The 118173-nt window shown below is 41.4% G+C and overlaps 1 protein-coding gene and 2 long non-coding RNA genes across 5 annotated transcripts; 2 read left to right on the forward strand and 1 right to left on the reverse strand.

Moving 5' to 3' along the window:
* The first annotated feature begins 35390 nt into the window (after positions 1 to 35390).
* On the forward strand, positions 35391 to 106811 carry SUSD4 (sushi domain containing 4). 3 transcript variants are annotated; one of them, XM_053938718.1, is made up of 9 exons: positions 35391 to 35452; positions 36110 to 36265; positions 76830 to 77042; positions 84294 to 84473; positions 87854 to 88042; positions 102113 to 102304; positions 102821 to 102965; positions 104194 to 104576; positions 105744 to 106811. In XM_053938718.1, exons 2-9 carry the CDS (start codon positions 36145 to 36147, stop codon positions 105770 to 105772), a joined length of 1452 nt encoding a protein of 483 aa, XP_053794693.1. In that variant the 5' UTR covers positions 35391 to 35452; positions 36110 to 36144; the 3' UTR covers positions 105773 to 106811. The 3 variants fall into 3 exon arrangements, with proteins under 3 accessions (XP_053794693.1, XP_053794692.1, XP_053794691.1); XM_053938717.1 differs by lacking the exon at positions 35391 to 35452 and adding an exon at positions 35664 to 35743; XM_053938716.1 differs by lacking the exon at positions 35391 to 35452 and adding an exon at positions 35854 to 35930.
* Positions 54633 to 57891, forward strand: LOC128785867 (uncharacterized). The gene is made up of 3 exons (XR_008430066.1): positions 54633 to 54843; positions 55314 to 55475; positions 55939 to 57891. It is a non-coding gene; the product is annotated as an uncharacterized LOC128785867 (long non-coding RNA).
* LOC128785866 (uncharacterized) lies at positions 101017 to 102196 on the reverse strand. Its single transcript, XR_008430065.1, has 3 exons — positions 102125 to 102196; positions 101267 to 101387; positions 101017 to 101158 (listed from the first exon to the last, which is right to left on the reverse strand). It is a non-coding gene; the product is annotated as an uncharacterized LOC128785866 (long non-coding RNA).
* Positions 106812 to 118173: the final 11362 nt, after the last annotated feature.

The following is a 118173-nucleotide window of genomic DNA, read 5'->3' on the forward strand; positions in this document are numbered from 1 at the left end:
GTCTATTCACTCACGTCTAAACATGTAAAAACTACATAGTCAGCCCAAGGAGTGATTAAGGTATTTCTTCTAACCCACCTTTTATTCATTCAAAAAAACCACAAACCACCAAACTCAAAGGTATTTTCTTTAAGTTCAAACTAGCTGGTGTGCTCCTCGATGTGATCCCTCACCAAATTAGGTTTTCCTAGGCTAGTTTAAACTGTGTAGCTTGATCTCACTCTTACAGAGAAGATAACAGTGAGGGCCTTCTTCCAATGTCTTAAAGCATTTCAGGCTTCCCTAAATTCTCATATCCTTTTTGATAGTCTCTCTCTTATTCTACTAAATGCACAGACTGTCACATTTTTATCTCTGCTGTATGCTTCTTTTCAGCTGATACAGTGAAATGTTTCAGTGTTCCTTTATTATACATAAAAAACCACTGAGGTTGGTTTTGAAGGGGAACTTTCATTATCATCCTCAGTGTTCACTCCCTGCCAGTGAAGAACAAGCCAGATCACAGGGTCTGTACTGTGCTCCAGACTTGCCATACCACCACCAGTTGCTGAGGTGGAGCAGCAGGAATAGCTACAATCACTGGCAAACATCACCCAGGTGCTCTGCTGAGGCCACTTTGAAACAGCTCACAGAACTCAGGTACATGGGGCACAGAGTCCCCAAGAAAACTTTTAGTCTGTCCACATAGAAAACATCACAAATCTTCCCAAAGACATGTCTTCATTGCATCATAGATACATGGGTACAGTTACCTCATTTCAGTGTAAGTGGGTGTTTTCTCTGTGTCTTTACTCAGCCCTGTGGCTCCACGGGGACACCACTAAGCTTCCCACCACAAATGTCACTGCCCTGGCAGTGGCATCACAGACTATGAAGAGAAAATAAGCAGCCAACCTCCTTGCCATTGAGGGCCTGCTTCTGTGTTAGACACAGAAACTGGTTTATTGCTAAACCAGTAGCTCTCATTGCCTTTAACACCTCTGAAAGGAGTCGGGCTACTTGTTTGATGAAGCTTCCAAAGGAGAAGGAGAATAGGCCAAGGCAGCGTGACATTGCTTTAATGGTGAAATCATCAGTGCTCTCTTTAGTAATGATGGGCATCCTTTTGCCACAGCTTAGCTACAGATAGCACAGGATTTGGCATTTCCAGAGATTTCTAGTTTCTCTGTCTTAGTTTCTCAATACACCTTTACTTGAGTAGCCAGCACTCCTAGGCCAGTTCTTGGGCATAGCTCTCTGGATACCTGGACTTCAAGATTACCTGTCTTTAATGTCATCCATGTAGGCTTGATCAGGAAAAAAAAAAACAACAAACAAACAAACCAAAAACAACCATTTCTTCTTATTTAAAGAGCTTTATTTGGTAATTGATATGAGTAAGATATCTGGAACAGTCACTAAGCCAGCCAGCTTAAAACTGTGAGTGTTTGTAAATCTGTGTGTGTTTTTCCAAGCTGTAATCACACTCTTAGACCACTGTGCAAATTTACCCAGTACACATACCAGAGCAGGTATGATCTCTTGGGAGTTTCAAGGAGCTTTGTGACCAACACATTTTATTTCAAATTGTGGTTTGCTATGTTTCAAAAGATCATCACATTTGCTTATTAATTTGCATGGAGTTGGAGCTCAGAAAATGCAATGCTTGTCAAACATGGGATTGATGACTGGTGGTGACTGGTGGTGTGACAGGCAGTGGGGCATCCCACAGGGTCTCTGTGTTGGGATGCAGCAGCATTCCCAAGGGATATTCCAGTGTGCAATTTGTGTCATATGAAGGATGCTCCAATCTGCCTTGAGTGAAAGAATCTTTGCTGGGGAAGCTTTGCCCAGCAGATGGCAACTGTGAATACAGGAAACTAGGAAAATGTTTTCAGTTTCAGAGAGAATCACCACAGAATTAATTAAACAGAAAAAAAAAAAAAAGAGATTAAATGAAAAATGAGAAAATTATAGAGTACTAACCTGACCTCTCATTTGTAAAGCACCTTTAGCCAGAACCCTGAGAGAAGGAGCTATCTGAAACAGCAGTAGTAAACTTAATAATAACGAAGCTGATTCCAGCAGAGAGTGCCAGCTTTCTACATGTTGATTTAATTGGAACTCATCTCAGTTTTGGGCTGGGATTTTTTTTTATGTGTGTGTGCTTTTATACATGCTGATAATGTTTGAATTGCAGACATGCTGGTCTGGTGCATGAAAGCTTGAATAAGAAACTATCTAACCAAATTTTAGTGTCCAAGCTGACTAGAGTACAAGCAAGGAACAAGCTTTATGGAGAGAGAAAATACAATTAATTTCAGAGTTTACACCTTGCACTCTATGGTGATACCAGTGATGTGAGTAAGAAGAAAAAAATAATGATTTTTAAAATTATGTGGGTTATTATTATAGGTTACCCTGGCAGATTTAATTTTGCCTGTCCTCATAAAAATCCTTGACACCCCCCTCCCACCTCCATAGGATGCAAATATTATTCCAGTTTATAGGATATCTCCCCTCAGTACCTGATGTCCTATCACCATTCTGTGATATAATGGAGCTATGTAATGGTGATGCCCTAATGTCTGTAGAGATGTACATTTCTTTTAACATAAGGTACATTTTGTGAATAACATATAAATGAGAATATCTTGAATAATCACAGTGTTTGTCAAACCATGGTATTGCTTCTCTGGATTTCTACACATACAACAGATGAAGTTTCCTCAGATACCAGGAGAATGATTTTTTATTTCAACTTTCTTTTCCTCTGAATGAACTCTTCTGTTTTGGGATTCCTGGGAGAAAAAGGTAAGTAAAATACTGTTGGCCAGGTCTCATTCATTTCATCTAAAAAGAGCTGATAACACAGTGATAGCTGGCTTGAGGATACTTGATGTTTCCATCCCAAAGTACAAGATCATTTCATGGAGGAATGGAGACAGCTAAATCAGAACTCAGCTAGAAGAGGAGTAATTCTGGCTAGACTAACAAGGTTCACTGCATTGAGCAGAAAGTGCTCAGCATATTTTGATATTGGTTCTGGTAGGCTGGAGTTTTCTGCTGTTTGTAGTAAATTATGCTCCATGGCATAGGAGGGTCAATAGAGAAATCTGGGAATACAGCTCATTCAGAGACACTGTAAAACCAATTATACCACCAGCAGATCTCAAAAGTACCACAGAGCTAGACAAGCCTGTGCTCAATATGCCTTCAACCTGCACTTCCTACGTCTACATCTAATTAATTTTCTTAATTGCATAACAGTGCTCTTCCTAATTACACTGGGGAACCACTCCTGGTTCTTTATCTATTGCTCAGACTATTCTGGCTGTCATTGTATCAGCGCAGTCCCCAGCCTAATTTTGTGTTAGCCCATACAGACTGCTCGGGGAGTGCTTGGCAGAGCCCTCAGCTGCTGCAGTGGCATCTCCCAGGCCCAGATGGATGCCCTCACTCACATGGGGCTCCTGGCTGAGTAGGACCCCTGCAGCCATGGGGCTGTTGTGGAGACACTTACTGTGTGATGGAAGGATGTTGTTAAGATCTCCTGTGAACAAGAGCCAGAGGAAGCTTTTGGCAGTGCTCATCCACAGTTTCGTTGGTCCTACAATACCCAGGAGCTAGGCTATGTGTTCTTCAGTACCATTTAATTTGGGAATACTAAGTCTTTATTAGTAGATGGCATGGTCCTGAAACAAGGAGCACGATCACCCCCAAATGACCTGACAGACAGAAGGAACCTCCCCCTCCAGACACCTGCATTTATCCCACCATTGTAACTGGAATACATGGGGCTGCAGGCAGGCACGCAATGAAACCATGCAAGGGTCATTACAACCAGCAATTAAAAGCCAGGTAACCCAAAATCCCAATGTGAGGAGTCTGGTTGCCAGGGAGCACAAACATCCCAGTGATACCAAATACATCTGCCAGGTAGTGGTGCACTTTTCCTTTCACTCAGACTGAAGTTAAATACCTGAGGTGCATTCCACATCTATCAATGGCACCAGTGTGCTTTAACACAGCATTGGTGCATCTGGGTTTCCACCACTCCTGGCAAGTAGCTGGAGTCTGGATCCTTTTGGCGCTATCCCCATATTTTGCTGAAACCAGCCAAGAATTTCATAGTAATGTTTGGTAGATTTTGTATCTTTTTTCCTCCTTTGTTTTCAAATTTTCTAGAACCTGACTTCTTAGCCAATGGGTTTGCCAGGAGCTCTCTCAAGAAAACATCTGCTGTACTCCAGGAGAAGAAGATGTTCAATATAATATTGAAGTAACACGCTTAGACCTGATCAAAGGAAATAGATTTTACAAATTCTAACTAAAATGCAAAACTTGTTGTAACTGGATGTAGTTGGTCTACAGTATTTGGCAAGATGAGAAGAGGGATCAGACATTTGTATGGACAAAAGGGCAATCAGTGGTTTTGTTTTCATCTTTATTGCTAACCACCTTTTGAAAATTATGAAACTTCATAATTTCAGGCTTTGAGCCAACTACTAATATTAGAGATTGAGAGCAAACCTGCTGTGAAGTTTAAAATAACCCTCCATATGTGTGGCTACTCTGAAACACTTGATCTTGGACACTTTGAGATGGGATGGTCCACTGGATTGACCAGAGATCCCTCCCAGGAGACCAGTGCTTGCTCCACGTTACCTCAAATAGACTTATCCCCATCTGCTGTGCACGTACCACCAGTGCTTTGAATTTCACCCTTCTGGGTTGCCAGGAGCCTCTTGTCAGCTTCTGCTATGCTGAGCAGAGAGGAGCTGACATGCCACAGAGCAGAATGAACTTGTGCCCTCTCAGAAAGATTTCACTTTTCCTCCTCCTCCTTCCTTTGCTGCTTTTACTGCATCCTAAATAATTGCTACAGAGTGATAACTCATATGTTTATTCTTTATTTATAGATTTTTAAGGCAATGAAACTGTGAAAGGTATTTGCAAAGCCCAGTTCTGGCCAATTATTGAATTGGCTGAAGTATTTTTGATTAGTAACAATTACTCTAAAGTACAAGAGAACCTAGAAAAGCATAATTGAGTTTTTCTTTTTTTCTGTAAAGATTACTTATAATATGTGGGCTTGAGGGCACTAAGACAGATACTAAAATAATTGCATATAATCTCTGCCAATTGATAAAAACCTCCCTGGGACTCTAGGGCTCCCTCAGGAAGCACAACATGGGGACAACCCATGGCTCTGATTTTCAGATCTGATGATAACAGTGACTATAGACCCCAGTCTCCTGAAAGCATCCCTTCCTAACTCCTGTTTTCTGGCAGCTCTAGAAAATTACTGGTGGGATGGAATAAAAAACCACTAGAATTTACAAAGCTATCCTGACAGGGATCAGTCCCCAGAGGAGAAGCATCTGGGTGCCCAAAGGGACAAATATATATGTCTGCAAACATGCTTCTTAGTGATGATGATATCCAAGCTGTAATGTTTCCTTTTCATCTAGCCCTTTTGACTCACTCCCAGCAACACAAGGCTTTGGCCCAAGATTTCCCCTGTCATCCATTCCCACAACCAAGATCTGTGAAACAGATCTGCTTTCAAATTGGGCAAGCCATGTACCAGGTGCTGCATCCATGAGCACTGCACAAACAGTGAAATCCAAAAATTGCCTTTCAGCACAGCCTGATTAAAACCAGTATAAAATAGCAGCAAGGTCTGTCTGAGCCTCCAGAACAATCATATTGTTCTGGGATCTCTCTTGGTATGTGACAGTCTGCTCTGCTGGAATTGCAGCACCATGCATCTTGGTGTTGAGTTTTAGAAGAGTGTCCTTTCAAAAAGAAAAAGTCCTTCTGAGTGCAGGCTGGCAGAGCCCTATGTCTTCTGTCACCCACAATATCCATTTAAAACTATAAGCTCAGTTCCCAAGTGAAAAAGTTCTTAACTTTCTCTGTGCCCCCCATCAGCCTGGGCAGATGTCCCAGACCACTGTGTTCAATACGGGTTCCACCAAACAAAATAGGCCCTGATACCTTTTTCCAGCCTGGATCCTGAGTGGCATCTTTACTTCAAGTGAATTTGCAGTGTATAAATGTTTGGGAACTCAGTGCATTATTTCCCCGGTGATAAAGAAGGGAAATAAAATCTGGACCACACTTTTCAGGGTTTATAGGAGTAACAGGAATAAAAAGACAATAAAACATGAGTTATCGCTGAAGTCACAAGCTTGACTCTAATACCAGCAAAGGTCAGATCAGATAATAAAAGAGTTCATTCTTTCCAGTTCAGATTAGGAGAGTGCTCTAATCCTCAAAACAACCTTGTTGAATATATCCACATGTGCCAGTGCCAGTGGCTAGCTCTAAAAATAATAAATATTACTGGGACATGAATTTTTGACTATCATGACTCAATACACAGGGAAGAGTCAAGGGGATGTCACCAGTTCCTGCTCAGAGGAAGGAGTTAGTATCGCTTGTTTTCAAAAGCATTTTCAAGGCTGGAACTGTTTAACTGCAAGACCCAGTGAGTACTTGTGCATAGCAGGACTGGTGAAATGATAACGTGCCTGCTCCTTTTGGTAGGACCTGGGTATTTTTAAGCAGAGCTTTTCTGGAAGCTTCTTTCCAGCTCTGCTGCTCCCAGGCAGAAGAAAACTCCAGCTCCCCTCGGGCTCTGCAGGAATGTGCTCCTGTTGGCTGGAGTGTGGTGCTGCTGGAGGGATATGGGATATGCTCTGCCTGGTAGTTCAGAACAAGCTCTGTCAGAGGAGAATGAAGGGGAAAGACCCTCACAGGGATGTTCACCCCATTTTAAAGGTCCTCTACTGAGAAATCTGCTTAAGAAACATGACCAGAATGATCCAAAGATGTGTAAATGATGGAGAGGTGTTGCAAGTGTCTCCTCTCCCAGAGAAGCTTGAGTGACACAGTCTGAGCTAACCTTGCTGTAATGTCTCACTTTGATTGTTGAAATTCCAGTTAACACTTTTTTTTTTTTTTCTAAATTATGTCCATTTCTATCCTGTATGTAGCACCTTCTGTCTTTAAAGAGACATGGACAGATTGCAAAAGCTCCCAGGTATTGATTTTGTTGACACTAAACTTTAAATTTGAGCTGACTTCTGAGCAGGTATAAAGCATGTTGTGAATTTGTTTTAAAAAGAACTCCATGGAAACACACTAAAATTGGTTGGAACCATTTAAAATGTAACATAAGCCTTATTTGGATTTTATAGTAATACATATCATTTTCTCTTTAAGAAAAAAATTGGAATGTGACAGAAGGCTCCATGATGTCTGAAAAGTCAATTGGAATAAAGCATTTGCTCTGGCTTTCCAGGTGGCTACATCCTTTATTTCCAGCTAGGAAGGGATGCCCCTAACTTTATATTCAATACAGGTGTTCTGCCAGTGACTTCCACCAGTGCTGGAGCTGCCTTACAGAAATGAGTGCAGAATCAAACTGCCAGCACAGGATGGATCCCAAGCATGAACCCAACCCCAGCCCACATCAACTGCTTTGATGCAAACCTCTGCCCAGGGAAAAGCTTTGGATGAGCCCTGGTATGGGGTAGAGGAATCAAGGACTGACTCTCTGTGTCCTCTCACAGAATCACAGAATATTTTTTTCTTGTTTGTTAAACATTTTGTGAATGTGACCTGAGCACTGCAAGATAAAGCTCCGTTGGGTAATTTTAATGAAATCTCAGAGGCTTGGAGAGAAAATTCTGGAGGTGTTTAAAGAAAGTGCTTCTATTTCACACTGTGATGTAGCAGCTGAAATTAAATTCTGATTAATATTGATCAAAAGCTGTAGTAAGTGACTGTACTGACCTTTGATTGTCAGTGGTTTTTTAATACATGCCGGAGGTCAAGCAAGTAAAAGACCAAGGAGATATGGCTAGGGGGCATGATGGGGAGAAAAAAGGGAAGGGGTATTAATATAATAAGTGTGGCATGTACATGCCTGCTATTTAACTCCAGTTCCTGCCTGCTTCATACCCCCAGGCAGCATGAAGCTAACTAATAACCCCGTCATCTGGAGAGAAAACACAACACTGATCATCACAGTTTCACAAATAAGTAATTTTAAATTAATTATATCACATCCTAATAAGACCAGCTCTGATTGTCTCCTATCTTATCTTGGATTACTTTATCAGCACTGAATATTAATTTCACAGATAAACCTGGGAGTGCTTGAGCAGCAGCTGATGCTGAGTGTCCCTCTGTATCACTGCCTGCACCTCCCTGACCTCCTGAAGTCCTGATGAGCAAGGCTCACCGTGTAGGGAAAGCCAGGGAATTTTTCCCTTTTCATTTAGTGTTGCCTGATGCCATCCCACAGCTGCACCCCCACCCCCCGAGGCTATTATAGTCACCTCAGCTATTCCAGATTATCTCAAGGTTCACCCCAAATGCAAACCTGGAGTTTGTGACTCAGCTCTCCTATATGAAGCTATGCTCCAAAGCAGCACCCTCAACCATTTTGCTAAACCCAGAGTCTGTTGGATGACAAAGCAGCCCCTTTATTTTGATATTCCAATGATATGAATGGCACTGTCAAGTTGGAGAGAGGAGAGTTGTAGTAATGGTGAAGTACCAGAGTGGGCAGAAGGAGATCTTGGAAAACTCTCAGCCTGCCTCTGTAACAGCTACCTAAGAAATGATCCTTCAAAATGCTCTTTTTTGTCAGAAAGTGCCTCTGTGTTGAAATAAATCAGGCTTACTGCATTTTCAGTCTCAGAAGAGAGCTGAAGCAGAATGGAAATATCAATGAATTGATGCAAATTCTTTTTCCTTGAAATTTTAATTTACAGGAAAGGTGTTTGAAATCAAAACATTGGCATGATTTTAATCTTCAAGAAAAAAACCCTCATGGTTTTGCCTTTTAAACAATAAAGGAGAAGCAAGCATATTCAAAGTAATGGTAACTGTTTTAGGCCAGTAAAATATTCCCCACCTGGCCTGGCATGCTACAAACTGGACACAAATTTCAGTTTTGGAACAAATGGGGGCAAGTAGCTGCTATCACAAACTGTGTAGGAGACACTACATTACAGCAATCCTTCAGGTCACTCTTTGAGCTCGTGCAAGAAGGATTTTCTCCCTTCAAACCGTTAATGACTGCTGATGAGCTCCAAGAGAAGCACAAGGTCAACTAATATTCCCCCCTTTTGCAGGTGTTTTTCTTTGAAGAGAGAGAGTGGCAAAGCTCAAGTGTCAGGAGTTCAGAAGGAACTGCAAGAATCAGACCGATTAGTATCCTCCCAGCAGTCATATTTTCACCCTAGGAAAATGAAACATTGCCCAATTAGCAATATTTTATCACTTTTAGTATAAGAGATCACCTCTCTCAGCAGCTGTTTATAGTTTTTCCAGTAAAAGTTGCCTCTGTTAAAGATAGTGGGCCTGATGACTTCATTGGCAAATGCTATTACATGTTTTCAAAAAGTTTGATCTGAATTCAGAGTTGGTGGGAACAGGAGTGAATTATAGACTTGAGGCTCTAGTCAAAGTAAATAGTTTCTAGTGAGTGCTCAAAAGGGAAGTTGTAGCAGGATGCTGCATCTGGAGTGGAGGGGGAACAACTCGAACAATACTGGTTTTGCAAAGCTATCAGCAGTGAAAGGAGAAGGGGGCTGGCACACTGCTTTTGGTGTTGAATGATGCTGAAAACAGCTTGACTCATCGTTCCCAAAGATAAACATCCTGATAGTGAGATGAGGATGTGACAGACCTGATAAAGTACCTGATATAAAAGGACAAGCAAGTGATACTGCTGATAACTTATCTAAAGGTGCTGAGCTGACACAGCTGGCCAGAAGACGTATGACAGACAGAAAATCACTTTATATATAAAAATCTAGTCCTACTTTTTAACAGCAGGGTCTTCATGGAATCACAGAATCGTTTGGGTTGGAAGGGACCTTAAAGATCATCCAGTTCCAACCCTCCTGCCATGAGCAGGGACACCTACCACTAGGCCAGGTTGCTCAAAGCCCCACCAACCTGGCCTTGAACACTTCCAGGGATGGGGCATCCACAGCTTCTCTGGGCATCCTGTGCCAGGGCTCACACCTTCTAACATACTCCTTCTTGGAGTGTGTTTGGAGATTCCTCCCTGAAGTGGGGACATCCCTGAAGGTTACTCCTTGAGGCTGAGTGAAAGAGATTTCCCTGCAGTCATTGGCACAGGTGAGTAACATCAATCTCTACTTAATAATTGGTTTTGCTTGCTGCAATATAATTGCTTCAATATTGCTTCAATACTAATAGCTTCCTCTACTGTGCAGTAAATAATTTTGATTAAGATCTGTTAGTCTAGTCATGAAATTATTTATTTTTATATAAATATATTTGGTTCCCTGTCCTTTACCTTGTGGGACAAAGTTGTATGAAGGTTCAATTACACCTATGTAATCCTTTAGTCATAAATCATTGACAAATCTGGGGCTAAGATTGGATCCAGCAGTACCTGGACTCCTCTCTAGGAAGGAGTTTAGAGAGCAGGGAGGTTCTTTCTGTCCCTCATGACTCAACAGAAGGGCTTCTCTAATAAACTTTAGCTGAATCTCTCATTCTGCCTGAGACAGCAGCATAACCAAAGCCAAACTCATGCAGATCAATGAACTCTCCACACTTCTATCATACTGATTTTTGAGTTCATGGGTGGCCTGGAAAGCCCAGACTGGGAACCAAAATGATGCTTGGAGCTGCACCAACTTGTCTTCCAACTCATGTGATCCCACTGTCTTTCTGCATCAGGGATAGAACTGAAACAGGGAGATGTCATGACCCTCAGCTCTGGCTCCTCTCTAGCTGCTGACATAGGTTAGGGACAACTTGACAAATGGCTCCTCTACAGAGTGTGCTGAGGAGCCCAGGGTCCAGGAAGATGCTTTGTGTCCTGTGCAGTAAGATTGAACAAGAGCCATACGTTTGCCAGGGGACTAATTTAAAACATATGTTTTTACTCATCTGCTCCACACAGGCACAGTGGTCTTGTCTGTAGCATCACAGAGGAACTTTTTTATTATTCTCCTCCCTGGGTCATATAGTTTTCATGTGCTTTTATCTTGTTTTTCAGTATAGTATTCTTGTCATATCATTTGTGGCTGAGACAGATCTACCCAAGGAAGCAGAGAGAGTTTTATTCTTGCAGCTTTAATTTGGACTCTGTATTCAAATCCCTGTGTTCTTATGAAGAGTCTGAGGGCAAGATGCGCATCACTGCTCCTCTGGACTGGTGGCATAACAAGGTGCCTCTCAGGGGCACTCTGAGCACATCGCAGTTGATGCCTGTGTCTCTGGTTCTTTTCAGCAAAAAGGCTTTTCTTTCCCCACTGGATATCAGACTGCTGCACTGCACTGGTGCTGGCTGGCCCCAGGTGCTCCTGGGGCAGTCCTGTTCAGCTGGAGGGATCTGTGATGTCACTTTGTGTACGGGACTGACTTCAACCTCTACCCAAGCTAAACAACAGGCAGGTCTATTGTAATGGTTTTCTACAAAATGCTGCATGCGATCCCTTAGTTCATGAACTTCCCTGAAAATAGTGACTATATTTGGATCTTCTTGCAATAGAGGGAGGCTTTTGTGACTAGACTAAGGAAGAGGATTGTTCCTAAGCCTCTGTGGAAAATACTTTGTAAGGATTGCTCACAGGAGACATCCTGGCAGCTCAGATGTGGGTAGTGTCACAAATAAATGACAGTTAATTTGAGAAGGGGAAAGATGAGATGAGAAAGTGTAAGGAATAATAATCAGAAGTTTAAAATCCCTAGGGAAAATATCAAGTCAATGTTTAAGGTCAGAGCAATTCTATTTTTCAAGCCAAATCATTGCCTTTATTAAGAATAAAAAGAGTGATAATGTAAATGTCTTGACACTGTGTTTTCATTTCAGGCTTGGTATAAATACTTGTTTAAATCACTGTCATTCTAGTCCCTCCTGTATAGATCGGACCCATTTTTTCCACATAGCTTCTGTGCTTTTTCCATTTCTACCACATCAGACCATTCTGACCTTGAGAAAGTCTCCCCCTGTATCTCTGTTCCCTTTCTGTAAAATGTGGGTGATAGTACAACAAGCCTGCAAGGAAAAAAATGCCCTGGATGTACAATTTCATAGTGAGTGCTGTGAACATAGCTCAAGGAATTAAGCTCTCAAAAACAAGGTGAATTCAGGTTTCAAAACAGCTTTGATGACAAGTCGATCTAAAATTCCTGTTCCACTTGCCCTTGGCTTTTTGGGGTGTTTCAAAATCATATTCCAGTGAAGGACCCTGGGGCAATGGGCAAGGCAGTGTGGCTGAGGGCTCGCACGTGCTGGTTCACATCAGTGCCTTTGCTATGCAGGGCTGTGTGCCAGACAAAAGTTCCCCTCTTCCAAGCTCCAATTAACTTCATGTCGTTCAGCAGTGCCTGCTCTGCATGCATCTGCTGCTTCACCTCTCGTGTTTAGACTAATGAGGACAGAGCCCACACATCTTGTTAAATGTTTGCTGTGGTGTTCACTGTCACATTCTTGGAGATGCTTGAAAAAAAAAATAAGGCCAAGATCACCAGCACCCTGAACTTATTATTGCATTTGGTAAGAAAAGGGGATCCTATGTTCATGGAGATGCTGGAATACCACAGCACATCCTGGAGAGGTGAAGGACATGAAGGTGTTTGGAACTAGGAGCCAACATGAATACAGCAAAGCAAACCCTGCTTGCCAAACCTGATAATCTTCAGTGGTGACACGGCTGACACGGCTGGGCTGGGACATGAGGGGAGTTCAGTGGCCATTGGCCACTTCAGGAGGACTGTCTGCTAGAATAGCCTCATGGAGAAGCTGAAGAAGTGTGGGCAGGCTGAGCAGAATGGGAGGTGGCTTGAAAGCTGGCTGAGTGGCTGGGCCCAAAGGCTGGTGGTGGCCCAAAGTGGCACCAAGTTTATCAGAGATCGGGACCAGCAGTGAAGCCCAAAGCAAGGGGAAGTGAAGACCAACAGGTGAAGGGAGATGACCCTTCCCCTCAGCTGTGCCCTGATTCCTCCCTTGTGTGTCTGCCATCCATAACATTCCTTGAGAAAGAGATGAACTGCTACCCTGCTGCACATCCCTCTGGTCTGAGCCCTGCCCCGAGAACTGGGTGCTGTGTGGTGGAAAGAAGGCAGTGGGGCAGGAAGAAGAAGGGGAGGATGGCAGCAGCAAGGCTGCCTTTCAACCTTTCAGTGATGTGTGGCCAGTGGGGTGAGCTAGTGTGGGAAGGAGGGAGAGAGGTTCCAGCCGTGCCCCTCGGGGAACACAGAGGTTGGAAAGGCACCATGAACACCAGCACAGCCTTGCTGGTGGTGCTGGGAGGAAATGCACCAGGTGGGCCAGAGAGCCCCAGAGGGCAGAGGGTCCCGGCTCAGGGTGCTGGTGCTGGGTGGCAGCTCCCCAGAGACCCTTTCTGCTGCGGGGCTGCTCTCTAAGCACAGCCTGGTTTCTGCAGGGTCATTGCAAGCAAAGGGCTCTGACTGCCCTGTCTGAAAATGGTGGGAGTCTTGCTGCTCACCATTTGAATTTTGGAAAAAAAGACAGAGTGAGTCTTTTCGCCTGAACCTCTGCAGAACTGAGGATGGTGCTGCTACCCTTCACCCAGAGGAAGTCAGTGCCCATCATGCTGCAGCAGGAGAAAGAGAAATCCTTGGGACCCTTCAAGAGTGTTGAGCACTCCAGGTGCTGCCTGCTTCAGCTCTGTCCTCAGAACTGGGCAGATGGGTCCCTGCTCCCCAGCTGAAGCTGGGAGGAGTTGTGTTCACTTGTCCCCTGAGTGCTGTCATGCAAGGGTGGACAGATGGAGGACATCTGGAACAGTCAGGGCATCCACTGGACGTGGTTCTGTAGGGACACACAGCTTGGAGGAAGGCAGACAAAGGGTGGACCACGCTGTCCTGTCATGTGACAGCTCTCAGGAGTCTCCAGGTCACAGCCATGCTTCCAGCTGTTGACTGCCTGCCCATCCTGCTGCATGGTGCAGCCCTGAACAGGACAGAGCTGGGAGCACTGCCTGGTTGTCTCCACTGATGAGTGGAGACTCTTGCTCTCCTTTCTTTTGCAGTGGGAGGGATCAGGAGCAGGAGGAGGAGAAAGGGGCTGCCCTGGCCCTTTGCTCTGTGGTGGAGCCTGGAGCAGGCTGCCCAGAGATAAACTTCCACCTGAGATGGTTTAAAATATTCCCCTTGAATGATGCACCTGCTATTGATCACACACAACTGCAACTGGAAGATTTCATTCAGTTTGCACAGAATGACTCAACTAAATGGTCTGCTGTCTGCAGAAATGTAATTTTAGACAGAAGTTTAAAGCACCTGAGCTCTTAGGAACTGTGCTAGGTTCTTTGCCCTTGATGACAATGGTAATGCTCCACACTTGAAATGAACCATTGTCAGGGTGCACTGACTTGTTAATATTCCCAGACACTGGCAATGAGAGGAGGAGCACTGTAAATATCATTTTTTCCTGCCGTTGTGACTCGAATTCAGACAGGCCAGAAGGGAATAAAGTCTTTAACAGAAGCAGAGATATGAGGGTGATGAGAGCTGGGGACCTCAAAACTCCAGGCTTGTGTTTTTGTGCAGCCACTCAAGCCAGTGCTGGAGGAATACAAAATGCAGTTGCTCTCATTTTCTGTCATTTCTTAACCCTCGTGCATTTTGTATGAGGGGCTTTGAAAACAAGAAGCATGAAGGTGGAGAATTGATGTGTGAATATGGCTTTCCCTTGAGAAAGGAAAAATGACTGTTGCCCATGGCAAGCAATCAGGAAGATGAATCTGGTGCGGTATTAGGAGACAGGTACACTGCACAAAGTGAGACAGGATATTTGTGAGACTTTGAATAAGATGCAGAAGCGAATGATGGGTGGAGCAGTTGCAGTGGGAGACCTTCACAGGAGCATTTTGCACAGTATTACATGTGGAGATGAGGGGAAAAGAGAAACAGGATTGTTTTTCTTTTAGATCCAAGGTTTCTAGGTTCCTTTTGGTCTTACCATCTAGGGGCCTACTGAAACCTCTGTGTCTGAACATGGAGAGATTTTCTCTGAAATTCTGTACCTTTTAAGCAGCTTTATACTTACAGGTCTGGTACAAAGCACAGACATAGCAGACTTTGTGAATGGCCATAGAAACCACACAAGATACAAAGAGTTTTTAAATCCCAGTAGTCCAGTGGATAATAATGCTGCAGGCAGGTTCATGCTGTAATTTGTATTCAAAGCCTGAACATTAAAGAGAGACCATTGCTAACACCTGAAATTCAGAACAGGTCTGCTATTCACAGCTGGAAGTTAACAAATAGGTGTGATCTCTTACCAGTTTAATATTTGAAATGAAAGACTTGAAAGTTTAATTTTCTCCAAATATTACAAAGCAATCTATGGGAGGAAGAGCAAATTGCAAAAATGAGTAAGAAAAGATTGTTCACTCTTTATTATAACTCAGGAATTAGTGAGAAACAGATGAAATTATTAATCACAATAAATGAAACTAAGAACATCTGCACACAACATATAATTAAACTGCACACCTTCTTGCCACAGGATGTTTTGTAAAGAAGCAAGAATGGGCAGAAGAAGCAATTAGACAGAATCAGTAAGAAAGGTCTCTTACGGGCCATTAAACTCTGGGAAGTGGGAACAGCCTCCAGAAGACTGAACTAGTGACTGTCAGCAGATAGAGAGCATACCAGGGGAAGGAGCATGCTATGCTTATCCCATTTCTCATGCTTTTTTCCTACACACCTTTCACTGTTCAGCCTCAGAGACAAGATGCAGAGCTAAATGAACCTTTGGTATGACCCCGTGTGGCTGTTCTCATGAATTATCCAAGGCACAGTTTAGACGTGCTAGGGATGCAATTCACATTCACACAGAGCACCGGCTTACAGCTCTGCAAATTCTGCTGGGTATTCACAGGGAGAATTTAAGAAGAACCTAAGTGGCTGAGTTCATGCATTCATGGGATCCCATTTCGCCCTATCTGAAACTGCACACTGCCTCTTCGGAGGCTGCTTTTTGGCTTGGGTGCAATTTTATATGCAATTAGTCAAACATCCTCTCCTGCCGGGTCTGCCCTGTTGTGAACAATTAGCGCTGCATAAGGGAATACATTCCGAAGCTGGAGCCCGGGGATTCCTGTCAATTTACATTGACAGTATGCTTACAAGGAAGGAGCTGGCAGTCCAGCTGGACTTAAGTGCTAGCAGACACAGAGGCAGCCACACACCAGCCCACAGATGGTCCAATTCTTGCTCACATTTTCAGCTTTGCCCGCCTTGAGCACCCTTTTGTTTTTATATGTTAAGCCAGATATGAGTATGCTTGAATGTCCAGAAATGCATTTCTTAAATGTCTCAGCCACAAACAGGGTTAGTAGATATTTTAATCTGCAGCCCATGGGAAGAAAACAATCAAGTCATTATTTACATACAGGATATTTTCTTCTTGCCAGAGAAGTGGGAACCAGCTGTTAGGAGGCTGACCTGATGCAGTTCCCAGCGTGGCCAAGTTGCCTAAGTGCCAACTCCACTTAAAGAAGGGACAACTTGACTTAGCAAAAGAGATCAATTTGCTCTTAACATTGGTTCTCCAGAAAAATCATGCGGTGGTGAGTTTTGAAAATTTTGTGGTGGTGGGAGCTTCTGCACATTAAAGCCTGCTTATGAGTAGCTGGGTATCTGACAAACCCTTGTAGAAGTTACTTACCAAAAAAAAAAAAAAAAAAAAAAAAGAAAAAGAAAAAAAAAAAAGAAAAAGAAAAAGAAAAAAAGACAAAGAAAAAAAGCAGCAAACTGTCTCCCAAGTCTGCCCTCATCCAGAACTAAATTTTCTGGGGGAGGACAAGAAGGGGTCATTTCTTTAGTGATCAGAGCTCATGTGTTGGAAAAGCTATCAGATGCTGTCTTTTTTTTAGCTTTGTAAAGCCATTTAGCTGTGTTCTGGAAGTAATTGGCTTTTAGTACTCTGGCTAATCAGATCCTTTCTTGGTTTATCCTGGACTAATTAACTCTCATCTCTTCAAATTATTCCCAGTGCAGCTGATCACCTAAAGACCTCCCATCCCCGTGCAGCAGCTGCTGTCCATTGCTGATAAGGTGAGACATTCTTCATCACGAGCTGTCTTCCCAAGCAAAAAATAGAACAAAATGTTAAGCAGTGCCAGAATAATGTACCAAATAGCAGCCTTTTCTCTAGCTGCAAATTTTTCCTCTCTGGGGAACACTGCCTACAGTTCTGGATGCTGTTTTTCTATTATATGGGTTGTAACATGTTACCAGGAAACAAGACTCCGTGCACAGGGGACAGCTCAGCTTGATCAAGAGTCTTTGCCCTTCTGTGGCTGATGATCTGTGTGTGGTAAAAGACTGCAGCCCTACATGGGTTATAGGGTGATGTGTGCAACACCATTTCCCAAGCATGAACATCATTCCTGGGTTACACATCACTGTGCTCCTCTGCATCTGTTAGACAAGGGCGTGGATGCAAAGAATGGGTCAATTAGTTGAGGCTGAGAGAGGAAGACAAAGCCACACACCAATATTAAAGTTCAGGATTTGTTACTTTGGAGACCTTTACAAATGCCAAGCACAAGAAAACATCAGTTATGTAATTCTGAAAGATAGAATGAAGAGGGATGTTCTTTGGAAAAGAGAGAGCTGAGACCATTGAAGGAGTTTGGGTTAAACATGCTTAGGCACGCCATCCAGGGGGTTTGTATTTCCACTGCCACAGCTGTGAGTCTGTCACCAGAAATTCCCTGAAAGCATTCAAAAGACTCACAGAGAAGCTATGAAAGTCCACTGTTCAGAAAGCTTTTGCTAATCTTTCTCTCTCTGGTGCTAAAAGAGAAGATGCAACCTGTCTGTGTTATTACTTGCCCCTGAATTCCAGCCCTGAGACTCAATGTCATGTAAGGGAAGGTGGCACCAAAACTGGCTGAAGCTGTTTGCTTCTCAAAGCAGTCCCAGGTGGTGACTCAGTTGCTCTCTCCATCCAGATGGCCACAGGGAATCCCTTGCTATCTTTTCACATGACCCTTTCTGATTATTTACATGCCCAGCACGCAAGCAGTCAACCTTGGCATCTCTAGCACGGGAATGGAACCCGTGACACTGAACCCAAACTTTCAGAAGGGTCCTTCCTGTGTGAACCACCCAAAATGCAGTTCTGAGCAGCTGCTGCAATCAGTGGTGTCTGAAATACATCTTTGGATTTGAGCACTGCAGCACGACTTGTGAATCTGTGCATTATTAACCTTCCAGATGGCAAGATGAGGAGATATCCCTCGAAAGACGGATGTGCACTGAAATTTTAATTAACGGTCAATGACCTTTAGGAGTGAGACAAAGTGGTCTATGTGCCATATAAGACATCATAGATATCCTAGGAAACTGCTGAAATTATGAATTTTTTTTTTTTTTTTTTTTTTTTTTGAGTGGGTCATTTTTTCTAGCAAGATTTCAGCAATCTAATTCAGATTGGAAATGTTGCTTATCTGCTTTTCTCTCAAGGATTTTAACACCTTCTCAGACCTTCAGCAGACCACAACAGGATGATTGGATGGTCCCCCAATGTAGCTTTATCAGTATCCAAATCCATCCTCTAGCTTTACTTGTCCCAGGACATCCATGAGGAGTTAATCCACTAAGTGTGTCTTCTTCAGTAGGTTCAGGGGGTGCTTTGCTTCATTCTATTCCCTCACTCTACTCAAACGTGCCTCTTACTCCACATCTTCCAGATACGCCAACCACAGGGTCTGAAGTCTCTCGAGGTCAGTGATTCTTTTTCTTAGGGTTTTGGCTACAGAAGTGTGGAGACCACCAGGAAAGCATTGAGAGTACATCAGTGTTACTCCAAGTGCTGGGTTGCACGCTGGGTCTGGCAATCAACATCGAAGGGAGAGGGGAGGATTTCTGCAAAGGAGCCTGGTCCCACCTGCAGGACAGTCACAGGGAGGCAGGAGCACTTTAAAGTGTTCAGCTGACAGGGAACTGCTCTGCTGGTGTAACCTGCCTTGCCTGTTAGCTACACCTCCCTTGAAGAGGCAGCCACGTGACACTGATAGTATTAAGTATATGATTCTTCTTGGCTGCAATTTTTCTGGATAAAGCAGACAGAATTTGCATAATGCCATCTAAAAAGGATGCAGATTCATCTGTATGTTCAGATTACATGTAGCTACTTTGAAATTGCAGGAGGCAGTGTGAAAACTGGAGTTTGGGACTGTTACGTGGTCCCTAGTGTGATAACTAGCTTGAAGAAGCTGAATGGGTAAGATTTCCACTGTCATTTAGTCATACTCACCAACCTTTGCCCAGAGAGACTTGATCTGTGGTAAGGGTTGGGGGATAATTAGATTTCTGTCTGCTCAACTTCAGAATTGTTAAGACTCAGCATGACCAGTTCAGCTGAACAGTTCCCCTGATGTTAAGGGATTCAACTAAAGAAAACTCAAGCTCATTTTAGAAAGGCAAAGTAAAATATATTATCACTAGGTTTTTCCACAATGAAAAGGAATTAATAAGATGCAAGCTCACCCAGTTATCTTTCTATTGCAATGGTTGCAGAAAACAACATTGCTGTTATAAAAAGAAATTAATTTCATCATGTCACTGTGGCATTCCCTGTTTGCTCTATTTAAATATAAAAAGATTTGTTTTGTGCCATATAATTCAGCCGTACGGATTTTGAAAGCCAATAAATGGTCTGAGTACTGAGATATGCAAATTCCTACGACACAGAAAACCATTTATGTTTACAGTGAGCATCTTCACAGCAGTGGGAGCAGTGATACACCCCACAAGAAGCTTGTTTCACTTATCTCTCTGTCCAGCAAATCTCCAAGGCATTATCTAGAAGACCAAAATCTTGTCACTAGAGAGTATGAGAACTTCACTATTTAATACAAACAGAATACTAAGTATGAAGAGGGAAAATGTCAAAATTTTTCATGATGTCCAGTGAACCTCTCTGGACTTAAAATTTGGACATCCTGTCCAAGATGCCTAGAAAACACCTTATTCCCTTCAAGCCCAACTAGATGAGATGGTTGAGAAGCATATGAAGTAACCTTTTTACTTTTTCTTCTGAGATTAGCAGTAGAATATGGGGCAGTGTTTTCAGAGGTTATTTGAGTAAGGCTTAGTGAACTGCACATGGAGAGCAGCATCCTTTTGTACCTGGATGTGAGTTATGATTGCTTTTTTATGTGTTATCTGCTTCAGGCTTTTTAGTGATGCTGGATACAAAGGCTTGCAAGGTTTCAAACAAATGCTTATTTAAATCAAATGTAGAACTACATCCCTGTTTTGTTTAGTTTAGGGGCTTGGGTTGGGGTTTTGTGCTATTATGTGTTTTAGCCAGTGGGGAGAGAGTAAAGAGAGAGAACCAGCAGCTTGCTGGCCTCTCTCTCAAAATGAATGCATATCTGACTGCTTTGTAGATGATGATATATCCACTTTGCTGCCATAGATCAGATTCTTCAGTGACTGCACCCTAAACAAAACATAAACCCAATTATTGCCACAAAAGGACATTTTTTCCATAGCTTTTGAGTTTTCAGTATGAAACTCACAATTTCACAATTGAGTATGTTTATTTTTGTCTAAAAGACTAAAGAACTTTCAGATTTATCTCAAGGCTTTGGTATTTGTAGAAGAAAATGAGTGTGGCAATGTGATGTCTGAGCTGGTATCTTTCAAGCATGTTTCTCTGTTGTTTTCTTCAGAAACTGGTGGATCATTTCTATGAAAATAAGCACATAATCATTCCTAACACAGCTTTCCTTCTCATCAGAGTCAAACTTTATAGAGAGCAAGAAATCTATGCAAGACATAAGCATAAACGCTGTAATGTGATTTGGTTTTAACATATTTCCTCCTTTTGCAGTTAGAATGGGATTGAAGATGATTTCTCCTACAAACACTGTAGACTGGTCAAGTATTTCTTCTGTTGTGCATAAAAGCCTTTTATTTTACTAGTGTCAATGAACAGCCTTTAAATTCCCAATTGGTAATTTTAGGCAATTGAGCATGGTGTGAAGCACTTTACATGGAAATGCTCACTCTGGGATTCTCTGAGCAGACTCTCAGACTTCCTTGGTGCCTGCAATGGCAATGCCCACTGTGGTTGTGCTTTTCACAGCTGGAGTCTTCCCTCAGATCCTTGAAAAGGTTAATTCACCCTCACAGGAAAGTAATAGGAAATTAATTATTGCAGTCTCTGATAAACAAAGCTGGCAGCGAACTTTTGGGGAGCTGGCAGGGCCAATCTAAGCACCAAGAGAATTCAGCCAGGGAAGACTCAGTCTCAGGGCATTAAGCAGTTTAGCTTCTCAGAGTGCAGGAACTCTTATATTTTAGAATTATTGACAATTGCACCTGAACGCCAAGTAATAAGAGCTTGAAATTACTCCAGACTGATTATCACAGACTGATATGTAATGTAACAGCCAGAGGTGATAAAGACATTGCAGAGGCTGAAAAGAAAGTGGCTTAGATCACAAAGTCCTAGGACGCTCATTTGCTCTGCTGCTAGAAAGAAATGAAGCCACTTTGCAGTTCTCCTTTTCCAAAGCCATCCAAAATGTTGCTTGGTCAGAGTTGAAGTGAAAGTAACGCTGATATGAGTTAGAAGCACTTTGGGTGATTGTCAGGGAAAATGTTAGGGCTTTGAGCATCTTATTTTCCTAAAAGAACCGAAGTAGAAGCCCAATTCAGCAGCAGCTAAAACCTCGTTGTCATGCAGCTGGAATTACAGATCTGTGGGCAACCTTAGATGAAGGTATAGTTCCTCAATAGTTTTAACAGTATAGTGCAAGCCTGACAATGATGAGATAAGAGGCAGATATGGATGACAGTGTAGGAACTAAATCTGCTCTAATCTACTTGAGTGTAAATCCACTTACTTCAGCTGCATAGCACCTGGGAGTGATTCCAGGGTGAGAAAACAGAATTTCACCCCACTATACTCTTTTGTTGTTGTGCCTTTTCTTTATGATTTTTTACCTTGTAGTCACAGCAGATAAGGTGAAATTGTAAATTGTATATTCTCAGAATTGTGTATTCCCAAGGACTTTTCTGTTTGTAAAGTTGGAATGTGATCAAGCATAGGAGGTACAGTCGAGATAACCTGTGCTAGTACAAACAGGAGCAAACAGAGTGCTGAAAGATTTCAATAATGATCCTCTAACTGCTTGGGCCAAAGGCAAATCCCCATGAATTACAAAGGACTTGTGATCTCGGTTTCCAGCAGGTGCCTAAAGCTGTTGTGGCAATCCTGCCTTTGCTTGGATAGCAGTGAAAATAAACAGACTTGAGAAGGGAGCAGGAAAAGAAAGCCTCTTTCTACCAGGATTATTAAACAGTTCTTTCTTCTATTGTGCACGCTGGTTTTAGGTGTAGAATCAACACACTGCAGGTTTTGTCTGGCCCCAGAAGCAATGGCTGGGATGTTTGCAGCTCTGCCCCAGCCACAGCCAAGGGCTGCTGAAGGAAGCAGGGAGTTGGGATGCCTGGGATGGGAAGAAGACACGGGTGCAACATCAGTCCCTCTCCTCACAGAACAATTTGTCAGATAATTGTAATCATGCTTTGGGATATATTCTGAATAGCCCATAAATTCTTATGAATCAAATTGCCTTAGTCAGCACTGCAGCTTGTTAGCATTAAATTACCATGGTATATAATCCAGAAGGTAGAACCTCTAAATCTTTTGAAAGGTTTGTTCTTCTGACTAGTAATTTAACAATCTTGTAAGAAGCTGAGATATAAGAGCTTTCTGGCAGAGAAATAGAGAAGAGGCAATGAAAAAGGTGTCATGTACTCATCTGAATCAATTGTAGTGTCTAACTTACATTTCTAATGAATTATGAAAGGTGAGATGATTTCTCTCATTTTCTTTTAAACTAACCTGGAATCAGACATTGTGATTAAATCTGTATTGAGCCTTGCTCCCTGTTTTTTTTTTTGTATTGTGTGTGTTTTTGTATATGTATTTTTTGTGTGTGTGTGAGATATCCGGGTTGTTTTGGCAAGATAAAATATATATAAAATCAGGATTTTAATGTACTGCATGTGCTTTGTTGCATTTGTTTTCTGTATGCTGTCCATGCTTCTGTAGACAATGGAATGATTATCAGTATTTGATGAATGTCTTCATTTCAGTGCTCCCTTACATATCTCTTGGGCTTTGCTCTGTTTGGGTTTCCCACTCTTTTTGCAAATCATAACCTAAAAGCTTGACATAAAGCCCAAAGAAATAAATAAGCATATTTCTTTGGCCTTGAATGACTGAAGAAGTAGACAGCATGCTAACTCAGTACAGGGGCTGGGTTGGGCAGCTTTTAGTTTTGCTTTTCCTATGCAGATATTTTTCCTCTGAGAATTCTCTAAATGTTGCCTAGAAACACCTGTGCCTCAGAAACATCTGAAGCACAGCAAAATAGCCATAGAATCAGGTACGTGGAAAAGCCCATCTGTTCCCACCAAACTAAATTTGAGGAGAAAATTCCCACATATTTGTACTAATCAGAACGCTGTTTGACCATTTTTTCCCTGAAAGGTCTTTAACTATGTCTTGCATCACCCCTAAATTTACCACTCAACCTTAAAAATTTAATAAGTGCAGTGCATTAATATAATATTCTGCTCATTCCTGAATAGATATAAGTAAAGGTTTTAATTACTAAAATTATGCAGTTCCAAAAATGATTTAATGAAATTATTCTTCCCATTTGCATTCAGGGGCTGTCTGTATGATGAGGCGTGGTAAATGGCACTGAACTGTGGTGGAATAATTCCCGGTGCTGTAACTCTGCCTGAGGACTGAGCACCTCAATGGTTTCAGCTCCCAGCAAAATCAAACCACGGGGAAGTGCTCTGAGTGCATTGTAAGGAGGGCTAAACATAATGCATGGCTTTTGAAATCACTCTCCTTTCAGTTTTATTGATGGACTTCAGATCTTGGTGTGGATAAAATGACTTCATGGTCATAATCCAAAGGGAAATGTCTCTGCTTTCAGTGAAGCCCTTTCTGTAACATCTTTAGCCATGCCTGGTGCGGAACATGTGCCTTGCAGGAGAAGGATTCTGCATGATGCCTTAATGAATGTGCATCCTCTCTAATATGCAATGATGTCTGTTTATTTCAAAACTAATTACTTCATTATGCTTTCCTCTGCTAAAAAAAATCTTTGGCACCTGAATGAGACTGCAAACTCTTTGGGGCAGAGACCACATATAAGGAGATAACATATTTACTAAATAATGTAAAAGGAAGGAAGCTTGTGAATAAAATATATGCTGAAATTTTGTAACTCTGGTTATAGGTAAAATTTCACAATTTATCCTGCATTTGCAGTCATAAATAATCCTTTTCCTCAGATTTATAAATAAATCATCAGCTGAAATACAACCTGCTACCCAAACAGTCTCAAGTGTTAGAAAAATAATTTCTGACTTGACTATGATGGACTGAACAAGAACTCCTGGATTCAAATCAGTTACAAGAAAATTTCACAGTCCCCCTTTCCTTCATAAACTTTGTGTAAGGAAAGAACTGCAATATCCTTCAAGACTATTTTGAAGGCAATTTTTTTTTTTTTCTAAAAGTTACAAGAGTAACTTTCTAATCTTGAACACCCATCCCAAGCAAATCCAGCCTGGGCCCTTCTCTTACAGATGAAGCTAAGTCATCAGCCATGCAATGGTAATCACTGCTTGCCAGTATTTACAATGGGCAAAAAGAAAACACACTTTTATACATTTTTAGTGTTTCAGAAGGACTGGTTTCCCAGATGAAGAGAGTGATAGTGAGAAAAAAACCCAGAAGGAGCAAATGTGATGGAGAATGTTGAGCTCTTTCAAGAAGAGCTCATTAAACAGCCAAAAAGCTGTGATTCCAGTGCCAAGAAAGATGACAGCATTGCCTGAAAGCCAAATTCTGGGGGGAGGAAAAAAAAAAAGAAAGCAGTAACTAGGAATAAGCAGTGATATACAATCAATAAATATGGGCAACATATAAGGATCAATTATAGATGCGAATTTATGAAGTGTGGGGAACAGAGGAGGGACAAAGAGACGTGACAGTGAAATCTTTCAGTTCCTTTCAGGCTGTGCACAAGAGAGTTTGGGCTTTTCTTTAGGGACAGGATAGCCCAGCACTGGGGCTGGTGGCTGCCCACATCAGCATGGAGGAATCCCTTTGAAAAAGGGACTATTTGACTATGAGCTTCGCAACAGCAAAACCAAGCCTGAAGTTTGCAGCTCCAAAGAAGAGAAGAAACCACCTCTTAACAGAGGAATGTCTGTTTCTTCCTGCCCTTTCCTGTCAGGACTGAGCAAAGCCTTTTCCACCCTGGCACAGGTTTCTCCCTCCCTGAACAGGAGCTCAGCAGAGCCAAGCTGCTGGCAGTGGCTGCCAAAGGTGGGGGCTCAAAACCCTCCTCTCCTTGCTGCTCATGATGCAGGAGCAAGCTCAGCCAAGGCCTTCTCTGCCCAGCAGTGCTTTCCCTTTAGAGCCACAGCAGTGCTGAGCACAGAGGTGGTTGAGCAGGTCCAAATCACACGGGCCACCAGCTCAGACATGCCCCTGTCATAGAATAGAATCATAGAATCATAGAATCATACAATGATCATCTAGACCATCTAGGGGTCCTGCCCCTATTCAGCCTTCTCCATGCCAGGTGGCCCTGGAGCTGCTCAAACAAGCTCCTTTTTAATACTCTCCGTGTGAGAAATTTGAAGACCTCACTCTTACTTTAAAGAATCTTGTGAAGTGGTTCAAATGTGCTATTGAGGTATTTTCATGAGAATAAGTACAATTATGAAAGGACTCCAAATGAGGGTAAGGGGAAATCCAAGTGAAAAAAATCTCTCAGAAATCATTGTTTGTCAGCTGAAGTTGACAAATTCAATTTGGAGAGCTGGAAATCTTATTTTCACATGGAAAGTAACGGAGTGTTTGAACAAACTAACATAAGTAAGCTGAATGTCCCGGGAACTTCGGTTTAACCAGACCCTAACGAGCTTCAGCATGCAAAGTATAATGGAGCAACTGAGATAGAGAGGTCAGGGGCACATAGAAGTTCTGAGCTGATGAAGATGTAATTAGTTGGATTTTGAAAGCCTGTCATGTGAAGTTCTTGCCATCTCACCACCACACATTGTCCCATCCATGTATTTAATACCTGATGCTTTATTGCACCAAAAGTGTATTGGCATTGCTATACCAAAAAAAGTTAGTTTATGTTTTAGTTTGTGTTTTACACTTTAAACAAAACAATCACATATAAATAATATAGCCTTAACACCTACGTACAAAGAAGGACAAAGCTTTAAATGGCACTAAACTTCATAAAAAGGAATAATTAATATTATGACAATTAATCTGCTGAGGAAGACTAAACCTGGCTGGATTTGCTTTTCATTAGCGAACATGAAGAATTAGATGACTCCCCTGGGATTTAAATATCTGAAAGTCATCTTATTCATGACAAAAAAAGGCAGAATTCCTTTCTCTGCAGAGCTAGGCTGGGTTTCAGCCATTGCCCTGGGGAGCTGTTGTCCCTGGAGGCTGCAGTAGACCTTGTGAAGAAAAGGCAGGGACATGAAGAAAAGAGGATAGCAGCATCATTTCAGAGATCTTTCCAATCCATGCTGTTGCCACTTGCAACAAATTGTCCCTGGCAGGGTGCTGCCTTCTCCAGACTGTGGAGGGCTTGCTCTCACTCCCGTCTTTTCTGTTCCCAAACAGATTATCACAGGGTAACTCACATCAGTTCCAACAATTTCCTTTTCCCTCTTCTCCCCCCTTCTGTTGCTCTCCACCCACAGCTTTGCCTCTGTGGGCCAGAGAGGGCAGGGACAGCCCCCAAAGTCACAACCCAATGCATAACCTTCAGGGCTGGCTGGACTTGTCCTGACCTTCTTGCACCTCTCCTTTAAGGAACTGCTGACATATTTTTTTTGTTTGTTTGGGGTTTTGTTTTCTTTAGAGCTTCTTCTGCTAAAGGAGAATAGCTAATCGAACCTAATCTAGTTTAGTCTTCAGTTCAAGCTTGTTAATCCTCTTGTTGCTATGAATTTCAGGGTGGCAACAGCAAGCAGGAATGGTGATCATGTATTTTCCGGACAGCTTTAGATTTGTTATTATCTCACCTTATAAGAGCTGACAGATATAAAACTACAAAAAAGCATCAGCAGAAAGGAAGAAAAGGATCACATGCAGGGAGAAACTTGAACAAACCTGAACTGTTGCTTGTACTGAGAGCCAGATGAGCAGCTGATACAATTGGCACAACTCAGTGGTAATGTGGCTACAGCAGAAGAGAGTTATTTTTGTGTCTGTGTGGAAAAGGTATAAAATAAACGTGGAAATTAAAGATGAGAACAGCTCAAATCCAAATCTCTGCATCTTCAAGGTTTGCTCGCATCAAATTCTGTCTAGGATCTTTCTTTCCATTCCCTTTCTTCTGGCTGCACTAATTCCCACTATATGGCTGTTGCTTCACATTTTGGACTTTTGGAACAGTTTTGGAGCCCAATACTGTGGTTTTTAGTATGTGCATCAGAACAGATGCCAGAGGAAGTTACAAAAATTCTAGTGTAACACTGACAGAACTATGCTCTTGCAGCTTTTCCATGGTTTTGCTGTGAAATGAAGTTAATGCAAATTGCTCTATGCCTACCAAGAAACATAAAAAATGTGTAGACATGAAATACCTAAGATGCATGTAAATTGATTCTTTATTCTCTGAATTCATATTTGACCATATGTTATGAAGCTAAGGTTTTGCATGGCATTTAGTTAGGACTCAATATAAAAAAATCTCAACATCTTAGGAAGTCATTATGCAGCACTATAAAATGGTGACATTTTAACTTTTTCTGTTACTCTACCTTTAGGATTGTAAACGTACAGATATTTGCACAGGAAGGCTTCTCAACCAGCTGCTCTATTTTTGTCACAGCTTTTCAAAGAATATGTTTGAACACATCTGCTTCAGCTCTCTCATTCTCCTCTCTCATGGGGACTCTGCTGTGATTCCTTATTCTTCTTTCCTTGTGTCCTGAAGGAATACATAAAGCTGCTCTCCATGCAAGGAAAAAGGTAGACCACAATTTTTTACTTTTCTACATGGTTTAGTTAAATGCTTCTAGGCAAACACACTCTGTCTACATCAACTCTGCAGAGACATGAGATGCAAGGGCCGCAATCCAAGGGCCGCAGAGGACAATTTCTTCAGCATCTGAGTGGAAAGCTCAACTTCTCTCTTTGGACAAAAGAAGGCACATCCCTTCTGGTTTGAAAGACATTTTGCTTATCAGAAGCACTGTGAAAGCTTCTGTGAATCCAGCATCCAGAGGTACAACCCTACCAACCAAGCCACAAAATCCCTGCTGCCAGGACTGAGCCCACAGCCTGAAACACAACTGCAAACTCCTGGGAATTTTTGCTAAGAGATAGTGAAGTGCCTTTGACTGCAGCTGAGCTGGGGCCTGGAGGCTGCAATTTTGAATGTAGGTACCTTTTAGGGGAGCTGAATCTGAGGGACTTGCTTGTAGCTGTAAGTTCAGGCAGTGGTGGGAAGGAATTTGTATCTTGCTGTCCCTGTGCTGCACACCCCAAAGGCACCCTGGCACTCAGGTCTGCTTCTGCCAGACTGATGAAAAGGTCAGAAAGTGGGATTTGGGAACTTTTCCAGGTAGTAAATGGATGAGGCTGAGTACCTTAATTTAAACAGACCAGTGAGTAATGAACTTGTAAGCTGGAGGTGAAAGACACTGGGGTCCTCTTATGCAGAACTTCAGGTATCATAATGCAAAGGAAATGGACTGTGCCAAGTGTGCTGTGGGCATAGGGAAATTCATCATGAGTTTATACTTAAGGGTGATGAATACCATTCAGGTCTTACAATGGTGATGCAAATCAAACACTACATATTGTATTTTGCATTTTCAAGTCTCTTCTGGTCTGAGGGGTTGAAATGAAAAGCACTCATAACCAATTTAAATTGTTTCAGTTCCTGGAGTTGTTTCATTTTACATTCTTCTGCTGGAAATTACTGTTTACTGGAAAGCAAGGGCCAAATGTAGTCACAGGACTAGTGGCAAGTTCAATTTGGCTGTAACCATTACAGTTACAAAAATCTCCCATGTTCAGCCGAAGAATTGGCCTCCTAGTAAGTGTGATTTGGTTCGGTTCTCCAATTAGCCAGGTATCATTTATTTCTGTGATGTTGATGGAAATAAAAATAAAGTGTGGTTTTCTGTTAACTAAAACTTTTCATTAGTTATGTAGGTCAGTAGGAAACAAAAAAGTAGTTCAAACTCCATCCTCCCTACACTGCCAGTTTTTCTAATGAAATGTAATTAGCACTAATTGGTAAAACTACACTGATGGCTGGTTATTAATGTTTGTGTATTGGTCCCAGATGTGAGTTTATGGCTGTCAGTACAAATGGCTCAATGAAGGAAAAAGAATCTTTTCATATTCCTGTCATTTTCTTCAGGGTGTCCCCTGCTCCCTTAAAACAAAAGTGATTATATTTAGGAAGAAATGTTCTTCTGAAATCCTGACTTTGTGAGAAAATGAATGTCTTCAGCTCTCCTTTCAGATTGGTAGGAGTTGAAAGGAGCCAGCACTATTTAGCATCTGCAGAATCAGGACTCTGCAATTTTAGGACTGCTTTTCTTGAGCCATCATAACTGTTAGTGGTTCAGAATTCATCAAAATAATTATCCTCCTAATGGCTTACCTGTTTTTGAAAGCACATTTATGAGGGAAGCCTCTCTTATAAGCAGTCACCTTAAAGTATTCTGTTTAGAATAATTGCTTTCCTGCAATCCCTGCAATTACTGCGTGTCCAGCAATCACCCTCTTCAGGCTGAGGTAGGGGAGAGAGCTGGCCTTTTTAGACATTAATGGAGGGAAATAAGGAAATCAAGGTTTCCAGTGCAAATCTACCCAGAGATGTGTAGGGGGTCAGTCTCCTGCAGAATCAAGCAAAGTCAATGAATGAAGAGGAGGCAATGAATGAAGTCATGATGAAGAGGAGGATCTCCAGGAGTACCCTTCTGGGCACACTTGGAAATAGATTGGAAAGCACTCAGACACACTTAAATTCCTGAATATTAACAGTAAGTCATCACCACTAACATATAAGAAGATAAAACCTTTCTTGGCAAAGCATCTATTTATTCTTACATGGTTTAATAATGGGCACCTCCCCAGGATTACCCATGCAAACCTTGTTTTTGTGAAATATCAGCTCATCAATATTTCTAAGTTCAAAGGGAAATACGGTGTACTCCACGTATGAAGGAAGTGACTGTATGCCTTATCTGATACATAAGCGAGTTCAACAAATGAGGTTTTACTTGAAAATGCTTGAAAGCCTGTTAAGAGTACAAGTAATACAGCATATCTAAGGCTGTTATCTTTCATAAGGACACAACATGGTCATTATGAATCCTAGCCCTGAATAGTTTTGTGCCTTCCAAGGCATCCAGAGCTCCCTTTAGCAACTCCCTGCATTTTGTTAGATGATGCTTGAGCTCTTTTTCTTAATTTTGTGTGCAGAATTGTATTTACACCAATAAATACCTGTGAGGTCGAGGCAACAACTCTTCCTTGTGGCCAATAAAATGGGAAGCTGGTCTGTGGCCAGGAGGTCTGGAGGATATTTTGCAACAATATGTACTTACAGTCTGGACTGATGTTCTGCAGCCAAATCTCAATGCCAATCATTGCCATTTTATATTTTAAAATAATTAATTGCAGACTTCTGTGTTAAGCTGTTCTTTTCCCCATGGTCTGACCACCCCTTTACTCATACAACTGCCACTAACATGCCCTGGGGTCTTTTTTTTTAAAGCCTCACGCTGTGAAATATAAATTCTCTCTTTACCCTCAGCTACAACCCTCACCACTTCCTTTTCACCCTTTCTGGAGTCCAATTTAAGGATGAAACTTACCTACCCAACAGCCACATCACCAGGACAATTCCTTCTGGCCTTGCTTTTGAGCAGGTAAAACATGGAGAAGGGATATCTTAATGTGATAATTAAAATCCCCAAACACTTAATCCAATACCCAATATTTTGGGTTACATTTTGCTAGTAAATTAAAGATGCCCATGACCACTCATGCATGCAATGAGGCCAAGCAGAGTGTTAGGTACCCAAGAATTTGGACCTCATAGCCTCCTTTCCAGCTGACTCTTACCACAGTGTCCTGCTTTTGGCTGGGATGATTTATTAAAGAAATATGGATATTGATCTAGCACCAATATCCAACTGTGACGGACAAAAACTCTCTAACAGTTTAAAGTTAGAAAGTGTATGTTTATTGCGACACCGGACAGCGTGCGGGATAGCTCCCAAATACACACCGCACCTTTCAAATGATTACAGAGTCCTTTTATCCACACAAGAATTGAATACCCAAAATACAAATGCATATTCATAATTTAGTGCATCCCATTCTTCGCTTCGTATGTTAATAATTTCAAAAGCTATTAAGCATGCGTAGTTTGTTCCTTGAAATGGGTCGGTGGTCCCTTTCATGGGGAGGGGTCCCGAAATGAGGAAGTAAATGAAGTCTTCCTCATTCTGACCTTTCTACTTTTTCAATGCTAATACGACAAATGAACCTTGGTAGAACTCCCATTCCTTGTCTTCAATTGGTTTCAGAACAGAGGAGGCCCACAATTGTCTTATGTTCCTAAAAGCTATTTGTCAGTTTCTATATTCTTCATTATAAACCAAGCTAACTAAACATTGTGTTGACAAGCAATCAATTATTAGTTAACTACTAACTCTTAACTTCATCAAGGCCTACTTACAAAATCCCTTTATTTTAATTTACTCTAGTAAGGCTTATCTCTAACTAAAATCTTATCTCCTCTAAAATCTCTAAATCTCTTAAAGTTTATGTTTCAGGGATAGACCTGATTTTCTTCTTAGTGGGTGGTGAGTGCCGTGTTTTGGGTTCAGTATGAGATCAGTGTTGACAACACACTGATGTTTCAGTTATTGCCGAGCAGTGCTTACTCTAAATCAAGACTTTTCTGTTTCCTATACTCTGCGAGTGAGGAGCTGTAGAAGAAGCCATGAGGGAGCATAGCCAGGACAGATGACCTGAACTGGCCAGAGGGATATTCCACGCCATAAAGAGTAATGCTCAGGACATAAACTGGAGGCAATTGGCCAGGAGGGACCAATCATTGCTGGACATCAGTCAGAGGGTGGTGAGCAACTGTGTTGTGCATCACTTGCTTCTCTTGGGGCTTACTATTCTCTCTCTCTCTCTCTCTCTGTCCATCTTTTTCAGTCTAATTATTACTGTCATTAGTATCCTTACTATATTTTACTTTGTTTCAATTATTAAACTGTTCTTATCTTAATTATTAAATTCAGAACTCATGTTCTCTTCTCAACCCATGAGTTTCTTCTCTTTTTTCCCCTCCCCTTCCTGTCAGGATGGTGGAGGACCTTGTGAGCCTTGGATGCTTTGAAAGATGGTCGCTACTTCTTGACACAGAGAGAAAATTGTATCCAGGACTCAGGGCCAAATGCTGTGTAGGGTGGGCATGCCTTCATATTCCTAGTCCTGGGCAGTGTCAATGTTGCTGCTCTTATCACCAGGCTTGGAGTGAGGGGCGACTTTTTGGGTTGGATGCATTTAACTGAATTTTCCAATCTAGCTTTTTATCAAGTACAGACCTCAGAATAAGATAATCAACTAAAAGGGGGCACGTGAGAAGATAAAAATGAGAGAATGAAGCAGATGAATGTGCATGGCAAGACAAAACTAAAATCCTGCAACTACAGGAGTTATACACACAATTGTTTATTCATCAAGGTGATTACAAAACCCCAGGAGAAGATGAGCTGTAAGCCCACAGCCAGCCAGATTCTGGCTGGGATGCTCACCCTGCACTTGCTAGAAGCAGCCAGGAGCTGACTGTGTGCACCAGCTGGAGCAGAGCTGAAGCCTCTCCCTGCAAGGAGAGTGAAGCTGGCCAGGAACACCTCTCACCACATGGCAGCACCCACAACCTGCCACGAGGAAGACGTGATCTCCCCCTGCTCCCACCACCACCTTGATGCTCCTGGGCCCAGACAACAGGGACCTGAGTCTGGAGGGTGCAGATGAGCACTGGCACTTTTCATCTTCATTCTAAGTGGTGGCATTTTTAGCTGCAGAAGCAGCGCAGGGAGATGGAAGCAGCTTTGTGAGTACATATGAAGCAAAAAAAAAAGATGACATAATTTCTCTGACTTGTTTGCAGCCCATCTGCACCAGCTCCAGGGAGGGTTTATCCCCACCAGAGGCAATTCAGGGTTAGTGCCCACAGGTTTGAGGCTCATTTGTAACTTACTTTAAAAAAATAGTGGAGGGGCAGCCAAGTATATGAAGGCACAGAAATCATGACATCTGGGTGGGATAACCAGGGGACAAATCCTGCATTTTTCAGTCTGTTCTACGTAACAGCAGCTCAGAGCTTCAGGTCCAGCCCACTGATCACTGCTCTGGCCCCACTTCAGCTCAGGAGGATGCAGTAAAATTGATTACAGATGTCAGATTTGGTCACAGAGCGGTTGTAGCCCTTCAGGCAATCCATCCATCCCTTCCAGAAACGAAGTTCAAGCCAAAGCAAAGCAGCTCCTTCCCCTCTGCCTCTCTGTGATTGGGGTTGCCTCAGGCTTCATCCTCCTCCACCTTTTGCTGCTCCTCACTCAATTTAGGCTTTCCCGGGCTGCAGGAGCCCTTCCCTGCTCCCGGCTGACACGGATTCCCACTAAACTCCTTCAACCACTGGGGGGCCAGCCCCCCCCAGCCCATTCAGCCACTGCCACCACCTTGCTCACACATGCCCTGCTCAGCAAGAGGAGAATTTTTACAGTTCGTTAAGATTTTGAAGAAGAGCCGCTGCACAAGAAAACCTTGATTTCTTGGTGCTGTTTGGAGCAGTGGTGCTCCCACTCATATGAGGTGGCTGACAGGTGCCTGGAGCACTCAGTTGTCCTTCCTCAGGCTGAATGGTGTCAGAGGTGCAGCTGCACACGTGGGGATAGGAATAACCGGCAGAAACAAGGGTTAAGTAGTACCTATGGACACTGACAGACATTAGTTCATTTTCCTCTTCCTCCTCAGATGTGTCTGGGTGCTCCATCCACACTGAAGGTAGACATTGCATCCAGCACTTTGCATTTCAATTGATGGAGAACACGAATAGCATCAGATTGCTCAGGACATTATCTTTTGCTATTTTGATTTAAAAAAATGAAAGCTACCAAACCAGTAACATAAAGATCCTCTTATTACAGATAACAGGAATTGCTGCATTATTGCTCTGTCCTGCCACTTGTAGTAGTCAATGGCTTATTGCCTCTGAAGAACATCTCTATCTTGTAACTGTGCTGTGCTGTGTTTGCATGGCTTATGAGGGCTATTACTGCCCTGAACTCCCTCTTTGGGCTGGCTGGGGACATGAAAACTGACCCGATCAGGAAAGGATGCTTTATAGTGGAAATGCTCTATAGTTTCCAAATTTTCCTGTTTAAAAGGAGCCAAAAAGGTATTTCAGAGATAATTCATTCTCTTAGCTGAAAATACTTCCCCATTCTTAGCAGAATACCTGCATTTCACTGTAAGATGTCCATTTTCTCCAGGGGAGATAAAGAACTATGCTTCTTACGCGGGCCTTTGAACTGATTAATGATTTGAACTAAAATCTCTCCTGAAGAGCTTTAAGTTTTAACTTGGAGGAGACAGCATCAGATAGCTGAGACACTTGAAAAGAACTTCAACTTTGCTATTATTTACTATTAACTTTGAAACATCAGGATGTGCTATGTCCACATGCTGTTAGTATTATCCCATGTACCTTTGGGTCTGTGTACTGAGCATAGGTGCGTTTCATTACAAATGTGCATTCCCTTGTCTCTGGTTTTGCTCCCCTTGCTGTGTCCCAAGAGTGTGCCAAACACCTTAATCTGCTTAGCAGAGTCCTCTTCAGCTAGAGGACACCCTCTGCTACCTCTGAGCAAGGGAAGAGATGCAATGCCCAGCTGTGAGCAAAGGGGCAATGCCCCTAACAGCACACTGGGAACCGCACCAAGAAACACAGAGCTACCACAGCTGCTGGAGCCACGAGACCGAGTCTCTGATTCAGTGATTCGTGGCTGTGAATTTCACAGATTCACTAAATATAGCTGGATGCTGATTCCTAACAGTAAATTGCTCCAGCCGGCAGGCCCAGGCGTCCTGTCTTTCCCCAGTGGAAGCTGATGGGTGAGAGTGCTCAGGAATACACCTTCCCACTCCCAAAAACTGTGAAAGATGCGGCACTGCCACCAGCGCTGCTAAACCGTGTCTCGTATCTAACGCTCTGCCTACGTGACGAAGCACAGGGCACTCCAAAGATGCTCCGTCAGTGCTGCGCACCACGAAACCCAGTTTGAGGTGAAAACGAGCAGAAACTACCGGGAGCGAAGCCTTAACTTCGCCTTCCCCTACCCTTGGCAGTGTTGGGGCGCCCCCCGGCGCGGGGCAGGGGGTGCCCCTGCGGGCCGGGCTGCCCGGGCGGGACAGCGGGAGCGGCGGCGGGGCCGTGCCCGCGGCTGCCATGCGTGCTCGGCGCGCCGGGGCTGCCCGCGCTCCCGCCGCGCACGGCTCCCCGCGCCTCCGCTCCGCGCCGGCCGGGCGGGCGGGCCGGGCAGGTGCGCGCTGCGGCTGCCGCTGCCCCGCTCCCAGGTAGGGCCGGCCGGCTGCGGGGCGCGCAGGGGTCCCTGTGCGCCTGTGTGGCGTGTGAGCGTGTGTGAGTGAGTGAGTGTGTGCGTGTGCGCTCCGCCCGGCCCCGGCAGGCTGCCGAGCCGCAGCGGCGGAGGCGGCGGCAGCAGCCGCGGAGGTACCGCCGGCTCTGGCGGGGGGGCCCCCCCAGGTAGCGGCGGCGGGGGGGCACGGCCGGGGGAGCCGCGGGGCCGGGAGGGCGGCGGGGCGGGCGGGAGCGCGTCCCGGGGCTGGCGGGGGGGTGCGCGGGGGCAGCCGCGGCGGGGGCGACCCGCGGAGCCGGCGCGGAGCCCCGGGCAGCGGCGAGGCGGAGCGGCTCTCTCGTTGCAGGTGACGGCGAACCGGATGCCTTTGGCGGGCAGAAGATGTGTCATGGGAAGCAGGCGAGCGGCGGCGGTGCCCTCCCGGCGGCGCGGCGGCGGGCGCTGGCCGCGGCGCTGTGGCTGCAGCTGGCGCTGAGCCTCGGCCCGGGGCTGGCGGCGGGCGGTGAGTGAGTGGGGCGCCCCAGCCCCGTCCCCGGTCCCCTCCTCCGCCCGGCCCCGGCCCCGGCCCCGGCCCCGGCCCCGGCCCCGGCCCGCGCCACCCCAACCCCAGCCGGCCCCGCAGCCCCGACCCGGGGGAGCGGGGAAAGTTCCCCCCCTGCGCCCCCCACCCCCTCCCGTGCCCGCCGCGGGGGCGCGCAGCTTTTGGCACCCTGCGTGCGGACCCCCGGCAGGAGGGAGCCTCACCCCGGCTAGAGAGCACTGGCTCTCTGTAAGTACAGCTTCATTTTTAAACAGCGTAATTTTTTGAATTTAAAGGGAAAAAAAAAAAAAAAAAAAAAAAAAAAAAAAAAAAAAGAAAAAGCCTTGCCCCGCCGCGGTCCGCTCAGACATCTCTTGGATGACTCTTAGTGCGAAATCCCCGTGCAGCTGGGGAAAGCAGGAATCTGGGGAGGAAGCTGGCGATTCAGGTTTGCAAATGCGACGTCCTTCAGCACTCTCCTAGTGGAAGAGCGACCCAGCCTCATTTGGCCTTTTTAATTTTAATTACCTTTTTAACACTATCATTTAAATTATTGAGCCTGTGAGATATTTCAGCAGGTACTTTTAATTACAAAATTGTTTTAAATTGGTTCCATAATTAGACTTGGATTACTGGAAAAGTCTTAAAGTAAACTGCTTTGCTGCAAAAAATGAACTTAGCTGTGATAATGAGAGCAGCTTCACATTTCTACTGGTGTTATATATTTATGTTGGGGGACTAAGCCATTTTATGGTTGAATCACATCACTAATGGCAGACAGAGCCCGATATAAAAATTGCTTGGGCTTCTTCTCATGCCAAAGACTTATGCCAAAATTTTCTAACTTGAATGCCTAAGCCACAGCAACTCCAGTCCAGATGTATTTTCTGTCACTGAATATGGACTTACAGGAATATGGCTGAAGAGGACTTCAAAAGGTCATCTTGTCCATCCTCCTTCTGATTCAGTCCTAGTTTTCTCTCTGGAGACGATAATGCCATTTTCCAATAGAAATCCTGTGACTGCAAATGTGATTCCAGCTAAAAAAGCTTTTAAACTGTTGCAGTCACTACATATCCCTCTTTAGAAATCAATGGCTTTTTTTTTAAATTTTATTTTATTGCAACTGTGTAACCCTTGATTTCCTGGGCAGCTCACGTTTCAGTGTGGTGGTGCTATTCAGCCTGTCCTGAGCCTTTCTCTGGATTGGAGTTGTGCATGCTCCTGTCCTTCTCTAACCTCCTTCTTATGGCTCCATTCATAAAAATGAAGCTGCTCCAAGGTCCCCTCCTCCCTGAGGCTCTGCATATCCCACAGTTTGATTGTCAGCACTTATTTAGCCGATTAGTGCAAGAGATTCTTCAAAATATGGTTTATATCCCCCTCAAATGGAATAGTTTTCATCCCAGCCTGCAATAAATCATTGTGCAATGCTGATTGTTACTAACGCCTCTGCCTTTCACCTCAGTAGTATAACTAATTCTGTATCAAATTTCAATTGTAAATCATTTTAGCATCTTTCAATAATTTGGGGTTATTTTTTAGACCAGAGTCTAGGAAAAGGCAATGCACTGAACAATTGTGCATGGGCATAATCAGCAGTGAAAACATTAATTGCTGTCCTGATTATTGCTCTTATTTTCCAGTGTGGTTGTGCTCAGAAGGTAGGCACCGTATAAATCCCAGCAAATGTACAGTCCTTTCATGTGGTAGAATATACGGTTGTTGGGTTTCTTTCGCCCTGAGTCATTCAAGTGGCAAAAATAATGAGCTTTGTAATTAGAACAGAGGACTGTGAATTAGCATCCCTCCTATTTTAGGCTCTGGTGTATCTGTGAGCAAGCTCACTGTGCTTATGTAGTTTGCTGTCTGTGCTGTGAGGGCTCAGCTTTTGGCTCCCGAGCCTGCGACCCAGAGTTTGGGATCTCTGTAAGCAGCTGTTGGCCAAAGTTGTGATTTCCTGGGACCTTTGAAAATTTCATTTGTGTAGGACTCTCATTTTATGGATTTGTGCATTTAGACACTAGGCACGCGGCATTACTGACTGGTTTGGAAAATGTAGCTCCAGTCTCCTTCTATCTTCTCATTATCTGTTAAATAAGGATAATCATACTTATCTCAGAGATTTGAAAAGAGCTTTGATGACATTTAATGAAAATACTATGGAGGTGGAAAGAATTTGTTTCAAAAGCTTTAGAAAAACAGCACTGACAATATGCTGAAATAAAAACTACCTCACATATTAAAACATTAAAATGAATAATTTAGGGTTATTTTTTCTAGAAAGCAATCCACAGCTTGGATCCCATTTACAGCTTCTTCCCTTCCTTGGCTGATACCAGGATTTGTCTCCTGTAATAATCCTGTCATGACTTGTGTGACTCCTTCTATTTTATATCTGACTAAGCTCTATTGATTGTCACGTTCTACCATTTCACCCCAAATCAATACTACTTATAACTCTTTTTTTCTTGTCAATAACCCTACAGAAAATAACTTTGTTTATTACACTTTGACTTTCGCAAAAGTGAATCTAGCGAAAAAATTTGCTGTAGAAGTGAACTTGAATGAGCAAACCTTTCAGCTATCAATATCCCTCATTCGTCCCTGATGTATTTAAAACTCTGCTGATACCCAGGATAAAGTGTATCTCTCGTACTTCAGCCTGTGGCTTTCATCTAATCATTTTTGTTTACAGAATCATTTAGGTTGGAAAAGACCTTTAAGATCATCTAGCCCCAGTGTTAACCCAGCACTGCCGAGGCCACCACTAAACCGTGACCCCAGGTGCCACATCTACACATTTTTAAAATACCCCAGGGGTGGTTGACTCAACCACCTCCCTGGGCAGCCTGTTCCAATGCTTGATCACCCTTTTGGTGAAGAAATTTTTTCTAATATCCAATCTAAACCTCCTCTGGTGCAACTTGAGGCCATTTCCTCCTGTCCTGTTACTCGTTACCTGGGAGAGGAGGCCATCCCCCTCCTGGCTACACCCTCCTTTCAGGTGGTTGTAGAGAGTGATAAAGTCCCCCCTCAGCCTCCCCAGCTCCCTCAGCTGCTCCTCACCAGGAGGAACAAAAAAAAAAAAAAAAGAGACAAAGCAGGGGCAGACTGGGAAGGCTGGTATGAGGAAAAATGAAATGTGTAGTGGATGGAGCTGACGACAGCTTGCTCCTGGAGTTTGAAGTTATTGTACAGAGTTCACTGCGAAAACTGTAGTATGGAGATAATAGCTCTAACAATGAATTTTTAAATATATTTCTAATTCCTGCAACTATATTACAATAGTGGAGGATGACAAAATCTCAAAGGAGAGAGAGAAAAAAAAGTTCAATAAGCTTCTGTTTTTGAGATTTGTTATGTGGTCTTGTACCCAGATGTGACTTGGGCATGTGTCTGCTTTGTTGTCATGGGTCAGTTGGGTGAACTCTGCTCTTCTGCAGGGCGCAGTGAGGAGTCTCAGGGCTGCAGCACACGTCACCATAGGCTTGGAGAGGGCCATGACCTTGTCTTGCCTCCTGGCCTCGAGCAGGGTCAGCATTCTGGCTGTATTTCATGGTCTGTTTCATCTCTTGAATGTTCTGCTGCAGAAATGCACACTCCAGTTCCTCCAAAGCCTGGATGGCTCCAGTTTCTCTGAACCTTTCCTAAGTTTTGTTGTACTTTCTGAATTGCTGGTCATTCAGACCGTGAGCTTGCTGTCATGGGACCACTTCCCTGTGGAATATGCCTCACTGGCATTGAGCAGAGCTGAGGAATATCCTGTGCCTTGGAGCTCTCCTCCTGCTCAGACATCCCAGGGTCCTTTGTTGTCATTATAAGATGATGCTGGGTTATATTCAGCTTCTGGTTCCCTGTAGCTCCCAGGGCAAAAAATGCTTTTTTTGGCATTGTAATCAATTTGTGGCATTTCCCTGGTTGCATGTTTTGCAGGCAACATCCCTGCACATCAGTAGTGCTTTTAAGCTGGGAAGTACATCATGCATGATTGCAAAGAAATCTGGTATGTTGTGAAACCTTCAAATATATTGAATTTCAGTGATTCCATGAAAAATAGCGGTGAGCTTCTTTCTATAGACTAAGGTTGAATTGTTACTGCTTTTTGATTGTATTGCATTTGAATGAAATTTTGGTTATGCTGTGGTTATGGTAACTAACCATTGACTTTGGATGTAGTGGCCATCAAAACCACATCCTTTGGGTTTCTGAGGATGGTGGATTTGTTTCTCTGGGGTAATAGAAGTTTTTGATGTGTGCTGCTGATTCAGGCCTATGATAGGGCTGACTTTTTGGTAACCTGCAGTTGTTTCTGGCAAGAAAAGCCAGACAGAGATTTGCCGTAAGTGTCTTACATGTGATTTTGGGGATTATAAAGAAGGTTTTCTGAAAACTCTGAATGTTTTCTGATACCCTCTCACTAAGTCTGCAGTTAATGTATTTTATTGTCTCCCTCTCAGTGCGTCTACGTTTTTTGTCAAACAAAATAGACATTTCAGCCTCGAGTTCCTTGTACATTTGATGAAATCATCAGTTATTTTGCAGGATTTTTTTAACCTCCAGCTTATTGGAGAAGCTCAGTGTTTTGGAAGGGAAGTTTTTTTCCCACAGTGACAGAATCTCAGTCCCAGATGTACCTCATGCAACCTCTGTTCTCAGCAGTTAAGCACCATTCCGATGCTGTTCTGATTGCAAGTGGCAAGGCGGGTGACATCAGAGGATGGCAGTTCATCATTTGTCTTAGTGGCACATCCATCTACCTACAGCCTTGAGAGAGGTGGGCATATTTGATAGATTAACCTTAAATCAGTTTCTTAGCACAGTGCAAGAAGGAGCTTTATCACTGACGTGCTGTGTCATTTGGAGACTGAGGTTAACTTTTCCTTCTCTGCTTTTCTCCCTTGCTCCCAGGATTGCAATAGAGTATCTTTGATCTCTGCATTAAGGATGATTGCAACTTTAGGAGAATTAATTAATTATGCTTTGCTTGATTTTCTCATCTGTAAAGTAGATAAGCGATGTATTTTGTGGGTGTGTTATAAGGGAGTTTGAGAACCTCCCAAAGAAAATGTTACTGGAATGAGAAATAGGAATTTTAGCAAAGTATAAACGGAGCTTTATCAAAGTAGAGGGTTCTTTACTATTCATGATTTTTGTTGTTGCTATTTGTGAGGTTTAATAATTAAATATTCTTACCAGAATTAGGAAAATGTTATCTTTTTTAACTTTTACAGATTCTTACAGATTTTTTTCTGCAGGATTGATCATGTACTCAACTTTTTTTTTTTCAAATATAGTCTAAGTCTGATTGCAATTCATTTACTTTTATAACAAAATACACATTATTAGAAGCAGGAAACCTTGCACTTGAGCTGTGTATTTTCATGAAGTTTTAGGCAGGAAAAGGACAACAAAGTATGGCCTGAATTCATATTTGCTGTGTGCCAGTGCAAATGTGATTGAAGGCTGGGCTACACTTACTAGTAAGCATTGCTTGGTCAGAAAATGAGCTTGAGGGATAAAGCGGTGTAGTGTGCACAATTTGATTCAGTAAGTGGAAAAATTTGCTTTGCTAGCATATTAAGGACTGAAGATACAAGGATCCTCCTACCAAATTCAGCATTTTAACTGTGAAACTGGCATCTCCTCACTTGGTTTTACATGTCCTCAGCTACTTCTTTCGAGGTGGCACAAGCAGAGCATTATGAAACCAATTATGAGCTGTACATCTATTAATTCTCATAGTGGTTTATAACAGCAGTTTTTGGTGTCCACACTCACCCTCTACTGACTGCCCCATTGCTTCTGTTGGCACCAAGTTTGGCCTCCTGCTTTTCAGAGGAGGCTCCCAATGGCTTTTACTGAACAGCTGGGCTGCTGATGGGATTTATCTGAATCGGGATGTTTCTTTATCTTTGTACTGTAAACAGTGGAAGTGGTTGGTGGTGCCATCTGTGCTCACGGAGATCCTGTGGGGTAAATGTGTTTCCACATTTTTGATCTTTTAAATCGAGTAGTGTCCATCCTGGGTTGCTCTTCTGCTTGTTGTTAAGGGATTGTACCAAGCTTTTTTAGCTAGGGAGGGTCTAGAATTTATCAGGAACATTTCTGTATTAATTGATTTTGTCACTGATAACCAACTTCAGAAAGGAGTATAGGGGCTTTTCTGCCAGCACCCCTACTTACTTTTGATAAGCCTATCTCATTAAACCCATAATTTGACAAATATTCTTGCTTGTGGTAGCTTAATAGTAACAACAAGTACTAAAAATGTGACTTTTTTAAAATATAGCTCTCCTCATCCATGGAGTTTAAAGCACTTTATAAAGGAACGTAAGTTTTATTATGCTCCTTTGTAGATGGAGAAATGACTGTAGAAAGATTAAATGTCTTGAAGACACTTTTCACCTAAGAAACAGATGTTGCCATATAGAGGGAAGAGATCCTTTAGATCTTCATCTGGCAGTTTCTTCTGTAAATAGAATTTAGGGAAATTCCTAATCCACATTTTTATAATATGGTCTCTATAATAGGATTTTTTGGCTGTGACTGTCTTCTAATTGAGATGAGCAGCTGATTTCCTATTCACTTAAATTGCTACTTAAGCAAATCACAGAGAGTTTTTCAGTGTGGTTTATTTGTGTGACTCCTTTATGTCTGAGATAGCACATGGTGTTTTTCCAGACACCAAAAACATCTTCAGAATAACAACAACAAAAAAAAAAAGTGTCATGAGTTAGGGTAGAGCCCTGAAATATGGTATTATGCAGGTTTCTCATTGTGTAAAGTCCATATTAAGAGGAAGGGTATTTCTGCCTTGCTCAGTCATGTGGTTCATGATCACAATTTACACAAAAGGGCAACATTAGAGAAGTACTGCATGTGTTTTAAATGAATTCTAACATACTTGAGCAGTTAGAGAGAAGATCATTGCATGACAGGCAGCTCCACGCAGGCTGTGGCTTGAGTGCCATTGCCTTATACTGCCCATCCCTCTTTAGAAATCAGTGGATGTGTAATGTGTTCCCATAAAAAATATGGTTCAGCTTACAAATGTTTGCTCATGAAAACATAAGATGTAATGCAGAGGACACAGAAGGATGAAACAGGTCTGGTCCCTTGATCCTTTCTGCACATGGTGAAGCACAGCTAAGGGTGCAGCAGAATTTCTGTGTAAAGCCAAATTCTTCAACTAGAAAAATGTACAAAATATGGAAACTGAAAAGAGGAAACTGCTTACAATAGCCTGAGGAAGAAAATAGGATATGTTACTAGGGGTTAGATAATGTAGAAGTTGGGTTATCAAGGGTATCATGAGATAATATCCTAAAATACACTCTCTTGTACACTGCTAAAGAAAAAATGGGATATGGCATGCACATGAATCAGAGGAATCATTATATCACTGGACTCCCATTCCAGAGACCGAGAGAGCATGCTAAAAAGAAGAGGTTGTCTTTGAAAATGCAAAGCCTTCAGATCTTTTTTGGTACTGCAGAAAGGCAGCAGAACTCATGGCTGTTTATCTGTCAGGAGGCTGGAGAACACGATACAGATTCAAGAGAAAAGCTGTCATACATGCTGGGAGGGAGGAGAAGATGCTCGTAAAAAGAAGCCTGTAAACATGGGGTCCTGTTCTCATTTTTGTCATTAGCACCAGCAAGTGTGTACAGTAAAAAAGTATGGAACAGAAATTTCATTTCCATCTTTCAAGACATGGGACAACACACTTCAGAGCAGAGTCACAGAAACAGGACTGGAAAAGAGCTCAGAAATGCCTGTAGTTTATCCTCCTGCCTAGAACATGGGAGTCCCACATTTACCTCAGGCATGTTACTGTTTGAGACTTTAGGTTGGAAACTCTACCCTCTATCCAAATGCTTCATTCTCAAACCTTTATAAATGTTTTTGTCAAGTCTAACTCAAATCATCATTGCTGTAACATAGGGCTCTGAGGATTTCCATCTCTAGTGTGGGATTCCCAAGTGTTACTTCCTCCACTGTGCTGTTGTCAGTACAAAACCATCAGTGCTGTGTCTTAGGCCATCCTGACTGCTGCTGTCACTTTTCTGGGTCAGGCTGGAAGAATGCAGACTGCCCCAGCAAAAAGTTTTTCAAAAGTTATGGATTAATTAACAGCCTGGGAGCTGAAGTTTAGCTGGAGCTACTCCAATGTTCATGTGTTGCTGCCAGCACAGAAGGAGCTGTTGTGATTCTTGATGGTGGAACTTCCATTTTTCTGGTTTAGTGAAGGTCACAGCTAAGTTTGTGCTTAACACAAGATCAGATATTTTACCAGCAGCTATCAAAGGGGTCAGCTTTACCTTGCTCATTCTGAAGGGCTTGCAAGGATTTTTCGAAGTCAGAATTGGAAAGCATCAGGAATATATCTCAGAGGCCTCCCATAAAATATGCTTATTTACACAGTTTGTTCTCCTTGGGGATATTAGACCAACTCTTTGTACTTGATCATGATGTAAACAATATGGTTATTGCCACAGTAAATTGCACCCAAGTGAATTTGTATTTTACTTCTGCAGACTGAGTGAAGTTGTATATACTGAACAGCCCTGTGGTAATAGATTAGATCCACACAAAAGCCAGTCAATAGCTTACAACTTCCACGTGTGTTTGCAAATAAACAATTTTAACTGGAATTTTGATAAGCAGCTGCTTGACAGCTGTCACCCCTAGTGCCTGCATTCCCATTTCCAGTGAAATGGTTGGTGATTGTGAATATCCAGAAAGATTGTGTCATTCAGGAATGTCAGGGGGAGAGGTGGGGGATATTGGAGAGTGTGTGGGGAGGAGTTGCTTGGTTAGGCTAAAATGGAAATTAGATTTAGAGCAGCACTAAGGTGAATTAGCAAGAGGGGATCTGCAATAGTGTGGGGATGGAAGTCAACAGCACTACTTGCTTGGGTAAATCTTTTAGCTGTAAAAACTTCATGGCATTCAGTGGGGTCTTTTTATGTATTTCTAATACTCTGTGGAAGCCTACCATGCTATCGCTGTATTTGTGTAAGAATGATTTGTATTCTGAAAGCAATGGGTACTTATGAGAGAGAGGCATTTTTCTGTATCTCTCCATTTAGTTGACATTTTTAGGGATATTTTGTACACATATCGTCTTACTTGGAGAAAACACAAATGATCCACTTAGAACTGAAAATAAATAATAAATAATTTGGTCTCCTGTAAATTGGACTTATAAAATAGCTTGATTGCAATTACCAGCTTTGCAGTAATCTTGAAGGAATTAAGATAAAATGGTGTTATCATGAGCAATAGTAAAAATGAAAATGCACAGACATTTCTCTTGATCTTGTAAATCATTCTTCTCTCCTCTGAAGGGGGACCATGACTTCCCAAAAGTACAGTCATAACCATTCTGGGGGAGCACCAAGCTACTGCAGCCACAATCCTTGGTCCTGCTCTATCCCTCCTTGGGTTCAGAGATAATCATCCCGAGCAGTTCTTTCCATTGCTGATTCATATAACATCACATGCTCTTTTTTCTGCACTCCTTGTTCTCTTCTCCAAGGCCTGAGGTTCTTCTGTGGGTCCAGAGAGGAAGTATGGAGGATACAGTCTCTTGTCTTTAGACATAATTCCAGATTAATACCATCTGGAGTTACATGGGTGAGCTGGAGAGTGTGACATGATTGTGACAGCACAGTACCCACATTTTAAAACTCCCCCTCACTCTGCCCTGTGGGATTCATGTCCCAGCAAGAGAAGCTGTTGTTTCAGGCCTTGGCCCCTTCTCTTTTGACACTCAGAAATGTTTGCCCAGATGGAAGAATCCAGCTTTCAAGTCTAGCAGAGTCCTTCCCTGCTGGTAGCCTGTACATCATCTGTCACTGCTGCCCTGATCCAGTGTGTCTGTCTCAGAGACCAGCACAAGAAAGGTCCAGTCTAGGACTGATTTTGTCATGACTAGGCTGTTCTGTAGAGGCTAGGATATTTTAGTTCAAAGGGAAAATACCAGTGAAAATATTCACCAGATAAAATACATGAATGACTGCACAATGTGTGTAGATGAAGCCCAACTCCATCACGCCTATGATCTCTTGGCAATTGGTCATGATGGGACACACCTCTGCACAGTGGCTGTAAGAGATGCCAGTGGAAGAAATTGCAGGAAGAGGCATCTGGTTATAAAGGAGGGGTACATATCTCTCTTTGCATGCAGCCATGCACTAATGCACTTAGAATGCCCCTTATTAATCTTATGGATAGGTGGATGGGAGGGAGGAAGATAAATAGAGAGATGTATGCATATATGCTGAATAAGAGTGAGAAACAAAAAAAAAAAACCCAAAAAAACCAAAAAAAAACAAAAAAAAAAAAAAACAAACAAAAAAAAAAAAAAAAAAAAAAAAAAAAAACCAAAAAAAAAACAAAAAAAAACCAAAAAAAACCAATCCACAACCCAGGAATGAAATGGCAAAAAATACACTACACTCACTGACAGTCTTTCCTAGGTTCTTATGCTGGTTCTTAGCATTTACAAGGTTGCTTTTTACACTGAAAAATGGATGAGCACTGCCTCTAATGCTTCTGTTTAGGCACAAGAGTGATACTGGATTCATGTGAGAGATGGAGAGCGGGAAAGTGTTGGGTATATTTAGATTCTATTTCATTTTTATTTCATATTCAGTAACGCTACAGAGACGGACTTCATTCCTCATTTCAAAGAGAAATCCATCAGATAAATTGTGTTCACTGCGGGGAGAGGAATTTTGTCAAAACCAAGATGAAAGATGCCTTTCTGCAGTAGCCTTGGTGTACCAGGAGGTGTGTTTCCTGGATGCTACTAATAGGTGTATTTTTTAACCCTGGGTTCTGCATGTGGAAGAGTTTTCTTGGTTCTTCCAAAAGGCTGTCTGAGAAACCTTGTACTTGGAGCACGTAGATCTATGCTGCTCAGGAAGTCTATGTCAGCCAGGCCACAGTTACAGGACTGAAAAAAAGAGTATTTTGAACTTTTTTTTTTTTTAATGCCAACGTTATTAGAATATTAAGAAATGTAAGGGGGCACTCATTTAAAGTAGCTCAGAATTATGTCAACTGGAGGTTTTGCTGCAGTGCATTAGTATCACAGGTAAATGATTCATGACATTTGCCATCCTAACCTGTTTGAAGTTGTGATTTTAAAAATGCAGATTTTCAGGGCAAACAGCTATAAATCTGATCTGATTTTTAATATATTTTATAAATCCGGTCTGATAATTATTTTTTTTCCAAAGGAACAATGTACCAGCTCTGTAGTCATCTTAGAATTTACTGTTTATGATCCCCTTTTGCCTTACTTAATCTCAGTTTAATTCTTTGGTTGTTTTATTTGAGAGGGAAAAGTCTTTTGGTAGTGCATATATACCTGTAGTGTTAGAAAAAATATTTTCCATATACTGATGTTTTCTGTCCTTGCAGTCAAGTGATTCTGTTATCATAAAATCTCCTCTGAACTGCAAACCCCAGGCAGTGCAGGAAGCTGCAGCAGGGTTTCAGGAGCCAGTGGGACTGGCAGCTTACTGTGAATGTTAACACAAGACTGCTGTTTGTTAGCTTGGAAATCCATTTTCTAGTTTTTCCCTGATCTGAACGTGTTTGGAAACAGGATGATGTAGGGATTTTCCTATTCATCAGCTTTCCATTTCTCCTGTGAATTTCCTATCTTGCTCCAAGGCAGTCATTCAGGCTGTGGGGAGTCTGGTCACCAGCGCCACAGCCAAATTTCCTACAAGAGCAAATCTGGATCCTCTGTATTATCTCCTACACTTGACCTTGGGAATGGAGGAGGTAGCGGTGGGAGGAGTTTGTATGAGATGAAGAGATTTGACCTCATGAAACAGTTCTAAAACAATGCTCCCCTCAATGTACATGTGGGGATGAGGAAAATCTGGTTTTTTTCTACAACACAAGATGATGTTGGTCCTTCTGGTTTGATGTACAGCGTCTCCTTTCAGTGTCTGAAGACCACTCATTCTTTCTCCCTTGCAACCGTGTCAATCTATACTTATCTCTTCCTCTGACTTATTTTTAAAAGTACTTACCTGAAAATAAAATGAACAGGTGGACTAGTGTATTTTCTAGGAGATTCTCTGGGAAGCTACAAGGCAATTAAAAAATGTTTAATATATCTCTTTTTGTATTTGGCTCCCATTCAGCCTTCTCCAGATCGTCTGGTCTCTCTGCTGTCTAGATCAACTAGCTTTTGAAAAATGTCTTCACGCACACTTTTTAACTGTTTGCCTTGATCAGAAATACGAAAAAAGAGTCATAAAAACAAGACAGGGATGTGCTAGACGGGGAAAAATGTCAAGGGATATATTATTCAGAGCTTTATGTAAAACTTCCTTTCTTTTCCTAGTTGTAATGGTAGTTTCACTCTTGCCTCTCCCATTGAACTTGACTGTGTTAATTTGGTTTGTTCTGGGCTTAGTGAGTTTTGAAAGCAAGGGCTGGTCAGTGTCCAGTCCTGAGTGTTCCTTATTATCAGTTCGTATGATCTGTGATAGGAAGGGAATGATTCTGTACATCCAAGCCTAATGACCTGAATTTGTAAAGCTAAATAGCAAAACTGCTACTGGCATGACTCACTATTATTTTTAGCTCTGAAGAGGAGACAGTGGAGCAAAGGTTCATCTTTCCATACCAACTGTGCCTTTTGTTGAACAATCTGATCTTGCTGAGAGGTTTAATGTTCATCTTTCTGTTTTTAACCAGGTTTCTGCAAGATGCCATGCATCTGTTTGGCTTCTATTCACAATATGCTCATTCCTTGAGAGAATGCCTCTCTGCTCTTCTGGTACTGTACAGGCCCTTGCACAGGACAGAGACTTTGCAACTTGAATTGTTGCTGGAAACAGCCAAAGCAGAAAATGTGACTGATTTAACTGAAACAGCAACACAGAAGTCTGTGGATTTGGTTTGTGCTACTTAAAGTATAAATATTTTCTCCCTTTTCCTTCAGAATGCTAATTATTTTATGTTTAAAGAATGATTTTCAGAGGTTAGACATTTGGTAATACTGGTATAATAAAGAAAAAAATCACATTTTCCCATGCAATAACTGATCCAGATTCAGTTTGGAAAAGTGATTTCTGAAAGGTTTTGCTCCTAATCTCATGGAGTGCTGCAAAGCCTACCAGGCTGCCTGGGCTCTGCTCCTGCCAGGTTTACCTGGGGAATACCTGGTCGTTAAAATCCTCTTGCATCCAAGCAGTTCCAGTTTCTAACACTGAATTTCTAAGTAAAAGTGAGTGGTGATACTGACAGATTTGAATGAAAAAACATTTTTACACCTTAAAAAAACAGTGAAGTGACTTTAGAATTTAAGAACTGCTTTAGAATTAGCTTAAGCACTGAAAGAAGCTTAAAGCCCCTAAACTTTCAGTGAAACAAAGGGCCTGATCTGCTGTGAAGGTACAGGGCAGACCAGAGAGGTGCTATGGCCTTTGGGACACTTGCTAAGTCTGTGACCAAAGCAAAAACCTGCATTCAGATTACTGAATAGTGGGATTTAGGTCCTAGTCTGTGGCTCATAATGGTGATGCAGCATACTTTATAAGGAGATTGCGGGTTTTATGGTGAATTGAAGAAAAAGAAATTTAAATCACTTTAAGACACTGCACATACAGCAGCCTTTTAATGGAAAAAGACCCACTTTACCAGGATTTAAATCTAATTTGTATTATCTCTTAAGAGGGACATATGATGGTGAATGTCAACTGAGTGATGCTTGTATGTTCTCTGTAGTCAAGTCTTGGTCTGCTACATATGGAAGACTTATCAGAGCCAAAAAGGGAAATAAGGGCAGAGAATAAGGAGCACAGGAGAAGAATGTGCCTTGCATTATCAGGGGATTGCAAATTCAGATAAAGTAAGACACAGACATTTTGTCAAAGAAGTTGAGTATGTAAGTTTAAAGCTTGCTCTAGGCAGTTTAACTTAGCCAGCACTTCCAACAGCTGATAACCTAAAGTGACACTGACCTTGGCAGACTTACAAGGGCAAGACTTGCACAGGGATAAATTATTTCTTGATCAGTTGCTCAAGTATATGAGACGCAGTCCAGCATTCCTTCAGTATTGATTATGGGTGTTTGTTTTATCCCAGAACAAACATACTGATTGCAGACAGTGGAAGTAGAACAGTCTCTCTGTCTATTTGAGCTCTTCTCTATCAATTTTAGTATATCCTGGGGCACAGTGATGCTACTGAGTTTGTGCTGCTCTCTCCACTTGCCTTCTTGACTCATCCTTTTTTAAAGCTGCAATGCATGGAGTAGGAAGCAATGGTTTTGTTCAGTAACTATCTGTGCAAGCAGGATTTTTGGCCAGATCATCTTTTTTCTGGCCTCGTTGCCTTCATGTCCAGGAGATATTTCACGACCTTGGTGTGTGGAGACACAATTCCAATAGCACAGCTAGTTTTCAAGTGTTGTAAGTGGCTGCTTTGAGGCTGTCAGTGTTTAGAGACACAGTGGAGGCAACTTAGCCACAACGTCACTATTTTTAATCCACCCTCTGTGTACTGAATCACCGTACCTCTTGCTAAATCTGTCAGGGTCTGTGGGTGGTAAATGCTGCTAGGATGTAATTCCTTTTTCTTGTGAGGAGCTACCCAGACTCAGGAAATAAAATGCCATGGTGAGAACAGAACTCAGCTGTACCCTCCCCGTGCTCATTGTAGTGATTTCTGTGTAGCAGAATTGGGCAGTTCTGTAGTCATAGCCCTTTCCTGGATTTATGGCCCAGCAGACAGATCTTATTGGTTTCTTGGACTAACTGAATGCTGTCAATGCCAAAAGTCCCACAGATATTCTCATTTTCAGCTTAATATATTAAAATGCCTGTGATAAAAAGCCACCAAAAACCAAAAAAAACAAAAAAACAAAACAAAACAAAAAAAAAAACCAAAAAAAAAACCCTAGGTCCAAAAATGTTATGTGATACCTCTGGGAAAGTGACAGCTGAAGGGTCCCTTCTAGATCTTCTGTTGAGTGACTTGCTGGGTTCAGAGATGCTTTTGCACATGCTACTTTGCCCATCTGTTCTCCCTGCTTCCTCAGATCCCCTGAGCAGACAGAGAAGCACAACTCAGAAGGCTTCTTTTCTCTCTGCTCTTCAGAGAGAAGAAATTGTGTCAACTGCAATACACTATTTGGATGCAAAAAACCCTGAGCTGGCAGGTAAAAAAAACCCCAGATAGTATCTCTGAGATGTGTAAGGTGAGTTGCCCAAAGAATCCCAGTCCCCTTGGTTTAGCAGTGGTCACTGAATTACAGACCTGACATTTTTAGACAGCTGTGGCTTATGTTTGCTTGCTCCTCTGTTAGACATTTAAAGGATATAATGCTATGGTGAGAAATAGCTTAATTTATACCATTTGCTTTACCAGCACGGCCTTTAAGTCAATAAAATGTTGTAAGACTCAAGCTCTTTGTGAGCTAAATCTCTGCTGACAGCACATGATTGAGTCAATTTTGCAGATGGGACAGATTTCCATGTTGTGTCTCAACCTGTCTTATGATTACTTGCACACAGACCTAGCCACTGACAACCCAAAAATGTTAATGTGAGTGAATGCTCACACATATGCCTTACACATATGTGAACACCCACTCCTTTATGCATTGCTGGAGGAAAAAATATTCTTGTACACAAGAATCCTGTTCTTTATACATGGGGAATGCAGGATGCAAAGTTATGCAGCCTGAAATAGGAGCAGGGGGTTGAAATGTCAGCTTGTTAAAAAAAAAAAAAAGGAAAATTAATATTGAATGGTTGTATATTCAAGAGGACTGAGCATGACAGGGATTTGTACTTGATCATCAATCCTTCTTCCTTCAGTAGGTCAGCACTTGTTGGCTCCAAATCTGAAGCTCCTTTCACCCGGAGGCCTTCTCTTACCATACTCTTGTGGGATACCTGTCTGTCCCACAGCCCTAGGCCACTTGACACTAATTCCCAGTAATTGCTGTCAGTGTTGAAAGAAAAGCTGGTACTGAGTCAGCGAAGAGAGGGAATTGTTCTGGCCTGCCTGGAAGTTTTACATTTAGCACCAGTTGTCACACAAGGCTGCTGTGGCCTCCCCTGCGTGTTTTCTGAGTGTTGCCTGGTTCAGTGAAGACCACAGGTGTTCTGCATCAGAAGTAAAATGTCACAATTAAGTGGAGAAATTCAGTTTCCGAATTTTCATGGAACAATTTCTTATCGTGGAATATTCTGAGTTGGAAGGGGCCCACAAGGATCATGGAAGTCCAACTCCTGGCTCTGCACAGATTGTCCCATGGATAAGCCACTTAGGATCATACTTTCAGAGATATATTAAGCATTTGAAAGCATTTGAAAACATAAAATTTAGCTCACTTTTCAATTTTCTTTAACTTAGTGCCAATTTAGAAATTTATATTTCTGTTCATTGGACTTCAGTTGTAGCAGGCTAATGCCTACACAGCAGAACATTTCTGCCCTACTTGATTTTGTCTGTAACTTATAAAACTGAGTAGGGGAGACCCTGGGTCTCTCTGAAGGTTAGATTCTGACTCTGGTTTATTTGCACAACTGATGGCTTGAATTTCTTTTAGGTTCCAGAGTTTGTCCTCTAAGCATTTATTTGCCCATTTAATTAAAAATCTTTGCCTGGGGCTGAGCCCTGACACACGAGGTGGCATTTCACGATCAAATGTTATTAATGTAAAAAAAAGCACTGGAGACCACTGATTTAATTTAAGAACTTATTTTCAGATGCGATTTATCCCAAATTTCTAGTAAAAGTCCATGGAGGTTGTGATTTTGTATCATGTTTTGAAAGCAGATCCTGACCTAAGACACCTCAGTTATACGGCACCGTTAGTGAGGAAGGACTTCTGGCCACTGTACTGAAATCTCTTTAAAATGTGACCATCTGTCCAGTGTTCTGCAAAGGCAGGAAATACTAATTACAGAATGTTCTGACATCTCTGGACTTGTGACACAGCTGACTCTGACCCAATATGTTCACAAAATTGAAGTTGATATATATTGAAAACTGCACAGCTCAGTAACACTTTGTTTTCTGAACTGCTTTACCTTTGTAATAAGTATATTAGACAAAAGGAGTATATTTTTTAAAGGCATTCAGTTCAAATTTGCATGAAAATGGTACTGTTGCTACAGGATTTATTATGAACTGTTACATAAATAATCTGCTTTTAAACAACCTCTAAATACCTATTTATGCAATGTAGCAGTTGAAAAGTTAGTATGTATTTTAAGACTGACAGTAGCTTACTGTATTCAGCATCTTTGGCTTGTACAGCAGAACATTTTTCACTTAACAACATATTTGAAAAACCAAATCAAATACCAAGAGACACACTGTGCACACACACACTGGATTTAAATATAAAGTTCAAGTCACATTATGCGTCAGCTGCAAGCAGGAAAATATTAAATCTGACTTTTTTTTAGTAGACATGCTCATGTGCTTAAATGTTATAAAGGTTATTTGTCAATAGATAATGCTGTACACGCTATGAGTTGAACGACCTAAGCCAAAAAGGTTTCTAAATGGATAAATGTTAAGAACTGGAACTACACAGTCTGATCCCCTTAGCCAAGCCCATGACAGGACTCCTCTTCAGCCACACTGATCAGTTCTACTTTACTCTGTCTGCAAAACTGCTCACAGACCTGGGGCCTGCTTAACAAGGGCAGTGTCTGCATCGTCTTGCCCTTTTAACAGCAGTGGCTCTTAGTGTTGTTTCCCCGCTTTTGAATCCAGCTTCTGACTCTGTGTTGCGAACTTCTCCCATGGCCTTTGGGTGAGGTCGTGTGTCCCTTGCTACCAAAACTGATTGTGTTCTGTGGGTGGTTTCACCTCTTGTTAGACCATTAATGAATCTTGCTTTAAACATCAAGCTTAACAGCAAAATTGCAGGTTTTTAGTAGGCAGTAAAATAATCTTGACATTGCTCCAGGCTTGTATTTGTGGGATTTTTATGCAACGTGCTTCTGGACTGGAGTGGAATATTGTATTCTGCCTACTCATTCTTCTGTTCTTCATGTAAATATATACTCAAGTGTTTGCTGGAGGCAGTGATTTTTTAAATCAAACAGGTTATATTTATTTAAGTGTGAATCTTCTATCCACTCTACCCGAGCAGGTGGCAGTTCCTAAGATTGATTATTCAGGATGAGCAGCTCTCTTTATTCATGAATATGTCTTCTGCATGTGCAGGAGGGCACTCATTCCATTCTGAAGTGGTTACCACTTCTGCTCAGTGATGCTGCCCCTGCTTTGACCTCACCATGTAGATTCTTCAGGTACCCTTGGAACCAGTTGCCATAGTGTTGGATTTGTCTTGTTCTTAAGTTTGTATGGCCATGCCAAAAAGCTGCTTTGTGAAAGGAAGGCAGTGCCTGTCCCTAGTCTGCCCTAAATGGGCTGATCCACTGCGAGCCCACTGCCTGTGGGACTTGTCATGCAGGAGCACATGAGATGTCCCTGTGCACCCTGGTGCACTGGGACACAGTGGTGAGAATCCAACCCATATCCTGCCCTGCAGGGTGAGTTTGTTTCAGGGGTGCAAAGCTGTGGCTTCATATTTGAAATCTGGAGGAATAAGTAGCTGAAGTAATTGTTAGTAAATTGTGTTTCTGTTCAATTTTGAAATGAATAGATGATTTTTTCAGGAACGTGTTAGCAGTGCCAAGTGAGAAGACTCCTTGGGCAAAAGATCTGACTACTTAGAAATTAAAATTGTGCAGAATAGATATAATATCTAGAAGATGATAGTTTTATCCTTTGGGCATATGTCTGTGTAGGCTGAAGAAATTAGTGGAGCTGATCTCCCACCTCAGTTTTCTTAATGCCCTGTATGTGTTTTATACAACATTTTGGTTTTATAAGCAATCATGCACACGTGATTTCTGATTTCTCTGTTTCAGACTCTGGAAAGTTCTGACTTGTATAATGGGTCTAGAGTAATAAAGATTTAAATTGTGAAATATGCTAAATAAATACTATATTTCTTTAGAATCATTCTCAAAACTGAAGACTCAAGATACTTGTTTTGAATGCTTCTTGAAGACTTACTAAATCCCTGACTTCTCAATCTCCTGGAAGGAGGGTGTGATCACTTGTGACTTACAGTCTGTCCTTGTATGAGGTACAATCCTTTGAGCTGCAGAGGCCATAGGTAATCAATCCTGCATTCATTTTTCAACAAAAGAATTAATCTGACTGATATTCAGTTGAATTTTGCATTGAGAGAGAACTGCAGAAATATTGTGAACCATGCACTTAGACTTTCACATTTTTAACCTGTTAACCCTTGTGCATCTGTCTAATGTGTTCAGATGTTTAAGACTAGAGTTTTCTGTGAAAAAAAAAGTCAGAAAAGGAAACACTGACCATATATAGTCCCTCTTTCCTCTGCAGTGCATTAAACAAGAGTACAACAAGGTAAAATTTTATTGATGCTTTTTCCGTTTATTTTCATTGAGAAAATTCCTATAGAATCGTGAGCTATTGTGACCTGAGCCTTTTGTTTCATTCTAGTAATAGTAAGTTTTGAGATCACAATGATATTCCATAGGTGAGATCTCAGCAGAAGAGGTGGAATTCTGCCAGCCTTTGTGACTACATCTGTTGTATTGCAGGTCTTGTCTTTGGAATCTTGATCCTAAGAACACTGCTGTGGCCATGAAGGGGCAATTTCAGGAGAGGGTGCAACCTTCTTACTTCATGCTTTGGAGGATCAATTTGATGTTGGCTCCTGGCATATTTGGTCATTGGGAATGTGTTCCTCCTTCCCTTAGTTATGAACTCTGTAGCTTCCGTCTGCCGCCATGTACAGTGGGATAGGATAGTTGATCCAGAAGATCCAGAGAAAGACGTAGTGTTCTTTGGCCATGTCTTCAAGTCATGGAAGAAGCCTTTAACTGTGGAAGGAGGTTTTATAGTTACCATGTGGATATTGAATGAAGAATCTAGAAGATGCTTCAGACTGCAACAGGCTGCTGACCACTTGCCTTTGATTGGAAGCAATCTTCACGATGTAACAAATTCTGTAGAATATTTTCCTTTTCAAGGATTCTCTTGTCCTGTGGAAAGACCTAGGAGTTGAAATAGCCCAGTAAAAGTTTAATCTCTGTGTTTGAAATGGTGGGTGTAGAAGGTTGAAGATGAGTTGTGTTTCATAGGAGGAATAAAACTGGTGTTCACGGGTATTTATGTTCTTTTGTTGTGCGGGAGAGAGTGGAATCTTATCAAACTGCACCAGGGAGATGTTTTCAAAGCAGAAGACTGTAACTGTCTGTTCTGGTCCTATGTGAATGTCTGAGAGGAATGTTTTAAGTCAGGGTAGCTGCAAGCTGAGCACTCCACTCTAAGTCTCATGTTTGACTCATCAACACTTCACAGTTGGCTGTAACAAATTCCACTGCCTAGTCTAGTCTAAAGGATCTCTTTTTTTCTTTGCCATTTGTGCATCAACATCCAGGTCTGGTGTTATGCAGGCACATTTTTTAATCTTATTAGTCAGTCTGGGGCTGAGCAGATAGAAAGCAGACAGGAAGAGAAGGAGCTTGGGGTCTTGATGGACAAGAAGGTGACCATGAGCCAGCAGTGTGCCCTTGCAGCAAAGGCAGCCAACAACATCCTGGGCTGCACTGGGAAGAGAGAAGCACTTGTTTCCTGTGAGGAGAGGCCAGAAGAGCTGAGACTGTCCAGCCTGAAGGAGAGAAAGCTCAGGGAAGCTCTTACTGATGTGTAAAAAATAACCTGAATGGGGAGGACAGAGAAGACAGAGCCAGGCTTTCAGTGGTGCCCAGTGGCAGCACAGCAGGTAAAAGGCACAAACTGAAATAGGAGATTTCCTCTGAATGTCTGGAAACAGTTTTTCCATTGTGAGGGTGACCAAGCACTGGTTTCCAGAGAGGTGGTGGAGTCTCCATCTGAGAAGATTTTCAAAGCCTTACTGGACACAGTCCTGGGCAGCCCACTCTAGCTGTCCCTGGTTGAGCTGGGGCTGTGGACTAGATGATCAGAAGGTCCCTTAGAGTCTCAGCAGTTCTGCTGTTCTGTGATATACCACATATCAACACACATCAGAGGAAGCCTCCCTGTCAGACTTGTCCATCAGCACTGTCAGGGAAATGCGAAGTGTGGGAGAGATACTCCCTTATACAGACATTGTAAAGTTATGGAATGGCTGAATGTGATGTGCAGGTCGTGTCCAAAGTACACAGACTTCTGTGGTAAGTTGGGTGTGAGGCTGGGGTATACTCACAACATAAAGAAGCAGATGAAGATCTCAGACTTGCTATTTGAAATTTTAAGTGTATCCAGCAAGATTTGTGTACAGACATGAGGACATTTTTGCTCATGTTCCAGAACCTGGCTAATTCCAGCCTGGAAATATGGCCTAAGAAATGCTTAATTTTGGCCACATGTAACCCTTTATCTCCTTTCATACCTCTTCTATCTTTATCTTAGTCCAGATAAATGGAGCAGGGTATAACAATTTAGCAACCCTTTCAATACAGAGTTAAAGGTCTACAGTGCAATGTAAGTGAAGGGAATGACAGAAAATTAAAACTATAAAGACATTAGGCTCGGCAGTGCTATTGTGGTTTGCTGTTACTGTTACCATCCTTGTTATTGCTGTTATGAGTGACATAGTTGTTTTTATCATAGCCTGGCTACCATCCTCAGCTGAAATTAGGAAGTTCATTGCACTGGTGCTTGTTGAACACACAACATGACCGTATGCTGCCTTGGCTCAAGTAGGACCAAACTGCTAAGGCACAGCTCGTCTTCGTCAGTGTCCTTGTGTTGCTGCTTCCGTGGTAGGAACAGATGGCATAGCAGGAGTGTTCCCAGCTTGGGTAAAACAAGATGCAGAAGGTCAAATGAACTGGCTCTCATTAGAATATGCTGGCTATTACAGTTAGGTGTTGTCTAGCAATCGGGCCTAGATGTAATTCTCCATTGCACAGATTATATCTAATATCTCTCAAATATGGCAAGCGCATACCACACAGAAATAAAGATTTTTCAGAAGTTGCAAAGTGACCGATTTCACAGCCATACGTGCATTTTGAGGCATTTCTTCCCATATCTGATTCTGAACGTTTTTGTTGTGTAGCAATGAAATGACTTCTCTCTACATAAAAGCCACAATGGCCTTGAAACCTTAAATCTGGAGAAAGGGATGAAGAATATTATATTTTAAGCTCATGATTCAGTGACCTTAGTTCAACAGTGACAAGACATTCCTGCCATCTAAGTAGATAATTAAATGAACTCACACATGTAAAATGGATTTTCCGGTTGCTCAGATGTCTGTGTCCCACGTGGTCTCCTCAAGACCTTTCACAGTCTCATCAGAGGTGCCAGTTTTGGATGAGATGTGGAAGTTGAACCATGCATGGTTGTAGAATTTAACTCCTTGGGATCAGAGAGTGCTGCTTGGGCAATGGGAGAAATTTGCAATCACCCTCTACTAAGGGTTCAGTTATTCTACTTCATAGCATCTTATGTCCATGCCAAAAGGAAAATAATTTTTACGCTTTTTAGATTATGTTTAGTGATGTTTGCTCATTGTTTTTTGGCCTTGTGTGTATGCTATTAGAGTTAGGCTAATTTATGGTGGCATGTGATTGCTTGTTGTACTTGTTCCTGAAACTGGGGAGGGAAAATGCTAGGAACAGACCTGCAAAGTGATTTTACCTCATTTTCTCCTTGATTGCTTTAGCATTAGATTGATCTACATTCTCTTCTTTGTTCTGCCATGCATTTCTTGGCCTCTTAATTTTCAGCATAAAATGTAAATAGTTATTCACTGATCCACATGTATATGAAAAGGTGAAAGAGGTCAGTGAAGAGTGTAATGATGAGAGGGAGAGGAAAAGTGCTTTTGAAAACATGTTTCTAGTTTGATTAGATTTTGTCCTGGTTCAAACTATAAAATCTTTGAAAACTTATAACTCCTGTAATGAGGTTAGGTTATATTCCCTATCAATTCAATCTTCTGGCCAGCACACCATTAAGCAGGCATTTTCTAGTTCATAACTGCAGGAGAGACAATACAGCAGACTTTGTGAGGAAGGCCTTATGTGACTGCGAGATCTCTCTTTTTTTATAATTCTCTTAATTGGTCTAGTAAAATATATTTCTTTTCCTGACAAATGTTGCCTTGATGTATCCTGGAGGCAATCACAGCTACAACAGTATTACTGCTGCTCTGAAAGTCACAGCTGAATATGTCAGTGGGAATCAAAGTAAAAGGTGCAATAGAAATGTTATGAATTATTATTAAGATACATGAGAAAGCTCTGCAGGGAAGAACTGGAACATCTTGGGAAATGGTCTGCAGTCAGCCAGCTGGGAAGGCTGAAGACAGAATGTTAATAGAAATGTTGTTTTTAAAAATCACCATGACATCAACATTTATATCAAGTGCCTTGTGCTGGAGCTGCTTATATAACTGAGATTATATTAGGTGTGATGAACAGATGTGTAGTCGAGAGGGGTTGTGCTGTGTTGGGGAAGGTGGAGTTGGCAGCGAGGCTTGTAGCTAAAGCTGCTTCAGTTGTAATCCTTGTTTTCAGTGCTTTGTAACTTTGTACTGAAGCATTTAAATGAAATATTCCATTCTTGTTTTATCTCTGGCTTAAGAGCTTTGGATTTCAGGAACTATTAGGACAAGATTTTTTTAAATACCTAATTGTGCCCAGTGTGTTCCTCCTTGGGTTGCCTGTGCAGAGTTATTTTGGATATGAGAATGAAAGTTTCAACTGACCAGTGTTACTGGTGTGGGTTCCAGTAGCATATTTGTGTCAGTTACGGGAAAGAAAAACCCAGAACTGAGTCCCCTAGCATGCACGAGAAGCATCTTGAGAGAGTATAGTAAGTACCACACATCAGAGAAATCAGTCTGGTATTTCCCTGGCAGTGTTATCCTCCATTAGTAGGAAGAGAAAGGGAAGTGTCACAGTTCCAGACCAAGTAAACTAAAACGTGAGTTTTTGTAATTGTGAAGTAAAGCCCCTCTGGCAAAATTTCTTGGTTAGAAGGATGATAGTTAATAAATACCAACATAAAAAGTCTTTATGTGGTATCTTCTAAAAAATGACATGAGCAATTCATAAGTAGTTCAGGGACTAGAACAAGTGATGAATATTTCACTAAATGTACTGTTGAAGATACTGGTTACAAATATACTGTATCTTTTTTTTATCCTTTAAGCAAAATATGCTTTAAGGCATATTTCTTCTGAAGAGCCATGGCAGGAATAGGATATAAAGCCCAGATGCTACTCTGTAGAAGTGTACTTTTAATATTACCTATTTTTATGACATTTTGAAGGTCAGCTGTCTAGGGAACATGATAGGATTATGCAAAATGTTGAGAGGTCTGAGAAAGCTCTGCTGTCTTTTCTGGAGCGCTCTGGTTTCATCTCCCTTCTTACCAAGGCAGCTGTGAGATACATAAAACCTGTGTTCACACAGACTTCACACAGAGGAAAGAAGCTGCATGTTTTCTTTTGCAAAAAGAAAAAAGTTTGTGTCTAGATAATGAAAATTTGGTACTATTCTACTACCCCCCTGTATTTATATATTAATATCTGCTTGCAAAGCGCTGGCTCTCTTGAGTAGCCTGAATTGCTTCTGCTACTCACCGTGGCTGAAGAGTTGCTGCATTTTTAGATTAAGCAACTGTTAATCAAGGTTGTTCTCATCCCAGACAGATTTTTGTCCTTCCTCTCAATATCTTGCATATTGAAAGGAGGCAGTTATGTCATAAATTACAACTTTTCCCATAACCTTACACTGAAATAGAATTTGGTCTTAAGGCAAAGTCATTGCTTCTTGGAATTCAATTTCTCAACTATAATTATTTTCATTAATTTCTCTGTCACTGTCAATAGCTTTTTCTTCTCTACAAAGACATCAGAGGCTCCCTCTCGTGGCTGCATTAATTTCATTTTGATTTTGATTTTTTTTAACTGACAAAAGCAGAGCATCTCCTAATATTAAAAGCCCAAACCAAAAGAAAAAGTAGTAGTAGTAGTAGTAATAATAATAATAATAGCTGTTGTACAGAAGCAGCAATGTAGATTCTTAATGAAGAGGGAAAAGGGAATTTCTTGCAGGCAAAGCTAAAGCATATTTGCAGCACAATATGAGCTTTAACACATTTGTACACCAGGTGCTCAGATGGGAACAGGATTCATATTTCTATTGAGTGAAAATTAGACCCATTATCTCACTTAGAGTGGGAAACTGCTTAGATTTTTGACTTTTTTTTAATAGAATCATAATGCACAGAGGTTTTTTTCAAATAATGATGGGGTCTGTTGCACTCAAAAATGCATCACTCAATTTCCATTAGTAATTCATTTTGTGTTTATTTTTCTCCTAGGCCTTTCAAGCATATTTAAAATAATTCAGCAGTTGGTTTGTGCTGTTTGTTAGGAATCCATCTGGTAAATAGTGTGGCTGCTTTAGTTGAAGCTAAAGCATTTCGTCTCATGGGCAAAGAGTGCACTGGCTGTTGCCGCAGCTCAGCTGCCACACGCTACCTGTGCGAAGGGGATGGGGCACACACCAGCTCCAGGCAGCCTCTGCCAGTCCTAGAAGTGGCACTGACCCTCCTAGCTGCCAAAGCAAGGACTGGTTTTAAATAGTGCCCTTCCCATTTGTACACTGGGAGTTTGTGCTGTCCAGTTCATTCATTTCCTGTAGGTCATGAGTAAGCTGCGCTCCCTCCTCGTGTTCTGCCTCTCCCCTTTCACTCTAAAAGCTGCCCACAAACATAGCAGCCATAATACACAGTTAAAACCCTTTAAATGGCCCAATGGGTTATAAAACTGACAAATTTTCCATAAAAGAATCTACAACAGAAAAACACAACCAAAGTGCAGAGAAGCTTGTGGGTTATAACTGGATTTTTATACAGTCGTGATTCCCGTGAGGATTTCGCAGTTTTGCTGGAGTTTGTAACAGTAGATGAGACAGCTTAAAACACTTCAGAACTTTTCTCCCCAAAGAGAAAATGCATCACACAATGTCATTACCAAAAATAATATAACTCTTTATTGCCATTATAAATCACACAAAAGCAATTTCCTCCCTCATTTGGGTACGCTGGGTTTCAAAAGTAAATTGTAACCATGTGGGCTTTTGGCACCAGATTAAGTTTACCTGATTACTGATTAAATGAATTGTAAAAAAAAAAAAAAAAAAAAAAAAAAAAGAAAGCTGAACTCATCCCAGTTTGGGGTATCTGTTCTTGTATTTTTTCCATACCATGTAGAACAGCTGATAACGCTGAGAGAGCATCCCTTGCCTCCTGAGAGAAAGATGAGATGTTTCAGCCAGGATTGCATATGGAAGCTTTGAGAAGTAGCAGTTTCCTCCATTTTGTCATGGCATACAGTTTTTTTTACCTCAGTCTTCACTCAGTTTCCAGTTAGACTTGTGTATGTGGTGTACTGTATGTAAAATTGTATCTATGACATAAGAAATATACTGGGTTTTAAAATGCACAAAGACATATATCTATACAATTTCTCCATTAAGATAGTGGAAAATATAAACAATACAGAGTTATCATTCCCATAGCCATGCCTAGTTTCAGCAGGTTGCTGATCAGGCACAAGATGCTGCATTTTATGAGAGCAGAAGGTCTGAATACTTGGATGACAGGCCTGCTTTGTGAGTGGGAGAGAACTTTAGGTGAAGCTATGTGTGATATCTCAGTGAAGGAACTTGCAACTACCTGTGGAGGTCACTCCTGCCTGATGTGTGATGATTGAGGTCTTTGGTGAGCAGCATGTGGGCTACCCAGTGGCTTGAGTCAGAAACCAGGAGTAGAGAGACTTCTTTTCATCCAGGAGCAAGTATTTCTTGACAATAAGCCAGGTCAGATCAATGCAAGTCTCTCTGTTTATAGGTACAGCAACATATTCACAGAAAATTATTGACATTTGAAAAATGTGGCTTTTTCCAGGAACAAATAGTTAAAAGATTAACATTTTCAGTCCAAGGTTAGGGCAGACTATGTCTGAGACCGCCAAGTGTGGCAAGATGCTTTCTTGTTTGTGGATTTTATTGCCAAAGCTCAAAGACCTAATGGAGAACAATCCTCAAAGGAGAAAGCAGCTTGGTGTGGCAAGAATAAATTAATTAAATGGAGTTTTGAGGTGGGATTTAAAAGACAACTGGACTTGAAAGGGGAAAAATGGGGAAATAGGAAGGTGTCATAAAAAGATAAATTCAAACTTGAGAAAAAACAAAGCAGCCACAACAGTATTTTGGGGAGAATGTGGAAGAAAATTAGGACACAGAAAAAATGGAGAATAGAGACATATGCTGAGGAAGGACAGGCTGAGAGGTTTGATTTTCAGAAAGAAAAGAAAGGAAAACAGTGAAGAGAACTGGGGCTGTGTTGTCACTGACCAGGGCCACAGGGCCTCAGCAGAGCTGGGGGCTGGTGATGGGGTCCAGGAACAGCCCCAGAAGCAGCCAGGGGATGAACCCAGTCAGAGCAGCAGAATGTGCTGATGGGTCCAACGTTGGTCCAAGGCTCACCCAGAAGATGGGACTGGAGACAGGCACAGCTGCAGCATAGCCCAGGCAAGGTCTGGGAGCCCAAGGCTGAGCTACCTGGAGCTCCTGGCCGTGGGCAGAGCGTGTGACTGGGGGTTCCAGGTGGACTAGTCAGTGCCCTCAGGGAGAGACATTACTGAGAATAATGGCAGAGACCTTACTGGGAATAACAGATGTGGGATTTAAGGCAGTGCTAGAAAGGCAGTTTTGGCACCAGACAATGGATCAATTTATGCTGGGCAACTCCCATCAATCAGAATGGGAAGGAAGAAAGGAAAATAATAGAGATATTTGGAAGTTGGCACCCAGCAGAGCCACAGAAGAAAGCTAAGTAAGGATAGAAGAGATATGGAAACAAAGGGGCATTATTGTCCTTAGGAGGACAGTAAGACGGGTAATGATGAAGAGAAAAGGGTCAACATAAGGTGGTGGTCAGGGAACTGATGCGGGGACCATATCAATATTCTTTTTCCATCAGCATTATCAACAATCAAGTTTAGAGTTTTATTGTGAAACAGGTTTTGAGTTATTGGAGGCAAAAAATACCCATGTATTTTATGTGTTGCAAAGACAAGTAGTCTTGCCTAATCCAGCAAGGCCTCCAAGAATTTTGCAAGAACTGAGTGGTGAGGCACTGGCACAGGTTGCCCAGAGAAGCAGTGGATGCTCCATCCCTGGAAGTGTTCAAGGCCTGGTTGGAGGGGGCTCTAAACAACCTGCTCTCGTGGAAGGGTGTTCCACCACTACAGGGGCTGGAACTAGATTGTTTTTTAAGTTCCTTCCAACCCAAACCATTTTATGACTCTATAATTTCTGACCTTCCTAAAGCTGTTATCTCTGGTTTTAAACAACGTTCAAGATGGTGTCAGATCATGTTAAAAAAAAAAATCTTTCAAGGTGGTCAGAAACTGAAAGTGGGAGTATATTTAGGCATGTTCAGCTCACTTTCAGCCGTTATGTTGTATGACACACTGGACTAGGCACTGACTGACTGGGGTTTGGCTTTCTGCCCACCACTGTCCCATTAGCCCTTGCTGCTTATGACCTCTATTTGTCTCAGTGCCCCTCATAGATGCTGGTAATCTATAAGTCTGTCTTCATTACAAGGTAATCTGCAGCCTGGTTATAGGAATTTAAAAAATCATATGTAATCATTAGATTAGGACTGGCATGCTGTAGTCACAACAGCTGCTGGAAGGCCATGCCTGCTTAATAAACTGCTCAACTAATTCAGTTATTTGAAGTATGGTTGTAGAAAGAGTAAATGTAAAGTGTAGATATAATAATTAGGGAGAACAAGATTGTCTAAATAACTTGCAACTGCTCTTTCAAGTCAGGAAGTTGGATGTGCTGCTCCTATCAGGGGAACTAAATTCCTCAAATGCTGGAAGGCGGGCTCAGAAAGCTGTGCAAGGAAAAAAATGGCTGAGCCAAATGTTTTGTAAAAACAAAGTAAGATTTGAAGAGAGAGGCCCTGAATTAAATCAGGCAACCTATTATGTGTGTGGCTGGAGTCTGATGTAAGGAAGGAGCCAGACTCCTGCATTTATTTAAGTCTGCTTACTATATAATTCAGGGTACTGAGGTGAACTAAGGATGAAGCATTAGCTTCAGCATAGAATTTTTATTCTGATCACTGGAGCCTAAAGTTATTAAAAGAACAAACACAATTATGATATCCTAGGGGACTGGCACACATATAAATCTGGATATGCTGCCTGTTTCTCACAAAGCATATGTATGGATCCATGTGCTGCCTGCTCTTTATTCTAACTAGGTTTGCTGCAGCTGTTGCTCTGAAATGAACCATCTAACACTCTGGGGAAAGAGAGACTGGAGAAATCCTCTAATGAATACCTATTAAGAAAAATAAGTTCCAAATAAATTGCTTGTATGTATGGTTAAAACCCCTGTCCCTTGAATAAGAGTAAAGAACTATCACTTACTAGCTCTAGACTTTTCCTAGTTCACAGATAATCAACTTACAGTACCATAACAATTTAATAACAGCTTATTCTTCTTCTGTTTCTTCAAAATTATGAGAACCTATTTTCATGAAAAGTAGGGATGTTAATGCTTTCTGAAGAACAAAAGCCCATAATCTTTACATTTAACTAGCATATGTGATTTTCAGATTGGCTTTTATGAAAATATTTTAAGCATCAGGTAGCTCAGCAACACCTATTATCTGTGCACAAGAATACCCTAACTCAATCTTTCAACTGACTAATAATGATATGTATACATTATATAAATTGTACAAGACTTGATCTGACAGTCTCAACTTCAGTGTTGTCAACGCCGAGTACATTATGGAGTATGTAGTTTTTAAAGGTGTCTTCAGAAAAAAAAAAAATCAGGGTTTTCTGATCCAGGTTTTTCTTCCTTTGAGAAGGCTCTCAGTGTCTTACAGGCCTCCAAAGTTGTCCTGTGAGGCACTGCCCATCTCTGTTGCCTGTGACTGGGGGTCACTTTCCTCTCTTCTCTCTTGTCCCTCTCCAGTTCCACATTTTAGCCTCCTAGGAACGCTATTGGGCTGTTTCTTGTGTTCCCATCTCCTCCTCTCTGACCTGCTATTGGTATCACCATCCAAACAGCTGTCAGTTGCCTTCCAGGCTAACAAGTTTTTGTGTGTCCCTTCATCCCAGTTCTGTACCTTTGCCAAGTCTCTCCTGCTGTTCCTGCTCCAGTTTCTTTGGTTTCTCTTCCATCCTCAGCTTCCTCCTCTTCTGCCTAAGTTCACTGCCACAGAACTGAAACAGAGCAACTTCCAGTATTCCCTAGGACACTATCTGTAATATTCACAGATTAAAGGGAAAAAAAAGAAAGAAAACCACAGGATCTGACAATCAGGGACTTGGTTCTCTCACTTCAAATATTTGAGATTTTAGAGTTGCTTTAAGGTAGAGAGATTAAAAATATTGGAGGTACGATATAAAATAAAACATGGCTTTATTAAAAGAACGGTTGTGTCAGAATAATCTGTTAATCTCCTGAGAAAATAGCTGGTTTCCCATGGATGAAAAATATAGCAGATATTGTCCACCTTGACTTTTGTAAACTGCCACTAGGGAAAATATTTGTGAGGATTTGGGTTCATGGAAGAATTGGAGAATATATAGAAAACTGACTAGAGGGTAAAGAGATTGCATTGAAAGGAGAAATACTGGACCAGAGGGGACTTTGTACACCAATGTTTTTTTGGTGATGCCACAAAAATTGAGTGTGCCAGTGGAATTTGTCATTGACATTTTTCTGTAATTTTTTTTAGGGGGTTAAACATGGTGACTGTGGAGTTGCACAGCATTTTAATTATAAATGTTTCCATCTTGCTCACTGGCTCTTCTGTGACTTTGCTCTGAGTTGCTTGTTCTAATGCTGTGAGCAGCCTCCCATCACCTTCTATCAGCTGGGAATTCCTTGGAAGGACTTTATGAGGAAAGTGGGCACACCAGGATTAAGTGTAACACAGTTATGAATCGAAAAGGAAGAAAAATGTGTCTGCATTATCTTAAACTCACACTGATTTTTCCAGTCTTCTCAGTATGGACAGAATAACTCACAGGACAGAGCACTTTAAATGAGTAATTTAAGTTAAAAGTGTTTGGATGTGATGACAATACTTCATTTTTAGTGCCCAGCCAGACTCCTGCTGCCTTTCTATACAATTTTGGGGTTTATCACATACTTGGAAAAAAGCATGATTATGTTCCAGTTTTCTTCAGAAAATGCATTCTCATGAAGAGAAACAGAGTAAAAGCTATGTTTTATGCTAACAGTACTAGCAGAGCACAGAAAGTATACAGGAACTTTTCAATAGAGAAGAAAATCAGTTCTCCTTGGGTCCAGATTAGGACCAAAATCAATAAGGGTATTATTTTTTTCCCCAGTGGATATTATCTGCTTGCTTTCTAAAAGCTTTACTTAGAATAAAATAGAAATGCTTTGCAGGGTGATCTGAAGCAAATGTTGGAGGTGCGATGCCAGTTCTCATGTGGGAAATACCTGGTGAACCCATAAAGCCACCTCGTCTTCCTTTACATCTCCTAGACCTGTAGGTAAATAATATCCCAACTGTGCAAGGCTAAGCAAACAAGTATCAGCAAGTAAAACATACAGAGGAAAAGATGAATAAAAAATGGATGGCTGTGATGAGGTCCATTTAAGAGCAAAGGCCATGGTTTCATGGGTAGGTGCATATAGGGAAAAATCACAGTAGGGCATAAGAGCTGTCAGAGTGCCCAGAAGCATCAGAGGACTGTGATAAGGAATCGGTGCAAAAGCTGGAAACAGTGGGTGTCAGCTCTCCTGTTTTAGTATGTACCAGCGTTTTAAATCCCCTGTCTCTCAGTCTTCTCTAGTGTGCACTTCATTTAAAAGTTTAATATTACAATATTCACACATTAATCCTGATTGTCCCCATATCCAGTTCTGCCTGGTCTTGGGAAAGTATAAAATCGATTTATACAGCACAGCTGAAAAGGAAAAAAATTGTTGGATTACCATAGTGTGGCGTACAATAAAAATATAGTGTTATCTAGGGAAGCCTGTAGCTGATGAGAGCATAAATATCAACCCCCTCAACTCATACCCCTGAGTATTTGATTCCTGCATCTTACAGAAACAAGGATCTCTGCTGAACAGTGTGACATTTCATCACTTTGGATTTGCTGTGATGAATAATATCATATGCTATTGGTTTAGAAGAAGTATTACTATAGTAACTAGCTCATAATTCATTTTTTATGGGGTTTTTTGCTATATTTCCTCAGGGTTCCCTGTCTAGACTAAGATTGTTTAAACTAACTCATGGTAATTAATTTTTTCCAGAGTGCTAAGAATATGGGACAGATAAACAACAATACTTAGATACTGCTTTTTGAAAAATACAGCAAGCCCATAACATACTTGAAATTATGGGAATATTGTTTTATTTGTCACAGTTTTATTAGTAGTTTTCTATGCTGTTATTAATCCAGTTTAGTGACCTAAGGCTGGATTCCCACATTGACAGTACTGCAACTCTAATGAAATCCTTAGACACCCAATATATAAAATGTTCCATCTGAGGATGAAAACAGAAATGGTGTTGGTTGGTTTAAATCCAAGTAATGAGCTCACTTATTCATTTAAATCAGTAAAAAGAAAATCTTGGCATAAGTGATGTATTAATATTTTATAGTCTGGATTTGTACATATTTAATTCATTATGATGATGCTTATGGGTCACCAGTCCACAAGCACACATTGGCAAATATCATCTTTATTACAGTGCCTTATCAGCAAAATGAATAGGAGGATGTGTTAGGTATTTGCCCATTTGCTGAAGTATCTAGAGAGCTTTTACTGCATTTTTGTTTTTATTATGGTAAAAGGTGAGGTTTGATTATTTTTTAAAACTGGATTGTTTCAAAATTAGTCATCCTTGTCAAACCATGTTTAGAATTTTTTTTATAGATAGAAATTAGAATAAGTAAATGAAATAAAAACTAGAATAAATAAAATAGATAGAAATTAGAATTAATGGATATTCAAGTTTCTAATAAGAAATGTGGAACTACCATTTCCAAGAACCACCATTTTAAAGTAGTTTAAATTACCTTTGGGATAATAAATATGCACACAGATAAGCTTATTTAAGCACATTTTGTATTTTAAATTAACTTAGAAACATGAAATATTATTGGAAATTGAAGAAGTCATTTATTCTCACATGCTTCTTTTTCACAGAATAGGAAAAAAACCTCTCTGGTTTTATACTTTTTTTAATTTCTGGTGGAGTTTGCAGCTTGAATAGAACTAGTCATTAAACTGAACTAACTGAATAAATGGAGATTCGGAAAATATTCACCCTGTATTTGCAGAAAGCTGACCAAACTTTGTCTTCAGGTTTTTAATTATTTCTGCCTAATACTTGATTTGAGCTCACCTCAGTCTAGGCCTCAGAGTGTCAGTTTAATCATTTTCAACAGCTTTGTTGGAAAAATAAATAGCCAGTTTAAAAGTTTAGGAGCTGGGAAGAGGTTCTGGGATTTATTGTGTGGTAAATTGGCTTTTATTCACCCTGAATCATATCCCAGGATAGCCATGGTAACTTTCTGTAACAAAAACACAGAAGACGTGAGCTCCGTCAGCAGAACCAACAGCAAATTTGCTTTCTGCCTTTTGTTTTTCATTTAAGTAATGGCAAGTTCAGAGGATCACAGAGCAGCATATGACATTTTATAAGAGTTCATAAATTATGCAGTCAGACTTGTTGGATTACAAAAGCCTGGGAGTAACAAGTGCTTCTTGCATTATAAATGAAATGGCTTATTTACAAAGATGACATAGCTATATTAATTGTGAGAAGTTGCGATTAAAGGGATAAGTCTGTGCTGTTTAAGATGTTAATTAGAAGAAACTCTTTCCAGAAGAAACAAATGCATCTTTTTAGTTTGCTGTGGGTTTACTGAAGTGCTTTGCTGATTGTATTCTGAACTGCCTTCCTTTTCCTGCAGTTTTAAATGGTTTTCCTCGTGTATTAGCCTAATGTCAAGGCAGTAAAAGAATCCTACATCAAGGTTCACATTGAAAATTCAAACTGGTGATGGTTTCCATGGGCAGGAAATTCAGCTTGTTCCCTGCTGTATGACACTGGTCAGGCACCAGCTGGGGTGTGCTGTCAGCTGTGAGTGTGGAATGGTAATTGGAGTAACTAATTGGAGGCGTGACCCCTGAAATAAAGATGCTGTTATTACATCTGCAGTCATCTATGCAGGGCCCAGGAACCTGCCCTGCTGATGCTGCAGCTTGCGCTCCTTTCTCCCTGGTGGTGTTCCCAGGCAGAAGCAGTTCCTGGGTGGTTCCTAGGAGACCCATTTTGTCCTCTGAGGACACTTTATCCTGCTTACAGCTCCTCACATTCCATCGCCTGTCCCTGCTCTGGAGGGAGCAGCAATTCTTGGGCTTTCTAGGGAGATGTCAGTTTGTTGTAGCACAAAAATGCCCAGGGACTTGTCATACCTGAGTAGGGATTTTAAGGTTGAGCTGATGGTCGCCCTTAAGAGCATCTCTGAGTGACTGCCCCCTTCCAAGGGCCCATTGAGAAGAGGAGAAAGGGAGGTGGTGAGCAAGATTTGGGATCATGGTGGTCTTTGAGGAGAGTGCAAGGGCAGGTGGGGGGTTGGCTGACAGTGGGTTGTGGTGAAGGAGGATGGAGAACACAGGTGGGAGGCCAGGGCTGTGGGAGAAGATGAAAGATCAGAAAAATGAGGAATTGCAAATGAGTCAACCTTTCAGCCATATGAATGACCAATTGCTTCTCTTGGAATCTGCTGCCCTTCATGCAGGGCTTGCATGTTCATTTTTTACTGCAGATGGGTCAGTTTGGTGCTCATGAGCTGCATTACACACTGATTTTCTTTTTCCTGCTATGATGCTCTTGTGTTATAAGAAGGATAAAGTAGCTTAATGGTGTTCTTGATTTGATAGATCAGCTTGTGACTTCAGCAAAATACTGCCTTTGGGGGTATTTTTTGCTGTTCTGTTTCTCCTACAAAGTAATTTGAGCTTCTCCGTTTCTTCCAGTGGCTTGTTAGGCTGCCCTGGGTAAGGCTTAGCCAAGTGAGGAGGGATATGCAGCCGTGCTGGGAGTGTGTTCTGCAAGGATAGCAAGGGAGGCTGTGATTCAAATCCTAAACAGGTTAAGGCTTTACAAAGCTGCTGAAGTCTCAGGGAAGCTTAAGCACTACTGGCCCTTCAGGGATTAAGGAGAGTTTAGATTTTAGCAGGCATTTCACTAATGAAATCATAGCTTTATAATTAAATTTCACTTCCAAGTCTAGATGCTAATCGAAGCACATCCTTCCTTTTCTTGTTCCTGGGGTACATGGATAGTTTGATTAACATCAGCAGCAGCAAGGAAGCATAAACAGCCAGAGGCACACAGTGCTGTGCCTGCATGGCTTTCACAGAAGCGGGGCAGAAACTCCTGAAGGGATGAAAAAGACTTTTCCTTTGTACAAGACAAGCAAGCCCTTGGCATGTTTGCACTTGTGGCCCTTCTGTTTTAGTCCCAGAATGGCTTTTTACTGAGAGCTGGCCTAAGATAACCTGCTCCTGCAGTGTTTACAGACTCCTCCTAAAATGTGCATGCAGGCAGTCTGGTCCTGCCACAGTCTCTGCCTCTCCCTGCTTCTGGCTGAGACAGATTTAGTGAACCCAAATGCAGGTGTTGATGTACAAGAAGCTCATTCTCCATCCTACTGAAGACAAACACTGAAAATACACTCTATCTTGAATATTATTGCACATTATATGCCACTTTTCATTCACTGGGTGTATGTAACAAAATGAAATGAGAGTGATGCCTCTGTTTAAGAATGAGTGCAGCCAGTTCTGAGCTCACATGCATCATCAGTGTGTCAGTGAAATGTTTTATAGCAGCTTTAGAGGCAAAGAAGTCCATCAAATCTAGATTAGAAATCACCTTGCCAGCACCATGAATTTACAAGGAGCTCTAAGATATGGGGGTGAGAGAAGAGGGAAACAAGGAAAAGAAATCATGAAACTGAGAAAAAGAAACAGACAAAAGAAGATTTGTGGGATGAACTGAGGAGTTCTTCCTCCTGCTCTTTTTTAGGCATGTCTGAAGATCAGTTGTGGCTGTTATGATTTCTTGTCATCACACATATGTAATGGTCCCCTGGATTCCAACATTTCAGGCTTTTCATTGGGGATGAGATGAATCATTTTATGTTTGAGAATGCACAATACAGAATTCTAGGACCAGTCTAATCAAGTTATTTACAATGGTTCATTTTATACCCCAAGGAGGGCATTGCTAATTTTTCAATCTTCTCATTAATTTTACATTATTTTGCCTGACTGACAATACCAGAAATATAGGTAAAGTAAGCGCCCATATAATCTGCTTGAGGGTGATCCAAATCAAGAACATTGCTTTTTTCTGGTTGGTCCAACAGTAGAAATGTGGTAAATTGGTAAATACCAAACCCAAAATATATTCTATATCAACTGCATGCTTTGCTGGTGATGATGACCTTATGTGCTCATTAACCTTGCCAAGAAGATATTATTGTCCATGATATTTTACACAATATCCCTAAAAGGTGCTTTGATACAGAAAGTCTGCAACTTGGACCAAATATTACCCTATTTTGATTACTGAAATAATCACTTCCAGCAGTAATTGTGTAGTCTTTACTTTAGGGATTTAAAGCCATGCAATAGCATCCCATAAAGTTGCTGCCAATGATGTAGTATTGATTATGATGGCTGCTGGCTTTACTAAATTTTTACTATATAGGCAACATGAAAGTTTACTACTCTATTTAACAAGTGTGTTGTATAATGTTTACTAGTAGGAAGTGATGATGATTTCCCCTTCCCTCCTTTTAACCGTGAGAAAAAGTCCAGTAAGCTTCTTTTCCCCAAAGACTCATTGAAGGGTTTGTCAAGAAACAGAATCCATTGTAGTTCTAAGTTAGTTTCTAACTTATTTGATATACCTTTTTCCTGAAGGATAACAGCTTTTTATTATAGCCAAAAGATTGACTTTCTCTTCCAAAGACTTATATGGTAGCTCTGGCTGAGAAAATTTTTGGCTTTTTTCATCAGATTCTAAAGAGATTGGAGCATAAGATGTCTATAGCATCTTATCTATGATGTAGGATTACTCCTACCATTAGAAAGTTACTGTGTCATAACTTGGAGTAGCTGCTCTTAAATGCATAGTTTTGAAAAAGAAAAGAAAACAAAGATTGTGGGGAAAAAAAATTACCAGGCTGTATCTCATTGAAGACATATATTCAAAAATTTTTGATAGGCTTAACTAGATGAGATTATATGGAAAGGATTATTATGTAAAGGTCTAATTCTGCTGTTATTAAGAAGAGCTGGAATATGGCAATTCTCAGGGATGTTTGAGCATTATTGTACTTGAATATTCTACCAAAAAGTTCAAACTTAAATTGGAAATGGACTTAACTGTCAGCTAAATAAGCTGTTGAAACTTCACCACAGCTCTTGTGCAAGAAAGGAGCAGCCCTGGTGAAAATCAGAGCAGTTCCTGGCTTCTCTGGTTGGCGGAAATTGCCCCTTTGGAACACCTGCAGTGCCTATTGTGCACTGGAGATCCTCAGCACAGGGGCAGCCTCCCCACACCTTCCTCATATGTGTCCTTCCTCCTTCCCAACCCCAGCACAGCCCTGGCTTCTCTGCTTTGTGCCTGGACCATCTACACTTTCATAAAGAAGCTTGACATACAGGTGCCTTCCACTGTTTCCAGCAGGACTTCGATTTGGGCTGTCTACTGTTGCTATCTATGGAGCTAAGATGGGGTTAGGGATTTGTTTGCTTTGCCTTCATGGCTTTACCATGAGGTGTTACTGTATTGTGTGTGCCATCTGCCTAACTGGCTCTTCCCTGAGACTTTTTCCTTCTTCCTTGCTCCAGGAACAGGCCAGGAAGTGATGATCCTGTGCTGAGTCCATGTGTCATCTCTTATGCAGTAGCTGAATAACAGCTGGCTACTGGCTCTGTAGAAACCAGAGGGTGCATAAATCAGTTTTTCCATTTGTGTTCCAGTTTCCACTTGGGAATTCCCCTTGGGGATAGATTTGTCTGCTCGCTAACAGCACTTGAGAAAAAGAACCTGAGAGACCAACACACTGCAAAAGGATCCCTAGGAGGAATGGAAATCTTTGCTTGTGAAGGGTCGCCAGAAAAGTGGCAGTAGAGTCACAGAATTAGCCTGCACCAGGGAAAGAAACATTCTTGCCTTCCATGTCTGGTTTTGTGCTGACAGACACAAAATCTCTAACTTTGCATATTTGACTTAATGAAAACAGACATGAGCTTGGCTCATTTTTTTTACCAGGCAAATTATGTGTGACCTCAGCACCTTTCCTTTTTCTAAGTTGTTGCAGAGGCAAAGTAGTAGGCAGCAGTGTACTTTTCCCTGCTGCAGCTAGTGAGAAAGGACACATATCTCAAGGTGGGTTACAGTATTCCTCGCCTGACTGCAAATTCCAAGATTACCGAAGTAACAAAATTGATCTAAATGTCATGTTATCCCTTGGTTTAAGGAGAAATAATTAAGATCTTCGCTGACATTATTAAAGGATGTGGGCTTGCTGTCTGAAGCATAAGAAGCTTCTTTTTAATCTCCAGTAAAAATGGACAGCCTTTCTCTGCTAATAAGTATTGCCTACAGTGTGTAATCCCATGATCATAATGACTGTGCTACTCCTTGTTCATCCCATTGGCAAATGACAGAGAGTCTGGCGCGATTTGCACGATTTGCACTGGAGGACTTGAGCTGTGGCAGATGAGCAGGCGTGGGTGGAATTCAGAGATGTGTTTGACTTGGTCACTGCACTGACCCTTCAGTTCCCAGGATGAGCTGCACTGGATGGAGGAGTGAAGCTGCACAGCAGCAGCTGCTCTGCTGCTCTTGTGCTGTTTCAGTCAGAGGATGGGATACTGGGCAAGTGGAGAGGGAGGTCCAGGGGTGTCGGAGCACTGCAGAGAGGCATAGCCTGGCTGTTGGTCATGGAATTCAGGCTGGGCTCTGTCCATCACATCACCTCCTGGGAACTGTAGCCTGGTTGGGGAGTTCAGCACAGGACCTGGAAATCAGGCATGTGCAATCCACCCTGGTGACCCCACAGTGTGTCCTGCCTCTGCTCACAGGAACAGGTAATGGGACATGGGACCAAGTGGCTTGGTGTGGGCCTCCTGCTTCTCCACTAGCAGCTGTCAGCCAGGGGACTGAGCAGAGACATTCAGTGCTCAAATGCAAGAGCCCTTCATCACCTTCAGTGCTCTCCATTTGGCTGCCACAGCATCATAATGAGCCCTTGGCAGAGGGAATGATTTAGCCTCGGGAAATGGAGATTATTTCAAAAAGTCCTTTACTGTAATATCTTCCTTCTCTCTGACTGCACTGTGGAGGCATCTCATTCTTATCATGCAGGAAGTAGCTGAGGCTCTCTGATACTATTCTTTTAAAATCAAAACATTAAAACTATCATGCAATGATTTTCACATTTTCCAGGCATCCCTCCCGCCAGCATTAATTGCCCCCCCTGCTGTTCCTGTTCCAAAGCTATTTGCTCTTTCTGTATGCAGCCCTTGTTCACTGCTGCACTAAACCTTTGCTGCTTTGCAGTAAAAAAAGCTTCCACTTATGCAAATGGCATTGAAATTAGTTTGATAAAGTGATAAACAGTCACATTTATTGATTGCAACTGTTGGGGTTTGGTTTGTTATTTTACAGTTAATTTTGTAGAGGTAAAGGACTTCACAAATTCCCTTCTGGTGTCAATGAAGTAATACAGCACTCCCATAACAGTGTTTGGAAAACGTGGTAGGGCCACCACGCCAAAGTGATAAGGGGGTCACATTCATCCAACATCACAGTGTCCCTTTCCCCTGTGGCAGATCTCCCTCCCATCTTGAAATCTCCCTGTACTTAGCAGTTCTCCTATTTCAATTACTGTGTCTTTGGATAGCAGTTAAGTTTCATGCCCCTTTATTTCCTCTTCCTCTCTGCTTCTGACACATTATTATTCTTACCAGTGGCTGCACGAGACCTCCAAAACCCCATAGTCCCCAGAAGTAATTACAGACACATTACTGAGCAATCCCCACTGGTAGGCTGGGTCAAGTGCTTTATTTTTATCCAGGGCAGCTACTGAGGAGTGTGGTTGACTTTTGCTTCCCCAGTAGCTGCATGAAAAGACAGGAGTACTTCTGTCACCTGAGCATTTCAGCTGGGGGTGGGTCCTCTCCTGGAGTACCTGGTACCCAAGCGGGGCTACTAGCAGTCAATATGGAAGGTACAAGGTCCTCGTGAAGATAATGGATAAAGACAGAAAAAGCATAAGGAGTAAATGAGCACAGTTGGATTGTACCTTTGTCTGACACAGGGTTTGATGACCTGCAAGCGTGTGCTGACCCTGGAGCTCCTGAGCATGGCTACAAGACGCCCAGCGCTGGTGTTTTCTTTGAAAGCGTGGTGGTCCGGTTCCATTGCCAAGAAGGATACAGGCTCAATGGTACTTCCAAAAAACTTTGTGTGAGACACTTTAATGGCTCCCTGAGCTGGAAACCCAGTGATAAACCTGTGTGCCTACAAGAAGGTAAGTCAGTTTTCTTCAAGCTGCTCACCACATCAGTTCTTCTCACTTGTCCATGTACCATGTCTGTGTGTCTCTCGACAAAACACAACAGGCTGGAGTCCATTTCACTGTGTCTTATTGGATACATACTTTAATTTTCCATCCATAATCCGCCTTTGTCAGATAAATTTGTACCATGAGAGGCTGTGTGTGTTGAAAGGGACATAAAGAAATGTGAAAACAGAATTTAACCTCCCCTTTTAACTAGCTACAAATTGATGCAGAGAAGAAAAACAACCTCCATTGTAAGTTAACTGTAACTATTTATTAAGGCTGCCTGCTTAATATTCCTTTCTGCAATATTTTACTAGGAAAATACGATCAATTTCCAATGCTACTGCCCCTGCTAATCTGGAATTTTAAACAATAGTATTTGGTGATGTATGCATGAGTCAAGTAGCAAAATCAAATACACAGAGCCTGCAAAAGTTTAAAGCCAGTGTAGAAGTTTACTCTGAGATAATTCAGACTATTATGGCATAAACCAATTTATTTTTATTGTATATTTGAAATTGTATTTGGTTTTAAATACTTAGGATGTTACATTGCTTTCTTCTTCTAGATTTTAGAGGCAGGATTAATTTGAATTTCATAACTGTAAATTTTGGCCAAAGTACATCCAAGCAGCACAAATATTTATTTCTCCAAGTATATTAAAGATATAACCTGTCCTTGTTGTTGATTTATTTTTGGTCAACAGAGCTATTAAAGTCAACCAACATGAAAAGTGTTGGTTAAATAAAGTGTTTACATTTTAGTGTTGTGACTTCTCCACTGAAGACATTAGCCATTGCCTCATTGTCTTCATGGTGGAGCAAGATAAATTCTACTTCAGGTAACCTTTCACCATTTAAAGTCAAATAAATACATGGACTTTAGTCAGAGGTAGTTAAAGACTTATGTGGCTCACAAGCACACTTACTGCATAGGTTCATTCATCACTTTGCCTTTATAAAAACTGCAGGTACTTGTTTGTGATCCTGGGGGGATGGGTATGAGAATCCTGTGCCAGGACAGGGATGTGCCATGAGAGGGACAGGCAGGGCCTGGGCAGACCACACTCAGGAAGTGCATGTGAAGGGAGCAACCCTAAACAGTGGCCAGTGTGAAAGTGGTGCATGAGATATTGGAGAGAGCAGCCAGATGCAGATGGTAAAGAGTACATGGGCCTTCAGGTAGCTGGCCTGTTGGCAGGAGAAGTTTTGGTAAAATATGTTCTTCTGGACAAGTGTGAGGCCATGGGCTACAGAGCCATGAGGGGCACAGTTGTGAGGTGTCCCATGAGGTGACAGCTGATGTCTAGAAATAAAGGCAAAGGGGTGCCAACAGCACCTCATCATATGGCCACATGGGTCAGCTTCAAAGAAATAACCTGATGCCTTTAAAAATAACTATGTATGAAAATTGTGCCCTCTTCTGTGACAGCCACTTTTCATAAATGACCTTGTCTCTCATCTCATGGTTATTTAAGAAAAAAATACATCTAGAGTGACAACAGCCTGTGTCTAAACTGGCTATTTTAGAAGAAACTATAAAGAAAAATCTTTAATGCTTGGAAATTCTGTTTTCTTAAGCACAGAAGGGAGCTGGGAATGTTGATGTGCATCTTTGAAATGTTGCCGGTATCATCCACTGCAGTTGTTAAAATAAGCATTAATGTGTTTTATTAAATATTCAAACCTCTTCCCAGGCACTCCAGCCCAGTGGAAATCTGTGGAGGAAGTTTCTGATCACAGTGCCATCAGCAACAAAACTGCCACTAATGTCAGTGTGATCAACACTCGAGCCAGGTGTTTTCAAAAAAGAAAGAAATTGGAAGATGAGAATGTGATGGATGATGTGACAACAGTTGCTTTAGAGATAATAATTACTTTCCAGCACAGAACGCTTAAAAAGGATTGCTAGCCAATGCTCTGATCAAGCAAAGCACTTAAGCTGGAGCATAACTGTAATTATGTGATTAGTCTTGTTAAAGATCTGTGCTCAAAATTAGGCAGATGCAAAAATGCTTCTTATTACTTGGACCAAAGAGTAGGACCCTGATTTAGGATTTAGTAAAGCAAGTGCTTAAGTACTTCCCTGATTAACATTATAATAATGCCTCAGGTATTAGATTACAACATTAATTCTTCTTTCCAATGCACAATAGTACCACGGATTCAGAAGAAATACTAAGCAAAGGCTCAGTGGCAGTCCATGAGGCCTAAGCATTAGCTTAAGTGATTTTTAGACAGATCCTTTTGCACGCTGGGAGCAGAATATTGAGAGAGGGCCATGGTAGGGAGGTAGACAGTGTAGGAACGTGGCACATCTGGAGATGAGTTAAGAGAGAATTACAACAGGGTTTGTGATTCTCAGCTGTCTAATGGCACACATAAAAGTCTTCATTGCAGAAATTCTGTAATGATATATAGAAAGAAATTTGAAATTTCTAGCAACTGCTGGAGAAGGGAGAAGTTAATGTTTTCCCATTCATCATTACCTATCACAAGGTGAAATAAACTCTATGCTGCATTTACCGTTTACGGCAGGGGCTGGCTGCTCCATGGGCTATGGTATGCTGTACACGCCTCTCATCCCAGCATATTTAAATGTCAGGCAATGCCAGCTGAGCTTGAACAGTAAAAACACTCTGTACTTTGGAGTTCATTTATTCTCAGGAGTTTGGATTCAGAGAAGGATAATTTTATTTCTGTATGTTATGTACATTTAATTGTCATTATGTGTTTACTAGCACAATCTCTTAATCACAAATGGATGCTATTTACCAAAGGAAGCAAAGCAACCTGTTTCAGAATGTAATTGATTTTAGATCTAATACGTTTGCCTGGAGCTCTTCACCCAATCTATTTGATTTTATAGGTCTGTCATTTCTTGTTAAGAGGCAGGAGATTTTAAGTGTCAGGATGAGAATGAAGTTGCATGACTTGGTGCCCAAGAAATGCCCTGTCAAAAATCTGTATGCTTAGAGTTATGTTCTTATATTGATCTACAGCATATTGTGACTGTACCTATCATCAGCTCTAATACAGTTATGCACATAAATACCAAACCTCTGAGGTAGGAATTTTGTATTTACTGTTTAAGAGCAGTATGTCATGTTGTTCACACTTTAATCTAATCTTCTCCCACTGTGATAATGTGGCTGCTGAGGCTGTTGCCCTACTTGGAACAAATGCTAGGTCTTTCCTATGAGATTGAATCTAAATTTACAGTCTGCATGGAGATGGCAACGAAGCGAAGAGCTGTGCCCTCGTCTCCCTGTGCTTCTGCAGGCAGACACCTTGGAGATGTTCTCAGTGCCTCATTCTCCGAGGCATGATAAACCTGCAGTGAAAGTATTGGACTAGTACATGATTTGGCTACAGCTGTCCTGCAGGACATTTAGCCCTCCATTTGCTTTGCCTTTGTCCCTGAATCTGTGAGATGACTGAAGTATTTTTATTTTTCCATCTCTTATCTGTCTTGCCCAGTGTTTGCTGATTCTTAAGTCTGGTTACGAGCACTCTGTGATATTTGTAACCAGGCCACAGCTCAATGGCTACAGATCTTAGGTGAAATCTCTCTGCACTGTTGCAATACAAACAAAGACAATAAAAAGAAATGGTTATTTAATATGCACTAAAATACTGTGTTTGCCATCCACAGAACAATCCTAATAACACAGTACTGCAGATTAAACACTAGTAAAAAAAACCAAGGGACAATATTACTCCTTAATGCTTACTTTTAAGAGAGCAGAGTGAAGATGAGCTGTCCTTGCATCAAACCAATTCTTCATGATATTCCTTTCATCCTTCCTCCCTGTTTCTCTCTGTTCCAGCTTGCCAGTGGTGTGACTCGATGTAGTCAAGGCTAATTCAGAGACTTGTCTACAGTGAGATACACAGGAGCACCAGACCTCTGCATTTGAATTTACATACAGATAGCAAACAAAACAGTGCCAGAGCAGGGACTGGGACACAGTTCTTCGATTGTACGCACTCTTACAGTGTTGGAAAGGTCCTTGACATGGTTTTGGCCAACATCTGGCAGTACTCCCAAGTAAATCCTACAAGCACCTCCTTGGATTAGCATGGACCGGGGATAAGTTTTGGATGATAATGGCTCACCTGCAATAGATACAAGCCATCCCAGGCCAGCTGGTACCCATGGATGATGTGGCTATCTCCATGGTGTCTACGTCATGCCTTCCTTCTGAGTTGCTGTTGTGGTCCAAGTGCTCTTGGGAGGAGGTAGGGTGATCTTCCTTCCCCATGAGGTGGAAGGAACAGTTCTGAGAGGTTCTGCATTGTTTGCACCTGAGCAAAACACTCTAATGTTTAACAAATTTTATTCTTCAGACCAATCTTCTGTGATGAGGAATGCACTTGGTTTGCTAAAGCCAAGAGTTCCTAATGTACAAATCTTCATGAAAGTAAGGGCAAGGTGAGCCCTTGTGCCTGTCAGGCTGTTGAGCCTGCTGGCTCTGCCCCACCTCTTTCTGCCCCTGCAAGATAAGAAATGTGTACTTTTGGCTGGCCCATTTTAATACTCACTCAGTAGACATAAGCAGATCATGTAAAACTGCCAGAAAGGAGTGTAAGTCATAGCCTTTGCTGTTCGATGCTGGTTAAAGACTGTATATTCCCTTAAATGGTTTAGCAGCTTCCACAGATTTGCTGAGAAGGACTTAGAATAAAGTAGTTTATTTTATAGGACAGGACATTTTAAAATTCAGTCACTTTTCCAAGCAGAATTGGTGCCAGCTAATCCAGTTTTTTGTGGAGAGGTGGCTACTGCAGTTTATGCCTAAGTGCTAAACAATATGAATTCAGCCAGTGGGAAAGCAAGTTTTTGTTTGCAAGGCATCAGGAAAAAGAGCTGTAATATTGTGGTCCATTGGTCTGGTGTTTAGCTGGGGCTTGTAATAAGCCTGTTATCAAAGTCAGCCAGGATGTGGCAGGCGGAGGACGGTGCAGTGAGCAACTTATCGCTGTTCTCTGCCAACATCTACCCGATTAAAATGATCCCATCTACAGCTGTTCCTTGGAATAATATGGATGGAGTCGCTGTGATAGATCATTGTTACAGAATCAATTTGCTCCACTTTGAAAGGGAAATCTCATGTTTTACTGTGCTGTGTGTACACACACCTCGTTTATTTGTATAGCAACAGAAAGACGTTGTAGCAAGAGAGGGAGCTGTTCACTGACGTTATCTTCTGGCATCTATCTCCAGTCTCCTGCTGCGTGGCTGCCAGGCAGGTTCTCCATCTATCTCATCCCATCCTCGTGGGGTGCCCAGGACAGCCTCTTCATGACAGCATTTATGGCTTAGTGTAAAGCATTTCTTCTGGGGCATCCTCTGCTGTCTTCTCTGCTGATTAACTTTACAGAGAGAGAGAAAACTGTTCCATCTTTGAAAGTAATGTCTGCACCCTTGCCAGTGTATTTTACAACCTCCAGTTAGGGCACGGATCCTCCCAGACTTGTGCATTTATAAATGAATAAATTCCAAGTAAACTTCTTGCTGCAGTTTCTCAGCCTGCCTGGCAGGCTGCCAGCCTTTCCTGCTACCAGCAGCAGGAGGCACCTGCAGCAGCTGCCAAGAAGCTAAAAAGTAACAAGAGAAATGGAAGAAATTTTGACTAATAATGTGCTCAGGTCCCATACCAAAAAGTTAGCTAAGTACAATGTATTTTAGAAACATCCCTGTGATGGGAAGATACAAAGTATGTTTTAACTGGGGGAGGAACACTGTCCCACTTCAGGTTAGTAAAATTTAGTGACAGAGTCTCAGTTTGCCTAACTAAATAAGAACATTATGAAATACATTGGCTCTTAGTAGTTTGTGAGTGCTGTGCTAAATGGCAGTTTCTCTTCCTTCAACTTATGCTTCGAAACAAACAAGCTGTCACCATCACTTTGCTTAGTGCATACTAACAATTAATTGCTAAATACAAATTTAGCTTTGCCTCTTCCTCTATAGCAAGAATTACTCGTGAAAATGGCAGAAACTTTCTCTTCTATGCAAGTGTCAAGGGATTTCTGGTTGGGTTTTTTTTGTTTTTTTGTTTTTTTTGTCCCCTTACTATATCCAGTATTCCTAAATGAATATAATTGTCTCTCATGGTAGAGGTGTTAGGGGAATAAAACAGCATAACACAGGCTTATATTTTTCCTGTCTTTCTTGTGTTTGAAATATTTCTTGGGTTTTGATGCCTGGAAACTTTTATTACAATCTCTGTCATGGATTGACTACTGGCAGACAAACAAAATTTTTCTCACAATATTTAATCTTTCCATGTCTTCAGTTTCATCTCACTTTGCCTTTGTGATGAGAATGAGCTTTGAGTTACCCAGACAATTCCCTCATACCCTCTTGGCTTGTTTCTCAATTATTCTGAATTACTAGGGGATTTTTCCCCTGCTTCCCCTTTCCACTTTGTACATCTTTCAGTGTTCTGAGTTTCATTTTGTATTTTGGTGTCTGGCACTGGTACCTAGAGTGAGATCTGTGACTGTCTGATGCATGTGTCACAGACAGGCGCTGGAGCCCATCCCTGTATATCACTTCAGGTTTGCAGTCCTTTCTTGAGAATCTTCTACAAGCACTCAAGATGCTGCTCAGGACCCTAAAAATCATGTCCTCTAAAGGCATATGAATGCAGGCACACAAAAATATCTGGTTTAAAACATAATCAAGGAAATTAAAGTGAAGGCATTCTCATAATGAACTCTGTGGAATGGAGCTTGATAAACCGTTGTAAATGTACCTGATTTTCATCTGTCTCTCTGCTAAAACTGCAGCTTTTCTGTGTTCCTCGTGCCATATCTGTATTTTATCTTTTCTTTCGTCCTGTCCTTAGTGCTGTCAAAGTCTGCCTTCACATGGAACCTTGGGATAGTCAGACTTTGGGGTATAATTGCACATACGATGAATGGAGGGCCAAAATTAACCACAGTCTTCTTAAAGGCTCCTAATTTTGTTGGTTTTAAAAAGGCTGCAGGAATGATCCATGATTGTAGCACCTCAGCTTCTCCTACCATGCTATAGACTTGGTAAAATGGTGGTGTACTAGGGAAAGGGCACTTTTACTGAAATGAATGCATTTTCCCAACAGTTTAAGCAGAGCACTTATATTGAATGCTAACTTTTGTTTAAGAGCTTGATTACTGAACAGCTAGCCATGTTTTTTTAATTAAGTTACTATTTCTTTTTCTTGTGAAGTCACAGATTGCCTTGTTCCACATGTTGAAGATGCAGAGGTTCATAACAAGACATACAGGACTGGCGATAAGTTAATAATCAGCTGTCATGAAGGATTCCAGATCCGTTACCCTGACTTAGACAACATGGTTTCCATATGCCAAGACGATGGAACATGGGATAATCTACCCATATGTCAAGGTTTAGTACTCCAGCACATCCTGGTTTATAGCTCATGCATCTTGTGATAGTTTGTCAATATTTTTTCCTGCAGTTGTAAGAATGTCAGTGATCTGATAAGCTCCACAGTTCAGTGTTTGAGTAGCGTTGCTGCTAAGATTTTTTTGATATCTCTTCCCCTTTGCTCACTGCAGGAAAGATGTTGCTTCCTGAACATTCCCATGCTTACAATACTACTTTAAATACTGCTTTTTTTTGGTTTGCAAAGTTCAAATCTGACACAGATACACTGCATCAAAAAGTAAAAAACAACCAAGATAATCAGTCAGAACTTCTGCTGGGCATCTTTCATTTTTTCACCAATTAACTTGTGGAAAAATTTAAGCTTCTAACTGCACTTTATTTTCCTCTACTTTGTGCAGAAGGCAAGGGTAGAGGGGAGAAACTGGAACCTGTTCTTCAACAGCAGAGCTGTTGATTAGATTCACAGTCCATTAAACCTTTATATATTGACTAAAAATTCAGGGTGTTCACAGGGATGATTTTGGCCAGAAAGGCCATTAGCTGTAGAACTAGAAATATCAACAGCATGGGATCCCAGCTCAGCTTAGACTGTGAGAAATGGCTGGGGGTAAGCCAGCTTAAGTGAATGGAAATTCAATAATCTTGGGCTCCTTTTCTCTTCACATTTCTAATAAGCATGTCTGAGTACCACTGATTCTGTTTTAACCAAGTCACGTCTTGGTAACAAGCTTGGCCCACTGAACAGCAGCAAGAGATTTTAACTGAAGAGCAGACTGGGTTAGTCCCAACTTTCCTCAAAGCCATCTGTCCCCTTGTAGAGCTAACCCTTCTCTGTAGGCACTTAATTACACTGTCACACCAATTTGCAGAGTCAGGGCAGGCAGGGAAGCTGGGACACTTCTCAGGAGCAGTAGCACATCAGACTGTCCCCCAGGATCTTGCCTTGGACTATGGCAGAAACTTAGACATATTACCAGGCTAGCTCAGCATTTTAGATGCACACATTGTATCTGAACAGGCCTACCAGCAAAGGGAAGGTTTTGTGAAACTGTAGCAAAGCAAGCGCCAGTTTTGGGGTATCTTATCAGCAATGGCATCACATAAGGCAGTATGAAATGTACAACCCCTTTCTGTGGGGGTGCACCTCACATCTAATTTAGGTAGATTAAAACTTTTGCAGTAGGGGGACATGAATGTTTAAAAGATTGATTTGGAGATGCTGTATTTACCAAAGATCCAGGGGCAAACTTTTTGACAGGCAATATTTACTGAGTAAGCAGAAGTACCCTAAATACCCCTTGGCTTGTTACTTCTGTTGCTGTGTTTATACTGTGAAAAACAATCAATTATTCCTACTCAGAAGTCAATATTAACCTACTCAATAGTCAATATTAACTGCTTTTCAAAATAAAAGCAGTGCTAATAAAAGTTAAGAAATCAATTGCACAAGACCCACGTGCTGTGGTTACCAGGCAGGCAGAGAATAGGCAATTCAGATTCAAGACCCAGCCATATTTTGCCAAATTCCATAGAGTTACTGCAGAATTCCAGACTTTCCTTTTTGCCATGTCAGGCACTGGTAAGATCAAAGCCACTTGTCTACTTGCTCTAGGTAGGCTGTCAGTTACATTTCTATGGCCCTTTCATTATAAAAGGCAGGAGAGTCTTATGACACTAAGATGTCTTTTTTTTCCTGCCAGAGCAGTGGGGAAGGATTGTAGAGTGTATAAGAATCTAATCTCTATTTTTTGTCATGAGATAATGATATTAATTACTGGTATGGAATGACTTTGCTTAGCAAAAAAAAAAAAGTCAAAATGAAGTTTTTCAAGCAGCTTGACTTGTTTGGGGACCTAGGAATTTTCACAAATGCTTGGCTGTCATACAAATTCAAATAAATATCTGTCCTGTATGAGCAGGAACATAATGAGCATTAAAATTCTGAGCCAGCGGGACCAAATTTTCCCTGATACAGTTCAGAGAAGAGTAAGCTTGGTCTTGCTTGGGCAATCTGTGCTCTTTCTGTCCTACTGGGAGCTGCCGATGTTGTCCTGCTCAATGGGCTGCTGAGTTTGCAGGAATTAGTGTGTTGTGTGTGGAGCATTCTTGATCAGGGTGGAAGCAGCAGCCAGCAGATAGGATGCTTGAAGCTTTATTTGAGCAGGGACATAACCAGCTGCTTCAACAGCTATTGAAATTGTTGCTCTGGTGGTATAGCATGCTGCAAAAAGCTTTCAAGCTTTTTCTTTTATTTTCTTTTGGGTTTGTTCCTCTCCCTCAAAAGACCATTGCAAGGAAATAGCTGTTTGAAATGCTGCTGAGGCTTTTTATTTTAAATGCCAGTACCTTACAAGGAGTTTTCAGGCTGATTTTTGTTTCCTCCCTTGCTTAAAATTATGGGAGTCCTATGAACATCCTTCACAAATTCCTAGTAGTGGCAAGAGACCTATTTATGGACTGCCATAATGCAGCTTCCATTAGTCACGTAATTCTAAAATATTATTTTTCATTCCATGATTACTAGTCATCTTTTCCCCACATTATTGCAAATTAAAAAAATTAAATAGTATCAAGCATTACCCAGAGGGTCATTTCTAGGGCCATGAGGAAAGACATGTTACAAAGACATGCCATCTGTTAAATTCACTGCTCTTTGTCGCCCCAAATTTGGTTGGTGACCATTTAACTGTCACTGCTCAGTACCAGCCATGATGCAAATCCCTCAGGAGTAATCCCAGAAGTAGAACTGCAACACAGTCTCTGATTTTGACAACATTTAAAATTTCTGATGATAACATATACCTTAACTTTTTGATAACTTAGTCTGAGACCTCACTCAATATTTATCATGGGACTGCTCCTAGGAAGTCATGTCCCTTTAGACTTTCTCAGTCTAGGATTTCAAAGTCATTAATTCTGCCTGCAAATCTTTTACAGTTGCGTGCACTTTGTCACAGGAGCGGTTTTAATATTTAAGAGGGTTTACATTACTGTCATTTTTTAGGAGGAGGAATAAAACTCACCATTTATATAAATGACAATCTTTATTTATTAAAAATTCTACCTCAAAAAGAGATTGCCATCTGCTGAAACGGTGAATGTTTGTTAAACAAAATAGTGTCAGTTTCAGAAAACCTTTCCTGGATTTGTTGGGAGTGAAGCCCACGCTAGCAAAGCGTGTGGGCTAAACAACAAAAGGGTTTGAAACGGGATAATGAGGCAGATCTGTCTGAGGCAGATCATGCAGACATGCCATTCATAGTGGAGAGGATGAAAAATATCACACTCCTCAATTTAGAAACTGTAACTGAGATGTGTGAAGATGACTGAGATAAGCACTTGATAATAAAAGAAACCTCCCTCTTCTTAATTTGCAGGTTGCCTGAGGCCATTGGTTCTTCCTCATAGTTACATTAACATATCTGAGTTCGGGGCCTCCTTCCCCGTAGGAACAGTGGTGTATTATCAGTGCTTTCCTGGATATAAACTAGAAGGGGCAGAGATCCTTGAGTGCATGTATAACCTTATCTGGTCAGATAGCCCACCTAGGTGCCTTGATGTGGAAGGTAAATGCCTTACTGTTTGTTTCTCTTTCTGGTTTGTAAGACCTGCATGCTGTCTGTGGTTTTAACTCAGGGCTGTAGCCACGGTTCCATTCTCAGTGATGTTCCCAGTGGCTGTGCAGAGCCTGTGTGGGTTCTGCTGTGTTCCTGCTGTGCTTCGCTGCACCCTCAGCTCATGGTGTTCCCAAAGCAGGGTTTGCTCTCGCAGTGTCCCAGTGCAAGAGGGAAAGCTCCTAATGATTGCTTTGCCTCTAAAATGCAAACGCTCTGCTGCCTTTCTGATCAAAACACAGAGGAAGTTACATAACTCACCTTCCTGTGCAGATGATCAGAGGTCCTACACATATGGATAGATTTCCATGATCAGCTAAAAAATACTCCACAGCAACTCTTGGTTTGGGCTGTGCCAGCTGCAGTCATTACTCAGCGCCACACAGTGCTGCACACTCGAGTATTCACTGTCTCCTGTAGCAGTTAACCTTAAAGAAGGATTGACAACTAAAAAAACACTGAGCTAACTTATTGATGAGGAACATAAAAACCATTCAGGATGAAACACGTAGATCCTACCGAGCCAAAAGGAATAATCTGTGACTAGAGCTGGGATGGAGGGTGTTGTAGTGCGTTTATGTTTGCATTTAAAACATTTAAAACAGCAATACTGGATGGATTGCTCCATACATTGCCAAAACTGCATAAACTACCCTCCTCCATCTTCACATCTTGAATGAAACATCCTAGGGAGTCTTGAGAGTCCAAATACATCCTCTGCATTTCATTCCCCTAAAAAACCAACATTTTTGTTCTATTTCAGGCCTGTAAGGAAGCTCTTTATATGTAGAAATTAGCTAAAAGCAATTATAGGAATTCATATGTGATGCTTATGTCACTGAACTAAATGCTAAGCATTCTGGAAGTACAAAAATTTGCCAAAAGCATTAACAAAGAGACAAACTGCACAAAAATAATTAAATGATCCTTATTTTTAGCTGAGAATTCCAGTTCCAAAATTCTAAAATGCCTTTGCAATTTTGGAATGACAAAACAAGATGATTTTTCTTTTAATTTATTTAGCTCACCATGAAAGATTAATCCTCAATCAGCTCTATGTAAGCCATTTTTGGAAGGCTTGTTTGTTGTTGTTTATAGCATGGAAAACACATTAAAAAATCAGAAGGACCCTGTTAGGCTTAATCCAAACAATATAACTGATTTGAGAAAAATGATAGTTCTTCAGTTAGGAAGATAAGAGCATGAAACTCAAGCGTGTGAAGCAGGAAAAGTTATGTCTTACTGTCACTTAACACAGGTGCACATCCCAGTTGCTATCAAAATACCTGAGAAAACTCATGTGCTCATTGTTTCTTGCTTCTGTTATGAAGTCATAGAGAGGCTCTTTTTCTTGACAATTTAAAACATGAGGCAAGAACTTCTGCCCTGACAGATCTACATTTTAAATTATTCATCAAAAATTATCATCCCCACTCAACTATGATAATCTGTGATGAGGGGAATGGTGTGTGGACCAAGGCCATCAGAGAGGCCTCCTGAGTTCTGATTTCGATTCAGCTTCCCTTTGAATCACTTTCTTACTGCTCTCTTTAAATGCCAGCACTTCCCATGGTGGTTTCACGTGGGCATCCCATCAGTGCATTCGTTCAGTGAACCACAGGAGACCAAATCTGGAGCACAACGCTTGCAAGAGCCAGTTCTGCTCAGCTTTGGGGGAGGAGAGAGAGCTTCCAGCATCACTGAAAGGTCACTCCTGACAGCTCCCCTTGTGAACTGTGCTGTAGCCTGCTTCAGCAGGTGTGCAGTGGTCTTCAAAATGAATCCAGATAGGGTAAAGTTTGAAAGTGCTTGTTCAAGTGATTTATGCAAGGAGTGCCGGTCTCCAGGAGTCTTGTTACAATCCACTACTCTTAATTAGTGGACAAAATTCCTTCCCTGCATATTTTTTAATTCTCCACCTTGCATTCCAGTGTCAAGCTCATTTTTTCAGTGTTCCTTTTATGTGTGCAGTGTAATCTCGCCAAGCAGGATTTTTCACAGAGGAAACCTTGCAAATAACAAATTAATTCCATTTATTTCTTTCCATGTTCAATTAAAAATGTATTGTAATGACATTTCCTGCTCAGTATTTTAATATGGTAATGATTAAAAGCAAATGACTGCTAGGAAGCTATAGCAAACCATTTGAGAGCTTTTATTCTCCTATAAACAATGCTGCTTACAGCTTCCTCATTTAGATGTATGTTCTTGTTGAAGCCTCCACAGAAGGATTTCCTAAATTTGTGTGTAGTCACAAAAATACTATACATCAATCTGGTGAATTTTTTCCTCTTTGTTAGGGCAAATAAATTCTGAAAGAAGGGTTTGTAGGTCTATTTAAATAGAAGATCACACCAGGGACCACACAGCTCCTATTGCACATCAGGCTTTCTAATGATTCCCAGCCTTAACTTCAATATTGATGAGCACGGCACTTCTACCAGCACAGGTGAGAGACTAATTTTTCCTGTTAGGGAAGGAAGCTTTTTTTCTGATAAGTGAAATCAGTGCTGCTTTAGTCAGAGCGGAGGATAGACACTGTGTCACCTGGCACTGGAGTGCAGCCAGCAGTGCAGAGCTGAGCAGCCACTGCTCAGAAACAGCTGTTTGCATCTGGCCAGGGCAGTGGCTATGGCTCTGGAAAAAAAGGATGCCTCTAGCCCAGATTTCTAAGTTTTTGCTGGTATGAGATCCTCTTCTTAAATGCTTATACCTTTGCCAGATTTAAAACATTTGGATTGACTTTTGACTGTCAAGCTGAATCATTTGGGTGGCTTCAGTTGAAATGGTTGAGCGATATCAAAGAAGGACAGTAAAGGAAATGGTTTTGTTTTACCAGTTCTAGAAAACTTTGCAGTCATTTAGAGGATAAGATGAATCATCTTCACACTGAATTTTCTTATTCTTTAACTTTCTTAATTTCCTTCTTTTCTAGTGGAATTCCACAATTATGCAGAAACTTTTTAAACCTTCTTCTGTACTGAAACTCAATAGACACTTCCAAGAAAACTGAAGGAAAATGGGCTTTGAGTTTTTTAATATGATTTTGAAATTACCAATTTGGGGTTAATTATCCATCTGTAGAAATTGATGTAAGTTAGCGATTGCCTTCTGTAAAATCTGGTATGCAAAGTATGGGTGCAGAATTAATGAGTGAAGAATACCACATGGGGTATAAATATTAATTGTAAAATAAATCAAACAGCTTCCAAAAACATCAGAGGGGAACAAACACTTGAAAACATACCTGTATGGAACTCTGTGAAATGAAACATTTAAAACCAGGAAATGTTTATGATATAGTATCTTTAAGTGAATTAAGATATTACACAAGATTTTGGGGAAAAAAAAAAACAACACAACCAAAAAAAACCTAACAAAACCCCCTCAAAGCCCTGAACCCAAGAAACCCCTAACCAAACTGAAAAAAAAACCCTTGGATATGAGTACTTTGGGAACATGATCTGCATATGATTACATTCCTTGCCATCTGGAGTCTGTATTTTAATTTTTTATGCCCTCTGGAAATCTTCCAAGGAGATGTAAGGAATAGTTCTTATAAAGAACTGAGTAGGGAGTGGCAAGGGAAGCAGATAAAGAGAAGAAGGGCTGGGAGAATTTGATTATAGTGCCAGAAAATAAAGCAGTTGTATGGATAGTGTCATTGGGAATTCCCGGCTTTGTATTTAAGAGTAAAAGGGAAAACAGGTTGATTCAATTTGCAAACAATAGACATGATCCTGTTATCTAGAATGTCTTGTTTCAGCATCATCCCAGCTGAACAGAAAAGCTGGTCTTGGAAGAAATCAAATATATTGCAATATCAAAACTTCATTCTCTTTGTGGGACCAGCAGATTCTCTAGCTGAGGTTAAACTTGAAAGAATGTAAAACAGAAAATTTCAAATTTTTGTAGGTAGATTCAAAATTAAAATGAAACAAACATGACGAATAGACTTCAAAGGGGAGATTCAATAAACAGAAGAGAGTAAAAACACAGAAAAAACCTGAAGGTATTTCTGAATTCTGGAATATAAAACCACTTCATTGTGAGGGTAGATGAAAAGATACAAAGCTAAGCAACCATAAAGGTACTGACAGGATTCTGAAAATGATGGAAACTGTGGAAGAAAGGTAGGAGAAGGAAGGAATTAAGAATTTTTACAACAAAGCCAGAAGTGCAAGGGAACTCAACCTCCTTTACCTGGGCACCAGGAGATTTCTGGAATATAAAAAGGGGTTAGCCAGATGAAAATGAAAACCAACAAAATATGCTGCAGAGAAAAAACTACTTTGGAAAGACAGGTAAGAATACAGAACAGAAATTTTTCTCCTCATAAGCCTGGGGATAGACACTCATAGAGAGGGGCTGATAATTCTGACTTAGAGCCTAGAAAATAAAGAGTATGACAGAAAACAGTGATACTAGAGATGAAGTGCCATAGCCTTGTAATAGTTCAAAACAAAATAGCTGAAACTTTGTTACCAACTACATGCAGGACACTTCGAAGGGAAGCTTCACAGATCTACATTCTTCCAGAACAATTCCTAAGGCCACGAACAGTGATTGACACCAAGCTGTCTATCTGATAAACTAGGCACTTAAAATCTTTTAAATTCTTGAAGGAATATAGAGCAACACTCTGAGAAAAAGGGATAGAAGTCAGTCTGTAATCAGTTATGTTCAGGAAACAGGACAAAGTAAGCAATCCTAAGCCTGAGATGTTATACATTGGTACAAATATATTTCTCTCTGTATTTCTCTGCTGACTTTGAGAAGGCTTTAGATAAATTCCAACATGACAGACTGATGTGTATCCTCAGGGATGATAATGTTGATGCAGCACATTGCCAACAGACAGAAGTCCTGTAGAGGGAGCAAAGGGCAGCAATACAAGCAAGTTATGAAACACTGTGGTATTGAGAAATTAAGTGAGGTAGATACCAGGTTTCTGGTTTAAGTTTGCACCCACTCCTCCAGCAGGCAGGAAGGAGAATAAATTAAATACTGCTCAACAGCCAAAGAGGTCATCCAGGTTAACTGAGTTAATGTTAGCATAGGACACATTGATAGCCTGGTTTTTAATAGCTCTGACTACAGTGGTATTTCACTGCCTACAGCAAAATGTGTGACTCAGAAACTACAAGCAGCAGTAAATGCTCAAATAGCAGCAGACAGCCATATATCTAAGGACCTTTACTAGGGCAACACCTTTATGGCAGTGACACCTCTAGCCTGATACCCAAAGGACTAAATAGGCTGACAGTGTCTCACCCTAGGGGTGCTTGTCATGGAAAGCAAGCGTGATGAAGAAGTTAAAGAGTATATTTTTCTTTAGAAAAAGGCATTCAATAATTCTGCTTGCTTCTGCACTGTAGACAATTGATTCATTCATCACCAGGAGTGCAGAAATTATATGCATCCATGTATGAGTGTGGAAGGTGAACACTTTAACTTGGAGTATCTGGATTTTTGTTCTGTTGGAAAATGCTGAACTTCATCTGTTACCCACAGCTGAAGAGAAGAGGTGTGGAAAAGCATTAAATTCAAAAGGAGTACAGAGACATGAAATGCTAGACAGAGAGGTCTAGCAGAAGTTATTCTGCTAAATAGTAATCCAATCTCTTAACTCCAGCAGCTATATTGCAAAATGAAACATGAAGAAAAATAGTCCAAACCCAAAGACAGAATGGATACACAACAAAGTGGGCTTTTTGCCTCTCTTGTTGTGAGGGATGGAGGGTTTAGAGAACAGGCTCCAAGTTGAAGACATTGAAGAACATAAATAGCATTATATTTCTTAGTGACTGTTCCTTTTTTGCATTGCAGAAATCTTCTTTGATTTTGGCTGGGATTGAAATAGATGCCTTCTCCACTGTTTGTAGTTTTTCAGGAAAGCAACAGAATAACATAATCTGTTTCTTTCATGTCTTTGGTATTGCTTGTCGCACAGGACTTCCACAGTAAATCTTTGTTTTACCCCTGCTCTATCCCCTCTGTACCTTTCAGAAACTCCTTAGCATTTCCAGAATCAGCCAGACATCCCAGCTTGTTCATGGAGCCATAATTTCTGCCCTGAAGTTCAATATTAACTGCCAGATGCATGTAGTGTTTTATCCGTAGTGCTTTGAATATACTGTGAGTTAGCTGGGGCAATGCAGACAAAAAATTTTCCTGAGGGTTATTTTATGATATTAATCTTTAACTGTATCTGACAAGGCTCCTTGGAAGGGAAAATAACAAATTGCTTACCTTGAAATCAAACATCTCTCTGCTTTATGGACATGGTGCACTCACAGAACATCTTCCTCAAATGGAGGGTACTGTAGCTACAGACTCTGTGCATCAATAATTCTGCTTTTTTATATAATATAATAAAATATATATAATATAATAATATATATAATATAATAAAAAATATATAATAATTCCTGTCTTTTCTATCAACAGTGAGCAGGAAAGTATTGTACTGACCACAAGGGTAGCAAATTGATTATTTATTGATGCTTCCTGTGCATCAGGAAGTCTACTCTCTTGTTCATTTCCAGAGATAAAACCCAGTATTTAAAGGGCAGCACTTTCACCAATCAGTGTAGGCAGACACTTGGGAACTGAACATAAATAACAGAAACCAACACTCCTCCATGCCTTCCTGGTCTTGTAAAATGATCTGTGAAATTACAGTGCTAAGATCATCTGCCAGTTTTCCTTGCCCCTCTTTTTTTTTTTTTCCTTGTAGCTCTCCATTGGGAATGGGATCTTATGCTTTTTCCTTCATTATGTGGTATAGCTTGATTTCCTCAGCCTTCAGCTGAACCCTGGATTACAGCTTGTCTATTCCAGCCTTCCTTGTCTCCATCAGTCCCTGATGACTGGTGTAGGTAACCCCACACAAACTCAAGGGATTCTTGCTTACAACAGAGAAAAAAAGCTATTCAAAAAAGAGGGATTAAAGTAACATAAAAACCCACTGATACATCCTCCTTTCAGTGAGCACTGGCTTTTCCAGACATTCCTCACAGGAGCCTTTAGGTGTCTGGTTTTCTTAGCCAGCTTCCTGACTGCTCTCTCTCCCCCCTCTATCTCCATTATACTTCTAAGCACTTTGACCTTTTCTAGTCCTCAGGTTATCCTGGGATGCCTGTCAAATACCCAAGCCTTGATTTATTTTGGAGTTTTCTAAGTCCTTCCTGCAAAGTGTCTGTGTAGTCCCCAGCATCTGCTTCTCAAAGTCCTAAAAAGACCATTGCTGATCATAAAGCCATCCACTCATGAGGGAAGGAAGAAACAAAATTGGAAGGAAGTGATGAAGAAAGCCAAAATTATCTGCTGTAAATGAGACCACAGTGCTCCAAACACTCACATATTAATAATGAATATAAATATTTCCTTAAATATAATTGCAGGCCATTTGCTAAAAGAAGTCATAGCGTTCTAGCTGCAAACTTGTCATCAATTTTTTTGTAGTTTACATTAAACTTTCACTGTTTAACTTATAATTTATAGGAAAATATCACTTAGAGTGTGCTTCATCCTGTATTTGTTATTAAATGCATTTGAAACTAAAGAATTTAGCATTGATATCAATGTTTCACAGGGTACTGTGCTGGGAAGGGCAGAGTTGTTGAGGTTGAGTGTGAATTTGGCATGATGCTCCTGTAGGAGCTCAAGTGACTGGAACTGCAAAACCTGCTGTGTAATTTGCAATTCCAGGAAGGAAGCATGTACCATAAGTGATTGTAAAACACTGTCTGTTTCCATTTTGGAATCAGTTGATATTAAATTATTATTAAAATATGTTTGAAACTAGTTTTATACTGTTTCATGAAATTCTCATTAAGATGGTGTTTGTCAAAGCTAGACCAGAGAAGCAGCTTTTCTTTAAAAAACTTGATTATTCAATTCATTTCACACTCTATAGAAGGTGAGAAGTTCTCGCTGTGTGCATGTTGAAAGGCTTACCTCAGTGTCAAAGCTGGTTCAGAATTACTCAGGGGTGATTTTCTAGGGGTACAGCCAGCAGTCTGCAGCCAGAAGACCTAGGGTATGTTCCTGGCTTGCTGAGTGGTTGAGAAGAAATTGCTTACCTGTTAGATGTCTTTCCTGTAGAAAACATCTAAGTGGCATTGTGAAGGTTAAGTAATCAAGAAAGGTTAAGATTGAAAAGAATTTGGATACTGTTGGCTAAGAATACAATATCATTAATAATTCTTGCTCTAGGCTTTCAAGAAATAAATTCTGTAGCAACTCTTTGAGAGTTCAAAGTAAGAATCTTGCATCTTCATTACATTCAGTCAGGCCTAAATAGGATTTACTTTATGTATGAGTGCTCAGTTGTTTCCAAAGTTTCTATTCTGTTATTTCTCTTGGTGCTCCTTTTTTGCTGTGGGAACAAGTAATGAGAAAAGTTCCTGAAAGCACGGCATCACTTTCAGAACACAAATTCAATGGCCTCCAAGTTTGTTCCAGTACAGCTGTAAAAGGCACCAAGTCTCCCTTCACAGTGCCAGCAGAATTTGTTGTAGGAATGTTTCATTAGGATATTGTTAAGCTGATGTTCACAATCAATGAAAATTTACTCCAGTAATGCTTCCTGTTCTGCTTACATTCCTGAAGAGTGTCATTTAAAAAAAGTCTCATTAAGCAGCTGTTCTTATAAAGAGATGTTTTGACAGGGCTTATTTTAAAGCAACTGGATTTGCTATTTCCTTCCTTTTACAAACTTCTAAATTTCTTCTTCAAGCCTTTGATTGGATATGAGTGGTTAAGTCCAGTAGTTTTCTTCCATCCTACTTAGAATACTGGACATTTTAATGGGAACTTTTGTTTTGCTATTTCAGAAATAAAATACACTGGGTTTTGTACATTTCTGTAAATTGAAATGTAAGTATAGAATAGAAAAATCCCTTTTTTAGTATTCAAAGTGCAGAATTAATTTCCTCAGGCTCTATACTGTGCAGTACAGGTGTGATTCATTTGCTGGTAATATCTGTGGAAATGGACAGGTCTGTCAAGTGAACTGGACAGGAATTCTTCTGAATATGAAAGAAAAACTTCTTGGTTAATGATTTGTTTTATTCTGAAGGTATTAAGGGTGATGACACTGAGGGAACCAAGAAACCAAGTTTATTAGCACATAAAGAAGCAGGAAAAGGAACAAACATGTTCCTGGAAAAAATATAATTTTCAGATCTTGCATCCCTAAGCGTGTGTTTATACGGGGGCAGTATATGGAAAAGGACCCCTCCTTAGGCTCCAGAAGCCAGCCAGTAAAGCTTCAGGTGGGGACCTGGCCACCCTTGATGGGAAGGGTCAGACCTGCTGGGACACACACAGCTGTGCTCTCATGGAGTAAGTGACAGCTTGAATTTAACGTTGGTTGGGATGCCGTAGCCAGGTGACAGGTGTCCAGATTCCTGGTGATAATTAGTGTCCTGATGTGTACAAAAATGACAAGTGAGGGTCAGGAGAAACTCTTGTTCTCTTTCAGTTTGTGAGCAAGGCAGAGAGTGTCTCCCCCTCTCAGATGATTCTCTGAGTGAGACACACCAGCATTTTCCTGCACAGTGGAACTGGCAGGTTTTTATCTGTGTCTTTCTCATCTGGAAGTTTCATCTTAATCTGTTCTCACTCTTTGCATAATGAGCAGGCATTCACGATGTGTTTGGAAGAGGTGTTATTCTTTATAAGGTGCAAATGTCTCTAATCCTCTCCATCCCTATGTCAAACAGAAATGGCTGGCTTTCTGCTTTCTGCTAACCCAGCTAACCAAGAAATTAATGTTCTACACAAAAGATGAATTAGTAGCTTGAGACAAATAATCACAGTTGGAAAATAAGCTTGCTTGTTCCTATCCTTTTTTTTTTTAATAAGTAAAGGTCCCATACTTCAAGACATTTTTTCTTTTAGTTTTTGGCTCACATAAAAAATACTGGGCAAAAAGTGATTTACCACCTGTCCACTTGGACCACAGACTAAAACCACTAGCCTTTGAACATTGACTAAAAAATGGATTTTGAGCAGTGTAAATATCTGTAACTCCACTGTTATCTCTCTACCAGTGGCTTTTAAAAAGTCATGCAATGTCTTTATTCTGTGCCATCAATGTTAAATGAGAATATGCTAATGCCAGAAATCTTTCCTCCATCTTCCAGTTCCAGTGTCAACATTGCAGAATTACTGCAGCATCCTCCAGGCAGAGTTTAAAAAGCTTCTTAACCATAATGGGTAGGAAAAAATCACTGGGTGAACCTCATTAATTCCTCAGTTAATGAGGAATGGAGCCTGTGCCACCCTCCCCTGGCCCTGCTCCAAGGGATGTGGCTCTGTGGAGGCTGTGATGGAGAGGACACTCCGTGGGGCAGACCAGCCCTTGCCTCTGCTCCAGGCCACAGTGCCACACTCCAAGTAACACAAGGCTCAGCTCCCCAGGTTTTAAGCTCTTCTTGGTAGTGCTAGTCCTTCATTAAAATCAGCCAGAGCAGACAGCTGATCTCAGAGGAGAGCCCTCAGCTCCAGCAGCTCCTAGGAGCAGGCAGGGAACTCCATCAAATCAAATTAGGAATTCTTCCCTTCAACTTCTTTGAGTAACAGGACTCTTGAGCATCCAGCAAGGGATTTGTTTGCCATATAAACACAATTGCTCTTTCTTTTTGATGAATGATTCAGCTTTTCAGCTGTGAATGCTGAGCTATAAAGTTCCTGTACATCCCCTTACAGTCTGTGGCCAATTGCTGTACAAAGACAGATCCAGAGACCCGGGATCACCTGCTGCAGGACCACCAGCAGACACTGTTTAAATTATGTCTGTCCCTCTGCCAAGCTCCAAAGTTAAGGACACAGGCATGTGGTCTTTTCATGCTGGTCGTCAGAAAATACTACTGGATTATCCATGCTGGATGTTGTAATTAGAGCATTAAAGTCTCCAAAGCCTTATAAAGTGAAGATGCTGAAAGCTATTGGTAGTAAAGATTTAGTATCATATTTAAGAACAGCACTTAGGGCTTTTTTTGATCTGTGAGAACTTTCTGAAGTAGAATTCCCTTGTTTCTATGATTATTGTGCATACTGCTATTGGTTTGGCAATGAAAATGAACTTGTCAGATATGCTTTTATTGTAATCAATTTATGGCTATTTTCATTCTGTGAGTTTGATACATTTGCCTGAAGTCCATGGCCTGTAATTTCCAATTGCTGTACAAAGGGTTCATCACTGGGAATGCTAAAATTTTAAATTTCCTAAAAAACTTCAGTGGCCTTAGGTTTGTCACTGGAGTTTCCCTCCATATTTGATCTGTCACATTCCTTTAATCCATGTAACCACTATCATACACTGGCATCTGGCATTAATAAGGGTTCAGACCCTATAAGGTGACCAGCTCTGCACTAAAAATTTTCTGTCCAAGACAGCCAAGAGGATTCAGCTGCCCTCCAGACTTTCATAATCTTTCTTTTCTATGATCAAAACCAAGGCCACTTGCTGGCTGTCCTTCCACTGTACATCTTTAAAGGATCTTGGATCTTGGATCAGGGAATGAAGTGAGTGGAGAAAAGGACTGAATGTATAACTAACTGCCCAGAGGTAAAAGTGAGTCCATTTAGGGTTGTTTGTGATGTACCTTTGACTTGATTTATGAAAAGAGGCTTTGAACCTGAGTGCTATAGACTGTACGTGGGGGCCAGTTTGCCCATGGAAGTGTTAAAGGGATCCTGACAGCGGTTGAACATGAAGTTCAGGGGAGGTGGTGAGTGACACTCCAGGTAAGTTAGAATCCCTGACTCCTGCAGTCCAGTTGACATAAGAATGAAGCACTGTTTCAGCTGAGCTAAAAGCCCTCAGTTCTAAACCTGTTCCATTGCATCTGTTGGTTCCCAGTGTTTCTTGCAGGAGCTGTGGGCAGATATGATTCCATAAAACTTTACTAATTCATGACTAATACTTGTCAGGGCAATAAAAAATTGTTTGCAGGAGTTTCCAGGCAGCACCAATACACAAGCATTTCCCTTCAAATATGGATGTGTCCCTGGAAGGAGTGGCACCCTTTTTAGTACTGGGGACATGTCCTGCACAAAGAGTGACACTCTCATTTTTGGGTGTTATAAAATACACCTCAGTTTGTAAACAGACTGGCAGCTCCATATCTGCATTGTCCCCACAGTGTATAGCTTTAAATCTGCCTAGAAATGTGTCATTCCTGAGCTGACCCACATTGCTGGGATGACAGCTTTGAGGGATTTTTCTATTCAGCGGGCTGCTTTGGCTCTCAGTGACATTAAGAGGTTAGGGATGATGTAGCAGCTACATTGCTGGAGGGGAAAATTAGTTTTTCTGAGTGTTTCTCTTTGTGATAAGGTGTGCTCTACTTGTTCGTTGCTCGAAAGGCTGTGGGCATCTACACATCTCTTGCACACTGCCAGAGCTTGGCAAAATTCAGTTGCAGAGGAGCTTAAATTGTTCTCTTTGTTCTCTTGCTCTAAGCCTAGGTAATAAAAATGTACCAGGTTTCCTTATGATAGGCCAGGATCATGGCTTTCACTGATCATTTCCTTTTAATATACAAGAATTATTAATAGGTGCTTTCTTGCTATTTCAGTCTGACAACCTCACCCTAATCTTAAGAAAATTGTTTTCAATCTTGAGTTGACTTCCCAGTGAAGCATTCCTCTTTCTTGTGGGCCCAGAGACTTTGGAAAGTGTGCAGAGCATTGAGGATGTGAATTTTTATGTGAATTACTTACTCTGATTTCAAGTTATTATTAAGCCTTGCCAGTGAAAATGCAAACAAAACCATGTCTCCAGAGAATGGGGAATAGACGTTGCTGCACATTGTAATCAGCCTCTCTTGAAGATTCATTTAATATCTTGTGTATTTTTTTATGAAATGCATTATTCATGTAACAAGATTCACAGGGAGAAGCAGCTGAATTGTAATTTCTGGGAAGATTCTTCTTCCAAGAGATGTCATTTTCATTATTTAAATCAATGCAGCAGGTCTTGCCTGCATGGGAGCGGCATGAAGTGAAGGGAAGGGCCTGTAGATGGGGCACTGAGCCAGCCAGGAACTGCCTCTGAAGGGAAATAAAAGCAGCCATCCAGTAACTGAAGCCCTTTTGGGTCAGTATGCAGTCATTTGAAACATCATTACATTTTGTAGGGTTTTTTTTTCCAACACTTACACCGTGGAAAAGTTTCCTCTTGTAAAAATACTGCTTGTGAGCTGCTTTCCCCACTGCTGTTTTCCAGAGTGCTCCCTCAGTTCTCCATGGAGTTCATCTGCCTGGGCTGTCATCCCAGGGCCTACAGGAAAGGTCCCACATGTTTATATTGCAATTCTCTCTTATTTACCTAACTCTAAGTAAACCACTCTACTTAATTAACACACGCTCAGCCTCTGCTATATTTAAGACATCGCTCCACCAGTGGTCCCACTGAGATCAGTCAGGCTGTTCAGAAATAACAAAACACAAATACCACCAGTAGACTTTAAGCTCAACTTAATAAAATTACAGTGATACAGACTGCACATGCTTAAGCAACACTAGGTGCTTTGCATCTCTTGCAGCACTGCTGATGGCAAACATTTTTTAAAAGGAATTTAATTAATGCATATAACCACTTAATTATGTTAATGAAACAAAAAATAGCATGTTACAGCTGAATTATAAATGCTTTATGAAGAGCATGATTCTCCTTATTTTGACTGCCCTGCTCCATCCCATGAAGCCACCTGATGGGCATGTGTCCCCTTTTGTCTTCCTCTCACCCTCCTCTTCCCACAATGGGTTGGAAGCTTCCCAGATCCCACCTCAGTGACCCCCTGGCACGTGCATCCCTCCGCTGGTGTGGATGGCCACCTGGCCTGCCTGGGCAGTGGCCTGGTGCCACTGAGACGTACCCAGAACCGCAGGGAGCCGAGAGGGAGCCTGAAGTGTGCCTCTTGCATTTTGACACTCTGAAGCAGCCCAGTGGTGGGTTGCTGGCATTAATGTCTTTCTCCTTTTCCCTTTGTTTGTTTGCCCAAGTTTGTCCACTACCTCCAATGGTGAGTCACGGAGACTACATCTGCCACCCGCGGCCTTGCGAGCGCTACAACCACGGGACGGTGGTGGAGTTCTACTGCGACCCTGGTTACACCCTCACCAACGACTACAAGTACATCACCTGCCAGTATGGAGAGTGGTTCCCCTCCTACCAAGTGTACTGTGTCAAAACAGGTAAAGGACTGTCCTATCCTAATAGGCCTGTCATCTTACAGCCCCTCATTTCGGAGCAAATTTGTAGGTTGGCAATGCCTGGTGAACTTCGTCTGTTTCATGGTTAAGTGATGAGCATTGATTTTAAGATGCTGCTATTTTCAAGCTCCTTTTCAAGAGTCTCAGGTTTTGAAAAAGGCTAAATATAATGCATTCCCAAGATTCTGAATGGATCTAAACCATTTTGATCATTACCTCTTCAAATGTATTTTTTAACATCTGGATATTTTTATATGTATGCAAGCTAAGGTCATGATTGCATGTATAAAAGACCAGTCAAGGGGAAAAAGCAAGATCCAGCCTCTGTGACAGCTTTATGTTAAGACTGCTTTTGGTACATGGCAAATGGGTTATGTGTGTTTTTACAAGTTGCATATAAAAAATGTCCGGTCCTAACTGGCATTTCTGAGTAGTGTTGAATATAAAATAACAACTGGAATATACAAGCACAGCTCTTGTATTGTCTTTCTGTTACAGAACAAACCTGGCCAAATACACAGGAGACCCTCCTGACTACATGGAAAATAGTGGCATTTACTGCTACCAGTGTTTTATTAGTACTGCTACTGGTTATTTTAGCCAGGATGTTCCAGACCAAATTTAAGACACATTTCCTTCCACGGTTTGTACTGGTTTCTTTCTTATTTTGAAGGTTGAGGGGCTTGATTCAGTTTTCACACTCAGCACTCCTTGCTGGAGAGATGGAGCAGCTCATGAGCCTTGCAGATACTTTGTTCTGCTCTGAGCAGAAGTCCCTGAACCACTGGTGTGGAAGGGCACCCCCAAAAACCTGCAGTAGTCCTTCATGCAGCTAAGGTAAAAGGCAAATTTTGCCAGATTCACTCTGGGAGTAATTACTGCTCTTCTATTGAGAGCTGCTGCTTCTGCCTGTAAAAATAGCTGACAATATTTTTAAGTACTCGTTTTCAGGTGCTGGGGGAATTAATTTTTTAACTACTGTAGACTTAGTAATGTAAGTTTTAAGAAAGAATTTCCTTTTTCTCTATGGACAAATTTATATTAAAGGTTTGCTTTACCTCCATTAATGTTATTTTCATCACGATTCATAAACATCTCCTGCATCTTCCTTTATTTCCATAAAATATCATGGAGCTGGGAGCATTTGTCATTGATTCACATAGTGCTCTCCATAAGGAAGGCCTATAGCCTGGACTTGTCTGGCTTACTAAAATGGCTTTCAGTCCTCTCCTTTTCAGATGTTTTCACGTCTTAAAAGATCAATTCCCTCCTGCCTGGACTATACTGTGTTTAATAGGCTACTAAGTAGAAACTTTGGGGTTTAATGGATCTTCCCAATTAATAGAAATCTTTTGCTTAAAAAAGAAACCAGCTTAATACTGGTTAAGGAAGCCTCCATCATTTGAAAGCAAGGCCTGAAGGAGGCCACAAGTCTTGCCACCAAACCCTTGTCATCCAGCAGTAGTGATCTCAGCACCTACTTACTTGGGCTGTAAACACTTTTGCGCTCTAGCATTCATTTTGCCAGGGATTCAGACACTTTTGCCTGGTGAACTACATCTGTGATCTTATATCCATGACACCTACTGTGCACAGCACAGCAAATGGTGCTCCTTATCTCTTCCACATACCTGTTTACCTTCCCTTCTTGGAACTGTTTTTCCCATTACCGGTTTAATTTTTTCCAATTGTAACAGATTCCACCTGTCAACCCAAGCATAGTTTGGCAAACATTTCTGTGAATGTTGATGACCCTGTAGCTTCATTTGGCATGACTAGAAAGTGCTGTGTTTACTGGAGTTCAGCAGTTGCTGTGAGGTGCTGCTGACATGCCCCTGCTCTCTGTGATAACCTTTCTGTGTTTGACGTAGAGGCAACCAGGAGGGCTCCATGGGCGACCCTGACTTCGTGGTGGTGGATGGTGTTCCTGTCATGCTGCCTTCCTACGATGAAGCTGTCAGCAGCGGCTTGAATGCCCTGGCACCCGGATACTCAGCTGCCGCAGACCAGGGGCATATTTTGCAGTCAGAAGATCAGAATCCCCCTGCTTACCCCGGTCCCAGGATTCCAGACACACAGCCCAATGAATTTGAGACCTGTGACAGTAGGTCGTGTTCCTCTGAACTGCTCCAAAGTTTGTACCCATCCCTGACATGCCAAGCGGCAGCGCTTCCCGGCTCAGATCAAACTGACGTATCCCACAGCACTGACGGGGACGCTGCATCCACGAGTCCCCGGATCGATATCACAGATGGTGAGTCTTGCATAGGTGCAATAGGTGAGTCCATGGACAGGGGACATCATTTGTTTGTACTGGCAGAGCAGGAATTCACCCAGCTGATTCGCTCCTACTTTCTCCATGGCTTTGTCTACACCTTTAATTCAAAATTTTTGTAAATCATAAAACTCCATGGTTATAGAATTTCATGTCTGTGATATGTCCTTGGTGCATGTGATTTGAATGCCAGGCCAGAAGGCTCCTGTCCAGACCCCAATCTCATCAACAGAGATGTCAGCAAACACCTGTGTACAGCAGCAAAGCCAACCCTCATCTTGCCTGTGCTGGTCTGTTCATCTGCTCCTCAACTCCTACGTTCACAGTTCTCTCACATACCCTGGCTTTCATAGCAAATAACAGGATTTTCTCCTTGAAAGAGGAGATAAATAATATTTTTATACTGGGCCAAAATTAGCAGCCTTTATTAGCAAACTCATGATGTCTGTGCATCCAGCAAAATGTTCCTTCCATCTGAGGCATGTGAGCCTTAAGCCATGGACATGGAAGTCACAGCATAAGGAGAACGTGCCACAGGTCCGTGTGCCAGGAGGGAGCTTGCCACGTATTACTGCCTGCCTTTATCGAACATGAGCATGTACTGACACGATTTCATGCAGTTCTGGTTGGTGCTGCTCAGCATGTTAAGGAAACTGGATGGCTTTCCTTGGAGACATTTAGAGGGAGAGGCTCATAGCCCGCTCTCCATTGTCACTGAGCTGAAGCTCAGTGTCCTAAATCCAATGTGGGTGAAGATCTGGGTAGAGGAAGTCTTCTGCTTCAGAGAGGTTTGGATAGTTTTACTGTTATCACAAGGGGAACAGGAAACCCAGGAGGAGAGGAAAAAATTGTGGGGCTGCCAGTTAAAGTCCCTTCCACCTCTGAATGCTGCTTCAGTGATTAATTAGTAGCAAGGATATTTGTGTTTAGGTTTTTGTGGTCCTAACTTATTGGAGATAGTCTGTGTCATTTTACTTATCTAATTTTCATAGAGGTATCAGAGTCTGAGTGGGTCTAGAATTGCCAATATCCCATGTCTTGTTCAGATTTTGTTTTTGGTTTTGTAGAATTGGTAACAATAATACTCTGCAAAAGCAAAAAGGGAAATTCAATCAGCAGTCAATGCTATTTCTTTGTTTCTCCTAGAGATTCCTTTGATGGAAGAAGACCCTTAGCCTGCACTGAGTCGTGTCCTCGTCACATTGCACTGTTGGGTGACATGAATCATGAGGATTCAGAGCTAGAAAAGACTCTCTGTGGATTTGGGGAGGGTGTTTTCCTACTTATCAATCTTCCACGCGATGATGTCACCAGGTTGGGTGTATGTCTTAATCCACAGCGGGGATAACAGCGTCAGCATTTGGAACAGCAGCAGTTTTATGAATGAATCCTGGGGATTTGATGAGAGCAGATGTAGAAAAAGAACTGTGGCTTTTTAGAAATTAAATGTATATCTGCATCGCAGAAAGTCATACGGCTCTGTAAGAAATGCTATTGGATTTTGATACTAACTGCCTCACAAAAGCATGTCAAATTATGTAAATTTGCTTATAAAGACTGCTTTAAATTATCTTTGGACCTCTAGTTTATGAAGAATCCTTTCAAGTGTACAAAGTATCAGTACTGAAACACACACAAAAAAAGAGGAAAGATCCTCTTTGGCTTTCCTATGATAACCAGGAAGTTTTTGATTTAGTTGTTGGTGATTTTGCTTCAGACCATGTCTGCAGAAAATATAACAGAAATTATGGGATTAATATATACTTTGATGTACAATAGCAAATATATATAAATATATATATATATTTAAAAACTCTTAAAGAGAAAGAAAAGGAAAGATTCCCAGGTCACATAACGATCTGGAGATTTTTTTTAAGGTAAGGCAGAATTTATATCATAGACAATATTCAAAGTAAAGTATCAATATTTGTATTTATGCACTTCTGTGACTACATTGCATTTGATAAATCCTGCTGTAATATGAGAGATCTAGAAGATGTTAAAATTATGAAATACATGCTTAAGAAATGTCGAACTGCCATGCTTCAACCTTTCTTAAGCTCTTAAATATATATATATATATATGAGAGTAATCTACAGTCATCGCCCAGAGCACTGCCTTGTCCCTGTACATTGTGGTAGTATTCTGAGCCATTATTGTAGAATACTTTTTTTAAAAAAATAATAAAGCTGAGTTTCAGTTCTTTTGACTTATCTGATTGTTGTGTAGTTGGCCTTTTTTTTCCTTCCTCACTTCTTTCACCAGCTCCTACCTGAAGGTAGGAGGTAGCAGAACACCTGTCCTGTGGCATTTTCAGCTTTACATCCATTATCCAACTGGAAATGGAGAGAGTGGTCTTGGTTAAGCAGAGCACAGGGAATGGGTGCAGCAGGGCACAGCTTCTGCAGATGCAATGTGGGTCTCATTGAGGGTTTTCTCTGCTCTGCAGGCTGGGCCAGAACATTGTGCTAAAGCTGGTATGAGGGGTTCACTCCGTGGTGTTACAGACTATTTGTTCTTTGTCAGGAAAATTCCTGGCTGTTTCATGTACTTACTGAAATCCAAGAAGATTTTCTTGTCTTATTTTTGGTATTGTGCAGATGAAACATCTTAAACCGGCAGTGTTTGAAAGAATAACTCACTCTGTATTAATGACAGAGATTGCCATCATGTGGGCTAATCCAACCCAAAGAGGAAAATATGACTGAGTTCTGACTTTATGTACAAAGTAAATTAATAATATCTCTATTGTTGTAAATAGAGGATCACTACAAGCTGCTCTATTATTTTTTCATGATTCTTTAATGATTTATTTGTATTGTGGTAGCATTTAGTGGCCCCACTCATGAGCCAGGCTAGTGGAATAATAGATGTGCTGCAAGTATTCAAGAAAAGTGTTTATTAGCATCCTGTCAGCAACCGTACATGACAGCAAGAAGCAAAAGCAGACCAAAAGCTGTGGCGAGCAGAAGTAATTCTGTCAATTATCCTACGGTAAGATTGATGAAAACACAGCCATTGGTACTGAAAAATGGGACATGTTCCATATTATCCTCTATCCTTGCTTAGACAATATTTGCATTTTTCTTCTCCTGAATTGTCTCAGTGGCAGCTGTATGCTCAGGTTTATCCCACAGATGTATCTATCAGGTGTTTGTACTTTCTTGGCTACCCCTTCCTTTTTAGATCTCAAGCTTTCCAGAGGTGTTTGCACGACTAACTGAGGCTCGGAATTACCAGTCCAGCAAACAAGACAGGAGTGCTGTAAAACCAACCCTGAAATGAAGCATGCCCCAAGCCTCCAGTCAGTTATGTGATGTCAGTTTCATAATGCCATTGAAAAGTACTGGATTTACTTTAAATGCCTTATAAAATATTATGAAATCCATCTTTGCTGGTCTTTTAGTGGCTGGTGAAATTTCATGCCTTATTAAATTTTTTTGCTTCCAATTATTAATTTCAGTTATGAAAGCTTCTTGATTAATATTTGGAGCTCTGAGGTTTTTCAGATTTACACTGCTGTGTGTATTGTATTGCAGTCATTTTATTAAGGGAGCCAGACAGGGTAACTGAAGAAATGTAAATTTATGACTTATTAGACCATTTTTATTTTAAGAAGTGCAGAACTGCAAATACACCAGAAAACATGGATGTATTAATTTTGCTTGATAGCCTTTTGACATGACTCTGCTAAATACAGTTTTTAAAGGGAAGAGGTTTTTACCATTTTTTGCTTGTGTTGGATAAAACTTCCTGAAAGGCTGTTTTGGGGGGGATTATTTGTGCGGTTGAGTTTGGGGGTTTTGCATGTTTGAATATCTGGGGCGAAAGAGAGGATTTTTTCTGATGCTATTTTCTTTCCACATAGGGCTTGTATTCTCATGAGAGGACTGCCTGCCTCTGGATCCACACCTGTGTCCCAACCCACAGGGTGACACCCTGGGCTGGGGGCTGCCCCCGGGTGCCCTCAGCCTGCCTAGCAACCTGGACACCCTGGAGAACTCCACAGCTCCCTGACCTAAGACCTCAGGATGTTTTCAGAGCCTCGAGAGACAAGAGGGCTGCTATGCCCACGGCAGGATGTCCACTGTGTAAATGAGACCAGATGGGAGGATGAGCGCATCTTATGCAGATCAGAAGCTGTTTTCCCTTGAATTAACTGGATGTGAATTAAAACAGATCCAGGAAAACCCTTGTTAGTGAGGGGTTAGTGAAGATGGACAACTCGTGCCTTCTGCAGAGAGAAGAAGGGTGTGTACTGAGAACTCCAGGAAAGAAAAACAAGAACTGGCTTCACCCTGCCAATATTTCTAAAAATGATAAAAGAGGAGCAGAAGTAAGCAATGTGTCAGCCTTGAACACTGACTTATGAGCAGGGACTTGACCTGCAGAGTGCTGGGTGAAGGGTGGTGATCCAAGGTCTCACAGGAGCCCTGCAGGGAGTGAATCACAACCTGAGCATGAGTCAACAGAATCTGCCTGTTGTGAAAATGTTAAATGTCAACACAGGAGTGTTTACACAGAACTGTAACTTATAAAATGCATGAAGCAATCGTTCAGCTGCACTCAGCACTAGTAAGACCTCAGCTAGAGCAGTGTGTCAAATGTTGAGCAGTTTTTTTCCTCTTCAAGGGAAATGTGGTTCAGATGGATGGCAGCCAAGCAGAGAGAATCAAGCAGAGAGAATTGGAAGAACCTGTCCTGTCCACACAGGTCACAGATTATGTAGTGTTCAGTGTGAACAACAGAAGACCAAAGACAACACAGTTTTCTGTGTTTCAGATTTCTGTAAGAAATATATTTTGCAAAGAAGATGGAATTTATCTGTATAAGTAGGACAAGAAAAATAGACATAGTTGAGGCTTGAGAGAATTAGGATTAGATATTAGGAAAAACATTCTAGTCACAGGAATGGTTACTAGGAGAGAGGGAGATGATCTGAAGAAGCTGTAAAAACCTCTGAGGGATTTTTTAAGACTGTTTTAAATAAGTAGAGGCCAGGAAAACATTGGGGGATATGCACAATGTGAGTTTTGGGGCCCCTTCTCATTCTGTCTCTGCATGATTCCCAGCTTGTGAGAAGTAAACTTGGCTGATGCCCAGTTTTGCCCATAGACTAATTGCAAACTGATGGTACTGGGCACACTGGTCAGTGCTCATCAAAAACACAGCCAGAAATACTCTCAATTCCACCAACAGAAGCTTTCATGTAGTGTGGGCTGAACTCCAATAAAATCCTGTGAATTAAACCCTGTTGCATTGATGTGACATTGATTTCAGAATTTTCTTCTGTGACAAATCCAAACTTGGGATTTTCTGGTCTTCATGTCTATCTTAGGCAGCTAAATGAATGCAGCCCTGCTAATACTCCCTGTGCATTAGGTGAAGTAAATCCTCTCTTGGCAATTATCTGAAGACACCTATTGAGCTCAATGAGAAACAGCAGCTCAGGCAACTGGAGCACAGAGCCCATTGTCATGCTTATGCAAAACTTGCTTCCCATGCCCAAAGGCTGTTTGTTCCTTCCTGCTCTGTGCTGTGGATGGTAGCACAGCTTAGCACTTCAGCTGTCAGAGAGGACAGATGAGAGAAGCACATCTCAAGCTCCTGCTCTTGATCTCCTGTGGATGCCCAGGCATGACTTGGGGGCAGAAAGAATTACAAAGCAAGTAAACATCTGCCCCAAAACCAGGGGGATCTCCCATAGTCAAGGACACATCCGGTCCCTTCCCAAAGGAATTGTACTACACTGGAGGGGAAGCCCTGTGGCAGAGGGGAGATGGGCCCTGCTTTGCCTATCACTCTCCCAGGCCAAGGTGTGCAGCCAGGATAGACAGACAAATCCTTCTCTCCACATATAATGTATATAACTTACTTCATGCATCCAGATTTCTCTCCTCACTATTATATAGTGGCCCACAGCCTGTTCTTCCAGCCCTACATTTTCCAGGACAGGAAGATAGGTTATTTAACAGCAACAGAAAGGGCTGAGATTGAATTATCTTCTGTCCAGGTGTCAGAGCAGACTTTTAATAATTCACAAAGACCCCATAAAGAAATTGGATGGATGAGGCTAACTGGGATTTGCACCTTTCCTCAGCAAGGCAAAAGGGCTGCCCTGCAGGGCAGGGGCAGTTGCTATGTGAGGACATTTTATAACCCAGGAAAATGGCATTCACCTGCTAAAATATATTAAGCAGAAGCTTGGAGAAGGAAGAAAAGACATGGATAAATTTCCTATGTTCTCCAGTAAGAACAGAGGGAGCTGTTTGTTTAATACAACTGGTTTAAAAGGAAGTCAAGAGGCAAGCTCAGACTTCCAAGTTTTGGGGCTTCAGCAGCTCTTCTTCACCTCTGCATTTCTGTCATCAGACTGGTTCTGCTTGCAATAAGGGCCTTAGTTTTGGTTTGGATTCACTTTTTCCATTTTACTGCATTTGCCTTCCTTTCTCCTCTGCTTATCCTTCTATTCGCTCAGCTTTTTTTGGTAAATAATACTGTTGTTCCAGTTTCATTCTGCCACCCCAGTCATGCTGGGAAGCAAAACAAGTTGCTTAATTGCAGTGCTGTACCCAGCAGGACACTTTCCCTCCCGTATAAGAGGTTGCTCTTATTTGCCTTGCTCATTTAAGTTCTCAGCAGAGAAGACAAGAAGGGACATGGAGCTCCTCACTCTGCTGGCAAATGGTCCATGAAAATGGTTAGAGAGGGGCACTGAGGGGAGCCCACACTGCTTCATGAGTGCTGTGTCTCTGCCTTGGTCCCAGGACTGAGCTGATGCTCACCAGCTTTCACCTCCGATAGTCACAGGTGCATGTGAATGCTCCTATGAAAACAGCAGTTTTAGGGTGTTGTTAAAGTAAGACCTTTTAAAAGACCCCCTCCTTTCTGAAACTGGTGAGCTCACATCTTCAGAAAATTGGCACTGATATGGTCCAGTTAGGGAGCACAGGGTGCACAGCAGGTTACTTCATCTGCCTGCTTCCTGGTGCTCCAGTATGAATTTCTTGTCCCCTGGATAACTGCTTGAACTAAAGAGTTGCTGAGCTGTCAGGTTCACATATTTTCTTTTTTCTTTTTTTTCTTTTTAACCTAATGAGGCTGGATTTATTTTTAACGTTCCTTATTACCATCCACTTCTGACTTCCATCCATCTACTGCTGAGTACATGCTGCTCTTGCCAAAGCAAGTGTCTTCAGCAGCTCTGTGAGCCCCTGGAGCTGCACTGCCCTGCAGGGGATCACATTTGCCACCCTTGTCCCTTCTATTAATTCCATGGCAGCGCACGCTGCTCGCCTGCCTTGTTCAGTGCTCTCATGCTAATAACCATGCAACCAGTTGTTATTTCTTTCATAACCATTACCAGAGCTGCCTGTTGTTAATAATTCAGGGTTAATTACTTACTAAAAAGTTTAGCAGAACGATTTAGCTTCACTTAGCCTGTTCATTGATGACGACTACAAATGTCTGCAGTCTATCACTGATAGAGCCATTACTGGAGTTCAGTATAATTGGCTTTTACTAAAGTGCTGCAGCAAAAATTAGGGTTAGTCCAATTGTCTGCTTGTACACCTCCTGCTTGGTTTTCCGTCAGATTTTGGGCAACCACTTGGGAAGAGAAGTGCCACAATAATTTAGCAGGTTTTCTTACATATCTATTCACATTGCAGGCATGTGCAGTGTAGACAGAGCTACAGAAGTGCTGAAGCCTGGCATTAAAAAAGACATCATGACAGATGTAAAGTGTCCAGCTTCTCAGTTAGGATGCTGGGCTGATCTATCACAAACAAATCTTACTGGGGATAGGCATACCTACAACAAGGCTTAGAAGATAGTGTTCTCTTTGGTTTATGGAAAAAGTGGGAGGAAAAATTGCCAAGGAGAAGCATTATTAAAGATAATGATGCCTCTTCAGTCAGCTTTCTCTGGTCTGGGAGGCTCCTGTTCCCTGAATTTCTGAATCTAGGAGCTGTTACAGACAGAAGGCTCTGGATATACACACTGCTCTCAGTTTCCAGTGAAATGAATGAGAACTGGTACCCCTTTCAGCAACAAGCTCTTTCTGACTGTGTAGTCAGAGTCCCCATCTGATTCCTAGTAGCAGAAGAAAGGCCACGTGCTGCCTTCCAAAGAATGGTGGGGTTTATCATTGCACTCCTTTAGAGCAAAACTGGACTCTGGAAAATTGACCCAGCCTTCTGATTTTACCTGCATTACAGCATTTGCAGTGACTCGGGCTGACTGTGTGCATTGTGGTACTGTGGATTCATTTGAGTCTTCACAACACATGAGGGCTGTGCGACAGATCATCAGCAGCCTTTGGCTGCCCTGGACAAAGACAAGCACGTGAAACTAAGACAGTTTCCCTCTTAGACACTTGTAAATTCAGAATAACACTGCCTTCACCTTTGGATGCCTAAGTGTCCTAAATATGCCTACATATCTTCATATTCAATTATGGGCAAGAATGTGATTAATTGTCCCCTGCCCTTCAGTCTCTTCACTGAGGCAGTGTCACTAAACTGTATTTTATGTCACTAAGTGACAGCAGACGTAAATCAAATATCTGCCTCCTCTAGAATATATAAAAAGACAGGAAATGAAATGAGAATTCAAGGAATGACATGAAATGAAAAGGCAGGAAAGGCAAAAGAATGAAATTAAATTTAAAAAAATTCTTAGGAGAAGTTAAATTGTTGGAATGAACTGCAGTGGTTCAGTTCACAGAAATGAACTGAAACTTACTGAAATGATACTCCTTGAAATCTTGAGATTTCATTTCATGAAAGGAAATGAAATGAGAAATCAAGGCATGAAGTTAAATGAAAAGATAGGGAAGGAAATAGAATGAAGTGGAATTGAATATACATAAAAAAGAAAATACTGAATTGAAGGCAAGATAATGGAATGGGATGAACTGAAGTGTACTGAAATGAATTAAAACAAAATTATACTCGTTCAAATATTGAGATTTCATCTCATGAAGGGAAATGAAGAATTTTTATTTCATGAAAGAAAATGAAATAAGAAACCAAGGCATGAAGTGCAATAAAAAGACAGGAAAGGAAATAGAATGAAATGAAGTGAATTTGTAAAAAAATATTGTGAAAGGAAGTAAAAAGAATGGAATAGAATGGAATGGAATGAACTGAATCTTGCTGAAATTATACTCATTGAAATCTCGAGATTTAATTTCATGGAAGGAAATTAAATGAGAAATCAAGGAATGAAGTGAAATGAAAATATAGGATAGGAAAAACAATGAATTGTAATGAAATGCAAAAAAAAAAAGAAAAATTGTGAAATTACGTGAAAACAATGCAATGGAATGGAATGAAGTGCAGTAAGATGAACCAAACCTTACTGAAATGATACTCATTGAAATCTTGATATTTCATTTCGTTGCATGAAATGAAGAATTTTCATTTCACTTAAGGAAATGAAATGAGAAATCAACAAATGAAGCGCAATGGATAGAAAGGGAAGGAAATATAATTCAATGAAATTAAATTTAATTGATAAAATATAAAATTCTGAAAGAAATTGAAAACAATTAAATGGAATGGAATTAAATGAAATTATGTGCAGTGAAATTGTATTGGTTTAGCAATGCCTGGTTTTGGTAGCTGGTGGGACTACAGGAGTGGCTTCTGTGAGAACTTGCTTGAAGCTTCTTCCATGTTTAGCAGACCCAGTTTCCTGGTGACTCCAAAGATGGACATGGCACCGGTCGAGGCTAGCCCAATTAGAAACGGTTGCAAAACCTCTTAGGTTTTGCCTCAGCGTTCTTCAGCACTGTCAGATCTTTGTATCAGGATGTCTGCCAGGCCTGGCTCTGTGAGGCAGTGAATATTTTCAACTCCCATCAGCTCCAAAGTGAATACCATTGAAAACTAAACAAATAGTTTTTAAAAATAAATAAATAAATCAAATAAATAAATAAATCAAGCTTAGGAGTAGCCTCGTTGTTATGTTATCCCCATGCATTAATTTTTCTCTTCAGATTAGTCATGCACTTGAAGTTCACAAATAGGGAAGCCAGATCTTATATTCATAATTTGGACCCTGGAAAAAAAATCCAGCCTGTAAATCAGAGAAATATTAGTCCATGATTACACTGAAATCTCGACACTTAGTGCAAGATGTGTTCATAAGTGCTTTTCCTAGGAAGCAACAGCCTCTGCCCTGCAATTACATATTTAAGCTCTGTGGAAAGGATTTGTTTACTGAGTAAGAAAGGCACAAATCCCAGGCTGCTGGTCAGAAAGAGTTCTATGTAATCATCAGGATTACACCAATACAACAGTTCAAAGACCTTTGACATTTGATGAGTATTTTTCTCTTTTACAGAGTGAAGAGAGTTTGGACCTTAAAAGGAAAGTGAGCTGAGGCTTTGATTAGCAGAGCTACAGCAAAAGAAATGAAGAATGATTGTGGAGAGTCATAAGTATATGCTGAAAGCTTACAGGGAAAATGCTGCCAAACAGGTTGTGTGATACATTTTAAATTCCAAATGTAGATGGACTCACATGTGCAGGTGCCAAACACAACTGTTTCAATATAAATTGAAGAAGGTAGGAAATGCAAGAATCCCTCAAAAGCACAAATTTGTGATAACTGGCAAATGTTCCACTTGAGCAACTGCTTTACCCCTTGGCATGGTCATAGAGAATTGGTTCTGCTCTCTTAAAAACAACAGCTGTTCACTGCTGAAGGCTATTCAGCTCCATTAGTACTGGTGCATTGGCCACAAAAGCCAGGAGCAAAGGTGACCAGGCACCAAATTCTCTCAAATCTACAAAGAAAACAATATCAGCAATGGGTGGGGTTACTGAAAATGGCAAGCATGATCTTTTCAGGCAAATATGATTTGTGAGGTGATGGTTGCTTCACAGGCAGTGAGTCAGAGAAGCTTCTTCTTGACATCTGCTGCATCTGTCTTTTCTTTAGGCAGTGACATTCCATGGCAGGAACAGGTGTAGATAAGAGCAGTGTTTTAGGGCTTGTGCTGATAGCATAAAATGAGCAGAAACTGCTGTCACTTCAAAACAGGCAGAAAAAATACAGGAAGAGGCCATAAAAAAAAGTGAAACACATTTCATGCCTGAAAGGTTGGACTTTCAGGTGTGGATGAAGCCAGAAGTGACATCCCTCTCCAAGCACTTTCTCCAGTTACTCCTGGCTGGCAGGTGCTGTCAGTGTAAGATCAGGAGTGCAAAGCACCACTTAGTGGAGTTTGGCTAAACCAAGCACTGGGTGAGGTGGAAGGAACTGCAGAACAATTGCTGCATTTTTCTATTCTGTATTCACCCCATCAGTGTGATTCCCTGCTGTGGGGCAGGAGCTGGAGCGGACTGGCATCTCTCCAGAGAGGGCTACAGTGGCTACTGGGAAGCACAGCCTCTGTCACAGCTCTCTGCTGGGTGTGTCCTGCACACACCTGCAGACCTCTGCACCACTCTGTCCTGCCCTGGACAAAGGAGGAAGAGGCAGCAGGAGCAGGGAGGCTGCCACCCAGCTTGGGAGTTCATGTGGTCACCCAGCAGTCCTCCCTCTTGAACAGAAGATTACTTCTACCTGCTTCTTGGTAAAAGTGTGATCTAGTATTGAGATTTCAGGTTATTCTTTTAATGCCTGCAGGAATCTTTCCATGTGAAAAAAAAGGGACTTTTTCTCTAGGATGTCACATGCTCTGCTACTAAACCACTCTCGAGATCCTTAAAATAATAATATTCTGGGAGTGTAAGAAGTGATGTTCTGGTTTTACGCTCTCATCCACTGTGTTTTTGAGTGGCACAACATGACGTGTCACAATTCATGTGTCATTTTTACTCTTGGAGAAGTGGCCAGCATGGACCAAGCCAGCCATCCTGGCTGAGTATGCTGTTGTTAACTGACACACGTCTCAAGTGCCACTGGAGTCACGAGGATACAAGGCTGTTGTGGAGGTGCTGCCTTTTAAATCCCAGCTGCCTGCACAGCCCTGGCATATTGTCAGCATGTACAGTTTTCAGTTTCATGGGACATTTCTTCTGGGGTTACCAGAGGACTTTGTTTTACCTTCATCTCCTCTTTCTGTTAACACAGCAGAAACTCATATCTTGAGGCTCTCTCCTGTCTTTCTCAATCCCACATGCACTGTGATTCCATGGCAGAACCTGAGCTTGCACAAGTGCTTCACATGTACTCTCACATCCCGATGCCAGACAACTGAATAACACAAAAGCTGTCACAGGTCATTTTGCTACAGCCCCAGCATTTGAAAGGTATTTAGGTTATAGTAAAACCAGATTTCAGCTCCAGTCAGCCTTTTTTTTTCAGGATGCAGAGAACAGCTGGCTGGTGGATGTTGCCCGAACAAAGGTCTCCTTCTACTCCGAGTGGCCTCGTGGGGCACCTGCTGCTGCTGCTGTTGCTGCTGCTGCTGCTGCTGCTGTGTCTGGCTGGCCTGACAACAGGATCCAAAAGAGGGATTTATCTTGTACAGCTCTGGAGGTCAGACAATCCAGGGCTATATTTTATCCATAATAAAATGTGGGAGTATATTTTTCTCCTACAACCTACCCAGATCCGGGAGAGAAGCAGAGCAAGCTGAACCAGTTCCTCCATCACTATCCTTTTGCATATTTTTCCTTGGGTTCAAGAATCTAAAGCAGGGTAAACACAGCTCTGAGGGTTTCTTTTTGCCAAGATCTGACCATGTTAATTTCAACAGAGAAACTTTGGTTTCAGTGTGTGCTAAAATGAAGGTATCATCATTTTCAAGCTAAAATTTAATATATTGAATTATCCTTATGTTGAGATGGATAGAGCACTTTATTCAATTGATCAAGCTTTGCTCAGTTAGTCCAGCCTTTACTGAACTTTTCTCTTCTTTGCTCAAATTAACACAGTCATATTTGTAACTGAAATCAGTGGTAGCCAAGGCTCTGAAGGCAGATAAATGCAAAAACCTGCCTCTCCAAAGTCTTTAGTCTCACTAAGCAAAAAAGCTCACAGAAGGAGATTGAGATCAAAATCAATGCTACCTAGCCCAGGAAAAAATAATTTGCAGGAGTTCATTTTGGATTCTTCCATATACATAAAGAGAGAATAATTAAGTTTGTACATGTAGGGTTTTATCTTTTCTTATTCTCTCCATTATGTGGACAAACTGTTGAGTTCACTGCTGCTTTGATAAAAATCTTTCTAGAAGATTTTAATTATTCCCAAAATACTCCAAAATACTGCCTCTTCCCCCTGTCCTTTTTTTTTTTTTTTTTTTTAAGTTAGAGGTTTATTAAAGAGATCACAAATTTTTCCAATGTTAGTTGCGAAATCCGTATGGAAAAAAAATCAAATCGTTCTTGGCATTTATTATGATAATTTTAACTGGGACTCATAAGGTAAAGGAACTTAATGTCATTACCTATGCAAGATCTGAGAATGTGCATCTCCAGAAATAATGACCTTATTACAGCGTTGATCTTGTGTGGGTGGAAGTCTGGTGTAGAAGGAGCCTGGGGGAAATACTCATGTATTTCACCTGCCTATTGTACATTATAGGTGAGCTCAGAGGTACAATAAGATACACAT

This window comes from Vidua chalybeata, chromosome 3, assembly GCF_026979565.1.
Source record: "Vidua chalybeata isolate OUT-0048 chromosome 3, bVidCha1 merged haplotype, whole genome shotgun sequence".
NCBI classification, from domain to species: domain Eukaryota; kingdom Metazoa; phylum Chordata; class Aves; order Passeriformes; family Viduidae; genus Vidua; species Vidua chalybeata.

Excerpts from the sequence above, each read along its gene's own strand:
- SUSD4 (XM_053938718.1), top strand. The coding sequence starts at position 36,145 with ATGTGTCATGGGAAGCAGGCGAGCGGCGGCGGTGCCCTCCCGGCGGCG. Across the intron at positions 84,474-87,853 it reads TAATCTACCCATATGTCAAG|GTTGCCTGAGGCCATTGGTT; the intron begins GTTTAGTACTCC and ends CTTAATTTGCAG. Across the intron at positions 88,043-102,112 it reads TAGGTGCCTTGATGTGGAAG|TTTGTCCACTACCTCCAATG; the intron begins GTAAATGCCTTA and ends TGTTTGCCCAAG.